Genomic DNA, 144,179 nt, shown 5'->3' on the forward strand with positions numbered 1-144,179 from the left:
GTTAAATGTAGACAATACAGTCATACTTCCACAGTCTGAAGTTATCTCAGATCATTATCTCATTCAAATTATGTCTGAGTAATAATATATGCACCTCACCACGCTACTGTATTAAACGTACATTCACGTCAACTACTGCACAGAGCTTTATAAATGATCTCCCAGAGTTATCAACTTTGATTGGGTCTCTGTCAGCCCCTGCAGAACTTGATCAGGCAACTGAATGCTTAGAGTCAACATTCCACCATACCTTAAATAATGTAGCTCCTCTAAAAAGGAAAATGGTCAGAGACCAAAAAAATTAGCACTCTGGTATAATGATGACACTCGCACATTAAAACAGACCACTCAAAAATTGGAATGTATGGCGTCAAACAAAATTGGTAGTGTTCAAATTAGCGTGGAAGGAGAGCTTCCTGAAGTATAGAAAAGCTCTTAGTGCTGCTAGATCAACATATCTCTCCTCCCCAATAGAAGATAAAAATAATCCTAGATTACTGTTTAATACTGTAGCAAAATTAACCAGGAATAAGTCCACTATAGACACATGCACACCTGCAGTATATAATAGTAACAATTTCATCAATTTTTTTAATGACAAAATTGAGAATATCCAACAAAAAATTAAAACTACTAATTTAAGGTCAGACAATGAAAGTGACCTTGTAGTTAACTATATAACTATCAGATCGTCAGTTAGAATGTTTTACTCCCCTTAAAAAAACTGAATTACTTTCATTAATCTCGGCATCAAAAGTCTCAACTTGTGTACTAGATCCCTTACCTACACGTTTATTCAAACAGATAATACCTGAAGTAATTGAACCACTTCTAAAAATAATAAATTCTTCTCTTACGATTGGCTATGTACCCAAATCCTTTAAACTAGCAGTTTTCAAACCCCTGATTAAGCCTAGGTCACAACCGGCCGTACGTGCTCCTACGGCCGGTCTATGTGCAAAAAATGCAAGAAACGCATGGAGGGTGCGCGTGTGACATGCTGATTTTCGAGCCGTAGACTGGCCACAGACCGGCCGCAGAGGTTCTTTGTCATGTCAAACAAACTCTATGGGCGCTTACATTTTTTTCAGGTTGCAAGACAAACTTACAGCCAATGTGCGTCTTTCTCCACGAACAAAAAAATAAAATGCAGCGATTTGGGAAACTCCAAAAATCGCATGGCCAAAAAAATTGTACGTCCGGTTGTGACCTAGGCTTTAAAAAACCTGACCTTGATCCCTGTCAGCTGTCTAATTATAGGCCAATATCAAACCTCCCCTATAAAGGTTGGAGATAACTCCAAGATATAACTTGGAGATAACTCCAAGATCCTTGAAAAAGCTGTGGCACAGCAGTTATGCTCATATTTACATAGGAATAACATACATGAAATGTATCAGTCAGGATTTAGACCTAATCACAGCACAGAAATAGCTTTGGTTAAAGTAGTAAACGACCTACTGTTGGTGTCTGATCAGGGCTGTGTCTCGCTACTTGTGTTGCTTGACCTTAGTGCAGCATTTGATACCATTGATCAGTCCCCCCAGGATTTCGCGGGTCTTTTTTGTAATTGTTGCAGGCTAAAATGTCTGATGTTGCGGGAGGTTTTCAAAAAAATTGCAATGAAAGTTGCGGTGTTTTTTAGGTTTTTGTTGCAATTACATTGTGGGAGGAAGTGAAAGTTGCAAGGAATTGTTGCGATTTTTCTCTTTTTGTGATTAAAATTGAGTGATATGTTAAATATTAAGTTATTACTGAAAAACTATTGATTAAAAAAACAAAGACACTGAGAAATGGTCCTATAAACAACTTTACCAATATAAAAGATTACCAGGACTACAAAAATGCAGAAAAATAGGCTTTACTTATCCAAATGCACCTGTTGGTTCAAAAGTTAAAGTGCACAGAACCTCACAGCACAACATGAAGTTACCTTAAAATATAATATAAAATAAATGCCTCAGCTTTCATGTAAGAAAAAAAAATATTAATACTAGTACTGTGTGCAGGCAGTCTCTCCTGAAGACTAAATTAAACAATAATTATAAACTAATAAAATAAATGGCTCAGGCTTCAGAGAAGAAAAAAACAATTTGAACAGAATCTCACAGTATGATGCTGAAGCTGCCTAAACAATGGAAAATAAAATACCATTTTGGCAAAAATGTTGGCATCCATTAATTTCTTGTATTAAGTAAAAAAATAAAGTGCACACAGTCCTTCACTGTAAACATAACACACTTTCAGTAACAGAATTTAAGCCTACCATATATAAACACTGCCTCGGACATGCTGCTTCTCTTGAACATATACACGGAAGTAAGCAGTGTTGCCAGATACTGTTGACGTTTTCCAGCCCAAAATATGTTCAAAACCTGCCAAAATGCACTCGAAACCGCCCAACTGGATGGGAAACCGCCCAATCTGGCAACACTGGAAGTAAGGCAGAAGGTAGTTTGTCAACATCACCTCAAGACGACACCGACGATTGGTCAAATTTGCGGGAAAGTTGCAGTGATTGGATATAATTGCAACACCGCCCTGAATTCGCAGGGATTGGTTGAATTTGCATTGAAGTTGCAAATCGCAACATCGCGAAATCCTGGAGGGTCTGATTGATCATTCCATTCTTCTGGATAGACTAGGAAATGTTGTGGGAATTAAGGGAACGGCCCTATCCTGGCTCAGCTCTTATTTAACTGATCGTTATCAGTATGTTGATATAAATGGTGATATTTCTAGACGTACTGAGGTAAAGTTTGGTATTCCACAAGGTTCTGTCGTGGGTCCACTGCTTTTTTCTCTATATATGTGTAGCGCGAATAATGTGTGGGGAGAGCACAGAGGACGGCAGGACAACGTTTGGAGGTAGAGAAGGCTTATTTATTTTCCCCAACTTTTCAGTCTAGGCAATGTAAGCACACGCACTCTCAGACACACACACTCTTCCTCCAATCCCGGGTCGTGCTCCCTCTGCTCTCTCTCAGCCTCCTTAAATAGGGAGCGGTTTACTGGGGAAAACACACACAAAACACAGGTTAATTACCATCAGGTGTAGCGATTCTGCCACTCACCTTCCCTGGCGCCACCCTCCTGTCACAGACCGGCGCTTGACCACGCCCCCGCTGCCACATACCCCCACCGCCCGACTCAGGCCGGGCGCCTGTCCAGCCCGCAGCTGACTCCCCCCCTCTTGAAGAGGGGAAGAAAGGAAGTCTGCCACGACCATCTGCGCCCCCGACCTGTGGACCACCTTGAAGTTGAAGGGTTGGAGTGCCAGATACCAACGGGTGATCCGCACGTTGGCATCCTTCATGCGGTGGAGCCACTGGAGGGGTGCGTGGTCCGAACAGAGGGTGAAAGAGCGCCCCAGCAGGTAGCAACGGAGGGCGAGGACTGCCCACTTGATCGCCAGGCACTCTTTCTCAATTGTGCTGTAGCGCCCCTCACGCACTGACAGCTTCCGGCTGATGTATAGGACTGGGCGATCCTCCCCCTCCACCTGCTGGGACAAAACGACCCCCAGCCCTCTGTCCGATGCATCTGTCTGCAACAAAAAAGGGAGAGAGAAGTCAGGGGAGTGTAAAAGTGGCCCCCCACACAGTGCAGCCTTTACCTCAGAGAAAGCCCGCTGGCACTGCTCCGTCCACTGGACCGGATCTGGCACCCCCTTTTTAGTGAGGTCAGTCAGCGGGCTGGTGACGTCCGAATAATTAGGTATAAACCTACGATAGGAGCCAGCCAGCCCCAGGAACTGTCTCACCCCCTTTTTGGTCTTGGGCCTCGCGCAGGTCGCAATCGCTGCTGTCTTATTAATTTGGGGACGCACCTGCCCGTTACCCAAGTGGAAGCCCAGATACCATACTTCCACCTGCCCAATCGCACACTTCTTCGGGTTGGCAGTGAGCCCCGCCCGCCTCAGCGACCTAAGGACGGCCCTCAGGTGTTGCAGGTGCCGCTGCCAGTCATTACTATAAATGATGATGTCGTCTAGGTAAGCGGCGGCATAGGTGGTGTGGGGCCGGAGGACCCGGTCCATCAGCCGCTGAAACGTAGCGGGCGCCCCAAACAGCCCAAACGGAAGTGTGACGAACTGGTGTAAGCCGAACGGTGTGGAAAAGGCTGTTTTTTCCCGGGATAATGGAGTCAAGGGGATCTGCCAATATCCCGTCGTCAAATCCAGTGTCGAGTAAAAGCGAGCCGTGCCTAGTCGATCGAGCAGCTCATCAATACGAGGCATTGGGTACGCGTCGAATTTAGACACCGCGTTGACTTTTCTATAGTCCACACAGAACCGGACCGAGCCGTCGGCCTTGGGAACCAAGACCACCGGGCTGCTCCAGTCACTGTGGGACTCCTCGATGATGCCCATTTCGAGCATGGCCTGAAGTTCTTCCCGAACCACCTTTTTTTTGTGTTCAGGTAATCTATAAGGACGGCTATGCACTACCACCCCCGGGGGCGTCTCTATGTGGTGTTCTATGAGGTTAGTGCAACTGGGCAGGGGCGAGAACACATCCGAAAACTCGGCCTGCAACTGGGCGACCTCCGTGAGTTGGGTCGGGGAGAGGTGGTCTCCACAGGGGACCGGAGAGGTACGTGATGCCAATGTCCCTTTTTGGACCTCAGGCCCCAGCTCCGCCTTCTCCGGAACTACCGACACCAACGCCACGGGGACCTCCTCGTTCCAGAGTTTCAGCAGATTGAGGTGGTAGATCTGTAGTGCCCCCTCCCTGTCCATTCGCCTAACCTCATAGTCAACGTCCCCGACTCGCTGTGTGACCTCAAAGGGTCCTTGCCACTTGGCGATTAATTTGGAGCTCGACGTGGGCAACAGGACGAGTACGTTATCTCCCGGAGTGAATTCTCTAAGGCGCATGCCCTTGTTGTACAGGCGGGTTTGCCGTTCCTGGGCCTGCCGCAAATTCTCCTGAGTTAGGTGGGTGAGCATGTGGAGTTTTGCGCGGAGATCCATAATGTACTGAATTTCGTTTTTGCTCTGTGAAGGTCCCTCCTCCCAATTTTCCCACAGTACATCTAAAATGCCACGCGGCTTATGCCCATATAATAATTCAAACGGGAAGAACCCCGTGGAGGCTTGGGGGACCTCTCGCACTGCAAACAGCAAGGATTCGAGCCACTTATCCCAGTTACGTGCGTCCTCACTTACGAATTTTTTGATAATATTCTTGAGGGTGCGATTGAACCGTTCAACTAAACCGTCTGTCTGTGGGTGATAAACGCTGGTGCGGATCGGCTTAATACCCAGTAGCCCATACAGTTCGCTCAGTGTTCATGACATAAACGAGGTGCCTTGGTCAGTCAGAATCTCTTTCGGGATTCCAACCCGGGAGACGACGTGGAAGAGGGCCTCTGCAATACTGCGTGCTGAGATATTGCGAAGAGGCACCGCTTCCGGGTATCGCATTGCATAGTCCACCAGAACTAATATAAAGCGGTACCCTCGTGTTGACCGATCTAATGGCCCGACGAGATCCATCCCAATTCTTTTGAACGGGGTCTCGATTAATGGTAAGGGGCGCAAGGGCGCTTTTGGAATGGCCGCTGGATTTACTAACTGGCATTCGCGGCACGCCGTACACCACTTCCGGACGTCGCCGCGAATCCCCGGCCAATAGAATCGGGCCATTATCCGGGCGAGTGTCTTATCCTGCCCGAGGTGTCCAGCCATGGGATTAAAGTGAGCCGCCTGGAATACCAATTCCTGGCGGCTCTTTGGAATTAACAACTGGGTGACTCGCTCTTTTGTCTGAGTGTCCTGCGTCACTCGGTATAACCTATCCTTCAAAATTGAAAAATAGGGGAAGGACGGGGTGGCGTTCGGCTGGAGCATTTGACCATCGATTACTCTCACTTGGTCAAACGCGTGTCGCAGAGTCTCATCTCGCGATTGTTCCAGTGGGAAATCCGCGAGGGATTCCCCAATAGAAAGAGGAGGGGCCGGCGGCTCCTCGCTCTGTCACGGAGATGACGTAGACGGCTCTGCGACCGCAGCTCCAGCCAAAGCGACACCGGGACCTTCCCCTGTCAACCGGCAGGACCCACTCTTTACTAGGCATGCCATTAAACCCCGAAATCCAGGCCAATCAGTCCCCAAGATCAAAGAGTGGGTAAGGCGAGGATTAACCACCGCCTTCACTATCGATTTTTCCCCTCTGAAATGTATGTGGACCGACACCAACGGGTAGCTGTGAATATCCCCGTGCACACACAACACCTTCACCCCTTGTGCTCCCCCCAATGCCTCGTCTTGCACCAGGCTTTGGCGGATCGAGGTCTGATTGCAACCTGAATCCACCAACGCCTGATATGTAGCCCCTTGTACATTTACCGGTATGCAATACACTCCGGCCCAATCGAGGGCAGCTTCTGGCGCGTCGGGGATCCGCACCACCGCCCCCACCTCCATCGCTGCACACTGTTGCTGCAGGTGGCCCGGTTCTCCACAGCGCCAGCAAACCGGCCCGGGCCTTCCCTCTGCAGCTGTGTTCGGGGGCTCACTCACCTGAGGGGGGGGAGAGACAGACACAGAAGGGAGAAATGGGAGGGCACCACGGGTGCGGCGGGCCGGCTGGGGTGGAGCTGGCCCCCGCCTCCGTGGTGGGGGAATGGGGCGAGGACGGGACACGGGAGGAGGGGGGGAGAAAGAGCGAGAGAAGAGGAGAGAGAAGACAATGTCATCTGTTGTCCTGCCGCCGGAACAGCCGCCAGATGATCCTCCGCCAGTCCTACGGCCTGATCCAGCGACGCCGGGTGGTGGCACTGGACCCACTCCGCGGTTCCGGCTGGTAAGCAGGCGATGAACTGTTCCAGCACCACCTGGTCGATGATTCCCTCGGCGTCGCGATCTTCAGCCCTCAGCCACCGCCAGCAGGCGTCCCGGAGCTGCTGGCCAAACGCGAATGGGCTGCCGACTTCCTCCATCCGCAGCGCGCGGAAGCGCTGATGCTGCTGCTCCGGTGTGCACCCCACGCGCTGGAGGACGGCCCGGCGAAGGTCGGCGTAGGCCAGCCGGCGGTCGGCGGGGAGCTGTAGTGTGGCCAGCTGCGCCTCTCCTGTCAGGAGGGGGAAGAGGCGCGCCACGCGCTGCTCCATTGGCCACCCCGAGGCTTCGGCGACCTGCTCGAACAAGGTGATGAAAGCCTCAGGGTCGTCCTGTGGGCCCATCTTGGTCAAGGTGAGGGGAGACGGGCCAATGGCCGGGGCGCTGGTGGACCCCACCGATGCGAGGAGAAGACGGAACGCCTCTCGATCTTCCTGCTGGGCCAGCACCAGGGCTTCGAAGCGGCGCTCCTGCTCCTTTCGGAGCGTGACGAGTGCCTGGTGCTGGCTCTGCTGAGCCGTGGCGAGGGTGTGGACCAAGTCCGCGAACGGGGAGGATTCCATGGAGCTTCAGGACTGGTGCTCTACCTTTCCTGGGTTTTGGCACCACTGTAGCGCGAATAATGTGTGGGTGGAGCACAGAGGATGGCAGGACAACGTTTGGAGGTAGAGAAGGCTTATTTATTTTCCCCAACTTTTCAGTCTAGGCAACGTAAGCATACACACTCTCAGACACACACACTCTTCCTCCAATCCTGGGTCGTGCTCCCTCTGCTCTCTCTCAGCCTCCTTAAATAGGGAGCGGTTTACTGGGGAAAACACACACAAAACACAGGTTAATTACCGTCAGGTGTAGCGATTCTGCCACTCAACTTCCCTGGCTCCACCCTCCTGTCACAGACCGGCGCTTGACCACGCCCCCGCTGCCACAATATGTTACCTCTGGGTGATATTATTCGTAAACATTGTATTAGTTTCCACTGTTATGCTGATGACACACAGTTGTATGTTTCTGCAAAACCTGATGAGAGACACCAGCTTAATAGAACTGAGGAATGTGTTAAGGACATTAGACACTGGATGCTTATTAACTTCCTTCTGCTTAACTCAGACAATACTGAAGTACTTGTACTCGGACCACATACAGCTAGAAGTAAGTTTTCTGATTACACAGTAACTCTGGATGACCTTTCTGTTTCTTCACGTGCAGCAGTAAAAGACCTCGGAGTGATTATTGACCCCAGTCTTTCTTTCAAAACTCACATTAATAACATCACCCAGATAGCTTTCTTTCATCTCAGAAATATTGCTAAGAGAAGAAATTTAATGTCATTACATGACACGGAAAAACTAGTTCATGCTTTCGTTGCCTCCAGGTTGGATTTTTGTAATGACTTACTGTCTGGATGTTCCAATAAGTGCATAAACAAGCTCCAGTTACTTCAAAATGCAGCAGGAAGAGTCCTTACTAGAACTAGAAAATATGACCACATCACGACTGTCTTATCCACACTGCATTGGCTCCCAATCAAATTTCGTATTGATTATTAAATACTACTATTGACCTTTAAAGCATGGAATGGTCTCGCACCACAGTACCTGAGTGAACTTCTGCTCCTCTATGACCCGCCACACCTACTTAGATCAAAAGGTGCAGGCTATCTGCTGGTACCTCGTATAGTGAAGGCTACATCAGGGGGCATAGCCTTTTCTTACAAAGCTCCACAGTTATGGAACAGCCTTCCAAGTAAATGTTCAGGAATCAGACACAGTCTCAGTGTTTAAGTCTCGGTTGAAAACATCTGTTTAGTCAAGCCTTTTGTTAATGGTGTTTATGAGGTAAAGGTGTAGATCTGGAGGGTCCTCAGACAGAGTGTTTTGGTAAACTGGGATGTATGGATGCTGTCAGTCCCCACTCGCTTGCTCACTCGAGTTTGTTGATGGTGTAGTGGCTGGCTGCTTTATGTCCCGGGGCTCCCTCATGCCTGTGTTACCTTCTGACTCTCCCCTTTTAGTTATGCTGTCATAGTTAGTTGCCGGAGTCCCTGCTTGTACTCAGTGCAATATGTATACTGTTCCTACTTATTCAGGTGATGTTGGGCATACCTAACAACCCGTGTTTTCTTTCCCTCTCCCTCCCCCCAAAATCTGTTCCTCTGAGTTACATGGAGTCAACAGGAAATCTTTTGGTGGAGACCTCAACTGGCTATCGTAGCCTGCAGGGAATCGGCCGTCAGACATTCTGTCGCATGTCCCAGACCCGGTGAAATGTAACTGAATTGTCTTGGCCAGCCCTAAGGGTCCCATCTGCATCCCACCACTGCTGAGGAGTGTGCTCCCATCACCCAATCAAGCATCCAGCCAGAGCAGGTCATGATATTTTTTAACCATATTAACATGCCATTGTTGTGTATTATGCCTGATGTCAAGACTCTCGTCTCTGCGAGCCTACCACACAGACTTAATACTTGTGTCATTTTTAGGGCATACCTAACAACCTGTGTTTTCTCCCCCCCCCCCATCTGTCCCTCTGAGTTACATGTTGGTCCTGAGATTGAGATGCTGACCTCTTCTGCCCCCCGGACCTGCTTGATCCATCCTGGTGCCCTGTGTCTGGTTGAAGTTTTATCACATCGCTCCTGTGGAGGATGGCTGTCAGGGTTTTGGTTGAGATGGGGATGGAACATCTTAAACCTCAAGGCCACCCTCAGAATGAGACAGAGATTCAGGACAGAGATGCAGAGAATTAGCGTTTTCAAAAAGGAAGTCTTTACTGAGAGCACCAGATCAAAAATCAAAATAAAACTTGAGCATGTATACTCCAGATCCAAAAGGTCAGTCATAAAAATGCACAAAAAAAGAGAAAACCCAAAAATGGCAAAACAGTACTAGGCACAAAAGTTCAAGGTTCAAAAATCACTTATAATCAGCAGTTCAAGGAAACTAAAGATCAAGTCCCAGGTTACAAAATCCAACGGAAAAATCACAGGCTCCTAAGTGTCCAAAAAATAAGTCAGAGTTCAAAGTAAATATCCACTCGAGAAAGTCAAAAGCAAAACATCCTCTTCTTAGAAAACAGAGGCAGTGGTCAAAAGGCAGTTCAGAACAGTGGAGCAAAACAGCTTTAGTGAAAAACCCAGGACAAGTACTCACATGGAGAACTCAGCAAAGTGGAAAGAAAACAAACTCATATATACTAAGTAACTTTAAAAACGCACAATGGAATTCAACATGATATCACTTTAGATCCATGCATATATTTGAAATTTATGATATTGTATGTAATGCACACACATCTTGAAACATCGATAAAGGACATTTATTGTCAAACTCAAGAATTAATTCACAATAAAAAAAATTCAAAGTGACAGTTGGTCCATGTTCGGACCGTCATGCTGGAGATTCTGGGTCTGTGTCATTCAGGGGTCTCAGCAGCAGTGACTGAGGGTGTCAGGAATCTGTCACGGAGGTGAGCTAGCCTGATGTGCTGATCCTGAACTGGCGTCGTGACTCGAGGCTGACCAGGGCATGGATGATCCCTGGTGCTCCCTGTCTGTCTGTAATGCTGACTCAAATGGGAAATGGTCGAATGATGAACACCGAAGTGCTGGGCGACCTCTGTCTGTGTACTTCCGGCACGCAACATCCCGATGGCCTGTTCATGTTGATTTTGGCTTAGGCGTGGCATCTTCAATAATGACAATTTTCCCATCATTTCCCCTGGGTATTTATAGGCAAGATTGTGTGTGTACAGTGTATGCAAAATTTGTTTGAAAATTAAAGCCTGTCCATGTCATTGACTACCCGAGTCATATTGTACGTTATTGAGTACAACTCCCTTAAATTCTGATTTGAGCACAGATTTGGAACTTATTCGGGCGGAACTAAGTTATTTTTCCATTGTGATATATTTCTTTTCTTCTTGAGATAAACTCAGCACGAATTCAGCAAGTTTTATCAATGTGCGTTTTTAAAGTTACTTAGTGTATATAGGCCAACCAATCAACTACTTGCCATCAATGATTCGCTTAGCCAATAGCATGAAGACAAGTGTAACCCAAGAAAAACAAAAGAAAATATAATGCTGAATAGTGGCATCTAGTGGCCAAGTAGATGAACAGCAGGCTGAAAAGTCCACAGAACCTGACAATGGCCCCATGAGGACAGTTGAAAATTCCACCTGGAGGGCGCTCTGGACTCTTACAGTAATGCTTTTATGGCTGAGGACTACAGTTGACTTGCTAACTTTAGGACTGCAGTTGTCATGAACAGTTTTGCACTCAAGGTTCCATCAATGAAGAGTTACATCAACGAAACTGTCATCATGTTAAAACTGTTAATGTTATAGTCATGCTGTCTGTTGTTGCCCAAATGAGGATGGGTTCCTTTTTGAGTCTGGTTCCTCTCGAGGTTTCATGTCGCTTGAGGGAGTTTTTCCTTGCCACAGGCTTCATCATTGGGGATAGATTAGGGACAAAATTAGCTCATGTTTTAAGTCGTTCAAATTCTGTAAAGCTGCTTTGTGACAATGCTTATTGTTAAAAGCGCTATACAAATAAACTTGACTTGACTTGAAATGCCCTCACTGGTGCAGTTTCAAAAGCTGAACTCAGGGTGGATTTCTTGAGGGTCTGTACCAGCTGAGGAACTGCAGACAGGGTCACATATTGTTCCCCACTCAGGAACACTGTAGCCCCCTCGAAAGGTTCAAGAATCTGAGTCAGTTCTTCAGTCAAGATCCACTGCTCTGGCTTCAGATCCAAATAGTGATGCTTTCCCCATGGGTTGACTGCAGGATCGGAAAGAGCTGCAGCCACTGGCCATCTCTGTTCAAGGAGCCTGGATAGCATATGAAGTGTACTGTTCCACCGAGTACTGACATCCTGTACCAACATGTGCTGTTGCACTCCCATTTGCTGCTGCTTTTCTTTAAGTTTTGTGCAGGCCAGTTCACTCTTTTTAAAGTGCTCCACCAGGCATCTTGCAGAGGCCACACAACTTGAGATGGTTTTGTTATTTTTCAATGTATTCTGCACAACCAAATTCAGTGTGTGCCCTGCACATCTAACAGAGGCCCATCCGTGTCTCTCTTTCAGAATTCTAGCAGCTGCCACTACATTGTCCCCATTGTTATGGACAACTGCCTTCATCTTTTCAAAAGGAATGTGAAATTTGGTAGCAGCCTCCTCCAGCCAATCTGCAATGTTTGTGGCTGTATGCCTCTCCTCTGGAGGCATTGTAGTAAGGGAGAGGGACTTCATTTCCCAATCATCTCCCAAAAAATGACATGTGACCCCCAGATAAGCCTCTGTGGCCACACTCGTCCAAATGTCTGTTGTCAGTGCAACACAATCTGTCTCCTGAAGAACACACTTTAATGTATGTTATTTCTGAGTACTTTTGCTCCATCATATTTGTGAAATATGTTCTTGAGGGAATGATGTATTTGGGATTGAAAGCTTTGATCATATTCTTAAATCCTGTGTCCTCCACCATGGACAGTGGGCGCATGTCTGTGATGAGCATATTTAAAATGCTGTTGGTAAAAACTGCATCTTCTTCCACAGTGCATGAGGGGCCTGAACGAACGAAGCTGTCCATGCACTGTTGTGATGTACTGTGGGGAAAAAAAAACATTGATTTGTACAACAAATGCTATAAACTCGCCCAAAAGTAAATCTATATGCTAATGAATGTAGATTTGTCCATCTGTAGCATTTATTATTACTACTTTATGTATGGGGAAGGCATGTTTTGAGATGTAACCTCTGTGCGTGTGTACACGCGCGGGAGGGAGAGATGAAGAGGGATGAATTACGAGTGAGATTTTGGGGCATTTGCTCTCTTGTTACTTATCATGCCTCATCACTATCGACTCATAACACAGGCTACAAATAATTACAAATATTGTACTAATGTTCTAACAAGCGAGTGTTCATATCAGTTAGCAATTGTAAAAATACATTACCTTGTAGAGGCTCCCAGTCCGCTTGGAGAAGTGCAGTTCATGTGAGGATGCTTTCGGTTCAGGTGCTGCAGCAGTGGTGAAGTACTATTATGGTAGGCCAGGTCCGTTTTACAGTGTATACACTGCACTACATTGTGCGCCTTACGAAGCGTAAAATGGTCCCACAGTTTAGAAATTTTCTGCCTTTTATGCACACCGGTATCTTCGTTTTCTGCCACTGCCAGAGAGCAAATTAAATCGTGCAGCCTTAAATCTTTGAAATGCACGTCAATTATTACAGTCTGTGTGAAACAATGATACCGGAGCTGCACAGTCGTCTACAAAGCGGGAGTAATACGATAGCAGAGACATTTAAAATAGACGGACTTTGGTGACATGAATTAAACGAAGCCTCGAGGCAAAGAATTTGCCTCGAACATTTTTTGTAATCGAATTATTTGAGTTACTCAAATAATCGTTTCAGCCCTAGTGTCAATTCTATCTTTTTTAACTAGGTGGCACTATGGAGTTAATGAAACCCACCTACACGAATTTTCAATATCACCTCAAATTGTATCACAGGACAAATGTGCAAAATTCCATGAGTTTTTGGCCATTGTAAGCCCCTCAACAGTGCCAGAACATTTCAAAATCCCTCATTCCATCCAGCATGGCTGACTTCCTGTTGGGTGGAGTCATATACAACCAAGTGAAATTTGTCCTTTACCACAAGAGTATCGATTACACCAAATCTTCTGCCGATCTGAGCAACTTCATCTCAACCATAGCTTGTTCTTGGGGGCACTATAGAGCTTTGGGACCACGCCCAGTCCCTTGCTCAGTGTAACTTTGTGATCTCATGCACATTTGATCAGTGTGCCAAAATTCATAAGTTTAAGCATCACAAGTGCCTCAAAAACAAGTTTTCCTGCAGAGAAAAAAATAATTAGAAGAAAAAACAACATGCCGAAAACAATAGGGCTTTGCACCTACAGTGCACCTCAATGCTCAGGCCCTAAAAACAGCACAAAAATTAATCATTTTGAAGACAGGTTAAGCCTTACTTACACAAAAGATGGTGCCTGGCTGACCCCCAGGTGAAATTATCATGGGATGCGTGACGTCATGCGCAAGAGGTCTATTTGTCCATCTCTTAATTGACCTGAACTGTCTGCACAAGGGCATCAGTTCAAAGAGAGAATATCTGGGGTGGGATGGATCTTTTAATATACCCTGGGTTCTTTTGAGGCAGCAGGAACTGTAAAGCTCTTCCAGACAGGGGACAGGGCATCCGATGATTATCTGGGTGGTGGTGACGACCTTCTGGAGCACTTTCCTCTCTGCTGCTATGCAGCTAGCAAACCACACACTGATGCAGTATGCAAGTATGCTCTCTGTGGAGCAATGGTAGAAGGACACAAGCAGTTTTTGAGTGAGGTGGTTCTTTCTGAGGATCCTCAGGAAGTCTCTGCTGTGCCTTATTTATCACTTGTGTGGTGTTGGTGCTCCACGTCAGGTCCTCCTCCATGTGCACCCCCAGGAACCGGAAGTCCAAGATCCTCTCTACACATTCCCCACTGATGAGAATAGGCCGAATGTCCGTTTTCTTTTTCCTGAAGTCTATGAGCAGCTCCTTGGCTTTGGTAGTGTTGAGGACCAGGTTGTTGTCTCTGCACCATCCAGACAGCTGGTCCACCTCATCCTGATAAGCAGACTCCTTCCCCCCAGAGATGAGCTCCACTATGATAGTATCATCCGCAAATTTGACAATGTCATTAATGGAGTGAGCGGGATGCAGTCGTAAGTGAAGAGGGTGAAAAATAGGGGGCTCAACACACAGTCCTGTGGGAAGCCAGTGCGAAGGCTGAGATGTGGGGGGGGGGCTACTCTGACCCTTTGGGAGCAATCAGACAGGAAGTCCTTTATCCAAAGGCAGAAGGATTGAGACAGTCCCAGGTCTGTCAGCTTGGACACCAGTCTGTGAGGGAGAATGGTGTTGAATGCTGAGGTAAAGTTCACAAAGAGCAGCCCAACATAGCTCTTCTGTTGCTCAAGGTGAGTAAGGGCAGTGTGGAAAGCTGTGGGACCTGTTAGCTCTGCAAGCATACCGGTGTCTGTCTAACGTGGGTGGGAAGCTTGCGATGATGAGTCCGGACCAGTTTCTCAAAGCACTTCATGATGACAGCAGTAAGTGCCACTGGACAGTGGTCATTCAGGCTGCTGCTGATGGTCTGCTTTTGGCAGTGGAACTATTGAGAGGACTTCAGGCAGGGAGGGACGGTGGACTGGGATAGGGACTGGTTGACTTCTCGTGATATCCTGTGGTCTGTACATAACGTGGTTCAAGGAGATGTTTTATTTTAATCCAAGATGCATGTCCATCAGAAATACTGGCCAGAGGTGATCAATTACTGCAGGAGTCTTGGTCAAGGTGGCCCATTGCTATTTAGACCCTAATACTCTCTAAGCTTAAATATTAACAGTCCCATGAGCCTTTGCACTCTGGCAAGGCTCAGTGGAACTGGCAACATCTAGGGTGACTGCCTTTTCTGGTCACGACAACAATAATCCTCCTCCCTGGACCTAAAATTATTTTCAAAATCAAACTGAGAATGGGATTAAAGGCCATTTAGTTTTAAAAAATGTAAAATTTCTAAATAAGTGATTACAATGGGTGGTGTAGTGGTTAGCGCTGTTGCCTCACAGCAAGAAGGTTTGGGTTCAAGCCCCGTGGCCGGCGAGGGCCTTTCTGTGTGGAGTTTGCATGTTCTCCACGTGTCCGTGTGGGTTTCCTCCGGTTTCCCCCACAGTCCAAAGACATGCAGGTTAGGTTAACTGGTGACTCTAAATTGACCGTAGGTGTGAGTGTGAATGGTTGTCTGTGTCTATGTGTCAGCCCTGTGATGACCTGGCGATTTGTCTAGGGTGTACCCTGCCTTTCGCCTGTAGTCAGCTGGGATAGGCTCCAGCTTGCCTGCGACCCTGTAGAACAGGATAAAGCAGCTAGAGATAATGAGATGAGATGAAGTGATTACAACCCTTTTTAATTAAAAAGCAGAGTCATTGTTGTATTTAAAAATATATATTATTTCATGAGCCTGTCTAAAAATGCATGGGGTTGCTCAAAATTCACAGCACACTTTGTCTCATAGCACACCAGGTATATACCGTACAGTGGTGCTTGAATGTTTGTGAACCCTTTAGAATTTTCTATATTTCTGCATAAATATGACCTAAAACATCATCAGATTTTCACAGAAGTCCTAAAAGTGGATAAAGAAAACCCAGTTAAACAAATGAGAGAAAAATATTATACTTGGTCATTTATTTATTGAGGAAAATGATCCAATATTACAAATCTGTGAGTGGCAAGAGTATGTGAACCTTTGCTTTCAGTATCTGGTGTGACCCCCCGTGCAGCAATAACTGCAACTAAATGTTTCCGGTAACTGCTGATCAGTCCTGCACAATGGCTGGGAGGAATTTTAGCCCATTCCTCCAAACAGAACAGCTTCAACTCTGGGATGTTGGTAGGTTTCCCCACATGAACTGCTCACTTCAGGTTCTTCCCACAACATTTCGATTGGATTAAAGTCAGGACATTGACTTGGCCATTCCAAAACATGAACTTTATTCTTCTTTAACCATTCTTTGGTAGAACGACTTATGTGCTTAGGGTCATTGTCTTGCTGCATGACCCACCTTCTCTTGAGATTCAGTTCATGGACAGATGTCCTGACATTTTCCTTTAGAATTCGCAGGTATAATTCAGAATTCATTGTTCCATTAATGATGGCAAGCCGTCCTGGCCCAGATGCAGCAAAACAGGCCCAAACCATGATACTACCACCACCATGTTTCACAGATGGGATAAGGTTCTTATGCTGGAATGCAGTGTTTTCCTTTCTCCAAACATAACACTTCTCATTTAAACCAAAAAGTTCTATTTTGGTTTCATCCATCCACAAAACATTTTTCCAATAGCTTTCTGGCTTGTCCTAGCTTTCTGGCTTGATCTTTAGCAAACTGCAGATGAGCAGCAATGTTCTTTTTGGAGAGCAGTGGCTTTCTCCTTGCAGCCCTACCATGCACACCATTGTTGTTCAAGTGTTCTCCTGATGGTGGACTCATGAACAGTAACATTAGCCGATGTGAGAGAGGCCTTCAGTTGCTTAGAAGTTACTCTGGGGTCCTTTGTGACTTCGCCGACTATTATACGCCTTGCTCTTGGAGTGATCTCTGTTGGTTGACCACTCCTGGGGAGGGTAACAATGGTCTTGAATTTCCTCTACTTATACACAGTCTGTCTGACTGTGGATTGGTGGAGTCCAAACTCTTTAGAGACGGTTTTGTAACCTTTTCCAGCCTGATGAGCATCAACAACGCTTTTTCTGAGGTCCTCAGAAATCTCCTTTGTTTGTGCCATGATACACTTCCACAAACATGTGTTGTGAAGATCAGACTTTGATAGATCCCTGTTCTTTAAATAAAACAGGGTGCCCACTCACACCTGATTGTCATCCCACTGATTGTAAACACCTGACTCTAATTTCACCTTCAAATTAACTGCTAATCCTAGAGGTTCACACACTTCTCCTACTCACAGATATGTCTCATCTCATTATCTCTAGCTGCTTTATCCTGTTCTACAGGGTCGCAGGCAAGCTGGAGCCTATCCCAGCTGACTATGGGTGAAAGGCAGGGTACACCCTGGACAAGTCGCCAGATCATCACAGGGCTGACACATAGACACAGACAACCATTCACACACTCATTCACACCTACGGATAATTTAGAGTCACCAGTTAACCTAACCTGCATGTCTTTGGACTGTGGGGGAAACCAGCGCACCCGGAGGAAACCCACGCTCACAGATATGTAATATTGGATCATTTTCCTCAATAAATAAATGACCAAGTATAATATTTTTGTCTCATTTGTTTAACTGGGTTCTCTTTATCTACTTTTAGGATTAGTGTGAAAATCTGATGTTTTAGGTCATAATTATGCAGAAATATAGAAAATTCTAAAGGGTTCACAAACTTTCAAGTACCACTGTACATATCCAAATCAACCCTCACCAAACCGATGTTGAAATTAAACAAGGGCAAGTCAAGAATTCTAAGACAAATGAAAAAAATCTTTATTTATGAAAATAACAACGCTATTTCTCTACATATCCTCCATTTAAGTCTAAACACTTCTGCAAGCGATGTTTTCATCGGAGAATTCCTTCTTTGTAGTCCTTTTTTGAATTCCTTTTGAAATTATAACATCTGTCTTAGAACTTTTTGACTTTTGTTTGCACTTGTGAATTCATGGAAATGAAACTGATTGCGTAAAAAGTCATACCAATTGCATACCCCAGCATCAAACCAACTCTCATAGTGGCAAATTGTGTGGCATCGAAAATCATCAGATCATTGGTGTGGTAAGAAGTTTTATATTAACTTTAGCATTAATTATAGCTAACAATATATGTTCAAATCCTGTAGTGTCATGCTTCTCTGTTTAGCCTTGACATTTAGAAAAGAAACAAGCTGCAAATGTGAATGAATAAGTTCTTTGTTTTTGCGCGCGTATGAGAAGCTGCTACCGGGTTGTCGTGGATGCGGCAGAGTCAAGGAAAACTTGGAACAGTTTTTCTCAGCTGCAGTTGGGAAAACAGACTATTACAAAATGTTGATGGAAGCTATGATTATGACTAATATCTTGTGTAAGATAGGAAGCTGAACATGCCTAGAAGTAAATATGGGAGGACCTATGTTAGTGACTACCTGGGCTTGTGATTTTATGGGACTTTCATTAAATTATACAATAAATAAATACATTTGCTTGAGCATTATTCAGGTGTTACTTGTATTTCTATTATTAACAGGTGAATTTCCACCACACTGGCTAAAAGAATCGATGTAGGATCGCATTGTGATCAAACTTGTGATTTACACCACTTGTCCACATATCAGTGACAAGAAGAAATTGATGTTAATTGGAGCTACTTTCATCTAGTCATCATATTTTGTTTCTTAAAAATATACAATCTTCATAATAAATTTATGACAAACTCACAACCGAGGAGTCTCCACTGTTCCTGGCTTCCTCTCTGTTTACCAGCTCTACCTGGCAGGGTCCGAAGTGTGCACCTACTGGAACAGTCTCCCCCTTATTAAACACTCCCAGGCCTGCATCAGGAATACTGGACTTCTGGATTTCTAGCCCAGGAGGAAGAGTTTGTCTGGCTCGGTCAGGGACTCCCATGGGAACAGAAGTATCTGGGATGAAGAGGGGCGGTCCATGAACCTCACATTTGTTGAGGAAGAAGGATTTGCAAAATTCGCAGTCTGGGAGTAGAGAAAACACAACAGGAAGAAATGAGGCCCAAATGTGTGTATGTATCTAAGACCACACACACAGTACATTAGTCCTGTATAAAAATTATCCTAAGAAAGCTTGCCAGTAAGGTTCACTGAGCATCTGGTTGAGACTAGAGATGTCCGTCAGGACTGAGATCTCACAGGAGTGTACACAAGTACGCATTGTTTTTACTTCCTTGTGGGCATAAACAAGTGGTCAGAAGCTTGCAGGGCAAAATAAAACAATGTTCATTAGCATGACTGTGGCACTATGTGATGTGACTAAATCAAGTTAGTTTCACTTTAAATTTGAGGTGAAACATCAAGATGCAGTCAATGACACCATTAACTTCATATAATCCCAATTCCATAAAAGTTGGGATGCTGTGTAAAATGTAAATAAAAACAGAATGCAATGATTTACAAATTCTTTTCAACCTATATTCAATTGAAAGACCTTTATTATTCGTCACATGCACACTTCAAGTACAGTGAAATTCATCCTCTGCATTTAACCCATCTGAAGCAGTGAACACGCATGCACACACTCAGAGCAGTGGGCAGCCACACTACAGCGCCCGGGAGCAGTCAGGGGTTCGGTACCTCGCTCAAGGGCACCTCAGCCCAAGGCCGCCCCACATTAACCTAATGACCACACAATAATAATCTCATCTCATTCTCATTATCTCTAGCCACTTTATCCTGTTCGACAGGGTCGCAGGCAAGCTAAAGCCTATCCCAGCTGACTATGGGCAAAACAGAATCTCCATGATTCTGACACATGTAGGAACAGTATACATATTGCACTGAGTACAAGCAGGAACTCTGGCAACTAACTATGACAGCATAACTAAAAGGGGAGAGCCAGAAGGTAACACAGGCATGAAGGAGCCCCAAGGCATAAAGCAGCCAGCCACTACACCGTCAACAAACTCGAGTGACCAAGCGAGTGGGGACTGACAGTATCCATACATCCCAGTTTACCAAAACACTCTATGTCTGAGGACCCTCTAGATCTACTCCTTTACCTCATAAACACCATTAACAAAAGGCTTGACTAAACAGATATGTTTTCAGCCTAGACTTAAATGCTGGGACTGTGTCTGATTCCTGAACATTACTTGGAAGGCTGTTCCATAACTGTGAGGCTTTGTAAGAAAAGGCTCTGCTCCCTGATGTAGCCTTCACTATACGAGGTACCAGCAGATAGCCTGCACCTTTTGATCTAAGTAGGCATGGCGGGTAATAAAGGAGCAGAAGTTCACTTAGATACTGTGGTGTGAGACCATTTAGTGCTATAAAGCTCAATAGTAGTATTTTATAATCAATATGAAATTTGATTGGGAGCCAATGCAGTGTGGATAAGACAGGCGTGATGGGGTCATTTTCTAGTTCTAGTAAGGACTCTTGCAGCTGCATTTTGAACTAACTGGAGCTTGATTATGCACTTATTGGAACATCCAGACAGTTAGGCATTACAATAATCCAACCTGGAGGTAACGAAAGCATGAACTAGTTTTTCCGCATCATGTAGTGACATTACATTTCTTATCTCAGCAATATTTCTGAGATGAAAGAAAGCTATCCGGGTAATGTTATCAATGTGAGTATTGAATGAAAGACTGGGGTCAATAATCACTCCGAGGTCTTTTACTGCTGCATGTGAAGAAACAGAAAGGCCATCCAGAGTCACTGTGTAATCAGAAGACTTACTTCTAGCTGTATGTGGTCCGAGTACAAGTACTTCAGTCTTGTCAGAGTTAAGCAGAAGGAAATTAATAAGCATCCAGTGTCTAATGTCCTTTACACATTCCTCAATTCTATTAAGTCTCTCATCAGGTTTTGCAGAAACATACAACTGTGTGTCATCAGCATAACAGTGGAAACTAATACAACACTGTAAACCCAAACAGTTCTTGCAACTTATTAACATTATCTATTCAGTACTTAAAACCTGGTATTTAGTTGAGCTAACAATAAATTTAATAGTTTTCTGAGCAAGTTAACACATTTTGATTGTATTGGAATTTATTTTTTTGAGTACACATACTAATATATTTTCATTATCAGTCAAACGTGACGTCTGACGTCACCAATGTCGTTGCAGTTCACAATCTGAACAGAATCAAGGAAATGGCGGAGAATTTTGGTGGATGAGACGGACAGGGCTGATTTTTACATTCACGTTGCCTCCGTGGGAAGGGTGTTCACCAGGGGAAATACTTTTATAGTATTCTCATTGCTTTTCATATTAACTGGCCTTATCTGGTAAGTAAACGTTTTTGTCGTTGTTTGCGCGCACGCGCAAACCATTGTTAGCGCGCGCGCAAACCATTGTTAGCTGATGCTGCTGTCTTCTGCCACGAGCAAGCTATAGTGTTGGTTAGTGTAAAGTTAATAACTTGCAGCTAGAAAGCACATTTGAGCATGCAAATAAAGTATGTTTATTTGTACAAAACTTAAAGCAAAAAAGAATGTAGACATGGCCGGATTCTCATGGGTAACCTATTTTTTTGCTCGCGATGCAATGAGTTGCCTGCACTTGCAGCTTGAGACGGAGTGAGGAAGATCTGTGTGACCAAAAGACCACATTGAGTTTTGACTAAATTAAGTTTACCATTGTACATCTTATTGATGCATGTTAATAATGCATTTTGTTTAAATGAGTTGAAGGAAATATTATATATGCAAAATGTGATACTTTTATTATATTTCACAGTAATGTGGTATTATGTGAAGTTAATATTTGTATTGTTGCTCTCTCTTGTAGGCTCAAGTGGAAGGTGAGAAGTGCACAAGCAATTCCTCCTCAATCCTGGTACTGTATCAGGTCTAACTTTAAGGCTAGTTACGGTTAGGATGGCAATGGCGTGGAAATGCAAGTTGCGCACTGCATCATTTCAGTCCCGAGTAAAATTATTCAGACATTGTCGCCTACAACACAGTAATTTTTCTAGAGTTAGCCCTCTGCCATGTCTCTATGACGATTGTATTTGTAGTTTTCAGTCTTTTGATTCACTTAAAGCACATCTATCACGATGTCACAGCAATACAGAAAGATTGGATAGAGAAAAGAGTGCTCATATATATTATTCATGCCGCATGTGTAACTTCAAGCATCCCTTTTCTGAGGCAGTACTGTTTGGACATTTGAGAAGTCATTTGAGAAAGCATGAGATAGTCGCTTGCCCATTCAAGAACTGTAACTACCGCACAAATGTTTATTCTTCCTTTAATGCACACAAAAGCAGAGCCCATGGTGGTAGTTCAGATTTTGAAGATGGTGTGGTGTCTGTAGAGAATGATGGCACTCCAGCAGCATCTTCTGCTGATGGTGTTGATGAAGGGCCTGCTCAGTTTGAGGCTACAGATGACTTTAATCAGACTGAGGATGAGAGTGACAGTGACACAGATGAATTGAGGGCCCAGTTGCTCCACAACTTGGCATCATTATTTTTAAAGATGCAAACTATTCTCCATGTCTCTGACTTGGCAACTCAGGAAATTGTAGAACATTTGTCTCAAATGTTTTCCTTGTGCCAACCCGTCATCAAGAAGACCATACAAGAGGTATTATTGAGACATGACACTGTTGTTAGTGAAACATGTTTAGATGAGCTTGTCAGTGCTGTTATGGGCTGTAACATTTTTACTAGCGCAACTGGTAAAGGTGAGTTATTATCCACAACTAAGAGACGGAAAACTTATGTTGAAAGACATTACCCTGTGGTAAGGCCTGTACAGTATGAACTAGAGCCAGGACACACTACTGTGCACATTTCCATTCTTGAGATGATTCAGGAAATGTTTAGACATACTGACATTCTTGATAAAATTAAAGAAACAAAACCAGCACAACAAGGTCAGTACATGAGCCACCAAGATGGGTCTTATTTCAAAGATAATGAGCTACTGTCCTCAGAAGAGCTAACATTACCCCTACTTTTGTACACTGATGATCTTGAAATTGGTAATCAGCTTGGCACGTCAAGAAAAATTCATAAAATCACTGCCATTTACTGGGCCTTTGCAGATCTTCCTAGTAAATACAGGTCAAACTTGCATGTAATTCAGCTTGCAGCATTATGTAAAGTCCCTGATGTTGAGAGATTTGGTTATGAAAAAACACTTGGCCCTCTCTTGGGAGAACTTCGTACTCTTGAAAGAGATGGTGTGTTCATTGAATCCATTGGTCAGGTAGTTAAGGGCACTGTCATGTGTGTGGTGTCTGACAATCTTGCAGCCCATTCTTTTGCAGGTTTTATGAAGTCTTTTAGGGCCAAATATTTTTGCAGATTCTGCACTGCTACAATAGACCAAATTCAGTCTCACGAGGTTTCAGATGGGGAGTTTAGTGTGAGGACAAAAGCCAGCCATGATCATGACTTGAATGTTGTGAAGCAGGGGGAGAAAGTGAGTCAGCGTGGTGTGCAAGGGGACTGTGTTCTCAACCAGAGGTTGGAGTATTTTCATACTGTCACTGGTTTCCCACCTGATGTCCTACATGATCTGTCGGAGGGCATTGTGCCCGTAGAACTGGCCTTGTGTATTAGAAAGATGATCCGTTCCAAATACTTCACTCTTCAGTATTTGAACAAAAGAATAGCATCATTTCCATACCAGCACACGGACAATGTTGACAGACCCCAGCGTATCCCAAAGACATATGCTAAAAAGAAAACCATTGGAGGCAATGGTCATGAGAACATGACATTGCTCAGGTTACTCCCTTTGATTATTGGTGATAGAATTCCTGAGGATGATGAAGCTTGGCTTGTGCTTATGGATTTGAAGGAAATAGTTGAGTTGGTCCTGTCCCCAAAATTTACAGAGGAAGCTATCCAATATTTAGAGACAAAGATAAAAGACCACCGGCAAATGTTGAAGGAAGTCTTTCCTAATGTCACACTCCGCCCAAAACACCACTATGTTGAGCATTATCCCAACCTCATTCGTTGTTTTGGCCCCGTTGTTCACCTGTGGACGATTAGGTTTGAGGGTAAACATCGCTTTTTCAACCGTACTGTTCATGACACACAAAACTTTAAGAATGTGCTAAAAACATTAGCATGGAGGCATCAATACATGATGGCATACTATCTGAGTGCCCCATCTTTCTTTAAACCTCACCAGCAGACATCGAGTGTTTCTTCTGTGATGGTTTCCACACTCCCTGATATTGCCATGGCATACATTGCCCAAAACACTGACAGCAATATGATTTACAGCACATCAAGGGTAACCATAGATGGAACTGATTATGCTGCAGGAATGTTTGTGTCAGTTGGACAAGAGGGTGCACTGCCGCAGTTTTGTAGAATTGAACAGATTTTCCTGGTGAACAGTCACATCGTTTTCCTTTGCCGAGAACATGAATCACGATACATTGAACACCTGTGCTCCTATGAACTTGTATCAGGAAATTTAGCAGTTCACATCACATCAGAGCTCAATGACACATTGCCTCTGTCTGCATATTTCAGACAAGGAAAACTTATAACACCAAGGCGATATATATACATTAATTGAGAAGTAGATTGATTCTTACCATATGGGCTTTAGTCCTATTGGTAGCTTATTGTTAAAATTGGACAATACCTCTGAAAAGGGACAGCTGTTTAATGCTCGATCTGTGTACTCAAACATTTAATTTACTTTTCAGTGTGTTAAAAACAGAAAAAAGAGATGGCTGCCCCCCAGAAATTCCTGCTATGTGTTTATGTGGACATGGATGTTGCCATGAAGCTCACTCTAAATGGCCGACAAAACTCTGTAGAAGAGCTGAAGATGATAATGCAAGAGAAGTTCAAGCCAAGACTGGATAGTGACTTCAGCCTTCAATATGAAGACCCAGACTTTAATGGGCAGCTAAGTGTACTTGTGGATATAGAGGAACTTCCAGAAAAGGCTACCTTGAAAGTTATGAGATCAGAAAGTGATGAGTCTTCTACTGCAAGTTCTGATACAGACATACTCCCACATGTACCCTTAACTCGGCGCCAGAAGAAATGGCCTGATGCTTTCACTGTGCCAACTTTCTCTTATGAAGTGGAGCATGTACTTGAAGAAGGAAATCGTGTCTTTGAGACATCTGGAAAGACTGTGAAATTGACAAGATCCCAGAAGCACAATGTGCTGGAAAGTATGGCTGAAACTATTCACAGCTTCAAGCCATACCCTAGTGACAGGGAAATTGGTAAGGCTGCTGAAGCCCTCATTACAGCCCACCCTTGCCTGAAAGAGCTTGGAAGCAAGACTGGATGGTATGGATGGAAGGTCAGTTTAGGCTTTAAGATGGGTAATTATCGCCAAAAACTGGCCAGATCAGGGTGTGCAGAGGTGTCTGTCAATGCAGGAAAAAGAAGCAAAAATAACCCAGACAATGAGCACCCTCATTCCAACATTAAACGAGCTCGTCATGCTGAAGTAAACTTCCTTCCCAACTTTCCCAGAGGAGAGAACCAGGCAACACTTGAAAACATGAGACTGGAGATCATTAAAGAAGTTGAAAAGACAGAGAAAAATCTGGTGTGGATAGATAAACTTATGCAGACAACCTTTGCTTTACGCCGCCAAGACATTGTTAAGAGTGAATTGCCAGTTAGAGACTTGCTGAATAGCTGGCCAGCCTTGCGGATGGAATCACAGGTAACAGCTGCTTGCGTCTGTCCACATTCAAATCAGTTGTGATGGTGTTAATTTTATGACACTGCAAGATGCTAGAAATAAGCTTTTATTGATTCTGTCAATATGTCTGTGTTTGTGTGTCTGCAGGTTTGTTCAGAGTTCCATCGCATTACAAATGTGAACCTGCGCAACACATTCTACTCTGAGCTTGACCGACACACACCACGACTGATCACCTTGTACAAGCAGAAGGCATCACGGACTGGGAAGACTGCAGAGGCACTACGAGCAGTCTTCGAGGCTTATGATCTTCAGGTATGTCTAGGATGAACTCAGCACATAAGTGGTCATATTGTATACCAATTACAGTATATCCAAGTATTATTGCCGAAAACTAAATCAGGAACCTCTGGAATCAGGCTTTGTTCACACTGCAGGCCAAATCTATTTTTAGAATATATCTGATTGGAATCTTATTAGATTGAATCTGATTATAACTGTCTGTCCACTTACACCTTGTAAGTGATCCATTCTGATCTGTGCATCGGCATTGGCACCCTCCAATCCACATTGGTTGCTATAGGAGCCTAATACAGTGTATCACAAAAGTGAGTACATCCCTCACATTCTTGCAAATATTCTCTCATATCTTTTCATGGGACAACACTATAGAAACAAAACTTTGATATTTAAATTAGTCATTGTACAGCTTAGCAGTATAGATTTATTGTCCTCTGAAAATGAAATGGATTAGCCTAAACCGATTGGAATCAGATTTGAAACCATCTCTGTATGTGGTTTTAATCAGATTTGGAAAAATTATACCTCAAATATTTGGCAACTCACACTATCAAAAAACTAAGATGGATACGATCTGGATATGCAAAAAATCTGATTTGGAGTGTCAGTATGAACAAGGCCTCAAGGTAAACAGAAATAGTTGAGTTAAATTGAATTTGCTTGAGTTAAAATAAGTTGATACTACAGTACCGGTATGTGCGGTCAAAGTAAAAAACAGCATTGGCTGAAAAACCAGAATTATCTGGTTTTCTGCATTAATTGGTCACTAAATGTGATATGATCCTCATGTAACTCTCCAGTATGACTAAACACAATGTACTGAAGCTAAAAAAGTAAGAGAACCCTTCAAGTCAATCACATACTGACTCTCCTTTTGCAGGGATAAACACAAGCCAGGGTTCCTGATACCTGTGAATCAGACCTGCACAACCCGGGAGGATTTTTAGGAGGTATTTTAGTCCGTTCTTCTTTCAGTTCAGTCATATTTTTAGGATATCTCGGGTGAATGGTTTTGTGTGCATCTCTATCGATGATTGTCATCACCCTGTTGAAAGGTTGACAAACTTGGGGCCTGTTGTCGTTTGCAGTAATAACAAGTTGTCCAGTACCTGAGACATCAGAACAACCACAAATCATGATGCTCCTTGAGCTGCAGTTCAGAATAGAGAGGGTGCATAAATGGTGCCCTGAGTGTGCTCATGGCAGGACACAATGGAGACTTTGCGCTCCAAAAATACATGTTGAGTACCTAGGTACTCCACAATGCTACTTTGAGTGGTTTGTGGATTCATGAAACATATAATGAATCGTGGGGCGGCACGGTGGTGTAGTGGTTAGCGCTGTCGCCTCACAGCAAGAAGGTCCGGGTTCGAGCCCCGTGGCCGGCGAGGGCCTTTCTATGTGGAGTTTGCATGTTCTCCCCGTGTCCGCGTGGGTTTCCTCCAGGTGCTCCGGTTTCCCCCACAGTCCAAAGACATGCAGGTTAGGTTAACTGGTGACTCTAAATTGACCGTAGGTGTGAATGTGAGTGTGAATGGTTGTCTGTGTCTATGTGTCAGCCCTGTGATGACCTGGCGACTTGTCCAGGGTGTACCCCGCCTTTCGCCTGTAGTCAGCTGGGATAGGCTCCAGCTTGCCTGCGACCCTGTAGAACAGGATAAAGCGGCTAGAGATAATGAGATGAGATATAATGAATCGTGCGGAAACAACGCACAGCACTATGTGGCTTTAAAATGACACCATTAATGAAGTGAAGTGAACTATTCTGAAGTGAAGCTGCCATCATGATTTGTGGCTGTTTTGATGTCTCAGGTACTAGACAACTTGTCATTGCTGCAAGAAAAATATAAGTCCTAGGTTTATTATCCTTTCAACAGGGTAATGACCATTACCCATCGAGATGCATAGAAAACCATTCACACTAGACCTCCTAAGAATATGGCTGAACTGAAAGAACAGACTAAAATGCCTCCTACAGTAAACATCCTCCCAGGGTTGTGCAGATTCACAGTTATCAGGAGCTCTGGCTTGAGTTTACTCCTGCAAAAGTGTGATTGATCTGAGGGGTTCTACTTTTCCCCCACAGACCTTTTGCCATTTCATGGATGTTTTCAATGACTACATGAAATACAATGACTTCTTCTGTGGTATTAGCTTCAGCACATGTTTAGTCATACTGAGGAGTTACATGAAGATCAGATCACATTTAGTGATCAATTCATGCAGAAAACCAGATTATTCTAAGGGGTTCACATACTTCTTACTTTGACTGTGTTACTATTAGAATTGCAAAGGAATCTGTTTGCCGATGGTGATCATACATCAGAACATTGACACATTTAGGAGTCATTGTTGAGAGGGCCTACATGGCAGTGAACAAGTTCAAATATGTTTTTGCAATAATTATCATTTTAATTTGTCAATCAAGGAAGAACATAATGTCAGCTTAAGATGCACCTTGGCCCTCTGTGCACTTCCTGTCTATCTACGTGAGGATGTTTCAGCGTTCTTTCAGACATGCAATGTAAGCATTGTTAATGTTGTTAACTGTTAACCATTCATAGATGCATATAACAAAATCTTCAGGTATCTTGCATAATAAAATGAACTGCTGTACTGTATATTTTTGCCATTTTTCCTCTAGTCTGTATATTTTTGCAGATCTGTCAGGTTTTTTTTCTTTTTTGTAAAACATGTTGCCATTGACAGTCTCCTTTGGGGTATAGTAATTAACCTAGAAGCCCTCATAAATCTGATATTACATTAACCCATTGACATTTTTAGTTACGAAATTAAAGCCCTGGATGCTTTTTAGGTCATTTTTAGGACTATCTCTCGATAAACTTATCCAGATTGTTCTCCCCTGATAATTACATTCATTGTGTTTTGCAGGAGGAAGAAGAGCTTGATTTCAATGATGTTCCTGTTGCTCTTCTCTCATCTGGTCCCAACCCCTTCAGCTGTGAGAAGTTCTTTGTCATTGTGGAAGGCAATATTGTTTTCAGTGATATCCCCAGCATTTCTGAGGCATTTATGTTGTTGTTTGGCCTGACCTATGCTTTCAATTTGGAATATCCCAAGAACCTCACACACACATTCACATGCATTCAGAAAATCTTTGTGTGTCTGGATGACGATAAACCTCTGAAACCATGCTTACTTACTTTGAAGCATGATTTGTTGTTGATCTAAACAACTTGCGCTTGCAACGAAGCCTGTGTATGCTTGTTCTAATCAGCTCACATCAGGCAACTTACAGTTGTGCCCTTAGTTACAGAAAAGTCTACAAATTAGTAACAGCAGTGTTTACAAATAAGTTACATAAATGTTTACAAATGCCTGAAGATTTTTTTTCTACTCCTTATTGAATTTAAATTGTTATTCTGATCAACTTTCACTTGATGTGTAAAACTGCAAGAATTGAAAGTTACTCAGCTGAATTTTCAGGTCCATTTTCTGCCAACTAATATGTTCATGCTCTGATAATAACTGAGAACCGATTGAAAATGCTACACCAGAATGCTATAATTATGTACGCGTTTTGATTTTCAGGTTCATTTCTGACAACCAAAATGTTCAAGTTTGTAGACTGTTTATATTGCAAACGTAAAAAGTAAATGGTGTCATACATCTTAAAATTTTCTTGTCTCATTCTTTTCAGTGGAAATGTTACATACATTTTAAATATTTATTGTACAGTATATTTTAGTGTAAAGTCAGTTTGTAAAAGAAACCTAGAATATCAGTACTGGACATAAGATGTGTTCCCTTGAAAAAAAGATTGCTACTTTTATAAGTAGCAACCTTTTTAGAGTGCACTTTAAAAGTAAGCTTGTAGGTTATTGATAACTTGAGAAAATCAAGCTGAGTTGGCTTTAAAAATTAAACTTGCTTAGACTGAAAGTAATTGAGTTTATTGAGGTTAAAAGATACAAGTATCTGAATAAGTTATGAGTTCAGAGAGCTTGAAAATGATAATGTAAATGAGTGCAGCCAAAATATAGTTTTTAAGTTAAGTTTAATTAAAAAAAATATTATATGTACTTAAATTTTATGTAATCGGTTACATCAAAATTTTTGAGTACTATTAACTTATTCGGGTTTACAGTGAATGTTTACAAATAATATCACCCAGAGGTAACATATATAAAGAAAAAAAAGCAGTGGACCCAAGACAGAACCTTGTGGAACACCGAACTTTACCTCAGTACGTCTAGAAATATCACCATTTATATCAACATACTGATAACGATCAGTTAAATAAGAGCTGAGCCAGGAGAGGGCCGTTCCCTTAACTCCCACAACATTTTCTAGTCTATCCAGGAGAATGGAACGATCAATGGTATCAAATGCTGCATTAAGGTCAAGCAACACAAGTAGCGAGACACAACCCTGATCAAACGCCAAGAGTAGGTCATTGTGGCAGCAGGGGCGTGGTCAAGCATCAGTCTGTGACCGGAGGGGAGAGTCAGGGAAGGTAAGTGGCAGAATCACTACACCTGATGTCAATTAACCTGTGTTTGTGTGTCTTCCCAGTGACCGCGCCCTATATAAGGAGAGAGAGAGCAGAGGAAGAGAGCTCTCTTCCCAACCAGATGGCTGATGTGTGTGTGGGTGTGTCTGAGTGTCTGGGAGAGTGAAAATGCTGAAAAGTGTGACAAAGTGTTTTTGGAAACAGTTCTGGCCTGCCATACGTCTGTGCTCCACCCACCCGCTCAAAGTTCTACAGTGGTGCCGAAACCCGGGAGGACCACAGAGGAGAACAGCCCCATGGAGTCCTCCCCCTTCGCAGACCTGATCCATGCCTTCGCCACGGCCCAACAGAGCCAGCACCAGGTGCTGGTCGCCCTCCGAAAGTAGCAAGAGCAACGGTTCGAGGCCCTGGTGCTGGTGCAACAGGAAGATCATCAGGCATTCCGGCACCTCCTCGCGTCGGTGGGGTCCACCGCCTCACCCTAACGAAGATGGGCCCGCACGACGACCCCGAGGCCTTCCTTGCGCTATTCGAACAAGCAGCAGAGGCCTGGGGCTGGCCGGTGGAACAATGCGTGGTATGCCTCCTCCCCCTGCTAATGGGTGAGGCGCAGCTGGCCGCACTACAGATCCCCGCCGACAGCCGGCTGGCCTACGCAGACCTGCGCCAGGCCGTCCTCCAGTGTGTGGGGTGCACCCCTGAACAACAACGCCAGTGCTTCTGCACTCTACGCCTAGAGGAGGTCGGTCGGCCGTTCGCATTTGGCCAGCAACTCCGGGACGCCTGCCGGCGGTGGCTGAGGGCTGACTACCGCGACGCCGAGGGAATCGTCGATCTGGTGGCACTGGAGCAATTCATTGTCCGGCTTCCCGAAGGAACAACAGAGTGGGTCCAGTGCCATCACCCGGCGTTGCTGGATCAGGCCATTGAGTTGGTGGAGGATCATTTGGTGGCTGTTCCCATGGCAGGATCACAGATCTCTGCTTCTCCTCTCTCTCCCCCCCTTCTGTGTCTCATCCTTGCCCCGTTCCCCCACCATGGAGGCGGGGGCCAGCTCCACCCCAGCCGGCCCGCCACACCCGCGGTGCCCTCCCGTTTCCCGCTTCTGTGTCTGTCTCTCTCCCCCCCTCAGGTGAGTGAGCCCCAGAGCGCCGGTGCAGAGAGAAAGCCTGGGCAGGTTTGCTGGTGCTGCGGGGAGCCGGGGCACCTTCAGCATGAGTGCTCAGTAATGGAGGTGGGTGCGGTGGTCCAGATCCCTGATGCACCAGGAACTGCCCTCAATCAGGCTGGAGTACATCGCATACCGGTGAGTGTCCAAGGGGATATGTATCAGGCTTTGGTGGACTCTGGCTGTAATCAGACCTCAATCCACCAAAGCCTGATGCAAGATGAGGCATTGGGGGGAGCACAATTGGTGAAGGTGTTGTATGTGCATGGGGATGTTCACAACTACCCTTTAGTGTCGGTCCACATTCTATTTTTCAGGGGAGAAATTTAGTGTAAAGGCGGCAGTTAAACCTCGCCTTACCCACTCGATAATTTTGGGGACTGATTGGCCGGGATTTCGGGAATTAATGACTCATTTAGTGAAGAGTGGGTCCTGCCGTAGTACAGCAGGGGGAGGTCCTGGAGTGGCATTGGCGGGAGCAACTGTCACAGAGCCGTCTACGTCATCACATCAGAGTGAGGAACAGCAGGCTCCTCCTCTCTCTCTCTCTCTCGGGGAATCCCTTGCGGATTTCCTGTTACAGCAGTCGCGAGACGAGACTCTGCAGCATGTGTTTGACCAAGTGAGAGTAATCGATGGTCAAATGCTCCAGCCAAACACCACCCTGTCGTTCCCCTATTTCTCCATTATGATTATACCGAGTGATGCAGGACACTCAGACTAAGGAGATGGTATCACAACTTTTGATTCCAAAGAGCCACCGGGAATTGGTATTCCAGGTGGCTCACTTTAATCTCATGGCTGGACACTTGGGGCAGGATAAGACCCTAGCCCAAATAATGGCCCGGTTCTATTAGCCAGGGATTCGCAGTGATGTCCATAGGTGGTGTACGGCATGCCGCGAATGCCAGTTAGTAAATCCAGCGGCCATTCCAAAAGCGCCTTTGCGCCCTCTACCATTAATCGAGACCCTGTTTGAAAGAATTGGGATGGATCTCGTCGGGCCATTAGCTCGGTCAGCACGAGGGTATCGCTTTATTTTAGTCCTGGTGGACTATGCAACGTGATACCTGGAAGCAGTGCCTCTTCGCAATATCTCAACATCTAGTATTGCGGAAGCACTCTTCCACATCATCTCCCAAGTCGGAATCCCCAAAGAGATTCTGACTGATCAAGGCACTTCGTTTATGTCACACACACTGCATGAACTGTATGAGTTATTGAATAGAATAGAATAGAATAGAATAGAATACCTTTATTGTCACTTTACACATGTACAATGAGATTAAAACATCTCCAAAAACAGTGCAAACAGCATGTAGAGAGAGAGAGAGGGAGGAAGGGGGGAAAAAAGGGAGGGGGGAGTATGTAAGGGGGTAAGGTGCAGAGTCCTGAGGTGTATGTGTTGTGTTACACATTATGGAGTGAGGTATTGCTCATTGCACAGAGAGAGTCACATTATAAATTATTGCACGAGAGAGTCACATTATAAAATTGGGAATTAAGCCGATCTGCACCAGCGTTTATCACCCACAAACGGACGGTTTAGTCGAACGGTTCAATCGCACCCTCAAGAACATAATTAAAAAAGTTTGTATGCGAGGATGCATGCAATTGGGATAAGTGGCTCGAACCCCTGTTATTTGCAGTGCGAGAGGTCCCCCAAGCCTCCACGGGGTTCTCCCCATTCGAATTATTATATGGGCATAAGCCACACAGCATCCAAGATGTACTGCGGGAAAATTGGGAGGAGGGACCTTCACCGAGCAAAAATGAAATCCAATACATTATTGGCCTGTGTGCAAAACACACACTCACCCAGGAGAATTTGCGGCAGGCCCAAGAACGGCAAATCCGCCTGTACGACAGGTACACGCCTTAGGGAGTTCGCACCGGGAAATAAAGTACTTGTACTGTTGCCTACGTCAAGCTCCAAATTGATCGCCAAGTGGCAAGGACCCTTTGAGGTCACACGGCGAGTCGGGGACGTTGACTATGAGGTGAGGCGAACAGACAGGGGTGGGCCACTACAGATTTACCACCTCAATCTGCTTAAACTCTGGAATGAGGAGGTCCCTGTGGCGTTGGTGTCGATGGTTCCAGAGAAGGCGGAGCTGGGGCCGGAGGTTCAAAAAGGAACATTGACATCACTTACCTCTCAGATCCCCTGTGGAGACCACCTCTCCCCGACCCAACTCACGGAGCTTGCCCAGTTGCAGACCGAATTTTCGGATGTGTTCTCGCCCCTGCCCGGCCACACCTGCCTCATAGAACATCACATTGAGACGCCCCAGGGGGTTGTAGTGCGCAGCCGCCCTTACAGGCTACCCAGACACAAGAAAAAGGTGTCTCGGGAAGAACTCGAGGCCATGCTTGAAATGGGCATCATCGAGGAGAGCCACAGTGACTGGAGCAGCCCGGTGGTCTTGGTTCCCAAGGCCGACGGGTCAGTCCGGTTCTGTGTGGACTATAGAAAAGTCAATGCGGTGTCTAAATTTGATGCATACCCAATGCCTTGCATTGACGAGTTGCTGGATCGACTAGGCACGGCTCGCTTTTATTCAACACTGGATTTGACAAAGGGTTATTGGCAGATCCCCTTGACTCCATTATCCCGAGAAAAAATGGCCTTTTCCACATCGTTTGGCTTACACCAATTTGTCACACTTCCTTTTGGGCTGTTTGGGGTGCCCGCTACGTTCCAGCGGCTGATGGACAGGGTCCTCCGCCCCCACGCCACCTACACGGCCGCATACTTAGACGACATAATAATCTATAGTAATGACTGGCCACGGCATCTGCAACACCTGAGGGCCATCCTTGGGTCGCTGAGGCAAGCGGGTCTCATGGCCAACCCGAAGAAGTTCGTGATTGGGTGGGTGGAAGTATGGTATCTGGGCTTCCACTTGGGCAATGGGCAGGTGCATCCCCAAATTAATAAGACAGCAGCGATTGCTGCTTGCCCGAGGCCCAAGACCAAAAAGGAGGTGAGACAGTTCCTGGGGCTGGCTGGCTACTATCGTAGGTTTATACCTAATTATTCGGACGTCACCAGCCCATTGACTGATCTCACTAAAAAGGGGGCACCAGATCTGGTCCAGTGGACAGATCAATGCCAGTGGGCTTTCTCTGAGGTGAAGGCTGCACTGTGTGGGGGGCCACTGTTATGCTCCCCTGACTTTTCTCTCCCCTTTATGTTGCAAATGGACACGATGGACAGAGGGCTGGGGGCTGTTTTTTCCCAGGAGGTGGAGGGGGAGGATCGCCCCGTGCTGTACATAAGCAGGAAGCTGTCGGTGTGTGAGGGGCGCTACAGCACAATAGAGAAGGAGTGCCTAGCCATCTAGTGGGCGGTCTTCGCCCTCCGCTACTGCCTGCTGGGACGCCCTTTCACCCTCTGTTCAGACCACACGCCCCTCCAGTGGCTCCACCGCATGAAGGATGCCAATGTATGGATCACCCGTTGGTATCTGGCACTCCAGCCCTTTAACTTCAAGGTGATCCACAGGCCGGGGGCACAGATGGTTGTGGCGGACTTCCTATCCCGTCGGGGGGGGGGAGTCAGCTGCAGGCTGGATGGCTGCCCGGCCTGAGTCAGGCGGTGGGGGTATGTGGCAGTGGGGGCATGGTCAAGCACTGGTCTGTAACTGGAGGGCGGAGTCAGGGAAGGTATGGTAGGTAAGGGGTGAAAATAATCCCCCCCAAGTACACAAGTTGAAGATTTTGATTGAATAAGTGAAATTAGTTTGGTCTCTTTAAGGAGTGTAAAACACAAATCATTGCTCATAGTCATAGTGTTGGATACTTATCAAATTGTCTAGTTTCAAATTAATAGTTTGATATTTTTGCCTGATATTTCAATTTTGCCATTGAAAAAATTTCATTTAGCCATCGCTACTACATATTGAAGGTTTGCATGTTTCTGTGGTGGTCTTATTCCTAGTTAATTTTGCAAAAGTATTCCATAAAAATTTTAGATTATTTTTGTTATCTTCTATTATGGTGGAGAGAAACATTGAACAAGCAGCATTAGAAGCTTGTCTCTGGAGTTCCAGTTTCTCTCATTCCATGCTAATTGGAATACTATCAATTTTGTTTGACACAATTTTCTAATTTTTACGTGTTTTTGTATGTTTTAAGGTGCATGTGTGATTGTTATACCAAGGTGCTAGGTTTTTTTTCTCCTGAATTATTTTTCTTTTAAGTGGAGCTACATTATCTAAAGTAAAGCAGAATGTTGACTCAAAGCATTCAGTTGTCTGATCAAGTTCTGTGAGGTCTAATGGGGATCCAATCATAGTTGATAACTCTGGGAAACTACTGATAAAACTTTATGCAGTAGTTGCTGTGAATGTACTTTTGATGTGATGGTGTGCAAGGTGCATATTATTGTTCAGACATTTCAAAAAAGATGAGGTAATGGTCTGAGGGACAGAGATGCCTACCCCAAATTTTGAATTTCAGTATTCTTGAAAACATTTTTCAGTATTTTGGAATGACTTTCAGTAACATTAATTTATGCGCATTTCCATTATAAAGAGGTGTATATACCAATATGTTTAACATTTAAATCATTAAAAAGTACCGTTTTGTGTGAATTGAATAAACAAAACACTAGCAGCCATCTCAATTGAATTTTCACTCAACAAATTTCTAGAGCATACAATTTATCACATTTTTCTAAATACAATAGTGTTCCCTGTTTGCAGACATTACGGTTGACTACCAATCATTGGTATTGAATGTAACTCCTCAAAAGTATTATATTATATTGCCTGGCAAAATGTTCTACCTGTTAACAGATTCTAATAATTTTTTTTAAATTTCTTATTTCATGCCAAAGAGAGTCCGACATTGTTATCTTAATGTCCCAATATATAAATACTTCAGCATAATGCTTCAGAAGAGACATTGAATAAAATGACATTTATAATTGTATTTAAAACAGTGGAATGATCAATTTTTTGCCACAATCCCAACAACACTAATCATAAAATTCTGTTTTTGATCATACTATATGTACATTTGTACTTGCAACACTGAAAAGTCTTTGAATTAAAGAAGTACAGCCAGTGTTTGATATTTCAGTGAATAAAAATCATACATGTAAAAAGAAACTGAATAAGTTTAACTCACATTTCGACAAACTTCTTTATTTTCATTTGATCACTGATTCTGCACCAAAAACTCTTTTACACATTCAAAACAATGTCTGAACATTTCTGACAAAGCAGTACACGTATATATCGAACAAATTCTATAAAACTCAAAAATATGAACCATGCACTGTAAATATTGTTGTGCATACCAGATACTGAAGACACTTATCTGCATTTATGTTCTGTTTAAATAAGCAACTTGTATATCATCAAGTCAATCATAGCAAGTCCAGATAGTCTCAGCTTTCTCTAAGACAGTCTTCAAAATGAATGTTTACTTTGTACTTAATGACTCCATATAGCAACATTTTAGTCTATCCAATTGCTGATCAGAATAATCCCTACATTCAGCAAACCCTGGTCTTGATTTGGAGAGGATAATAGCTTTTAGTGTTTTGTGTCCCAGGTTTGGTCTGAAGTCAGTGTGTTTTTTGTGAACCAGCGAAAAAATTCGCTCGCAATGTGCACTTGAGTGGGGTATTGTCATAATACTATGCATCAGTGCTGGAAGACTGAACATTTGAGACCCACTTTCGTCCGTAATCTTGGAAATTTCATCCCAAGTTTCATCAATACGATCTCTGATGCATGATCTGACATCTGTGCTCTGATACTGTGCAAACTCCTTCAGGATTGTATCTCTAGAGTCATGAGATAAAAGACAAGGGAATCTTTTCAGAAAGTATTCCACAGATGACTGTTTAATTTCTGTTTGCTTTGATACATCTATTATCTCAGCATGCTGCAGCAGTTCACAGGACAGGGGTAGTTTGTCTAAAATGTACCTACAGCTGGTTCTGTAAAACACCTTCACAGCACTGTAGAATTCCTCCACTCGTGTGTCCCGAAGATTATTTGCTGCTTTGTCTGATATGAAGGACTTGACTTCTTCACCTAGTAACAAATCAGCGTTCTGCATAATATTGTGCCCCACTTCAAACTGGACATCTAGCATGGACTTGTAGATAATGGCAGAGGGTTTAACAAACATAACCATTAATTCACGCAGCAGAGAATGCAGTCGTCGCCTCAGAACATGGATCTTGGGTTCTGCACACTGAAGCTCTGTGTTTGCCTTATCAAATGGCACAATGGCATATTTGAGGAACAGACAATATAACCTGTTGGTTGGTGACTGAAAGAAAACCTTCAACCTGTCAAGTCGCTCTGTCTGACAAGAGCTTTCCTTAACTGCCTTCTTCTCCTCTCTGAAAAATTCTAGTAATGGAAGCCAGTTTTCAAGGATGCGTGCAAGACATCTGCCGATACTCAACCACCTAGTGCAAACATGCTTCAGCATCTTCGATTCTTTGACTTCATGTAGCACCTGCATGGTTTTAAGGCTTGATTTGCGTTTACTGCTTTTGTTGAGATAGTAATACACATCAACCAGTATGCCATCTATGTTGACTGGGAGGCAGTGTGCAGCTAACAATGGAGAAAGAAAAATAAAATATCTTCAGCTATGTTCACTGACTGGAAATGTATACAACTAATAATTATCTGGGATATAATATCAAACAGCATTATTTCATAATAAAGAATGAATATTCATATGAAATGAATAAAAGATATATTGATAATTGATTTGCATTTCTTTACCAGAAACCAGAATTTGAAAAGCTACCATATATATCCACTTTTTATAAATTATATCTATTATCCAAGCTCTAAGTGTATCAATATTAGAATTAAGGAACAATTAATAAAGATAATTTACTATAAGTATATACACCTTTCTCTGCAGCAAGATGGATTAAATGGCATACACAACCAGAGAGATAGATGGATGGGTTCTCCTTTTTCATCAGCCCATAAACTCCATTCTTCTTTCCAATCATGACATTTGCGTTATCACAGCCAAGGGCAATGCAATTTTCCCAAGGAATACTCGATTCCTTGAAGAATTCATTGATCAGGTTGAAAATATTCTGACCTGTAACCATATGTAAATCATTTACTGCCCTATGTACATCATACAGGAATATTTCAACAATGACCTTGTGTTTTGAAAACTAATCGAAAGTTTTCAAATCATTTAAACTGCACAATCTGAATATTACATACAATAAAAAAATTAAATATCTACACAACTACTGACTAGTACAGAGTTGTATCTATGCTATTTTATACAGAAATATTTTATAAAGCTATTTTATAAAGAAAATCAAAACACAACTTTATCAGTTGTTAATAACGTAAAAGTTAACACAGAAGTCTTAACAAAAACCATTAATAGATCTAAAGTACCAATTTAAAATACCTGTTGCTGAACCTTCACATATGGGCACTGCACTGGATCTGATCGAACAGTACGTGTTACAGGATCCACAGTCTGCACAACGAGGGGAAACAGCTTTTCTGTATCATTGCTGCCATCAGTGGATATAGTAAATGGTGAACTTCTCATTAATTTGATCAATCCACCCCTCGTGTCTGCCGCCATCTCCACAATCATGGCTGTCGCCTTTGAACGCGAGCACCGAAATGCTTTCACTGTGTCAGAGTCCTTGAAAGCGGTTTTCACTGCAGACGTTATCCTGTCCATGGCACTAATCGGCAAGTTCAACTCCAAGCACAGGTCAACCATCACCGCTTCGGCACGTGTCACGTTCCGTGTCTTTTCATCCACAGATTTAAAAAACTGCTGGATACCCCCAGATTTACTTTCTGCCTGACTCGCCATTTCCTCATACTCCATATGTCTTTTGGAGTTGACATGCCGCCTGCAGTCATCGCGACCACCATGAGTGATATTAATGTCAGTTCGACACAGTTTGCAGTGCGCGTATCCATTGCCCTTTTGACTGGGTGTAATGCACGGCCATTCTACCGTGTATCGTGGGAGGAACACCTGAGACCTGTGTTTCACTTGTCCCGATACTGAGCGTTTCATTTCACCGATTGAGAAGCAGCACCATGCGTGTGTGATGCCGAGCAAAAATAGCGCGAACAAACGTGTGGTATCTGTGCATGTCACAAACACAGCATGTGTGGTTGTCGTAAAAATAAATAGCCGTGAATCGCGCATGGATTGAAAAAGTCGCTTGGACATTTAAAAACAACTCACTGGAATTTTTTTAAGACTTTATAATAATTAAAAAAATTCCAGTGAGTTGTTTTTAAATGTCCAAGCGACTTTTTCAATCCATTTTTTTAAGACTTTATAATAATTGGAAGTCACGTGACGTTCGCTGGGGAATGGCTGCTTAGACGAGAGCTCCAGATACCATCTTAACATTTCTTATTTTAATTTATATTACCGCTACTAACCTGCAACTTTTACAATGTGGGTAACCCTCGCCTACTATTATGTCATCCCAATCGACAATAGACACTCGAAGCAAGACCAGTAAACCCAAAGGTGTCGACGGCGAAAAACTTCATGCTAGCACTGACAAAGATGGCGTTCCTAGAACCACTGATCCACTGGCAGCGGAGGTAGCCAACATGCATCAACTTTTGAAGCAGATGGACGCTACCCAGAAGAAGACGCTTGCAGAGATTAAACAGACAACTGCAGCCATAAACGAGAAACTGGAAGTGTATTCCGAACGTCTAGACAACGTACAGGCTAGGCTTTCCTCTCTTGAGGATGCCACTGAAAATGTCATAGCTAATCCTCCTGCCCTTGTGTCGGAGCTAGTGGCGCTGCAGAAACTGGTGGATGATTTGGAGGCGAGGAGCAGGCGCAACAATCTGAGAATTCGTGGATTTCCAGAAGGATGTGAAGGGGGTAGTGCTGCCAGATTTTTGGAACGGGTGCTACCGGAGATTCTGGGTACAGACTTTCCGAAGGGGCTCATCATTGAACGCGCACATCGTACATTGGCGGCGCATATTGAGGGCCGTCCACCGAGGGCTATCATAGCCAGGTTTTTGAACTTTCAAGACGTGTCTCATATTCAAACGGTGGCGAGAGAGAAGGGGCAACTAACCTGGGATGACAACAACATCAACATCTTTCCGGACTACACTAAAACGGTGGAGAAGAAACGTCAGAAGTTTAGAGACTGTAAGCAGAAGCTGAAGGAGTGCAACATAAGGTTCGTGCTTGCCTATCCAGCGATGCTGAAAATCTTCCCTGAGGGTGACGAGGAAGATCGGTACTTCGATGACGCGGGCAAAGCCATGGAATTCATCAATCGGATGCAAGTCTGATGCCTTGACAAAGCTTGGATAACAAATAACTGGTTAGCAGTTGCAGGACGTTTATGTTTACATTTGGAAAACTTTTTGAGTGGACTGTTATAACATACTGCTAATCTTTTCTTTGAAGTGGATTTTGATCATAAAGTATAAGGGCTCAATGACTCAATTATTCTTTGAGTTAGTCACTGGGAGTGGGAGTTATAAATATTTTTGTAACATTCATGTTTTTATGCACCTTAATTAGCCTACTAAATGGAAAAAGAAATGTTACTGTTGCCCCCTTTTTTATTTGAAGGAGATTTTGATAATGCTTACTGGGGTCTTAAACAGTTAGGCTATTTTTTGAGTCAGTCATTGATGGATGGGAGCCATAAACCGTATTCCATTTATGTTTTGTGCTTCTGATTACTTTATTGATGGGAAAGGAAACTTTATGCGAGGGGATGTTTATGTTTGTAGTGGGGCTTTTCTGTTTTTTTGATGGTATGGAAGTTTGAGCAGCCTTGAAAGTGAGTGTTCACGGACATTTAGTTGGGTGTTTAGTGGAGTAGTTCTGCACTCTAGTTAGAGTGTATTTGTATTTTTACCTGTGTTTTTATGTTTTGTTTTGAGGCCGCACTAAGTCACTGCTTATCTATAAGTGTAATGCATGAGCAACTGTGATGATCATAAACAGGGGTGGAGGTTCTGTAGTTGGAATGTGAAGGGCTTGGGTCAGCTGGTGAAGAGAAAAAAATACTTAATGCATTGAAAACTAAAAAATGTGATATCGCTTTCCTCCAAGAGACTCACCTCTCTGAAGTAGACAACAAAAAATTACAGAGGGATTGGGTTGGGCATACCTGGCGACTTGTCCAGGGTGTACCCCGCCTTTCGCCCGTAGTCAGCTGGGATAGGCTCCAGCTTGCCTGCGACCCTGTAGAAGGATAAAGCGGCTAGAGATGATGAGATGAGATTGGGTTGGGCATGTATATTACTCAATGGGCTCTAGTGCAAGCAAAGGGGTAACAATACTAGTTCATAAACATTTACAATTTCGAAATAACAAGCTGTACATGGATGACCAGGGGAGAATGATCATTATGCTGGCTGAAATTAGTGGACAACCATATATTCTTGTAAATATATATGCCCCAAATTTGGATGATCCGTCTTTCTTTGGTAATCTAGAATGTAAAATAGCAGAGACTCGGAATGGACAGGACTACCCAGTCATTATTGGAGGAGACTTCAATCAGGTTTTTGACATGGTCTTGGATCGTAGTCGCCCATCAAACTTGAAACAGCGTAAATCTTTGGATATTTTGGTTAATATTTGTAAAGACATGGGCTTAGTGGACATATGGAGACTACTAAATCCGAATGGAAGAGACTATACTTTCTATTCTGCCCATCATCAAGTATGGTATGTACCAGGATTGACTACTTTCTAATTTCTCACTCTCTTATCCCGTATACAGGGGCATGCGCCATAGACTCCATTTTAATATCGGATCACGCAGACATCTCCCTTACCATACAACAACCAAATAAAATATACAGATCCAAGAGATGGCGATTCAATTCTTCTCTACTTAAAGATGCGTCTTTCAAGTTACAGTTGCAGGAGCAGATTAGCCTATTTAAAGAAACAAATATTCCAACATCTCCTTCCCCAGGCACCACCTGGGAAGCATTAAAGGCTGTCCTTAGGGGGTTAATCATTCAATACGCTTCTCATAAAAAGAAGGAAAAAGCAGCAGAACTTGTTAATTTGGAGACAGAGGTGAAAAAAGCAGAAACAATTTTTAAAGCCAATATGTCAGACAGTAACCTACGTGTACTCACCCAGCTTAAATATAAGTACAACTCTTTATTATCTCAGAAACTGGAATTTTCACTATTTAGAGCCAGGCAAAGATTCTTTGAAGGTGGTGATAAGGCCGGACGTATGTTAGCCAACTACATAAAACAACAAGAAGCATATAGTACTATACCTGCCATATGTGACCAGCAGGGGGTGCTATGTACAAACCCTACTGACATTAATAACACTTTTAAAGTGTTTTATGAACATCTATATAACTCTGAATCAAATGTAGGCAGGGCGGAAATTGAATCCTTTTTAAATGGTTTGGATCTTCCATCTTTAACACTTGATCAGAAACAACTTTTAGACATGCCAATAACAGCTACTGAAATTCAGGAAGTAATTAAACCCCTGCCTATTGGTAAAGCACCTGGCCCTGACGGCTTTACAGCAGACTTCTATAAGAGCTATGCTAACGAACTGGTTCCGCTTATGTTAGATATGTACATGGACTCTCTTGATAAAGGTAAATTTCCACCCACATTATCACAAGCTGTTATTACACTAATTTTGAAGAAGGAAAAGGAATCCACTGATTGTCGCAGTTATAGGCCTATATCTTTGACTAACTATGATAGCCATATTTTTTCTAAAATTATTGCTAACAGACTCAACAAGGTTGTTCCTTCTCTGGTCCATCCTGATCAAGTTGGTTTCATATGCAATCGCCACTCTGCTGATAACTTGAGACGTCTGATAGACATAATGTGGGCGGTTAGGGATGACGGGGCCCCCACTGCGGCCCTGTCTCCGGACGCTGAGAAGGCGTTTGACAGGGTCGAGTGGGGGTACCTCTTTCTGGTTTTTGAGCACATGGGCTTTGGAGAAAAGTTTCTTGATCTTCTGCGTCTAGTCTATAAAACAACGGCCTCATCGCCCCCTATTTCAGGCTACACAGGGGCACTCGGCAGGGTGATCCTGCCTCGCCAGCCATCTTTGCTCTGGCCTTAGAACCCCTGGCAGCTGCCATTTGTGCAGAGCCTGAATTTATGGGTATATCTTTAGGCCTTGCGACTCATAAGATCATGCTGTATGCCGACGATATTTTGACCTTTGTCAGACAACCTGAAATCTCCATCCCTACTTTACTTTCCCTGATTGATTCATTCTCCAGACTCTCTGGTTATAAAGTTAATTGGTCAAAGTGTGAAGCTCTTGCTTTGACATCATACTGTCCAAAAACATTGTTTCATCCAGCTGACTTTAGGTGGCCCAGTCAAGGCGTCAAATACCTTGGAATACTGTTTCCACCTGAAATATCAGACATTATGAAAGTGAATATGGAACCCCTACTAGAGAAATTTAAATTAGACATTGAAAGGTGGTCTCCCCTGCATCTGTCCCTGTGGGCCAAAGCTAATGTTTTGAAGATGACAGTAGCTCCTAAATTCAACTATATTATACAGTCTCTGCCAGTAACTCTTCCAATTACCTTGTTTCATAGGTTTGAACAGTTGTGTAATGCTTTCTTGTGGAATGGAAAGCGAGCACGAATCCGACTTAAAAAACTTCAACTCAGAGTTGGCCAGGGGGGTCTTGGAATTCCCAACCTTTTGCTTTATCATTATGCTTTCTGTTTGTGTCATTTGGCACAATGGTCTCTCCCACCAGAAAGAGCTCCACCGTGGTTTTCGGCTCACTATTGCTCTGATCTTAATCTGAACTTGTATTTATCAGCCTCACTTCCCCCAACTGCTCAGAATCATCCTGTCATCTCATGTCTTAAAGAAGTCTGGAGGAAAGTTGCAAAAATTCTTGATTTTAATCCTTTTTTAAACAGTTCATCTAGTGTGTGGTACAATCCATGTTTGCGGATCGGGAAATCCTCACTCTATTGGAAAGAATGGGTACAGAATGGTATTCTAACAATAGGCCATCTTTATGAGGGGCAAGTTCTCAAATCTTTTGCTGACCTACAGACTGAATTTCATTTACAGAAACGTAACCACTGGAGATGCATGCAAATACACAGTCTCTTAAAGAACACATTTAAGACCTCAGCTCCTTTTAGTGCAGACACCCCCTCTCAGATTATGAAACGATATGGAATGGGGCATGAAGCATCTGTATACTACTCAATGCTGTTAGAAAAACAGCACTCTATGCTTGCATTGAAGGCAGTATGAGTATGGGAAAGGGATCTAGATGTAACTTTTTCAGATGACGAGTGGAAAGATGTAATACACAATTTAAAGAATTTGGCACGTGACCTACGCACAAGACTTGTTCAGTTTAAAATAATCAATCGGATGTACTGGACTCCCACTAAACTTTTCAAAGCTAAGCTGACAGCCGACCCAACGTGTTGGAAATGTACAGAGGATGGGACATTAATTCACATGTTATGGGGTTGCCCCAAAATCCAGCAGTTCTGGACAGCTATTCATGAATGTATAGAGAAAATTATTGGTGAAGAAGTGCCGTTTTGTATGCGTTTATTTGTACTAGGCGACCCATCCGTTGTAGAGGATTGTCTTCCCGCTGTCTATGCAGAGTGGGTCCAGACAGCCATTATGCTTGGTAAAAAACTCATAATGCAACAGTGGAAATCTGTACATGCACCTTCAATCATAGACTGGCACACTGCCCTTGTCACGGTGGCGGCATATGAAAAAGTGTCTTTTGACTAATTGAACAGACCAGACTGGTATTACTACAAATGGCATGGATTCTTACAATATATAAATAACACTGATGGTTGAGAATGCTACAGACCCTACTGCCACCCCCCCCCCTTTGCTGTGGCAAACATATGACACTCATGTAACTCTCTAGTGCGGCCTCCTTCCTTTTTTTTAGGTTATCAATGTGTTATTTTATTTATTTTATTTTTTATGTCATTGTTTTCTTTTTTCTGTTAGAGTGAGTGTTGTTTTGTGTAATTGGGTACTTTATATGTTTTGAATTTTTGAAATCAATAAAAATGTTAATCATAAAAAAAGACTTTATAATAATTCCATACAGAATAACACTGTTTGCCGTAACATCGTATTTACATAACTTTTCCGTACAAAATACAGCCAATCCGTACTAGTAGGCATCTCTGGAGGGAGCATCAGACTGTGGAAGTATAACTATATTTTCTATATTTAATACAAGTGCTTCTATATTTAAGCAAGTGCTAGATCGAGTGTGTGACCACTAGGAATCATACAAAAACCTGAACAAAAATAGGGTTAGGTCCTATGACATTCTGATTCACCTCTACTGAATCTAGAATGGACACGGATGCTGTTCTCAGAGTCTTCCAGGTGATCAAAACAATGTCTCTAACAATTAATTTGTTGTCTAAAGATACAACCAGGTTTGAGAAATTCCGCAAATTCAGAAACAACTTCAGAATTTAAACCACAGGTCTGTAAATAATTAGTTGAATCAACTGTGTAGATTTTTTTTTTAGCTACATACATTAGGATAAATAACTTCAAGCATACTGAATTTTTGTTCAGGTTTTTGTACAATTCCTAGATTATTATAAACAACTTTGATGCCTTCTCCTCAACCAGTGAGACGAGGTGGATGCATATAGTTGGACGAGCTTCATTTAAGTGCTCCGTACTCATTTGGTTTGATCGACATTTCCATTAAACATTAAAATCCTAATCAGTAATAATTCCATGAACAATTAGTCTCATGCTGCAGTACTACACTGATAAGTGTTACAGTTAATTCATTATTTGTATGGTGGTAATGACTACTTAAGAGCAAAAGAAAACATTAACAGTCTCATTTTAAACATCACTATAAGGTTACATATTTTAAAACAGTCATAGAACACTGGTCTACAGCCAAAATGCTTCCGAAATAAATATAGTCAAACTTTACTAATTCTGGATCGCTGAGAACAAAAATGAAACTTAAAATTGTTCATTGGCTCGTTTTCAAGATTGGCTCTATGAATAAATCTATGAGTGGGTTTGGATAGTACTTACTTTTTTGGCAAAACAATGAATGATGCAATCTGAAGCCGGTATTGCATCATACATGACATTAGGTTATTCCTGGAAGTCACTGATGATGCATTCATAAGTCAACTGACATCACTCTGCTGAACAAACTGGTCTTATATCAGCTCAAAAAAAAAAAAATTCATACAGTGCTATGCACTCGAGATCAAGTCTTTGCTTGACAAGAGACAAGCTGCCAATAAATAAATAAATAGAAACCCACTGCATACACACAGAATAATGAAGAATCCTATTCAGTACTTATACATAATTGTTTTTTGCAATTTGGTTCATAATACATTTTATTTATAGAAACTTTTTGCTGATTTTCTAGTGTTACATAAAGAGAACAGGTGAAATATCATGTAAACTGACCATAAACACAAGAGACCTAGTTTTACAATTTATATTTAAAACATTACGATCTATACAATGTACATAAGTACAAAATTTAAAATCTTAAATATCTTGGAAGCCATAGCCAATCAGCTGATTAACTGTCACTTCTAATTCAACAAACCAAATTTCATAATAGCCAATTTCATCTCTGAAGCAGACAACTTCTGAAAAATTGTTGACTAGTGTAACATGAACAATAAAGTTCAAAGTACAGGTCATTTTCAGTCAAAACTGTAACAACCATATTTAATTTGACAACTTTAAATCATGCAATGTCTCTGAGTTAGTGCACTTGAAGGTCTTAAATGTAACTAAACAAGCAAACATCTTCCCACACTGTGAGCAGTGAAACGGCTTCTCTCCTGTGTGAATGCGCTGGTGTGTTTGGAAGTGACTCTGCGGAGTCAAACTCTTCCCACACTGTGAGCAGTGATGCGGCTTCTCTCCTGTGTGAATGCGCTGGTGTATTTGGAGATTACTCTGACGAGTAAAACTCTTCCCACACTGTGAGCAGTGATACGGCTTCTCTCCTGCGTGAATGCGCTGGTGTAGTTGGAGAGTACTCTGCTGATTAAAACTCTTTCCACACTGTGACCAGTGTAGGTGCAATTGGTTTTAAGTGATCAATCTCATTAAATCAGTCTCATTGAATCGTTCCATTAATTTTGGTGCTTAATAATAAATTACCAAACAGCTAAATTATGGTATATTCCAACTTATGATCACTTACCGTATTACATAACTCATATGCACCTTTAGAATTCTTTTGAGATTAGGCGACTTCAAGTATATTATTAGGCACAACAAATAGAGTTTCAATAATAATGGAATTTATTATAACAGATAAAAATGAATAATAGCAGTTGGAATCATTATATACAAATGTGATATGGTGTGTGGGTGTGTGTGTGTGTTATCTGAGGCGTGGGGGGGGTCACCACATGGGGGTGACCACGTGTTTCTAAGTAGAACAAAAGAGTTAGCTTTGGTAGATAACTAAGATGTGTTTGTGAGGCCTGTGTGTGTTGAACAAAAGTGTTAGCATGGATTGCTAGCTAAGGTGTGTTTGTGTGTGTGGCCACGTGGCCTGACAAAGAGGTTAGCCTAGCTTGCTAACGAGACAAAAGAATTAGCTGTGTGTTTAGCTAAGGTGTGCTTGTGTGTGGCCTGTGGCCACGTGTGGAGACAAAGATTAGCCTTGTGTGGCTAAGCTAAGACAAAGGAAAGCTAGCTAGGTGTGAGGGTCACCACGTGGGATTTGAGAACAAAGGATTAGCTCAGCTTTGCTAATTCACGAGCTTAACATTCCTAAATCCGCTGAAACCTTGATGAGGTCAGAATATGTGTAATAAGGAAATCAAAATGTTAGTAAGGGATAGAGAAGCATGCACAGCCTATCTATTAAACAATTGAGAGATTACAACAAAACAGAACAATCATCAATTCAACACGCTGCGTGTCTACAGTGTAAACAATTAAACCGTTCCTGAGTTTAAATTCACACTACTTCAATAAAGCTAATTCCTAAGACTAGTTTTATGCCCAAAATGCCAAGTCTTAGTGCAGTATCTTGCCCTTCTGTAGAAAGCAGAGAATTCTTGGAGAGGCTGAGTTTCACAGGAGCTCGTGGAGACGCCCGTAGAAAACAGAGAATTCTTGGTCCAACGCTTCATAGCTCGTGGGAAGAAAAAAAACTGGTCAAACAAGGTGCACAGTGCTTTGGTTAAAAAGGATCCAGTAGCTTCTTAACTTTACATTAAACTGCTTGGGCTGCAGTTTTGCATGTACTCATAAGGAACAGATGAAACTGGTTATAGTCAATTCTGAGTCAAAATCACGCGATTCTAGAGTCTACCGTGGCCAAAGGTAAGTGAAAGAAAAGCGCGAAACTCCAATTCTTGGAAGAAGACATCTATATCTGGTGTGCTCAGCAGAGCAAATCTTTTTGTGTCCAGACAGCTTGAAGTCCAAGACGGAAAGAGCGGAAATGTTGTTCAGTTACTTATGCATTCATGGAGGATGTGACGTTGGTGATCCCGCCCAGTGTGACGTAGGTCAACGCGGAAGTTGGCTGATGGGAAATGTAGTTTCTTAAAGGGACTGTGTATTGTACCTACAGCAGTGATACGGCTTCTCTCCTGTGTGAATGCGCTGGTGTAGTTGGAGAGCACTCTGATGAGTAAAACTCTTCCCACACTGAGCAGTGATATGGCTTCTCTCCTGTGTGAATGTGCTGGTGTCGTTGGAGAGCACTCTGCTGAGGAAAACTCTTCCCACACTGTGAGCAGTGAAACGGCTTCTCTCCTGTGTGAATGTGCTGGTGTCGTTGGAGAGCACTCTGCTGAGTAAAACTTCCCACACTGTGAGCAGCGATACGGCTTCTCTCCTGTGTGAATGCGCTGTTGTAGTTGGAGATGACTCTGCTGAGTAAAACTCTTCCCACACTGTGAGCAGTGATACGTCTTCTCTCCTGTGTGAATGCGCTGGTGTTGTTGGAGATGACTCTGCTGAGTAAAACTCTTTCCACACTGTGAGCAGTGATACGGCTTCTATACTGTGTGAATGCACTGGTGTAGTTGGAGATGACTCTGCTGAGTAAAACTCTTTCCACACTGTGAGCAGTGATACGGCTTCTCTCCTGTGTGAATGCGCTGGTGGGTTTGGAGATGACTCTGCTGAGTAAAACTCTTCCCACACTGTGAGCAGTGAAACGGCTTCTCTCCTGTGTGAATGCGCTGGTGTTGTTGGAGAGGACTCCGTTCAGTAAAACTCTTCCCACACTGTGAGCAGTGATACGGCTTCTCTCCTGTGTGAATGCGCTGGTGTGTTTGGAGAGCACTCTGACGAGTAAAACTCTTCCCACACTGTGAGCAGTGAAACGGCTTCTCTCCTGTGTGAATGCGCTGGTGTGTTTGGAGAGCACTCTGACGAGTAAAACTCTTCCCACACTGTGAGCAGTGATACGGCTTCTCTCCTGTGTGAATGCGCTGGTGTGTTTGGAGAGCACTCTGACAAGTAAAACTCTTTCCACACTGTGAGCAGTGATACGGCTTCTCTCCTGTGTGAATGCGCTGGTGTGTTTGGAGAGCACTCTGCTGAGTAAAACTCTTCCCACACTGTGAGCAGTGATATGGCTTCTCTCCTGTGTGAATGCGCTGGTGTGTTTGGAGAGCACTCTGCTGAGTAAAACTCTTCCCACACTGTGAGCAGTGATACGGCTTCTCTCCTGTGTGAACACGCTGGTGTGTTTGGAGAGCACTCTGACAAGTAAAACTCTTCCCACACTCTGAGCAGTGATACGGCTTCTCTCCTGTGTGAATGCGCTGGTGTGTTTGGAGAGCACTCTGACAAGTAAAACTCTTCCCACACTGTGAGCAGTGATACGGCTTCTCTCCTGTGTGAATGCGCTGGTGTGTTTGGAGAGCACTCTGCTGAGTAAAACTCTTCCCACACTCTGAGCAGTGATGCGGCTTCTCTCCTGTGTGAATGCGCTGGTGTGTTTGGAGAGCACTCTGCTGAGTAAAACTCTTCCCACACTGTGAGCAGTGATACGGCTTTTCTCCTGTGTGTACACGCTGGTGTGTTTGGAGAGCACTCTGACAAGTAAAACTCTTCCCACACTGTGAGCAGTGATACGGCTTCTCTCCTGTGTGAATGCGCTGGTGTTTTTGGAGAGCACTCTGCTGAGTAAAACTCTTCCCACACTGTGAGCAGTGATGCGGCTTCTCTCCTGTGTGAATGCGCTGGTGTAGTCGGAGAGCACTCTGATGAGTAAAACTCTTCCCACACTGTGAGCAGTGATACGGCTTCTCTCCTGTGTGAATGCGCTGGTGTTTTTGGAGAGCACTCTGCTGAGTAAAACTCTTCCCACACTGTGAGCAGTGATGCGGCTTCTCTCCTGTGTGAATGCGCTGGTGTTGTTGGAGATGACTCTGACGAATAAAACTTTTCCCACACTGTGAGCAGTGATACAGCTTCTCTCCTGTGTGAATGCGCTGGTGTATTTGGAGAGCACTCTGACGAGTAAAACTCTTCCCACACTGTGGGCAGTGAAACAGCTTCTCTCCTGTACGAATCCGCTGGTGTCGTTGGAGAGCACTCTGCTGAGTAAAACACTTTCCACACTGTGAGCAGTGATATGGCTTCTCTCTTGTGTGAAGGCGCTGGTGTAGTTGGAGATAATTCTGCTGAGTAAAACTCTTTCCACACTGTGAGCAGTGATACGGCTTCTCTCTTGTCTGAATGCGCTGGTGTATTTGGAGAGCACTCTGACGAGTAAAACTCTTCCCACACTGTGAGCAGTGAAACGGCTTCTCTCCTGTGTGAATCCGCTGGTGTCGTTGGAGATCACTCTGCTGAGTAAAACTCTTTCCGCACTGTGAGCAGTGAAACGGCTTCTCTCCTGTGTGAATCCGCTGGTGTCGTTGGAGATCACTCTGCTCAGTAAAACTCTTCCCACACTGTGAGCAGTGATACAGGTTCTCTCCTGTGTGAATGCGCTGGTGTTGTTGGAGAGCACTCTGCTGAGTAAAACTCTTCCCACACTTTGAGCAGTGATGCAGCTTCTCTCCTGTGTGAATGCGCTGGTGTTTTCGGAGATGACTCTGATGAGTAAAACTCTTCCCAGACTGTGAGCAGTGATACGGCTTCTCTCCTGTGTGAATCCGCTGGTGTTGTCGGAGAGCACTCTGACGAGTAAAACTTTTCCCACGCTGTGAGCAGTGATACGGCTTTTCCCCTGTGTGAATGCGCTGGTGTGTCTTGAGTGCATTCTGATAACTAAAACGCTTTCCACAATCTGAGCAGTGGTGAATTTCCTTCTGTATATCATTACGGGAAGTATCAGAATGGATAATATCAGTTGATGTTGGTTGATGACTGGAGCATTTGGAGGGGATCTGAAGCTTGTATTTAATCTCTCCTGATTCTCGCAGTCTCACGTACTCTTCATAGTGGCATCTCTGGATATGCTTGTCGAGGTAAATTGGAGATGCATCGGAACGAGGGCATGTGGAGCATGAAAAGACTTGCAGCAGAGCGTTCTTTACTTCTGGAGAAATTAAAGGACAAAAATAAATTGAACATGAAATGCAACAAGATTATAAAATATAACACTAACCCAATGTAAGGAGTGCTTTTACTGAAACTTAATCAAGATTCTACATGAATTAAGACTGAGACAAAAACAAAAGGTTGCAGACTAAGACATAGCAGCCTCTAGTTTGGAATACTGGGAGATTCAATAAGGTCCTGGAACAGCAGCCATGTGCAGCACTGCCCATAGCCCCGTGGGTCTGAGCGACCAAAAGGGAGTTGTTGGTTCCTGTTGGACATCATGTCAAGTCTAGGTAATGGCAAGCCTAGCCTTATTTACATCTCATCCAGGATTGAGAAGGAAACTCAGCCCTCACATTCAAGGTTCTAAAAGATCCAAAAATGGGCCTTATTTATCAAACTGGATATGGATAGATTTATTTGCAAATAGTTTCTAGTAGCATTTACACAAGCAAATATGTATTTTCTATCTGGATTTTTTATATGGATTAGGTTGTCAAGTTTAAAACACTTATTAATTTCAATTACACACTAATTTCATGAAATTAAGTTTTGTGGGATTTTGTGAAGCCCCATGATTCATATGAATGTAATTGATGAAAGCAAGCCAACATCCATAAATTAAGACATATAACAATAGTCATTTCATTTAAATGTAGGCATATAAAAAACAAAAAAAAAAAAAACACTGCATCGTTTCAGATGGCATTCAAGTAGGTCTGCAGCAGTAGGAATTTCCTTACTGCAGTATTTGAAGAATGCCATGGTGTGATTTGTAGGAATAAAGCAACCAAACCTCCATGTGTTTAATTGTTCGTGAATTCATCAGACACTATTTGTTCCTTAACATGTTGAAGTTCTTCAGCTGCAAGAGTTTAAAGTGCATATCCTGGACCAATTTATTTCTTTATATATGAAAAGTATGTCCCTTTACACACTCATCCAGAAGGGTAATTTTGCACAAGACCATCTGTCGACAGCAGAAAAAAATAAAATAAAATAAAACGCGTCTGGAAAAATCCCAAGGGAGTCTGGAGCCAGATTTGTGACGTCACCTGCGGAAGCGCCAGCAGGCTGCGAGAGCTTGCACAGTTTCAGTGCACAGCCTGTGTAGACCAAGCGCTCCCATTTCTCTCATTGTCCAGTCTTTTGGGAAACGATGAGTACTAATCCCATCATGACTGGTGTTGCTACACCCTCCTCCGATACATCTGTTAACCATTTTAATAATTATGTAATAACGAAGAAATTTGCAGAAAACCACCAGGTCATTTTCTCATAAACAAACCAGCGCTGACGTAGGATTCAGAGGGAGGCGTTCCGCACGCGACATCATGAAAATCAGTGTTTGCCGGGAAATTCAAATGCCAAGTTTTTCCAGAGGTGGACCGATTCGCCTCAAATGGCTTGATTTCAACTGAATTTTTCTGGTATTGCGCAAGGTAAAAAAATTTCAGAGAATGCAGAATGTTATAGAGATTTGACCAAAGTTTAATATAAAATAGGAGAATTACATTGATCTTGCTCCTGAATTTACCCGTGATATGCACTTTAAGGAGCTAAAATTTAACATAAATAAAAAGATAAGTTCTCCATGGTATGACTCTTGTGGAATTATTGAATTCCATAAAAATACTAAAACTGCTATTGCTTGTTAAATTGCTTGATAATATAACCAATCGCATATGCTCCTGAAATAAAGCAAATGTGTTGCAATTGATTTTTATAATGGTTGATGGGTTTGACTGACATCTGCATTATCCAATTAACAACTTCGCTTGGTTCAGACACACTGCATGTGTGTGTGTTCAACTAACTTCTTTCCAGCCAGCTGGTTATATTGCACTGAAGGTATTATAATGACGCCCCCCCCCAGTGTTTCTGTAATATGGGGAGGTCTGACATTATCCTATGTGTTTGCTGTGACAACGCATTCCCCCCCCCCCGATTTCTCCCCAATTTAGCCATGGCCAATTCCCACCCATCAGACTCCTCTCCAGTATCACATAACAGCTACCAACCAGGGAGGGCTATCATGTGCTTCCTCCAAGAGAAGAAACACCAGTTGACCACGTTTTACTCATACAATGTCAGGGGGCTGCAAAGCACACTCAGACGAAAGCCCAATCCACTTACTTCCCATTAAATGTGCTCTCACACACCCATGACTGACCAGTGTAACTGACAGGGCAGAGAAGAGACAGCATGCCATCTCTCCCTCCCAGAGAGCCCAGACAATTTTGCTCTCTTGAGCTCCCAACCACAGATGATTGTGGCGTCATCAGGATTTGAAAGTGGGAATATCTGGATGATGGCGAGGATGACGGGGACAACACTTTTCTGCTGTGCCACTCAGGATCCACAGGGCATGCATTTTACGCTACTTCTGGTTAAACTGGGCATGATGAATAAAACTACAATAATATCTTGTGGTTTACTACAACCCCGATTCCAATAAAGTTGGGACAAAGTACAAATTGTAAATAAAAACAGAATGCAATGATGTGGAAGTTTCAAAATTCAATATTTTATTCAGAACAGAACATAGATGACATACCAAATGTTTAAACTGAGAAAACGTGTCATTTAAAGAGAAAAATTAGGTGATTTTAAATTTCATGACAACAACACATCTCAAAAAAGTTGGGACAAGGCCATGTTTACCACTGTGAGACATCCCCTTTTCTCTTTACAACAGTCTGTAAATGTCTGGGGACTGAGGAGACAAGTTGCTCAAGTTTAGGGATAGGAATGTTAACCCATTCTTGTCTAATGTAGGATTCTAGTTGCTCAACTGTCTTAGGTCTTTTTTGTCGTATCTTCCGTTTTATGATGCGCCAAATGTTTCCTATGGGTGAAAGATCTGGACTGCAGGCTGGCCAGTTCAGTACCCGGACCCTTCTTCTACGCAGCCATGATGCTGTAATTGATGCAGTATGTAGTTTGGCATTGTCATGTTGGAAAACGCAAGGTCTTCCCTGAAAGAGACGTCGTCTGGATGGGAGCATATGTTGCTCTCGAACCCGGATATACCTTTCAGCATTGGTGTCTTTCCAGATGTGTAAGCTGCCCATGCCACACGCACTAATGCAACCCCGTACCATCAGAGATGCAGGCTTCTGAACTGAGCGCTGATAACTTGGGTCGTCCTTCTCCTCTTTAGTCCGAATGACACGGTGTCCCTGATTTCCATAAAGAGCTTCAAATTTTGATTCGTCTGACCACAGACCAGTTTTCCACTTTGCCACAGTCCATTTTAAATGAAGCCTTGGCCCAGAGAAGACGTCTGCGCTTCTGGATCATGTTTAGATACGGCTTCTTCTTTGAACTACAGAGTTTTAGCTGGCAACGGCGGATGGCACGGTGAATTGTGTTCACAGATAATGTTCTCTGGAAATATTCCTGAGCCCATTTTGTGATTTCCAATAAAGAAGCATGCCTGTATGTGATGCAGTGCCGTCTAAGGGCCCGAAGATCATGGGGCCAGAAAAACCGGTTCCAGGCTAGCACCAACTCTCTGCTGGGCCAGAGGAAAGAACCGCTTACGTCGGGGGGGGGGGGGGGGAGGAGTTGTTAATACCAACAACAATAACAAGACCGCGAAAGATCGCCATTTTTAAGTGACGAGAAGCAGCAGCTGTACAAACGCGAAGTCATCCATTATTATTATTGCTGCTGCTTCTTCCATGTTGTTTTTGCTTCGATATTCGCGCCAAGGTTTATGCAAACGTAGCGACATAACTGACGTATACAGCAACGTAACGACGTATACAGCGACGTAACTGACGTGGCTCTGCTTAGCACCGCAAGCTATGGAAAAGCAAACTGGTTCTCAGCTGGCTCGCAAGTTGAACGAGTTGTGAACCAGCACTGGCCCCGAACCAGCCCTGGAACTGATTTGGTGGAAAAGAGGCAACAGAGATTCTTCCAGATTCTCTGAATCTTTTGATGATATTATGCACTGTAGATGATGATATGTTCAAACTCTTTGCAATTTTACACTGTCGAACTCCTTTCTGATATTGCTCCACTATTTGTGGGCACAGAATTAGGGGGATAGGTGATCCTCTTCCCATCTTTACTTCTGAGAGCCGCTGCCACTCCAAGATACTCTTTTTATACCCAGTCATGTTAATGACCTATTGCCAATTGACCTAATGAGTTGCAATTTTGTCCTCCAGCTGTTCCTTTTTTGTACCTTTAACTTTTCCAGCCTCTTATTGCCCCTGTCCCAACTTTTTTGAGATGTGTTGCTGTCATGAAATTTCAAATGAGCCAATATTTGGCATGAAATTTCAAAATGTCTCACTTTTGACATTTGATATGTTTTCTATGTTCTATTGTGAATACAATATCAGTTTTTGAGATTTGTAAATTATTGCATTCCATTTTTATTTACAATTTGTACTCTGTCCCAACTTCTTTGGAATCGGGGTTGTATATACAGTGGTGCTTGAAAGTTTGTGAACCTTTTAGAATTTTCTATATTTCTGCATAAATATGACCTAAAACATCATCAGATTTTCACCCAAGTCCTAAAAGTAGATAAAGAGAACCCAGTTAAACAAATGAGACAAGAATATTATACTTGGTCATTTATTTATTGAGGAAAGTGATCCAATATTACATATCTGTGAGTGGCAAAAGTATGTGAACCTCTAGGATTAGCAGTTAATTTGAAGGTGAAATTAGAGTCAGGTATTTTCAATCAATGGGATGACAATCAGGTGTGAGTGGGCACCCTGTTTTATTTAAAAAACAGATATATTAAAGTCTGACCTTCACAACACATGTTTGTGGTAGTGCATCATGGCATGAACAAAGGAGATTTCTGGGGACCTCAGAAAAAGCGTTGTTGATGCTCATCAGGCTGGAAAAGGTTATAAAACCATCTCTAAAGAGTTTGGACTCCACCAATCCACAGTCAGACAGTGTGTGTACAAGTAGAGGAAATTCAAGACCATTGTTACCCTCCCCAGGAGTGGTCAACCAACAGAGATCACTCCAAGAGCAAGGTGTGTAATAGTCGGCGAAGTCACAAAGGACCCCAGAGTAACTTCTAAGCAACTGAAGGCCTCTCTCACATCGGCTAAAGTTACTGTTCATGAGTCCACCATCAGGAGAACACTAAACAACAATGGTGTGCATGGTAAGGCTGCAAGGAGAAAGCCACTGCTCTCCAAAAAGAACATTGCTGCTTGTCTGCAGTTTGCTAAAGATCATGTGGACAAGCCAGAAAGCTATTGGAAAAATGTTTTGTGGATGGATGAGACCAAAATAGAACTTTTTGGTTTAAATGAGAAGCATTATGTTTGGAGAAAGGAAAACACTGCAATCCAGCATAAGAACTTTATCCCATCTGTGAAACATGGTGGTGGTACTATCATGGTTTGGGCCTGTTTTGATGCATCTGGGCCAGGACAGCTTGCCATCATTGGTGGAACAATGAATTCTGAATTATACCAGTGAATTCTAAAGGAAAATGTCAGGACATCTGTCCATGAACTGAATCTCAAGAGAAGGTGGGTCATGCAGCAAGACAACGACCCTAAGCACACAAGTCGTTCTACCAAAGAATGGTTAAAGAAGAATAAAGTTAATGTTTTGGAATGGCCAAGTCAAAGTCCTGACCTTAATCCAATGGAAATGTTGTGGAAGGACCTGAAGTGAGCAGTTCATGTGAGGAAACCCACCAACATCCCAGAGTTGAAGCTGTTCTGTATGGACGAATGGGCTAAAATTCCTCCAAGCCAATGTGCAGGACTGATCAACAGTTACCGGAAATGTTTAGTTGCAGTTATTGCTGCACAAGGGGGTCACACCAGATACTGAAAGCAAAGGTTCACATATTTTTGCCACTCACAGATATGTAATATTGGATCATTTTCCTCAATAAATAAATGACCAAGTATAATATTTTTGTCTCATTTGTTTAACTGGGTTCTCTTTATCTACTTTTAGGACTTGGGTGAAAATCTGATGATGTTTTAGGTCATATTTATGCAGAAATATAGAAAATTCTAAAGGGTTCACAAACTTTCAAGCACCACTGTAGTCAGTTTTGCAATAGCAAGATATGCAGTGTGCAGACTTCACGTGTCTCAAAGGAAGCTGATAGACTTCACCTTCTCTGGTTGGTCACGGTCATATGATCGAGAAGACCTACCTGGTTGGTGGAACAGGCCAAAATGAGTTCTCTGGGGAATGCTCTAGTTATTGCAGACTGCATTGTACAACAGCTTTCATCCCAGAAACACTGGTAGGCTCAGAAACATCACGAAATGATGCAGAAAATAACCTCTATAACCTCTTAGACAAAAGTAACACCTTGCTGTCTGGTTGTTCCTGTAGGTGCAGGACTGAGTTCTTTGGTGTACTCCTCTTCATACCACACCAAGAGCTCCTGTCCTGGGTTAATGGGTCGACAGCAACGATACAGAATTCCCCCTTGATACTCAAATGCCACAAGATTCTGTTGTTCTTCATTACAGGCACAATTCACATACCTAAAAGAGTGAGGCAACGTTTCAGAAAAAGGTAAAAAATCAGATCAGAGTTACAGACTTGGAGAAAGCATGGTGGAGATATCAATGACATGAAGATAAAGTTCTTCCAACAAATGAGGAGCTGTAAAATCAAATCACTAAAATGACCCAACAGCTAGTGTACTGCTCACCTCATCCAATTCACATGCGTCTCTCTTTTGGCATCGATGTATTCTTCACACTGCATGCTCCTGTATACCTGAAGAAAAATACCACATTTACTTTTTTTTTTTACACAAAATCAATACAGTGGGGTAAAAAAAGTATTTAGTCAGCCACCAATTGTGCAAGTTCTCCCACTTAAAAAGATGAGAGGCGCCTGTAATTTTCATCATAGGTACACTTCAACTATGAGAGACAGAATGGGGGGAAAGAATCCAGGAAATCACATTGTAGGATTTTTAATGAATTAATTGGTAAATTCCTCGGTAAAATAAGAATTTGGTCACCTACAAACAAGATTTCTGGCTCTCACAGACCTGTAACTTCTTTAAGAGGCTCCTCTGTCCTTCACTCGTTACCTGTATTAATGGCACCTGTTTGAACTCATCAGTATAAAAGACACCTGTCCACAACCTCAAACAGTCACACTCCAAACTCCACTATGGCCAAGACCAAAGAGCTGTCAAAGGACACCAGAAACAAAATTGTAGACCTGCACCAGGCTGGGAAGACTGAATCTGCAATAGGTAAGCAGCTTGGTGTGAAGAAATCAACTGTGGGAGCAATTATTAGAAAATGGAAGACATACAAGACCACTGATAATCTCCCTCGATCTGGGGCTCCACGCAAGATCTCACCCCGTGGGGTAAAAATGATCACAAAAACGGTGAGCAAAAATCCCAGAACCACACGGGGGGACCTAGTGAATGACCTGCAGAGAGCTGGGACCAAAGTAACAAAGGCTACCATCAGTAACACACTACGCCGCCAGGGACTCAAATCCTGCAGTGCCAGACGTGTCCCCCTGCTTAAGCCAGTACATGTCCAGGCCCGTCTGAAGTTTGCTAGAGAGCATTTGGATGATCCAGAAGAGGATTGGGAGAATGTCATATGGTCAGATGAAACCAAAATAGAACTTTTTGGTAAAAACTCAACTTGTCGTGTTTGGAGGAGAAAGAATGCTGAGTTGCATCCAAAGAACACCGTACCTACTGTGAAACATGAGGGTGGAAACATCATGCTTTGGGGCTGTTTTTTTGCAAAGGGACCAGAACGACTGATCCGTGTACAACCCCGATTCCAAAAAAGTTGGGACAAAGTACAAATTGTAAATAAAAACGGAATGCAATAATTTACAAATCTCAAAAACTGATATTGTATTCACAATAGAACATAGACAACATATCAAATGTCAAAAGTGAGACATTTTGAAATTTCATGCCAAATATTGGCTCATTTGAAATTTCATGACAGCAACACATCTCAAAAAAGTTGGGACAGGGGCAATAAGAGGCTGGAAAAGTTAAAGGTACAAAAAAGGAACAGCTGGAGGACCAAATTGCAACTCATTAGGTCAATTGGCAATAAGTCATTAACATGACTGGGTATAAAAAGAGCATCTTGGAGTGGCAGCGGCTCTCAGAACTAAAGATGGGAAGAGGATCACCAATCCCCCTAATTCTGCGCCGACAAATAGTGGAGCAATATCAGAAAGGAGTTCGACAGTGTAAAATTGCAAAGAGTTTGAACATATCATCTACAGTGCATAATAATCATCAAAAGATTCAGAGAATCTGGAAGAATCTCTGTGCGTAAGGGTCAAGGCCGGAAAACCATACTGGGTGCCCGTGATCTTCGGGCCCTTAGACGGCACTGCATCACATACAGGCATGCTTCTTTATTGGAAATCACAAAATGAGCTCAGGAATATTTCCAGAGAACATTATCTGTGAACACAATTCACCGTGCCATCCGCCGTTGAACTACAGAGTTTTAGCTGGCAAAGAAGAAGCTGTATCTAAACATGACCCAGAAGCGCAGACGTCTTCTCTGGGCCAAGGCTCATTTAAAATGGACTGTGGCAAAGTGGAAAACTGTTCTGTGGTCAGACGAATCAAAATGTGAAGTTCTTTATGGAAATCAGGGACGCCGTGTCATTCGGACTAAAGAGGAGAAGGACGACCCAAGTTGTTATCAGCGCTCAGTTCAGAAGCCTGCATCTCTGATGGTATGGGGTTGCATTAGTGTGTGTGGCATGGGCAGCTTACACATCTGGAAAGACGCCATCAATGCTGAAAAGTATATCCAGGTTCTAGAGCAACATATGCTCCCATCCAGATGATGTCTCTTTCAGGGAAGACCTTGCATTTTCCAACATGACAATGCCAAACCACATACTGCATCAATTACAGCATCATGGCTGCGTAGAAGAAGGGTCCGGGTACTGAACTGGCCAGCCTGCAGTCCAGATCTTTCACCCATAGAAAACATTTGGGGCATCACAAAACAGAAGATACAACAAAAAAGACCTAAGACAGTTGAGCAACTAGAATCCTACATTAGACAAGAGTGGGTTAACATTCCTATCCCTAAACTTGAGCAACTTGTCTCCTCAGTCCCCAGACGTTTACAGACTGTTGTAAAGAGAAAAGGGGATGTCTCACAGTGGTAAACATGGCCTTGTCCCAACTTTTTTGAGATGTGGTGTTGTCATGAAATTTAAAATCACCTAATTTTTCTCTTTAAATGATACATTTTCTCAGTTTAAATATTTGATATGTCATCTATGTTCTATTCTGAATAAAATATGGAATTTTGAAACTTCCACATCATTGCATTCTGTTTTTATTTACAATTTGTACTTTGTCCCAACTTTTTTGGAATCAGGGTTGTAAAGGAAAGAATGAATGGGGCCATGTATCGTGAGATTTTGAGTGAAAACCTCCTTCCATCAGCAAGGGCACTGAAGATGAAACGTGGCTGGGTCTTTCAGCATGACAATGATCCCAAGCACACCGCCCGGGCAACGAATGAGTGGCTTCGTAAGAAGCATTTCAAGGTCCTGGAGTGGTCTAGCCAGTCTCCAAATCTCAACCCCATAGAAAATCTTTGGAGGGAGCTGAAAGTCCGTGTTGCCCAGCGACAGCCCCAAAACATCACTGCTCTACAGGAGATCTGCATGGAGGAATGGGCCAAAATACCAGCAACAGTGTGTGAAAACCTTGTGAAGACTTACAGAAAACGTTTGACCTCTGTCATTGCCAACAAAGGGTATATAACAAAGTATTGAGATGACCTTTTGTTATTGACCAAATACTTATTTTCCACCATAATTTGCAAATAAATTCTTAAAACATCAGACAATGTGATTTTCTGGATTTTTTTTTCTCATTTTGTCTCTCATAGTTGCGGTATACCTATGATGAAAATTACAGGCCTCTCTCATCTTTTTAAGTGGGAGAACTTGCACAGTTGGTGACTGACTAAATACTTTTTTTTGCCCCACTGTATGTGGCTTTAAATGAGGTTTACAGAAACAAGAACAATGGCTCATGCCAATATTATTAAGCCTCATGAAGGCTGAATTAAAGGCTTTTGACTGTATCTTAAGATTCACAAAACAGCTGGCAAGCTCCAAGATGAATTTAGTAACTATAGGAAAATGCAGGTGTAGGTTGAATTGGGATTAATTAAATTATAAATTATGTGATAATTGATAATTAAATTAATCAATTTATAAATAAAGATCAGTCTCATAAAATCTTAAATTATTAATCTTAATACTCACCGTGAATGGTTACACTCAAGATTAATGGTAGCTCTGTATTAGATGGGAAACCCAGTTGTATACAAAAGCTAAATTCTGAAGGAAAAAGGAGTTCTAAATAGTTGACCTTGTGAATAAACAACAGGAACAAGTAAAATGCAATTCAATTTTATTAGCTTTTATTTGTCTACTACTCACTAATAATAATAAACTCAAAATACATTCAATGTCAGCAAAGGTAATAACAAGACAAAACAATGGAACAATTACACCTGGACTATAAATTTGAGGGAAAGAGAGAGAGAAAGAGATAGAAGGAAAAAGAAAAGAATCCCTTGTGTGTGCGTGTGTGAGGCTAGGGCAAGCCGATGCGTGTGTGTGTGTGTGTGACCTAGCTTGTCGTTAGCTAAAACAAAGGAATGTTAGCTAAAACAAAGGAATGTTAGCTAAATAGAACAAAGGATTAGCTCTGTGGCTAATGTGTGCTTTGTGTAGGTATCTGTGGGCAGATGCTAATGCTAGCCACTCTGGCAATGCTTAAACAAAATGGCGGTCAGTGCCTAGGTGTCGTATCACAGGTAACTCAATGAGGAAGGTATCAAAATGGCGTCGGAAAAATGGCGCCTGCAGGCCTAGTCGAGAACACAAGCCTACCAGCTAGCGTATCACCCTGAGGTAGCTAGCAATAAGTTGCTAAGGAGAATCTGACCACGCTACAGCTGGATCCAAACACTGCACTTAACAACAATTTCCAACAGACTATCTAGGCAAAGAACTCAACGCGAGAGAGAGAGAGAGAGAGAGAAAGAGTGTGAGAGAGTGTGTATATGTGTTGGATGGAGAGAACTAGGCCTTGTAGCGGTCTAGCCTCGGAGCTTAAAATAACAAACTTGTCGCTGCGCTGCTAATCAGATAGGGAAGCTAGCAATGGAGTTAAGGAAAGATATCATGCAAGATACCCTGTCTAACAAGTTCAAAGAAAAAAAACAGAACCAAAACAAACAATAAAAACAAACAAACAAACAATAAAAACAAACAAACACCTTCCGTGTCTGAGCGGGTATGCTAAATAGCTCAAAGCTTAAACATGACCCTAACAACCATCTGAATAAGCTACAAATTAAAAATTTGCCCAAGTGCCTACTCAATGCGATGGAAGTTCTTTCTCCGATGTCCGCGCTGAGGGTCGCAGTCCGAGGAGAGGAGGTTAGCGGCGCGTTGCGTCCAACCGCGGCTAACGAAGCAGGGAGATGAAGGCCTAGCTGGCCCACGGTGCTTCAGGAGAAACCTCCGGTGATGCGTCGACGAGAAAAAGGCTGAGAGGAGCGAAGCTGTCCGCAAATGCCTCTTAGCGTGGAAAACTACTTAACTGTAGTTAAACTTTGCAAAGGTTTAGAATCGAAACCACTATATCGCTGAAACTTAGCGGGTCGTTCAAAAGTTCGGCCGAAACTAATTTGAACAGGCTGTTCTCAGACAATAGCGGTTAGTCTCAACACTGTAGCTTGCGTGCCTACAGTCCGTCCGACCACTCCAGTAGTCAGAACATGAGAGAGCGAATCGAGGCGCTCTCGATACAGTTAAAGCAGTTCCACTTCACGTCACATCCGGGTGGAGCGCGCAAGGAAATTGTGGGATCGTTATAGGGGGCGCTGGCGAGTTACCAACATTCCCCCCTTGGCCATAGGCGCTGAAAGGAGTGATACCCTATGGGCACATGGTGTTTAGTCTGCGACCCACGGTCCCTAGTAATCCACAATGAGGTAGTTCCACAATGAGGTAGTTCCACAATGAGGTAGTTCCAAGGGTCCTTTCTGTGAAAAGTCTTTCAGACACAGTTCAACAGTTCAATTCATTTCATACAGTCCATAAGATGCATAGGCACTTGGGCATGAAAGCATAGGCACTTGGACATGAAAACAATTACACTATGGCTACTTAACTACCTTCTACATACAATATTTCACACAGCAAACAAAAATAATCAAAACTCCATAAAGGAAAATGGAAAAGAGGGGTTAGTTAGCGTGTTAGCAAGCCTACTCTTCAAGAAAGTTAGTGGAGGCCTTAGGCCTGATGGAGAATCGGACAATGCCACGATCTAATTTCTCAGGTGCGTAGATCATTTTGTCCAGTTTGCGGTGTAGTGTCAGTATGTACCTATGTAGAGTGATGGCTATGAAGACTGTGATAACCCAACCGCTAGCTAGAAATCCCAGCGCAATTCAGCTTATTAAAGATCCTTGATCGGAAGAAGGGTTTGCGCGGTTATTCAAGAAAGTGGTAGCGATGCCAGTGGGCTTAAGATCGAATTGCACGGTTTTGGTCCCTTCCAGCAGTAGTTGTGCTTGGAGGGTGGAGTTTATCTCAAGTTCGTGACCTGGGAAGGCATCGGGCATTTCTATCTCGGTCTCATACTGGTCAGCGCTAAGGTGATGGAGGGTGATGTCACCCACGTGAACAGTGGCTCCAAGTGGGACACTTAGGAGAGAGGTTTCGTTAGGTATCTTCATTCTAGTGGCAGTGTTATGTTGATCATATGATACCAGAATCTCAGTTTGGGGAGTGTTGATTAGCCACCGATTACCAGCTCTTTCTACTCTAGTTCCTATTCCTTCATCTTTAATAGACAATTTGCCTGCACACTTCTGCTCGGGGACTTTTGTCAATCCACAGAGACGGTCTGTGGTGTCTCGGATAAAGGGATTGCTGGGGCAGACCCAGTGGATATCTTTGGTAGAGGTGCACATGTCTAAATTAGGGACGAGGTAGATAGAGGGGTTGTCATCGTGATAGGCTATGGTGGAAGGTGTCTGCAAACGTACGTGTACGTCGTTGTTCCAGAAACCTACATTAAGGACAGATTTGATTCTGTATATGTTTTGCCGTTCAATAACAGGGAGATTGAGGATGAAGCCTATTTCTAGGTTTTGAGGGTTCACAAAAATGGGGATAGCACTGCCAAGACTATAAGCCAGATGAATCTGTGATGAGTAAACGTTAGTCGTGGTAGTAGATCGGAGTATGCTGTCAACCATGCTGAGGGGTATCAAATATGGTGGGATTTTACCTCCACTCAGGGTGCTGAGAGAGCTACTTACTTCTCTCATCAGGTCCTGCATTAGGTCTCGGATTACTCGGACGTACTTGACCTCGCTTCTCATGATTGTCGCTAGCCTGTCTACGGCATGTACGGTGTTCTTGATTAATGTAGAATGCATGTTAACGGTTAGTATGGTTCCCTGCAGGGTTTTGCCTAGGCCCTGCAGCTCCTCCTGTTGAGTTAGTAGTCTACCCTGGATTTCTGGCATTTCTTCCTTAAGAATGTTCATTTCTCGTTTGACCGCGGTTAGGCTAACGGTGTTAACGGCAGAGAGGCCCATTGAGAACAGAGAGCCAATGGCGGATGCAGCAGTAAGTAGTCCTCCGAGGAACCGTTTAGGGCGTGTTTTGCCGCTGAGTTCCTCCTCAGTGACTATGAACTTCTGTAACTGTTCGAGCATGTGAACTGTGGTACGCTTGGCGTGTTCGATGTTGGACCCAATCTCGGAGTCAGGCCCGGTTTCGAGGTTTGTTTGTGTGGGCGATCTAAAATGCTTACAGTACACGTCCCAAGGATCGAGGCGGGTGTACACGCGCTGGGTATGGACGCGGCAATTGGTGAGGAGCAGTCCTGGGGCATCTTGGAGAACAATGCCACTCGGCGGACCTGGTTCCACTATGTTACCGGCCAATGTGGTCTGCAGGACTAGGAAGATGCCGAGGATCCAGAGAGGGGCCATTCTGCAACATACAGGAGTTTGTTATTCCGATTTGAGTGGTAACGAGGGTGGTTACTTATAGATGCACGCTTATGGATTGAGAGGCATGCAACTAAGTTGGGCAGGCTATAACTTATTGTTTGTCCACCCCCCTATGGAGTGTGGACTGCTCAAAAAGCTTTATTTGGTTGCTATGGACCCATCTATACGAAGGCGCCTGGCTGGGCTTCGAAGTTTTGATGCGGTAGGCGACGGGGGACAGTTTACCGACGATTTCGAAAGGGCCGGACCAACGGGGTAAGAATTTTCTGGCTACTCCTACCGGTTTGGTGAAATTGAAGTATAGGACTCTGTCGCCTACTTCGTACTCACGGTGTGTCGCCTTTCTGTCGTAGTAAGCTTTCTGTCCTTTCGCACTCTTTTCGAGGTGTTCCTGGGCCCACGCAAATGTGGCCTGCAAGTGGCGTTGCAAGTCGGTGACGTACTGGTGTGCGGTGTACGCAGTGGCGACGCTTAGGTCCTCTGGTCGGTAGAGGAGGTGTAAGGGAAGAACCATTTCACGGCCAGTCATCATTTCGAACGGGGTGACTCCGGTGGTGCGGTGAGGAGTGGACCGAATGGCCATCAGCACCAGAGGGAGTTTGATGTCCCAATCTTTGCCATGGTGGCTAACATACTTGCGAAGCATGCTCACGATGGTTTGGTTGGCGCGTTCGACCTGACCAGAAGACTGAGGATGATACGCGATGTGGAATTTTGCCTCGACTCCGAGCATCTCCCACAACACTCTCATGACCTCTGCGGTGAAATGAGTACCTCGGTCGGAATCAATGGATAGGGGCAAGCCCCAACGGCTGAACACATGGTTCATAAGAAGGAGAGCGGTGGTCTCTGCGGTTTCGTTTGGGGCGGGCAAGCATTCCACCCACTTCGTGAACGCGCAAGTGACGGTCAGGAGGTACTTATTACCTCGAGCTGATTTCGGCACCGGTCCGACCCAGTCTATCTGGAGATTAGACCAGGGGAATGAGATGCCTTTGCTTTGCAGTGGGGCGCGGTTCAACGGTTGGGCTGGTCGGAATTGGCAGCAAATCAAGCACCCTTTAACATACTCGGTAACGTCCTGAATCATGAAGGGCCAATAGACAATCTGTTGGAGTGTCTGGTAGGTCGCCTGAGCGTTCCTATGGCCCCCGCACGGGCTGTCGTGAGCGTACTGCAACATGACCCCCCTATGATCTGTGGGCACGACCCACCGGGGAGGTCCCTGGTTGCGTGGTGTGTACACCAGGAGTCCTTTCTCGAGTTTTAAGCCGTTTTTGAGATTGTGAAGGTGGTTTAAGTCTCGGGACTGTTGCAACTCTTGTGGGGAAATTGGGGACGCCACGGGGTCCGCAAGGAACTTACGGATTTGGTGGATCACGGGATCCCTTTCCTGCATAGACACCAGGTCGGCGTCCTGGGGCAGTCGGCCGAGTTGCACGGTTCCTGCTTGGGGTACTGCGTCAGTTTGACCTGCTCTAGCCTGTCGGCGAGTAATCGCGGTTACGTTATGGCGTGGCGTCTCGGGAAGCCATGACGGCTGGAATTCCCAAAGGGGGCCGTCCACGGCTCCCGCTTTGGCGAGGCCATCTGCCTCATCGTTACCGACTGTCAGGTCCTGGGACTTGAGAATGTCCCTTCACCTTCTTCCAATAGACGCACATTCCCTGTTCGGTTACGAGTCGATCGCATGCTAGGAAGAGTTCGGAGTGTTTCACTTCCTTGCCCCTTGCGTTTTTCATGTCCCGCACCTTCCACGAGGGAAAGTGTGAGACGAAGCTATGCCTGGCATAATTTGAATCAGAGCAGAGGACTAACCGCTTGATGTTCTCACGGGCAGCTTGTTGCAGGACGATGAGCACGGCTGCTACCTCCGCATATTGGCTAGTCTTAGCCCCGAGTCGATGTTGGTATTTCCCTTGTATAGGGCCGTTCGCCCATACGATACCGACACCGGCTTGGACTTTGCGTTCATGATGGAATGAGCATCCATCTATGTAAGCGGTGGGGAGGTCTTTGCAGACGTTCTCGTCATAGTAGTGGTGGTCGGAGGGGAGAGCAGGTACGGTTGTTAGTTCGGTTTGATCCGGACTATTCTCGCAGTCGCAATGCTGGCATTCCGCCAGGCCTCGGCCAAGCGCCATCTTGTGGTTCTGGGCGTACTTCACCTCGACGTCGTAGCCCTGTAGTGCCATCATCCAAGCTGCGATGCGACTGTTCGAAACTCTTCCCTCTCTCAGCCTCTGGCTGTTCAAGAACGAGACCGGTTGATGATTGGTCTCTATCACCGCCTTCTGGCCACCAATGTAACTGCGAAAGTGTTCAACGGCCCAGACCGTGGCCAGCAGGGCTTTTTCGCAGTCTGAAAATTTAAACTCCACAGCACTGAGGGGCCGACTGGCGTATGCTACGACACGGCGATCTTTGTCATGCTGCTGTGACAGTGCAGCGCTCAGGCAGTGGGTGGAGAAACTAGCCTCCAAGAAGAACGGTTTGTCTTTGTCGGGATACGCGAGGCAGGGAGCGGAGCAGAGCTTCTGCTTCATGCTCTTGAACGCGAGTTCTTGAGGGTCACTCCACTGGAAGGGTTTATCCTTCCGGAGGAGCTCGGTGAGCGGTCGTGCTATGTCCGCGTAGTCCTCAATGAACTGTCGGGAGTAGTTGCAGACCCCTAAGAAGCTCCTGAGTTCGGGTACGTTGGATGGGGCTTTGATGTCTTGGATAGCCCGCACCCTCCCTGACTGGGGTTCAATGCCATCTGGCCCGACGCACAGTCCAACGTATTCAACTTTGGTGCGACACCACTGCCCTTTGGTGACAGAGAGCTTCGCTCCTGCTCTGGACAGCTGAGACAGAACATGGCGTATCTCTTCGAGGTGTGCATCAAAAGTCTGTGACCTAATGAGGATGTCATCGACATAGATCAAGTTGCCACGAGCTGCGGCATCGCTCATTGCCTTATGCAAGAAGATGTTGAATTCAGCGGGGGAGTTCGCGTAGCCGAACGGACATCGGTTGAAAGTTAGCTGGCGGTTCCCAAAGGAAAAGGCCAGCTTGTGCTGGTCAGCTGGATCCACGCGCATGGTCCAGAATCCACTCGCCACGTCGGCGGTGGAGAAGAACTTTGCACCCTTCACCTTGGCAAGTTCTTGATCCAGATGGATCATGGGCCATCTTGACAAGGGCACTTGCTTGTTCAGCTGCCTATAGTCAATGGTGAGACGCCACTTGCCGTTCGGTTTCAGCACCGGCCACAAGGGGGAGTTGTAAGTCGAGTTACACTCACGAATGATCTGCTTTTCCAGCAGAGTGTCCAGTGTTTCTTGTATTGAGTCGTATGCGGCTAACGGGATTTTGTATTGCCGCACGAACGTCGGTGGAGCGTTCGGATCTGTTGGGATTCGGACGGTGTGGATGTCCGTGACTCCGCAGTCATTGGAATCTCGCGCCCAGATCGCCTTGAAGTCGTAGAACAGTTCACGGAGCTGTCGTCTCTGGGCGTCCGTGGTCAGGCTGTCAGCTTTCACCAGCTGTTGTTGAACTTCTCGTTCAAAGCCTGGGTACGGTTCACCTAGAGCTGAATCAACGACCTCAGTTGCAGGGGTGTCGTTGCTCGATTGCGTGGCAAGAGCATACACCAGCATGTGTTTCGGGGTGTCAGTTCTGGTCATGACTATGCGCTCGTCGCGAAGCATGTCGTGAGGTTCGACGTGGATCATGTGGAAAGGAAGAGTGATCCAGGGAGGTTCCACTGGATCGGAATGAGTGTCCGGCGTTGGCAGCTCACCGATGACTGGAATGGTGAGTTCAAAGTCATGGAATGCCTGGTCTATCAGAAGGCCTAAAGGCCGACGGGCGGGGATCGTGATGGCGTCCCGCGTGGAGTTTTGAACCAGGAGGTAAGCGGAACGATGACTCACTTCAAGCAGCGGAGTCCCACACACGGCTAAATCGAGCTCCATGAAGAATCTGAGAGGCTGGAAGAACGCCTGGGAGCTACGAAACTGTTGGTCTTTCATGATGACCAGCTTAAGAGGGGAACCAGCAGTCCTAGCGGGAATGACAATGTCAAATTCGCTAGCGACATGGCAGGCTTGGGGAATCGTTTGTCCTGACCGCATTTGTTCCAGGTCAGCTTGGAACGGGTGCTTAGCAGCGTCGGCTTGGGTCCAGATGACCCGGTTGACTAGGTCCAGTTGGGCTCCCAGTCTGACCAAGATGTCTGCCCCAATGACCAGTGGGTCAGGAAGTCCGGGGACGACACTCAAGAAATGAAGGAATTCTCTCTGACCGATGGCGAGCGACACGGCGCAGACGCCTGTGGCTTTGATGGGGCTCTGGGGTTGTTCGGCTGACAGTAGCCGGTGGCTCTTCTGCACAAAGACAGGGGAAGGAGTGCTCTGACGCACTATGTCGAACCACGTTTGGCTGATGGCTGACTTCTCTGACCAAAGCGCTAACCTGACGCCAGGTGCCGTGACGCCGTTGACAATAATGTTGCCAGATATCCAGGGGTAGTACCTGGTTGGGGCAGATTCGCCAAGAAAGCAAAGGAAAGACGGGTGGCCATCAAGCGCGTTGCGGTTGAGAGGAGTGTCGGTTGAGTTTGGTGCGTCTTGACTCGGCTCAGGGTGGAGCGGAGTGGTCTCGAGGTTCTCGGGGACCTGCCCTGACTCAGCTATCGGTGGAGTAGCCTCCACCCTAACTTCATCGCAACAGGCTCGATCGTGACGACGAGGATCTGGGGTCTGTGGGGACGCGACCTGGGCCCACAGTTGCCCACGACGACAGTCAATGAGGGGCGCTAGCCTATCTAGTAGGTCTTGGCCAATGAGGAACGGTTCTACACCAACAGAGCAGATGTAAGTGGGGTGAGTGATGGACATGCCCTGGAAGGTGAGTTCTAACCATGCAATGGTTGTTACTGGGGCTTGATTCTGGGTGAAGCTAACCAAGTTGACGTCACAACGTTCGGTTCTGATGGGTCTACCTTGCGCGCGCCGCGCATCAGAAACCTCTGCGAAGACTTTGGAACACATCAGGGTGATTTCTGACCCGGTATCCAAGAGAGCTTGGAGGGAAACGTTGCCTTCTACCACCACTGGGGTATAGATACGCTTGGCGTTGCCTTTCCTAACCAAATCTCCAAGAAACTGCGTCAGGGGTGCATCCTGCGGGTCAGGCTTCACTAACGGAGGGGGTGGTTTCAACTCATCGCTGCCTATTGGGCAGGGGTCCTTTCCCCACCCCACGAGGTAGACACGCGGTGGTGGTGGGGATGGGTCCCGGCCTAGTCATGCTGACGGTTCGTCCCTGTCCTTGCTCGGCTTACCCTTCCTGTTCTTATTGCTCAGCAGTTGTTTAACCCGTGCTAATTCGGTCCTCAATTCTGCCATCCCAAGCGGCTCTTGGTTGGCTTGTTTAATCCGTGCTAATTCAGCCCTCAGTTCTGCCATCCCAAGTGGCTCTTGGTTGGCTTGTTTAGCGGTAGCTAGCTTAGGGCTCCGCTCCCTTCGAGAGGAGTTGCGATGGGGCCTTGACTGTCCGCTATTCTGAGATTTAGGGCCGTGACTGCCAGGTTTGCGGTTACCTTGCCCTTTGGCGTTGGGGCCCTGTTCCCCCTTGGCTCCAGCTTGTCGAACTTTCCAGTTACCTTTGGGTTGACTCGACGTCTGGTGGCCGGGGTTTGGGTTCGCCCAAGGGGGCCCGCGGTTTGGGGCTTCACCCCCTTCTAGGCCTAAGGACTGATCTTCCTGCTCATATAGGCTGAGGACTCTGGGATCGTCCTCGTGGCGGTCTGTGGGTCGGACGAACGTCTCCCACGTTAGTTGTGCGGTGCGACGCATTTCTCTCATAGTATGGGGGCGCTGGCGACACGCGAGTGTTACTTGGTTACGAATGCACGGGTGAAGGTTATGGAGGAAGAGGGACTTGAAGTTGCGATCTTCCTCTAGCCCGGGCTCGCTTCTGCCCTGAAAGTACGCTGCACGGAGCCGACGGTAGTACTCGCGAGGGTGTTCGCTTCGTTTCTGTCTGATCAGAATGGCACCCATCGTCGCAGCAGTCTCGTCCTCGTACAACGAGTATTCCTCTTTCAAGTACTTGCGTATCTTCTTGTAGTTGTCGAGGACTGACTGCGGTAAGGTCTCAACGAATGCTCGTACGCCACTACCTAAAGTTTTCCAGACTAGTCTGGCCTTTTCATGCGACGTAGCCTCTGGCAGGTCCAGGAGGCTACGCTCGATTTCCCGGAAATAATCATTAACGCTTCGGTGTCTATGATTTTCCGGCTCAAAACGCTCTATGTCTTTCGCAAGGACGTCGATTTGGCGGATCCTAGTTTTGCGTTCTGCGACGAGGCGTTTTGATTTTGACCCGTAGGGGTCCTCGCTGTCTTCGCTATTTGAGCTGCTCTCATATCGCCTATGTCTGCGTTTCGGCTTGTAGGCGGCCTCTCCGTCAGAGGAGTCCGAGGGTACGTAGCGCGGCGTTTTCTGCGGGCTAGAGGCTGCAGCGATATTGAAGCGCGAGGGGGTGTAGTGGGGAGTAAAGTAAAAACTCCCAGCGCCACGAGGTGGCGATCGCGCGACTTTCACGCGAGTTGAGCTTGAGTGCGGTGTCTGATCTACCGTTCTAAGCTCAGGTTCTTCCTCCTCCAGAGCGGAACTCTGTTCTTGGGAGGGTTTGGCCGATCCCTCATCTGAGCGACGTGCTTGCGTCACTTCTTCTCTGAGGTATTCTATTTCGCGCTTTAGTTCATCTTGTGTGGCTCTCAGGCCCACGAGGCTACTCTCCGCGCTTTCTGCTCTCCTTTGAGCTTCGGCCAGTTGTCGTTTTAGTGTTCTTTTCTCTTGTTCGAGGGTCATACACACATGTTCCATTTCCTTATAGTAGATCATGAACAATTTGGGTAGCCCTTCTGGGAGAGTCATAGTACGCTCCTTAAGTTCCCTAACGGCTATGTGTATTTCATCAAAGCGAGCCTTTTGGTCCAGATCACAGAAGTAATTTCTCCTATCCTCCAGGACTTGGCCTAAATCGCCTACAACGTCGAAGAGAGAGAGGAGGGGCCCTTCTGACTCCCTTGATGGGGAACGCGACATTTTGTTCGAAATGTATTAATTAACTTAAAGGAAATTAATACTAGGTGTTGATTAGGTTAGAATTTAATTCAATCCAAGTTGCTAAATAATTGATGTGGTTTCTTAGCTACTTTGTTTTCACTAATGTTTCACTTGTATTAATTAGCTTAATTAATAATTAGTTAATAATAATGATTATTAATAATATTACTTAAGTACTTGGATTAGATATTACTCTAAGGTACTAATCAATTAAACCAGTTTATCAGCTAACTGTGGTTGGCAGCTGAATTTCAGTTCTGTGATTAACACACTGTTAATGATTCACCATTAAAGTCATCTGTGTTATACCTTGGCAGTTGATTTTGGGTATACAGCAGTTTACAAGTTATTGTTGAGAAATTCACAAGGTCATTAAACTATGCCTCACACGGGGCACCACTTTAATGTAGGTTGAATTGGGATTAATTAAATTATAAATTATGTGATAATTGATAATTAAATTAATCAATTTATAAATAAAGATCAGTCTCATAAAATCTTAAATTATTAATCTTAATACTCACCGTGAATGGTTACACTCAAGATTAATGGTAGCTCTGTATTAGATGGGAAACCCAGTTGTATACAAAAGCTAAATTCTGAAGGAAAAAGGAGTTCTAAATAGTTGACCTTGTGAATAAACAACAGGAACAAGTAAAATGCAATTCAATTTTATTAGCTTTTATTTGTCTACTACTCACTAATAATAATAAACTCAAAATACATTCAATGTCAGCAAAGGTAATAACAAGACAAAACAATGGAACAATTACACCTGGACTATAAATTTGAGGGAAAGAGAGAGAGAAAGAGATAGAAGGAAAAAGAAAAGAATCCCTTGTGTGTGCGTGTGTGAGGCTAGGGCAAGCCGATGCGTGTGTGTGTGTGTGTGACCTAGCTTGTCGTTAGCTAAAACAAAGGAATGTTAGCTAAAACAAAGGAATGTTAGCTAAATAGAACAAAGGATTAGCTCTGTGGCTAATGTGTGCTTTGTGTAGGTATCTGTGGGCAGATGCTAATGCTAGCCACTCTGGCAATGCTTAAACAAAATGGCGGTCAGTGCCTAGGTGTCGTATCACAGGTAACTCAATGAGGAAGGTATCAAAATGGCGTCGGAAAAATGGCGCCTGCAGGCCTAGTCGAGAACACAAGCCTACCAGCTAGCGTATCACCCTGAGGTAGCTAGCAATAAGTTGCTAAGGAGAATCTGACCACGCTACAGCTGGATCCAAACACTGCACTTAACAACAATTTCCAACAGACTATCTAGGCAAAGAACTCAACGCGAGAGAGAGAGAGAGAGAGAAAGAGTGTGAGAGAGTGTGTATATGTGTTGGATGGAGAGAACTAGGCCTTGTAGCGGTCTAGCCTCGGAGCTTAAAATAACAAACTTGTCGCTGCGCTGCTAATCAGATAGGGAAGCTAGCAATGGAGTTAAGGAAAGATATCATGCAAGATACCCTGTCTAACAAGTTCAAAGAAAAAAAACAGAACCAAAACAAACAATAAAAACAAACAAACACCTTCCGTGTCTGAGCGGGTATGCTAAATAGCTCAAAGCTTAAACATGACCCTAACAACCATCTGAATAAGCTACAAATTAAAAATTTGCCCAAGTGCCTACTCAATGCGATGGAAGTTCTTTCTCCGATGTCCGCGCTGAGGGTCGCAGTCCGAGGAGAGGAGGTTAGCGGCGCGTTGCGTCCAACCGCGGCTAACGAAGCAGGGAGATGAAGGCCTAGCTGGCCCACGGTGCTTCAGGAGAAACCTCCGGTGATGCGTCGACGAGAAAAAGGCTGAGAGGAGCGAAGCTGTCCGCAAATGCCTCTTAGCGTGGAAAACTACTTAACTGTAGTTAAACTTTGCAAAGGTTTAGAATCGAAACCACTATATCGCTGAAACTTAGCGGGTCGTTCAAAAGTTCGGCCGAAACTAATTTGAACAGGCTGTTCTCAGACAATAGCGGTTAGTCTCAACACTGTAGCTTGCGTGCCTACAGTCCGTCCGACCACTCCAGTAGTCAGAACATGAGAGAGCGAATCGAGGCGCTCTCGATACAGTTAAAGCAGTTCCACTTCACGTCACATCCGGGTGGAGCGCGCAAGGAAATTGTGGGATCGTTATAGGGGGCGCTGGCGAGTTACCAACACAGGCAAGGCTTTATCAGAATTTAGGCAAAGGAAAGGTTTCTCATAAAAGGCTTTACTTCTGACATGGCAAAGCTGTGCTGTGAATCAGACCTCTCTGATAATATCTGTCCCTTGTGTTTTGGTCTCTAAACAGACAGCTACAAAAATACACAACTTTAAAAGTCAGTTCTGTCTCTAAATGGGTTTTACATAAAATATTTTTGATCTGTACAAGTAATATTTATTTGGGCGCCAATGTTGTTTTAGTTCAGTGTAGCAGTGTTCATCTTTAATTTAAATGATTTCAAATTTACTTTTAGTCTTGTGTCCTGAAAATAGTAGTTACATTTTAGTCTTTTTTTTTTGGTCAAGATTTCATCAATGGAACTCAATTTTAATTTTAGTCTATCAATGTTTTAATCATAATTTCCTCAGACAGTTGCATGGTACTTGTAAAATATGCCCTGCAGTTTTAAGAGGGCCTGTTGCAGCAGGGGTTTAGCTGGAATCCCCCCCCCCCCCCAGCATATTGCTGGTTTTGTCACTATGCAGAAGTTACAGTACTCAGCGTAAATGAGTACACCCCCTTTGAAAAGAAACATTGTTTAAAATCTCAATGAACACAAAATTTCCAAAATGTTGACAAAAGTTTAATATAACATCTGTTTAACTTATAACGTGAAAGTAAGGTTAATAACATAACTTAGATTACACTTTTTTTTTTTTTTTTTCCAGTTTTACTCAAATTAGGGTGGTGCAAAAATGAGTACACCCCACAACAAAAACTACTACATCTAGTACTTTGTATGGCCTCCATGATTTTTAATGACATCAAGTCTTCTAGGTATGGAATGAACAAGTTGGTGATATTTTGCAACATCAATCTTTTTCCATTCTTCAACAATGACCTCTTTTAGTGACTGGATGCTGGATGGAGAGTGATGCTCAACTTGTCTCTTCAGAATTCCCCAAAGAAAATAATTTCTTTACACCACAAAGGTGAAGGCTATAAGATGATCAGCAAAGCTTTGCTTATCAGTCAGAATACTGTAGCAAAAGTGGTACAAAAATTTAAGAAAGATGGAACTGCAACCATCTCACAGAGACGTCCAGGTCGTCCACGGAAGTTAACACCTCGACAGGAGCGTCTTCTGATGAGAAGGGTTGAAGAAAATTGGCATGCAAGTTCACTGCAGTTACTTAAAGAAGTAGAAAGCCAAACTGGGGTGACTATTTCCGGTGACACAATATGGCGTACACTGCAGAGGAATGGCATGCATGGATGCCGTCCACGAAAGAAGCCTCTCCTAAAGCCCAGGCACAAAAAAGCCCGCCTCGAGTTTGCCAGGGCCCATGCTGACAAAGACGAAGACTACTGGGACTCTGTACTCTGGAGTGATGAGACCAAGATAAATGTTTTTGGAACTGATGGCTTCAAAACTGTATGGCGTCGCAAAGGTGAGGAATACAAAGAAAAATGCATGGTGACTACAGTGAAACATGGTGGTGGCAGTGTCCTTATGTGGGGCTGCATGAGAGCTGCTGGTGTCGGGGAGCTGCATTTCATTGATGGCATCATGAATTCACAGATGTATTGCTCTATACTGAAAGAGAAGATGCTACCATCACTACGTGCCCTTGGTCGTCGTGCACTTTTCCAACATGACAATGATCCTAAACACACATCTAAGGCCACTGTTGGATTTCTGAAGAAAAACAGGGTGAAAGTGATTCAGTGGCCAAGTATGTCTCCTGATCTGAACCCAATCGAACACCTATGGGGAATTCTGAAGAGACAAGTTGAGCATCACTCTCCATCCAGCATGCAGTCACTAAAAGAGGTCATTGTTGAAGAATGGAAAAAGATTGATGTTGCAAAATGTCGCCAACTTGTTCACTCCATGCCTAGAAGACTTGGTGCTGTCATTAAAAATCATGGAGGCCATACAAAGTACTAGATGTAGTAGTTTTTGTTGTGGGGTGTACTCATTTTTGCACCACCCTAATTTGAGTAAAACTGAAAAATGTGTAATCTAAGTTATATTATTAACCTTACTTTCACGTTATAAGTTACAGATGTTATTTTAAACTTTGTCTTGTCAACATTTTGGAAATTGTGTTCATTGAGATATTGTTTAAAATGTTACTTTTCAAAGGGGGTGTACTCATTTACGCTGAGCACTGTATGTGGAGTTAGCCACGACTGTAATGGTGATGAGCGCCATTTTCACATGAAGACGTTACTTTGTTCAGACCAGTGCCGTGTGTGTGTCCTGACTCATATACCCGTTAGAATCCAGGAGCATTATGAAAGCCATGCGAGCAGGGAAGTGAGCGAGTCTAGCAAACCGGATTCACTCCCGCTTCCCAACTACGGTCAGGAACGTGAAAAAGAGGGAATGCAACATACTGGAATGGATTTTGCTCAGGATATTTCCCCTAGCTGTAAAAATTCCCTTGAGAAGTAAGCTAGGATGACTGTCTGAACAGAACCAGCTATCTTGGGTCATGTTTATTTGTCAGGGCATAATGAACAGAGATTTTGTTTTGCCGTGCTTTTACCGGCCCTCTCTGTGGGCCTGTCATTTCGGGTTCACATGACAGCATACGTGTTCTCACCGGTCAATCACAACCAAGGCTACATCCACACGACAACGGCAACGAGATTTTTTAATTTTTTTTAAATATTGCGTCCACATGCGCAACGGATCAGTAAAATATCAGGTTCATATGGCAACACAACACTTGCTGAAAACGATGCAATACACATGCCACACCTCTACGTGCGCTGTAAGACGGTCCCATCGGAGACACCAGAACAATAGAAGTAGACACATGCGCATAACTGCGCATGCGCACAGTGACTATCTCTGTCACTGTCACACGCACACACTTTCTCACTCCCTATCCTATGGATATAGTCCCTTTAAATCATGTGCTCGTTTTTTGAATGGAGACGCGGAAAGAGGAATGAATGGGGGTAGATGGAAGCCGGTACGCCAACATTCTGATATCCTCCAGAATTCTTTAATGGTCCGGAATAAATTGAATGCTACACGTTGATGGATTGCTTTGTTCTTCTACGCCCTTTTTGAGGAATGTATTGTCGGACTTAAACCAACATCTGAAGAGGTGAGATCGCTCCTTTTTTTCCCCTATTTTTGCTGGCGGGATTGACTCTGCCCCAAGGGCCATTCTCTCTCTCTCTCTCTCTCTCTCACTTTGCACCATTACACAAATATTTACAGTGAAAATATTTTGTAAGCGCGTTTCATGAACCAAGTTATAGGATTTGTTGACAACTCGCATAGAGTTCGTTACACTTCTACCCGGCGTGAAGCACATGTGGTTGTGACGTCATCGTAAACAAATCCGTTCTACTCATCCAGACGACTTCGCAACCGCACTGTTGCCAGATTTTTCCACTCTGGAACCTGTTCTCAAAAGATTTCGTTTTGGGGCACCCAAAACGCCGGTGCCGTGTGGACGCCAGGCCGAAACGATAAACAATTTTATCAGATTCACCTGAATCCGTTGCCGTGTGGACAGGGCCCAAGTTAGCTAATGCACATTAACATTCTACACTAATGCAAAAGCAGTGTGCAGCAGTGAAACAAAAGCCATGGAAAGGTCAAAAATTAAAGGAGGGGCCAAAAAGCAAGCAAACAAACAAACCAGGCATTAAAGGCATAGGCTTCCAAATGTTTAAAAAAATAAATAAATCTACATACTGTTTGGGCATCAGCACCCTGAATTGGCCTGCAATGCCATTTTCAAGGACCAGAATGAAGAGCGCCCTGTGATAACCTGGCGACTTGTCCAGGGTGTACCCCGCCTTTTGCCCGTAGTCAGCTGGGATAGGCTCCAGCTTGCCTGCGACCCTGTAGAAGGATAAAACGGCTAGAGATGATGAGATGAGATGAGAATGAAGAGCTTAAAATGGACATTAAAACATAGCTATAGACTAGGCTGTTGCCTCTCACGGTTACCAGAGGGCTAGTCCCCCTGTAACCCTAGCTGTATAGGTGAGAGGCCAAGGGCTATGGAAATGAAGGTCAGCGCTGCCCATTGTGCCTGACTGCATGGAGCGGGAAGGACTTTAGAGATGGGCTAGGCTGCATGTTCATTTAAAACTGCTGTAACTTGCCCAACCATAACTGACTATCGAGATTTCCAAGCTTGTTGGGGCTGAAGCACATCAAAAGGTCAAATCAGAATGTCAAGGCACACCAAATTAAAAGTTGGCTATCAATTATGAAGAATGTCTCACACATTATGATGGGCTAGAATGTCATTTGCAAAATTTGACCCAGATTGCACTACAGCAGATTGTCAAATAATTATTAAAACAGATAGGTAAATCAGACAGGCAATTGTATAATTTATTAAAAATGTGAGGCAACGCTCATTACAGTGTTTTCCATGAGTTACCTAGACTGTAGTGAGTGAAGGAAGCATTTTCAGAACACAAACACCATTTGATTTGAGACTGATAACACCAAGTGTCCACTCCAGTCATCCACTAGTCCAAACACAATACTATGGTTATCAATTTAAAACAGCAAACAGATAACATCAATGGAGAAGTCATCAAACTTGAGCTTAGAGAACGTTAACATCAGCATGTCCGAATCTCATATCCTCGCTTTAAAACAGTGCACGGTTAAATTTGTAGAGTTTTAGCCTATTTGAGTCAGAAAAGCTGCTAACACATCTGGTAGCATGTATTCGTTGTTCAAAACACAAGTGCATGCTCTAACCAGAGTTCAAAATAGGTTTATTTTTGGCTAAAATGAAATTATTCTGAATGTTCTCTATTCAATATTTTACATTTTCTAAAAAAATAAATAAACCAGTTGAACACAGGTAACCACTTCTGCTTCATTTCTTTGAGGGCTGAAGTGTATGCTCTAGTCATTTTTTTTAACTGTTTATGAACTGTTAAACTCCTTAACCATGCTTTGCGGGTGTGGCCTTTTTGCTGTGGCATCACCATTCATATCGATACAACCAGTGTGTTTATGCTTAAATTACTAAAGCACAAAATTGTTTTGTGCAAGTTCTTCATAGATCTAAAACTCTTAATTTTGCTCGCAAAGTGCTCTAGTTTGATACATTTAACTTTAAAATAAACAAAATTATCTCACAGGGGAGCATGCCCCCAGAGCGAGGGCCACTGACCCTAGTTTCACAAAATCCTGAGGGAAACACTATTATTCTGTCTTTTTTTTTAATAACTACTGTCAGAGGAAAAGCTACCTGTTCTTTTGCAAGTTAGGGTAGCTGTGAAAGAAATCTCTCTCAACTCAAACGTAGAAGTAGGTGACCGCGATTATGCAACATATCCTAGAAGCATGTTGATGTTCAAAAATAAACTTGACGGGTAGTGAACTAATGTGGCAAGTGTGTGTGGAAGGAGAAATCATGAGACAGAGAGCTCCGCTTTTGAATATAAAAGTGTCATTGCATATCGTATAACGAAATTGGACGCCATCCTGCCAGTGCAACATCTGCTTATTTTAGATTTAATTATTTATTTCAGTCATTTCAACTTTCAGTAACACACACACTGGTTACATACATATCAGCAAGAAAGACCGAAAAGGATTAGACTGAAGCAAAAGCTTATTGCGTCTACCCTCATCACATTTCATAAATTAATAAATATTTTTTTTATGCCAAAGGAATTAAGGAAAGAAACAAAAAGGAATAATAAAAAAAATAATAATAGTAACAATAGTATCTGTTACATTTTGTTCAATACAATTTTACAGCTTTCAATTTCAAATGAACACCAAAACATACATATTGGATTTTGGCATTACGTATTCTAGGGGTGTTCACACGGCAACTTTTACTCCGGTGTAGTACCGGGGCTGCCCCGGTAGAGCGTTCACACGGTACAAAGTTATACCGGTGTCGCCCCTGAAAGCTGCTTAAACCGGTGCAAATCTAACCCTGCTCGGGAGGTGGTTTAAGAAATTTACTCTGGAGTAAATGCTAGTTTGCGGGGCAGCACCGATATAAAATGGGACGTCTGAACGCTACAGGGGTAGACTCGCTACGCGTGAGGAGAGTTGATTACATACGGGCATCGCATAATTTGCATCCTGGTATTTTGCGCTTCCAAAATGGCGAATAACAACAACAGAACTGCGTGTCTTCCAGTGTTGCCAGATTGGCAGTTTTAAGTGCATTTTGGCGGATTTGAACATATTTTGGGATGGAAAAAGTCAGCAATATCTGGCAACACTTAGGGTGTTCACACGGCACATATTTGCATCGATGCTGCACCGATGTATTTTGTTGCGATATATCTTACACCGGTGTAAATTTTGCACAGCGTTCACACGTCACAACCCTGCTTACTAGAGAGAAGCGTGTTAGCACCGGTGCAGCCCCACTTGCGGTCACACGGCAGTTTCTGCGACCGTGTTATAGTAGCAAAAACTTTATTACTATCATTTCCTTTGATAGTAATAAAGTTTTGATATTTCCTTTTATTACTATCATTTCCTATCATTATTACTATCATTTCCTATCATTATTACTATCATTTCCGATAGTAATAATGCGGAAATGAAATATGCGCATGCGTGAAAATGTACTTCTTTTTCCCGGTTGTCATGGCATCACCAAGCGCCGGGAAAACAACGTGGATGAAGACACCAGTGTTGCCAGATATTGCTGACGTTTTCCATCCCAAAATATGTTCAAATCCGTCAAAATGCACTTAAAACTGCCAAATCTGGCAACACTGGAAGACACGCAGTTCTGTTGTTGTTGATATTCGCCATTTTGGAAGCGCAAAATACCAGGATGCAAGTTATGCAATGCCCGTATGTAATCAACTCTCCTCACGCGTAGCGAGTCTACCCCGGTAGCGTTCAGACGTCCCATTTTATATCGGTGCTGCCCCGCAAACTAGCATTTACTCCGGAGTAAATTTCTTAAACCACCTCCCGAGCAGGGTTAGATTTGCACCGGTTTAAGCAGCTTTCAGGGGCTACACCGGGATAACTTTGTACCGTGTGAACGCTCTACCGGGGCAGCCCCGGTGCTACACCGGAGTAAAAGTTGCCGTGTGAACACCCCTATTGGTGTCTTCATCCACGTTGTTTTCCCGGCGCTTGGTGATGCCATGACAACCGCGAAAAGGAAGTACATTTTCACGCATGCGCATATTTCATTTCCGCATTATTACTATTGGAAATGATAGTAATAATGATAGGAAATGATAATAATAAAAGGAAATATCAAAACTTTATTACTATCAAAGGAAATGATAGTAATAAAGTTTTTGCTACTATTGCACGGTCGCAGAAACTGCCGTGTGACCGCAAGTGGGGCTGCACCGGTGCTAACACGCTTCTCTCTAGTAAGCAGGGTTGTGACGTGTGAACGCTGCACAAAATTTACACCGGTGTAAGATATATCGCAACAAAACACATCGGTGCAGCATCGATGCAAATATGTGCCGTGTGAACAGGGCTTCTGTAGCGTTACATATCAAGTAGCTGGATCAAATTTAAATCAAACCATTTTTTTTCCAAACATATTTCATATCTCAGTTTTGTATTTACTGATAATCTTATAATGTTTGTATGCTTTTTTAAGGCCTTTAAGCATGTTACACAGTTTAATTTCATTTTCAAGACCATTCCATAAATTAACTCCTGTTATAGATATACACCTCTGTTTCACATTTGTTCTGAACTTTGTTTTAACAAACATACAAGTTCCTCTTAATTCATAATGACTCTCTCTGACTTGGAAAAAAAAAAAAAACTCTGAATACAGTCAGGGATAGTTTTGTTTTTGATTTTAAACATAAATTGAGCAATTTTGTAATCCACAAAATCACGAAATTTAAGGCCATTCAAGTTTATAAACAACTGATTGGTTGGTTCACTATAACATGCGTTGTGTATGATCCTAATAGCTCTTTTCTGCAATATGAAGATCGGGTTTGTGATTGTTTTACATGCATTTCCCCAGACCTCCACACAATAAGTTATGTATGGAACAAGCAGAGAATTTAAAGTGCGTGCAATGATTTTTGGCTTAGAATGTGTTTAGTTTTATGAAGTATTGCAATAGATTTGGACATTTTTGTTTTTACATGCTTAACTTGACAGGTAGTGAACTAATGTGGCAAGTGTGTGTGGAAGGAGAAATCATGAGACGGAGAGCTCCACTTTTGAATATAAAAACGTGTCATTGCATATCGTACAACGAAATTGGATACCATCCTACCAGTGCAACATCTGCTTATTAAAAATAAAGAAATAAAATGTCCATAAAATATAAACAACTCAAAAACTCTAAAAAGACATACACGCACAAAACATTCACACACTGCTGTTTGTTCGTTTGTTTTTTAATTGCACGGTCCCTTTAAAACAAGCACTGTTTAGTGCAGTTATGGCTCTTGGGTAGAAGCTCTTTTTCGGTCTATAGACCCCTTACACTGACATCACATTTACGTTAGCAACGGTCACTACCCTACCCTATACCTGGGGGACAAGCAAACTTTGTTTACATACTGTTCACATACTGAAGCCAAGCAAAGATGTCAGACAACTGTTGCTGTTGTCTGAAGAAAACTACAGCTAAAAAAGCTCTACTAATGGATTACTTGGATAATCTTAGTTATAAAGAAATGAAGGATACATGGAAATTAGAGTTTATTAGTGGCCATGATCTGTACGAAATTCCTCAAAACCAATGGAGTGGCGGTGCAGATTTGTGGCCTAGTGTTAGCTACATGTTGGAATGTACTTTCCTTTTCCGGAAGAATCCGGACATGGAAGAACAGTTCAAAAAAAAAAAAAAACTGCACACCCCACTACAAAAACAAGAAAACCTTTGTGTAAAGAATTTTTACCAACATCAGCTTTAGGGAACAGAATGCTGCAAAAGCCTGAGCACTTACTCTCAAAGGACTACTACTTGAACTGTGGGCTAGATGGTATTCCCGGCCCACCATGTCTCAACAACCTCAAGGACATCAAGTTACAGAGCTATTTGCACTCATTTATACATTGATATTTATGATTTGTTAAAAAAGAAACAAATCTCTGAAGTATTATTATTTGTAAAATAATGTTATCTTGCTCTAGACTTTCAAACAAATGTTGTAAGATTTTATTTTAATTTTATCTAATAGTGGATGGTACAATAATTACAAATGCAAACAGAATCGGCACATTCCAGTTGTAGCTGTAGTCATATAGCTAACTATAATCATATAGTTAACCATAATCACCCTTGTAATAATAATTTCAATAAACTGTTCATGTTCAGTTCCCTCTTCATTTATTCTCTATTCAAAAGGCACAAGTGAGTCACACAGGTTGATAAGTGTGCAACAGACAGTAACAATTTTATCCAAAATAGTTTTTCCTGCCTTAGTCAATTTATTTCCATTTCACATGCCTGCAGCTGTTGTAAAGTTCAGTGCGTTTGTGTAGAACTCTCTCAAACTGTAGGTTCATTGCTACACTCTGGCTCCAGGTTGACATTTTGCACAGGACTGAGTTCCTCTGATAACAGAAGCAAAGCTTCAGCGCTTTTTGCTCCTAATCTTTTCTGTTTTTTCAGGATGCATCAGGAGCATGTCGCTCCTTGTTGGGTTTTTTAACAAATTATGTCAGCGTTGTTTGTTTGGTGCCCAATCTGGGTTTTCCATGTCGAATGAGGAAGTTGGTTCATCTGGAAGAAAATCATTTGATTTTGTCTGAACACCTTCATGAAGAAGCTAATTCAAATGTGAGCAGAAATAAAAGGAGATTCTTAAACTCTTCCATACTCTGTTGCACCCGTCTATTTTTTTAAAAATACATTTTAAATAGTTGCAAATTTCTCTGCAATTTTCAGGGTTAGCTCCTCTCGCTGTATTCTCCTTAACCACTCATTTCTTCATTGTTCTTGAAGCATTTGCTTCTCTTTGTTAACATTTTTCTTCATAGCAGGGAAATGGTAAGATCTTTTATCCATTTCTCAATTTAAATGATTGGAACAACCAAAAACAGCGCAAAAATGAACCATATTTAAGACTGGTTAAGCCTTGCTTACACGAAAACTGGTGTCTTTTCACCTGGGGGTCAATTATCACGTGATGCGTAATGTCATGTGCAAGGGGTCTATTTGTCCATTTCTTAATTGACCTGAACTGCATGCCCAAGGGCAGCAGTTCAAACAGAGAATTTCTGGGGTGGGACAGATCTTTTAATATACTGAGGGTTCTTTTGAGGCAGCAGGAACTGTAAAGCTCTTCCAGGCAGGGAAGAGGGCATCCGATGATCATCTGGGTGGTGGTGACAACGCTCTGGAGCACTTTTCTCTCTGCTCCTGTGCAGCTGACAAACCACACACTGATGCAGTATGTATGTAAGTATGTTCTCTATGGAGCAACAATAGAAGGGCACAAGCAGTTTTTGAGGGAGGTCGTTCATCCTGAGGATCATCAGGAAGTAAAGTCTCTGCTGTGCGTTCTTTATCACTTGTGTGGCATTAGAGCTCCAGGTCAGCTCCTCCTCTATGTGCACCCCAAGGAACCAGAAGTCCAGGATCCTCTCCACATATTGCGCACTGATGAGAATAGGCTGAAAGTCTGTTTTTTTTTTCCTGAAGTCTATGATCAGCTCCTTGGTTTTGGTGGTTGAGGACCAGGTTTGTTGTCTCAGCACCACCCAGACAGCTGCTCAATTGTGCTGATAAGCAGACTCCTTCCCACCAGAGATGAGCCCCACTATGGTAGTATCATCCGCAAATATGATGCCATTACGGGAGTGAGCAGGGTGCAGTTGTAAGTGTAGAAGAACAACTTGTTTAATCCTAGATAAAGCCATGGCACAGCAGTTATGCTCATATTTACATAGGAATAACATCCATGAAATGTATCAGTCAGGATTTAGACCTCATCGTCGCAAAGAGACAGCTCTGGTTAAAGTAGTAAACGACCTACTGTTGGTGTCTGATCAGGGCTGTGTCTTGCTGCTTGTGTTGCTTGACCTTAGTTCAGCATTTGATACCATTGATCATTCCATTCTTCTGGATAGACTAGAAAATGTGGGAGTTAAGGGAACGGCCCTCTCCTGGCTCAGCTCTTATTTAACTGATCGCTATCAGTATGCTGATGTAAATGGTGATTTTTCTAGACATACTGCATTTTTATATCTCAGGGCTTTAAATTAGCACCCGCCAAATGCGGGTAAAATTCGGCTTTGGCGGGTAATAACTTTAGTCTCACTAGCCACTTTGGCGGGTGGTTTATTCGGTGGCATGACAATATATTTTAATTGTAGTTTTCTCTGAAGGCATCTGATATAATAAACACATTGCAATGTAATATTACACACCTACAACTCCCATGAGCACCTGCGTCAACATTCTGACGTTAGAATTGTTTAGAACGTTCGTTAACGTCTCAGATAAAATCAAATGATACAGTAACCTGCGGTTAATGAACAAAGCAACAAAGTTGCTGACGACTGACAAGCGCACTGTGTGGCAGCATATAGCTGGAGTTTCAAACCCTGCTGCTCAGGAAAAAAGGGGCAGAAATGAGCAGGGCCGGAGCAGCATTTTAAAATCACCGAGGTCTGTGATGCGCAAAGCGCGCGCCGAAAAATGTTCGCCATATTTAAATGAGAGGGGTGAATTACACACCACACAAGAGATCTCATCTCATTATCTCTAGCCGCTTTATCCTGTTCTACAGGGTCGCAGGCAAGCTGGAGCCTATCCCAGCTGACTACGGGCGAAAGGCGGGGTACACCCTGGACAAGTCGCCAGGTCATCACAGGGCTGACACATAGACACAGACAACCATTCACACCTACGGTCAATTTAGAGTCACCAGTTAACCTAACTTGCATGTCTTTGGACTGTGGGGGAAACCGGAGCACCCGGAGGAAACCCACGCAGACATGGGGAGAACATGCAAACTCCGCACAGAAAGGCCCTCGCCGGCCACAGGGCTCGAACCCGGACCTTCTTGCCGTGAGGCGACAGCGCTAACCACTACACCACCGTGCCGCCCAAATGAATAAGATTTCCCTGTAAATAAAACTTGGAGTGTAAGAATGAGGTTAGTGTTGGTGAAAATGCAGCTAATTTAGAACTTTATAGATTCTGTATTAAATTTTGCATTTGATAGAGCTGATAAAGTAAGGTCTGATATTTGTTATTGCATTCCTTTGAGGCGACAGCGCTAACCACTACACCACTGTGCCACCCAGATTGGCTCGTTCATAGCAAAACCGAAAATACCATGTACTGCGAAGACTGTAGAAAGTCTGGCAAAAACAGGCACCAGTAATTTTAAACTCGAAACTATAAAGGACCACGAAAAGTCAAATGCACACATCGGTACTATAACATCAAAACCGGCGAAGACGGCTGGTTCACTACAGGACAGCATTGCTTTCAGTCCCTGGCTGTCATGAAGTCGGCTGAGCTGGAGAGGATGGAGCTGCCGTTTAGAAACGTTCACGTGATTGTAAAGAAGTTGATCCCGCCCCAACTATCAACTTATGACCTGCTGGAAGCCTCAGGTCACGAAGACCATTTTTTTCATGGACCATTCAGACTCATCTGATGATGAATGTAATGAGGACATTTAATGTCTCTCTCTACACATGTTCTCACACACACACACACACACACAATTAATAGATAATACATAATATACATAATAATACAATGCTTGCATATCAAAACATCAAATGTTTTTCAATGATAAATGTTTCGAATTGGACTTTTAATATTAGAATCAGTTCAATTGTACTGAATGTTATTTTTCATATACGATATTTCATATTGTAAGGGGCTTGAATTTGAGTTCAATAAACAGAATACTCTGCTTATATTTTTGTCTGAATTGGTTGCATGTTTTCATATAGGGAGCGACCTTAACAGCACTGAATACTTGAGTGCTACTGTAGAGATACATTATACACTGCCATTCATAATTAAATCTAGATCTTCCGAACTTTAACGTATCATGGTGAAGAAAAAACTGCGATTTCCTGGCAACAAAATTGTGGCTAGTGAAAAGGCTGAATGGTTAGTGACTCAGGAAAACCACTAGCCACAGTGGCCGGTGAGCAAAAAAGTTAATGTAAAGCCCTGATTTTATATATATTTTACCTCTGGGTGATATTATTCATACACATGATATTAGTTTCCACTGTTATGCTGATGACACAGTTGTATGTTTCTGCAAAACCAGATGAGAGACACCAGCTTAATAGAACTGAGGAATGTGTGAAGGACATTAGACACTGGATGCTTCTTAACTTCCTTCTGCTTAACTCTGACAAGACTGAAGCACTTGTACTTGGACCACATGCAGCTAGAAGTAAGTTTTCTTTTCTGATTCCACAGTAACTCTGGATGGCCTTTCTGTTTCTTCACGTGCAACAGTAAAAGACCTCAGAGTGATTATTGACCCTGGACTTTCATTCGAAACTCACATCAATAACATTGCCCGGTTAGCTTTCTTTCATCTCAGAAATATTTCTAAGAGAAGAAATTCAGTGTGACTACATGACGCAGAAAAATTAGTTCATGCTTTTGTTACCTCCAGGTTGGATTATTGTAATGCCTTACTGTCTGGATGTTCCAATAAGTGCATAAACAAGCTCCAGTTAGTTCAAAATGCAGCAGCAAGAGTCCTTACTAGAGCTAGAAAATATGACCCCATCACCCCCATCTTATCCACACTGCATTGGCTCCCAATCAAATTTCACATTGATTGTAAAATACTATTCTTGACCTTGAAAGCACTGAATGGTCTCGCGCCACAGTACCTGTAGAGTTTACTTCTGCTCCTCTATGACCCACCACGCCTACTTAGATCAAAAGGTGCAGGCTATCTGCTGGTACCTTGTATAGTGACGGCTACATCAGGGGGCAGAGCCTTTTCTTACAAAGCTCCCCAGTTATGGAACAGCCTTCCAAGTAGTGTTCAGGAATCAGAAACAGTCCATGTTGAAGTCAAGGCTGAACGCATATCTGTTTAGCCAAGCCTTTTGTTAAGAGTGCTTATGAGGGAAAGGAGTAGATCTGGAGGGTCCTCAGACAGAGTGTTTTGGTAAACTGGGATGTATGGATGCTGTCAGTTCCCCACTCACTTGCTCGCTCGAGTTCGTTGATCCTGTAGTGGCTGCTGCTTTATGTCCCGGGGCTCCCTCATGCCTGTGCTACCTTCTGGCTCTCCCCTTTTAGTTATGCTGTCATAGTTAGTTGCCGGAGTCCCTGCTTGTACTCAGTGCAAAATGTATACTGTTCCTACTCATCAGGTGACATTGGGCATACACAACAACCTGTGTTTTCTCGCTTTCTCTCCCCCCATCTGTCCCTCTGAATTACATGGCAATCCTGACCTCTTCTGCTCCTCAGACCTGCCTGATCCATTCTGATGCCCTACATCTGGTTGGAGTCTCATCACATCGCTCCTGTGGAGGATGGCCCCATATGGACAGTTGAAAGTCACACTTGGAAGATGCTCTGGACTCTTACAGTAATGCTTTTATGGCTGAGGACTACAGCTGACTTGCTAACTTTAGGACTGCAGTTGTCATGAACAGTTTTGCACTCAAGTTTCCATCAATGAAGAGTTAGAACATCAACAAAACTGACTTCATGTTAAAAATGTTAGAATCACATTGTCTCTTATCACCCAAATGAGGATGGATTCCCTTTTGAGTCTGGTTCCTCTCGAGGTTTCTCTCTCATGTCGTCTGAGGGAGTTTTTCCTTGCCACCATTGCCACAGGTTTGCTCATTGGGGATAAAATTAGCTCATGTTTTAAGTCATTCAAATTCTGTAAAGCTGCTTTGCGACAATGTCTATTGTTAAAAGCGCGATACAAATAAACTTGACTTGACTAGAGGGTGAAGAGTGGGGAGCCATTGCTGAGGCAATCAGACAGGAAGTCCTTTATCCAGAGGCAGATGGATTAAGACAGTCTCAGGTCTGTCAGGTTGGACACCAGTCTGTGAGGGAGAATGGTGTTGAATGCTGAGCTAAAGTCCACAAAGAACAGCCTAGCAGAGCTCTCCTGCTGCTCAAGGTGAGTGAAGGCAGTGTGGAGAGTTGTTGCTATGGCATCCTCTGTAGACCCATTAGCTCTACAAGTATACTGGTGTCTAACATGGGTGGGGGACTTGAGATGATGCAAGTCTGAACCAGTTGCTTCATGATGACGGGAATAAGTGCCACTGGTCAGTGGTCATTCAGGCTGCTAATGGTCTTTTTTTGGCAATGGAAGATGGTAGAGGACTTCAGGCAGGGTGGGATGGTGGACTGGGATAGGGACTGATTGACTTATGTGACATCCTATGCTCTGTACATAACATGGTTCTAGATGTTTTATTTTACTACAAGACACATGCCTATCAGAAATACTGGACAGAGGTGGTCAATTACTGCAGGAGTCTTGGTCAAGGTGGCTCATTGCTATTTAGCCCCTAATGTTCTCCAAGCTTTAACATTAACAGCCCCGTGAGCCTTTGCACTCTGGCAAGGCTCCGTAGAACTGGCAACGACTAAAGCGACTGCCTTTTCTGGTCGCTACAATAATAATCCTCCTCCCTGGAGCCAAATTTATTTTCAAAATGGAATTAAAGGCCATTTAGATAAAAAAAAAAAGACTACCTACAAACATTTTTAATGAAAAAGTACAATCATTGTTGTATTTTAAAAAAATATTATTTCATGAGCCTGCATGAAAATGCATGGGGTTGCTCAAAATTCCACAGCACACTTCACGTTGTCTCACAGCACACTGGGTATATACTGTCTCATCTCATCTCATCATCTCTAGCCGCTTTATCCTGTTCTACAGGGTCGCAGGCAAGCTGGAGCCTATCCCAGCTGACTATGGGCGAAAGGCGGGGTACACCCTGGACAAGTCGCCAGGTCATCACAGGGCTGACGCATAGACACTTACAACTTGAGCACTGAAGTGTTACTAGTATTTTTATTAACAGGCAAGTTCCACCACACTGGCTAAAAGAACCGATGTCGGACTGCATTGTGCTCAAACTTGCGATTTACACCACTACTCCACATATCATCTGCAAGAAGAAATTGATATTAATTGGAGCTACCTTCATCTAGTCATCATATTTTGTTACATAAAAATATACAATCTTTATAATAAAATTTATGACAAACTCACAACCGAGGAGCCTCCACTGTTCTTGGCTTCCTCTCGGTTCATCAGCTCTCCCTGGCAGGGGCCGAAGTGTGCACCTACTGGAACAGTCTCCCCCTTATTAAACACTCCCAGGCCTGCATCAGGAATACTGGACTTCTGGATTTCTAGCCCAGGAGGAAGTGTTTGTCTGGCTCGGTCAGGGACTCCCATGGGAACAGGAGTATCGGGGATGAAGAGGGGTGGTCCATGAACCTCGCATTTGTTGAGGAAGAAGGATTTGCAAACTTCACAGTCTAGGAGTAGAGAAAACACAACAGGAAGAAATGAAGCCCAAATGTGTGTGCGTCTATCTAAGACCATATACGGTACATTAGTACTGTATAAAGATTATCCTAAGAAAGCTTGCCAGTAAGGTTCACTGAGCATCTGGTTGAGACTAGAGGTGTCCATCAGGACTGGGATCAAACAGGACACAACAAAGTACCAGTATTGGCAAAAAATATGGAAACACCTACCAAAATGACAAAACACCACAATTTGACCTTTTGTTCTCAAGTTCTCTTAATAAACTAAACATTTTCATCATAAACAAATGTTACAAGTAACCAGAGTAAATCATTCTAAAATATTATCAATATTTGGTATGGAACCCCTTGACACTTTAGTGCACTGACACGATCAGGCATGCCATCATAAAAGTTTATGAATAAAATCAAGTGGAATTGATCTCCATATGTCTTGCAACACTTCCCAGAGCTGTGGCAGGTTTGAAGGAGCCCTTTTCACCTTCTCTCGCTCCATGTAGTTCCAGACTTGCTCAATTATATTCATGTCAGGACTTTGGGCTGGCCATTCAAGAATTGCCAAGCCGCTATCTTGTTCTTTGTTTTGTAAATACTGTTTAACCATCCCAGCTGTGCGTTTTGGGTCATTATCTTGCTGGATGATAAAGTTGTTGCCAATGAGAGCTCTTCCAGAAGGCACAGCATGATGGATAAAGATTTGTCTGTACTTGTCAGCAGTGAGGGTCCCATCTATTTTGTAGAGATGACCAACTCCATTGTAGGTGATGGCTCCCCATACTTGCAGGACCCCTCCGCCATGTTTTACTGTGGGAGAAATAGAGTTTGCCTTGTATCTTTCTCCCTTTCTGCACCTGACTTACTGTTGCATAGCGTTGCCAAATAATTCAAAATTTCTTCTCATCTGAGAACATGACCCTTTTCCACTGCTCAGAAGTCCAACTCCTGTGAATTTTTGCCCAGTTAAGTCTCTTCTGCTTATTTCCACCTCTCAACAAAAAGGTTTTGCGCACTGACACATGACCTTTGAGGCCTTCTGCTGAGAGCGTCTTCCTAACCAGGTGTGGGGAGACATCCTTGCCTGTAGCATCTTGGAGGTCCTGTGCCAGTTCCTTGCTGGATTTCTTCCTCTCTCGTAGGGATGTAGTTTTGAGGTACTGGACATCAGCTTTAGTCAACTTTTTCTTCCTTCCTCTGCCTGAAATGTTCTTGAAGTTCCCAGTCTTTTGGTGATGCTTGAGGCATTTCCAGACAGCACTGTGGGTCACATGCAGTTTCTTTGCTATGGCTCATTATGAATGGCCCTCCTCCCGCAAAACTTTCATCCTAATATGCTGCTCTTCTGTAGTTTCTCTCTCTGATGCCATTTCTGCTTGCTGCCTGGCTGCAGTCAGAGGATAAATACTTTTTCTAATGAATTATTTTTAGAGACCACGTGATTTAGTTAATGGTTTTCACCTGTGGAATAATTAGCATATCATGGTAGGATTGCCCAACAAGGAGTGATTAAGGTGTTTTTTGGGGCTAAACTAAACAAAAAGAGATACTATTTCCAATATTTTTATGATGTTTATCACACAACAATATCCAAAACTGCTAGCATTTTCATGGGTAAAGTATAAAATTGCGGTTAAAAGGTGTCTCTGTATCTTCATAATGTATTTCAGTTGCCTTCAGTGCAGATTCTGATGTCATTTGCACGGATTAAGTATGCAAAATTGATCTTTTCCTAGGCATTTCCATATTTTGTGCCAGCACTGGATAGGAGTATGAGGTTTTTTTTACTTCCTTGTGGGAGTAAACAAATGGTCAGATACGAAGCTTGCAGGGCAAAATAAAACGAATGTTCATTAACATGACTGTGGCACTGCATGACATATTTACAGTATTCTCTTTGGACTTGCCTGGTCAGGGTTGTTTTAAATTCAGCTACTTGTTTGCTTATCTTCTGGGGAACAGAATTTCCCAAATTTGTTATGAAAATCACATGCAGGTACAAGCAAAATTAACTGTGGTGTAGTGGTTAGCACGGTTGCCTCACAGCAAGAAGGTTCTGGGTTCGAACCCAGCGGCCAGCGAGGGCCTTTCTGTGTGGAGTTTGCATGTTCTCCCCGTGTCTGCATGGGTTTCCCCCACAATCCAAAGACATGCAGTTAGGTTAACATGGGGCGGCCTTGGGCTGAGGTGCCCTTGAGCATGGTACCTGACCCCTGACTGCTCCCCAGGCGCTCTGGTGTGGCTGCCCACTGCTCTGGGTGCGCGCGTGTGTGTTCACTGCTTCAGATGGGTTAAATGCAGAGGATGAATTTCACTGTGCTTGAAGTGTGCATGTGACAAATAAAAAGTTTCTTCTTCTTCTGTCCACACAGTAAGTAAGTAAATAAATAGTCCAACGCAGTCCAACAGGGAGGAGAACTTGCAAAACTTCACACAGACAGCAACCCGAGCTTAAAATCGAATCCAGGACCCCGGAGCTGCGCCACTGTGATGCCCTGAAATCCGTATATTTGGACTCCTGTCTCTCACACCCACTGTCTCTTATTGAACATTCTATTCCAGAGGCATAATGAGGGGCATACTCTCTGTCCCCTATTAAATCACAGCTGGTTGGGATCTTCTGCAAGCTTATGCATGTGGGGAACAGAGCACATAGCACTGTCCTCCAGGTGTGTTTTGCTATCATGTGACACAGCATGAGCTGCAATTGAAAAAGAGGAGTTTGATGGCTTTACATGTCTTGGAGGAAGTACGTGTTAGCCTTCACTCACATGGTTAGAGAGACCTGGCTAGTGGGTGGATACTAGCAGGTGACCACACTGGACAACAAATGGGTGGAAGGGGGGGGGGGGAAGAAACCTATAATCTTCTAATGTGGTGAAGACATCACAACACATTTATTTAACATTTATGGAAGGAGGCCCAGGTATCAGTCAGTAAGTTTCCCAAGATGGAAGAGTTTTCAGGACAGAGGACTTTGTGCTTTCTGGTTTCTCAGTCACATCCCACTTTTTTTTTGTCTCAGAATAAAAAACAGGAGTGGCTGGAGAGAATGACAGACATTCTGCAACATTAAATGTAAACAGAAACAAATTAAACATTGAATGTGTCATTCATTAATAAATTCAAAATTGCAATAACAAGCAAATCACTATGGTTTGAGGGGAATCATACATTTTGGGCCATACTGTAATATGAAAATAAAACCATGCAGCATAGATTTTTTTTAATACACACCCATCGTGTGATATTCCATGCTTTTTTTGTTCAGGTTAACATCCTCGGTTTATAATGACTAAAGTATTTTAAATAAATAAATAAACAAACAAATAAAGTTTCTCTCACTCCTCGCTACCATGTTACACGCTCTATAAACAAAGTTCATACTTTAATCAATAAAAAAAATCTAAATTTCAATGTCAAATTGTTGATTAAAATTATAAGAGAGACTGAGGCTACATGCCAAATGTACTGTAGTGCACTTTTAGTGCACCAGATAGTGTGCAGGGTAGAATAAACAGTGAGTGTTACTGAGCACCAGAGTGGCCTAATGTCTTACAGAGATAGTCTTTATCGTCAGGATCTTCCACTTTAACGGAGAGACCTTCAGGTGGGTTGTCGAGATCATCTCCAAAGCTGTAGATATTCAGCTCCAGCGTCTCTTCTTTCTTCACACAGGCTTCTGAGGTCTCTCCATCCATGGATGTCTCCGTTTTCATGTCCTCACACAGCTAAAGATCAAACAAATCTGTTAGGGCGGGACGGTATCCATCCCACTCGGGAAGATGCTGCTCTCATTTCTCGCAGCATAGCTCAGTCTCAGAACAGGCCTAGTTAATCCACGACAATCCAGAGCCAAGGCCAGGGAGCAGACGGACAGGCTAAACTGTCTGTCTGCTACCTGCACAGAGTCATCACACAGGTTTCATTACATTGAGACTGTGCCTGTTCCCCGAGCTATACAAAAAAGTAGAAATACTCAGAGTTTGTTCTAATAATCTAAGATAAAATTAGATCATACTGACTCTGTACAGCCGCTGCCAGCACCTTTGACCTACTGTAAAAGGTAAGACTTTTAAATATTTTCTCTCTTATGTCTGAAGCACAAACTGTTAATGAACTTCTTACTGATCAGCAGTTTAATGTACTGTGTTTAAACAGAAACATGGATTAAACCAAAGGAGTCTGTAGCACTGAATGAAACTAGTCCTCCTGGTTGTAGTTATATACACCAGCCTCGTCTAACTGGCAGAGAAGGCATCACGATTCTTTATAATGATTATCTCAGCATGACACAAAAACCTGGACAGTTAGTATGAAGAACTTCAAACGCATTTGTGAAAGTGGGGGCGTGGCTTAGTGTCAGTTTGTGAATGTAGGGCAGGGCCAGGGAAGGTGAGTGGCAAAGTTAATGCACCTGTTGTCAATTAAGTGTGTGTGTGTGTGTGTGTTGTAGTGACTGTGGAGAACAGAAAAAGAGGGAGAGAGCAGAGAGAAGAAATTTCCCCAGACCAAAACACAACTGTGTGTACGCACACATCTGTGTACCTAAACGGACGTTAAAGCTGAAAAACAACATGAAAAAAAGGTGTGTGAGAACGTCATCTCTCGCCTGCCATGCTTCTGTACTCCACCCACAAGGGACGTATTAGAGTGGTGCCGAAACCCGGGAGTACAGAAGGGAACCACCACATGAAGTCTTCCCCATTGAAGGATCTCATCCATGCCCTCGCTACTGCCCAGCAGAACCAGAATCAAGCGCTGACTGCCCTCCAGAAGGAACAAGAGCAATGCTTTGAAGCCTTGATACTGGCCCAGCAGGAAGATCGCCAAGCGTTCCGGCATCTGCTTGTGTTGTCGAGGACCTCGACCGCAGCGGACCCTCCCCACAGCACCCTCGCAAAGATGGACCCGTACAACGATCTGGAAGGCTTTAATTGCTCACTTCAAGCCAGCAGCCAAAGTGTGGGGGTGGCCAGTCGAGCAGCACGCAGCATGCCTACTTCCACTCCTGACTGGCGAGGCACAGCCCGCCACACAGCAGCTCGCTGCCGGCAGCCAGCTCATATACACCGACCTGAAGAGAGCCATCCTGCAGTGTGTCGGCCACTCTCCGGAACAACATCGCCAGTGCTTCTGGACACGGACATTGGAGGAGGTCAGCCAGCCGTTTGCATTCGACCAATAGCGGCTGAGGGTGGAAGACCATGACACTAACAGGATCATCGATCTGGTGACACTGGAACAGTTTATCGCTCAACTTCCGGAAGGAACGGCAGACTGGGTCCAGCATCATCACTCAGCATCCCTGGAGCAAGCCATCAAGTTGGTGGAGGGCCATCTGATGCCGGTTCCGACAGCAGGCAGATGGGTCGCCTCTTCTCCCTTCTCTTCCCGTCCCCACCCCATTCCCCCACCACAGAGACGGGGGCTGGCTCCCCACAACTGGCCCACCGCACCAGTGGTGTCCTCCCGTATTCTCCTTCCGTGTCTGTGATTGAGGAATCACACAGTGACTGGAGCAGCCCGGCAGTCCTAGTACCCAAGACTGATGGATCGGTCCGGTTCTTTGTAAACTATAGAAAAAAAAGTCAATGTGGTGTCTAAATTCGACACATACCCAATGCCTCGCATTGATGAGTTGCTTGATCAGTTAGATGCTGCTCACTTTTATTCGACACTGGATTTAACAAAGGGATATTGGCAGATCCCCTTGACTCCTCTATCCTGAGAGAAAATGGCCTTTTCCACACCGTTTGGATTACACCAGTTTGTCATGCTTCTTTCTGGGTTATGTGAGGCTCCCGCCACATTCCAGCAGCTCATGGAGAATATCCTAAATCCCCACACTGCCTATGTGGCAATGTAACTTGACGACATTATCGCATACAGCAATGATTGGCCTCGGCACCTTGAACACCTTAGGGCTGTCCTAGAGTCACTGAGGCATGTGGGTCTCAGAGCTAACCCAAAAAAAATGTGCAATTGGGTGGGTGGAAGTACAGTATCTGGGTCATGGGCAGGTGTATCCCCAAATTGACAAGACTGCTGCGATTGCGGCTTGCCCGAGGCCCAAGACCAAAAAAGGGGGGTGAGGCAGTTCCTGGGGCTGGCTGGCTACTATCTTAGGTTCATACCTAATTATTCAGATGTCACCAGCCCACTGACTGATCTCACTAAAAAGGGAGTACCAGATCCGGTCCAGTGGTCGGAGCAGTGCTGTAAGGCTCAATACATGTGGATGGAGCACAGAGGACAGCAGGACAGAGATCAAGTGTAAACAGAGGCTTTATTGCCACACTTTTCAGTCTAACAATATATATTACAAACACTCCAAGACACACACACACACCAGCGTCTCGTCCAGGGATGAGCTCCTCTGCTCTCGCTCTCCCTCCTTAAATAGGGTGCGGTCACTGGGAAGACACACAAACACAGGTTAATTGCCGTCAGGTGTAGTGATTCTGCCACTTACCTTCCCTGACTCTGCCCTCCTGTCACAGACCGGTGCTTGACCACGCCCCCGCTGCCACATACCCCCACCGCCCGACTCAGGCCGGGCGGCCGTCCGGCCTGCAGCCGACTCCCCCCCCTTGATGGGAGAGGAAGTCCGCCACAACCATCTGCACCCCCGGCCTGTGGACCACCTTGAAATTGAAGGGTTGGAGTGCCAGGTAACAACGGGTGATCCGCGCGTTGGCATCTTTCATGCAGTGGAGCCACTGGAGGGGCGCGTGGTCTGAACAGAGGGTGAAAGGGCGCCCCAGCAGGTAGTAACGGAGGGCGAGGACCGCCCACTTGATCGCCACACACTCCTTCTCGATCGTGCTGTAGCGCCCCCACGCACTGACAGCTTCCTGCTAATGTACAGGACGGGGCAGTCCTCCCCCTCCACCTCCTGGGACAAAACCGCCACCAGCCCTCTGTCCGATGCATCGGTCTGCAACACAAAGGAGAGAGAAAAGTCAAGGGAGTGTAAAAGTGGCCCCCCATACAGTGCAGCCCTCACTTCAGAAAAAGCCCGCTGGCGCTGATCCGTCCACTGGACCGGATCTGGTGCCCCCTTTTTAGTAAGATCAGTCAGCGGGCTGGTGATGTCCGAATAATTAGGTATAAACCTACGGTAATAGCCAGCCAGCCCTAGGAACTGTGTCACCCCCTTTTTGGTCTTGGGACTCGGGCAGGCCGCAATCGCTGCTGTCTTATTAATTTGGGGACGCACCTGCCCGTTGCCCAAGTGGAAGCCCAGATACCGTACTTCCACCCACCCAATCGCACACTTCTTCGGGTTGGCAGTGAGACCCGCTCGCCTCAGCGACCTAAGGACGGCCCTCAGATGTTCGAGGTGCCTCTGCCAGTCATTACTATCGATGATAATATCATCCAGATATGCAGCCGCATAAGTGGCGTGAGGGCGGAGGACTCTGTCCATCAGCCGCTGAAACATAGCGGGCGCCCCAAACAGCCCAAACGGAAGGGTGACGAATTGGTGTAAACCAAACGGTGTGGAAAAGGCCGTTTTCTCTCGGGATAGTGGAGTCAAGGGGATCTGCCAATATCCCTTCGTCAAATCCAGCGTCGAATAAAAGCGAGCAGTGCCGAGTCAATCGAGCAACTCATCAATACGAGGCATCGGATACGCATCGAATTTAGACACCGCGTTGACTTTTCTGTAGTCCACACAGAACCAGACCGACCCGTCGGCCTTGGGTACCAAGACCACCGGGCTGCTCCAGTCACTGTGGACGATGCCCATTTCGATGCCCATTTCAAGCATGGGCTCAAGTTCTTCCCAAACCACCTTTTGTTTGTGTTTGGGTAACCTGTAAGGGCGGCTACGCACTACTACCCCTGGGGGTGTCTCTATGTGGTGCTCTATGAGGTTGGTGCGACCGGGCAGGGGCGAGAACACATCCGAAAACTCGGTCTGCAACTGGGCGACCTCCGTGAGTTGGGTCGGAGAGAGGTGGTCTCCACAGGGGACCGGAGAGGTATGTGATGCCAATGCCCTTTTTTGAACCTCTGGTCCCAGCTCCGCCTTCTCCGGAACCACCGACACCAACGCCACAGGGACCTACTCATTCCAGAGTTTGAGCAGGTTGAGGTGGTAAATTTGTAGTGCCCCACCCCTGTCTGTTCGCCTCACCTCATAGTCGACATCCCCAACTCGCCGTGTGACCTCAAAGGGCCCTTGCCACTTGACGATCAATTTGGAGCTCGAAGTGGGCAACAGTACAAGTACTTTATCTCCCTGGGTGAACTCCCTAAGGCGCGTACCCTTGTTGTACAGGCGGACTTGCCGTTCCTGGGCCTGCCGCAAATTCTCCTGAGTTAGGTGGGTGAGCGTGTGGAGTTTTGCGCGCAGGTCCATAACGTATTGAATTTCATTCTTGCTTTGTGAAGGTCCCTCCTCCCAATTTTCCCGCAGCACGTCTAGGATGCCGCGCAGCTTACGTCCATATAATAATTCTAATGGGGAGAACCCCGTGGAGGCTTGGGGAACCTCTCGCACTGCGAACAACAAGGGCTCAAGCCACTTATCCCAATCACGTGCGTCCTCACTTACAAATTTTTTAATGATATTTTTGAGGGTGTGATTGAACCATTCCACTAAACAGTCTGTCTGTGGGTGATACACACTGGTGCAGATCGGCTTAAGGCCTCTGCATGCTCTTGCAACAAGGCTTTCGCAGATAGCTTTTCGCAGACAGTTGTAATTTATCGTCGAGCGGGGAGTATTGGCGTGCGCGATGTTATTCACCGGCACAACGCAAGGGGGCACGAAGTCGCTAGGAGTAGTTGGTGGGTGTGGTTAGTGGAGTGTTTATCCTCCGGTTACTTAATGACTAGAACTTTTTTTTTTTTATAATGACTAGAACTGGAGTTGTATAGATGTCCGTACTTCCTCAATCAACCGCTCTTCATGCTGCTCCATCTTCGCTCGTGTTTTTAAAAATGCCGGTCGTGAAAACAAACCAAACCGGGAAAGTAGGGAAGCGGAAGTGCGTGTACAGCGGATGTAGAGTGGACCAATCAGAGCCCTCTTGTCTGCGGCGCTGTCTGTGAGGCTTCTGCGGTGGTCACAATTTTTGGGAGGTGCACGCAGAGCGTCTGCGAAGGTGGGGGGGCTACGCAGACACTGTCTGCGACGCTATCTGCGAGGACTGGGTTGTCAGCATAAATTGGCCTTTAATCCCCAATAACCCATACAGTTCGCGCAGTGTCTGTGACATGAATGTAGTGCCTTGATCAGTCAGAATCTCTTTCGGGATTCCGACTCGGGAGATAACGCGGAAGAGTACCTCTGCAATACTGCGTGCTGAGATATTGTGCAGAGGCACTGCTTCCGGGTATCGCGTTGCATAGTCCACCAGAACTAATATAAAGCGGTACCCTCGTGCTGACCGATCTAATGGCCCGACGAGATCCATCCCAATTCTCTCAAACGGGGTCTCGATCAATGGAAGAGGGCGCAAAGGCGCTTTTGGAATGGCCGCTGGATTCACTAACTGGCATTCATGGCATGCCGTACACCACCTACGAACATCGCCGCGAATCCCCGGCCAATAGAATCAGGCCATTATTCGGGCTAGTGTCTTATACTGCCCTAAGTGTCCAGCCATGGGATTAAAGTGAGCCGCCTGGAATAACAATTCCCGGCGGCTCTTCGGAATCAAAAGCTGCGTGACTCACTCTTTAGTTTGAGTGTCCTGCGTCACTCGGTATAACCTATCCTTCATAATTGCGAAGTAGGGGAAGGACGGGGTGGCGTTCGGCGGGAGCGTTTGACCATCGATTACTCTCACTTGGTCAAACACATGTCGCAGAGTCTCGTCTTGCGATTGTTCTAATGGGAAATCCGCGAGGGATTCCCCAATAGAGAGAGGAGGAGCCGGCGGCTCCTCACTCTGACGCGGAGATGACGTAGACGGCTCTGTGACAGCTGCTTCCGCCAAAGCGACACCGGGACCTCCCCCTGTCAAATGGCAGGACCCACTCTTTACTAAGCGTGTCATTAACCCCCGAAATCCTGGCCAATCAGTCCCCAAAATCAAAGAGTGGGTAAGGCGAGGATTAACCGCCGCCTTCACTATAAATTTTTCCCTTCTGAAAAAAACTGTGGACCGACACCAAAGGGTAGCTGTGAACATCCCCGTGCACACACAACACCTTCACCCCCTGTGCTCCCCCCAATGCCTCGTTTTGCACCAGGCTTTGGCAAATTGAGGTCTGATTACAACCGGAATCCACCAACGTCTGATATGCAGCCCCTTGGATACTCACCGGTATGCGATACGCTCCGGCCCGATCGAGGGCAGCCTCTGGCGCATCGGGGATCCGAACCAACGCACCCACTTCCATTGCCGTGCACTGTTGAAGGTGGCCCGGCTCCCTGCAGTGCCAGCAAACCGGCCCGGGCTTTCCCTCTGCACCGGTGTTCTGGGGCTCACTCACCTGGGGGGGGGGGGGGGGGGGGGGGGGAAGAGACAGACAGACACAGAAGCGAGAAACAGGAGGGCACCGTGGGTGCAGCGGGCCGGCTGGGGTGGTGCCGGCCCCCGTCTCCGCGGTGGGGGAATGGGGCGAGGACGGGACACAGAAGGAGGGGGGGAGAGAGAGAGAGAGAGAGAGAGAGAGAGAGAGAGAGTGTAGACGCCGTCTGCTGTCCTGCCGCCAAATGTTCCTCCGCCAGCTCGACTGCCTGATCCAGCGACGCCGGGCGGTGGCACTGGACCCACTCTGTGGTTCCTGCGGGCAAGCAAGCGATGAACTGTTCCAGCACCACCTGGTCAATGATCCCCTCGGTGTCGTGGTCGTCGGCCCTCAGCCACCGCAAGCAGGCATCCCGGAGCTGCTGGCCGAACGCGAACGGCCGGCTGACTTCCTCCAAGTGCAGAGCGCGGAACCGCTGTTGCTCTGGAGTGCGCCCCACGTGCTGGAGGACGGCCCAGCAGAGGTCCGCGTAGGCCAGCCGGCGGTCAGCGGGGAGCTGTAGCGCGGCCAGCTGTGCCTCTCCCGTTCGGAGGGGGAGGCGGCGCGCCACGCGCTGCTCCATCGGCCACCCCGAGGCTTCGGCGACCTGTTCGAATAGTGTGATGAATGCCTCGGGGTCGTCCTGCGGGCCCATCTTGGTGACGGTGAGGGGAGACGGGCCAGCGGCCGGAGTGCTGGTGGACCCCGCCGATGCGAGGAGGTGCCGGAACGCCTCGCGGTCTTCCTGCTGGGCCAGCACCAGGGCTTCGAAGTGCCACTCTTGTTCCTTCCGGAGGGTGACGAGCGCCTGGTGCTGGCTTTGCTGGGCCGTGGCGAGGGCGTGGACCAGGTCAGCGAACGGGGAGGACTCCATGGGGCTGATCGGTTGATGCTCCACTCTGGATCCCGGGTTTCAGCACCACTGCAAGGCTCAATACGTGTGGGTGGAGCACAGAGGACGGCAGGACAGAGATCAAGTGTAAACAGAGGCTTTATTGCCACACTTTTCAGTCTAACAATATATATTACAAACACTCAGACACACACACCAGCGTCTCATCCAGGGATGAGCTCCTCTGCTCTCGCTCTCCCTCCTTAAATAGGGCGCGGTCACTGGGAAGACACACAAACGCAGGTTAATTGCCGTCAGGTGTAGTGATTCTGCCACTTACCTTCCCTGACTCCACCCTCCCGTCACAGACCGGCGCTTGACCACGCCCCCGCTGCCACAAGTGCCAACAGGGTTTCACCAAGGTAAAAGCTGCAGTGTGTGTGTGTGTGTGTGTGGGGACTTTTACACTCCCCTGACTTCTCTCTCCCCTTCATTTTACAGACAGACGCATCGGACAGAAGGCCGTTTTGTACAAGAAGGTGGAGAGCAAGGAACTGTAGATCAGCTGCAAGCTCTCGATGCACGAAAGTATGTACAGCGCCATTAAAAAGGAGTGCCTGGCCATCAAGTGGGCGGTCCTCACCTTCCAATACTACCTGCTGGGGTGCCCTTTCACTCTCTGTTCGGACCATGTGCCCCCTCCAGTGACTCCACCGCATGACGGATGCCAACGTGCGGATCACCCATTGGTATCTCACCCTCCAGGAGGTTACATGGTTACATTCGAGGTGGTCCACAGGCCGGGGCACAGATGGTGGTGGCAGACTTCCTGTTCCATTGAAGGGGGAGTCCACTGCAGGATGGATGGCTCCCTAGCCCGAGTCAACCGGTGGGGGTATGTGGCAGTGGGGACATGGCCTAGCAGCAGTTTGAGAATGGAGGGCGGGTCCCAAGGTTTCTTTATTTGTACCATACCATAGTACTGGTAAATTCGTTGTGCAGGCAGGAATTCAGCGATCCCAATACAAAATAACAGCTACGTAAAATACATTGTAACAGACAAGACAACACACACATCCTAACATATACAATCCTTAAAAGTGTGATCTTTAAAAAGTGCTTCATCATCAATTGTTCAGTATGAACAAAATTATTCACCTCTGGGCCTTACTGTTCAGCAATACAATTGCTGTTGGTACAAAGCTCTTTCTGTACCGTTTTGTCCTTCCCTTAGGGACCCCAAAACGACGACCAGAGCGAAGGAGTTGGAACTCACCATGCAAAGGGTGTAAGCCATCTTTAAGAATACAGGTAGCTTTACATTGTAACTATGTCATAAAGAGAAGACATAGTGGGTTGAGGCTTCCCAATTAGCCACCCAGCCCATTTATTTGGTTCAGGGAGTTTTTGTCCTGTAGTGACAGATTACCAAACCAAGACACGAAGGCAAAAGATAACAATGACTCAGTAAAAGCACGATAAAAAAGGGTCAGCATAGTTCTATCAATGTTAAAACGGAACAATTTCCGAAGATAAAACAACCGCTGATGTCCTCTCTTGCATACTGCTTCGCAGTTCTTGTTAAAAGTCAATTTATCATCAACGACAATCCCAAGATACTTGTAACTATCCACGTGTTCAACAGATTGGCCCTTGATGACTGGGATCATGGTTTGGAGCCTGATTTCTAAAATCAATAATCATGTCCTTTGTTTTGGATGTATTAAGCACCAAGAAAGAAAGATCACACCACCTAATAAAATCTTCCAAGACTGGACCATGGCTGTATTCATTATTGTGTAACAAACTTACAATGATGGTATCGTCTGCAAATTTTAAAATGTGCCCGTTTTCATAGACACTCTTACACATATCTGTATAAAGGATAAAAAGTAAGGGAGAGAGAACACATCCCTGAATGAATAAGTTTAACTAGACAATTCCCCTGTGGGAAATCGTGAGTGATGCAGTGGGTGTAGCAGTCGCTATTGCAGGAGTTGTACTGTACTGTGTGAATATGTGACTTGCTATGATGCTACGATGCTATGATCATGTGTGTGTTTGAGAGAGAGAGCAGCCCCTCCCCCATCTGCTACCTAACTGGAGCTCATTGCCTTGGTGACGGTGCTCAGGTGCAGAGCAGAGACATAAGATTACAGGCAAAGAGAGCTTTTTCTCAGATTTCCTTCTCCTCGAACAATGGCGATTTACACGAAAATGAAAGGAGGTATTCACAAAATTCTTTCACATTGAACGCTACAAGGCTCTCATGAACACATTGATGTAATTTTTTTGTCCCTAGTGTAAAAAACGTGGACAACAGAGCGAGTTGAAAACAACTGACATTTCTGATTTTGTAGTAAAAGCGCTGTTGGGATTATAATGGGAGTCAATGGAGCAGTTGGGCTGTGAACCTGTCACTTTGAGGCTTCTTGTGCGAAAACTGTAAATCCTATCGTTTAGGTAGGCACATCGTGTGAATCAACACAAGTGTGACTCCAACTTTTGAGAAAATTATATGTGTAGAGTGCAGAGCATTTTTTAAGGATTTTCCACTAGGAGACCAACCGGTTTGGGCAATACAATCACAGGCCCCAGAGTCCATGTGGCTGCACTGCTGCGGCATATTCTGTGATGCAAAATGATTCACCAATCACCATACAGACAAACACACTACAGTGACTACACAGCTATCAAGAGCAATTACCAAGCACAAATGTTACAGGGGCAAAGGCAGGTTTTTAATTTGGGCACCATGGCGAGCCTAAAAATGTTTTTTTTTTTACTATTTTCGCGTGTAGCATGCCGGAAATTTTTGACGCATCATTTTTAGTAATTTTTTTAACCAATTATAAATATATCGAGCAATAAAAATAATATAAATTACATAATCATGTGCAAGTATAAAGTAGTGCTGTATCTAAAAAGTCAAAAGTTTTCTCCAACAATCTGAATAAATAAAAAAAAGAGAAAAATATTTTGTAAGCCTAATTATGATCACAGCATCTATTTGGGCGCACATCTATTTCAATTCAACTTCCAATATAATTTGGTATAAATTAATTTGGGCATAAATGGGATAAAAATAATTTTCACTTAAGTTTAAAAATAAGCTGGTACAAAGCAGATTACATAAAAGTCTCACATAAAATATGTAATAAAAATCCATAGCGTACCTGGCAACTGTAAGGCAGCTGTTGCAGACGACAAGTCAATGACCTCGACCTTGTCAACAATACCGTCTGATGTCTTCTGACTGTTCTGTCGTGTAATAAACCTCCCCATTCCCCCGCCTGTAGACTTGTTTGTTTGTTTGTTTACATTTATTGCCATTTAAGCATCTATGGCTATTTCATGGCCAATACAGGTAATAAATATCACATAAAATTAAAACCAATAATGAAATAAATAAATAAATAAATACATCAAATACATTTGTACACATCAATGCACTTCAAAAAGTTTAAAACCTTTAAAGGTGAAACCTTATTAAAAATATCTAGCATTGTGCTTTCTTTAAAAAACTTCTGCCTTTGTATTCTAAGAGCAGGGCAAGACAAAATGTGCTTAATTGATAAGAGATCACCACAAAGATCGCAAAGTGGAGGTTCACCTCCAGTTAACAGAAAGCCATGTGTTAGTCTAGAGTGTCCAATTCTACCCCTTGTGTAGACAACTTGGTCATGTCTACATGAAAAAGATTGAATAGTCACTTGTTTCACATTAGTGCATATTTCTTTCAGCTTGTTGCCAACACAGTTAGTCCAATCAGCTTGCCATTTGTCACTTATGTAGGAAGAAAGAACAGGTCTGATATCAGAGACAGGGATTTGGCATTCAGAAATCTCTTCATTCAGGGCTCCTTTAGCAGCATTATCTGCTTTTTCATTACCAGTCAAACCCACATGGCCAGGGACCCAACAAAAAATAATGTCCATATTGATTTTAGTTAGGTATTCCACTTTTTCAAGTATGTTGACAATAAGAGGGTGGTCAGTCTTTAAGAACTCCAATGCCTGTAGGCATGATCTAGAATCTGTGCAAATCAAGGCTTTTTGCAGTTTGGACTCTTCAATGTATTCAAGACTTAAGAGCAAGGCTTGGGCTTCGGCTGTAAAAATTGAGCACAGATTTGGGATGCGTATTCCACACTGATTAGAGGCGACTACCATTGCTGAGGACACACAGGTATCAGTTTTTGAGCCATCAGTATAGATCAGAGTGTGCAAGGGGAAGCACTGTCTTACATCAAGGAAGCAACTCTGGTACTCGTTTGGGTGTGTGTTAGATTTCTTTCTGTGGCTCAGGTCCTGCACAATTATAGGTTTTCTCAAGGTCCAAGGGGGAATGGAACAAAGGGAAGAGGATGTTAGTCCATCCAAATCAACATTCAGATCCTGAAGGAAAGGTTTAATTCTTAATCCGAAAGGTCTGATAGACCGCGGTCTGGCTTCATAAAAGTCCAAATACTGTGGCTGAAAGACAGTGGGGTATGCCGGGTTATCTCTGTTCCCTTTGATTTTGACTGCATATTGAAGTGCAAGTTTCAAGCGTCGCAATTTAAGGGATGGTTCTCTTGCTTCTACATAAAGACTCTGCACTGGAGAGGTTCTAAAGGCCCCTAGGACCAGTCTTAAACCTTGGTGGTGAACAGTATCCAGCATCATAATGTAAGATTGTCTTGCTGATCCATAGACAATACTGCCATAATCCAAACGGGATCTCACAAGTGCTCTATACAGGCGTAGCAGTATAGTCCACTCTGCCCCCCACTTTGTCTTTGCCAGTACCTTTAAAATGTCCAAAGATTTAAAACATCTCTTTTTAAGAGTCTTTATATGTGGAATAAAGGATAGTTTATTGTCAAGTATCAGACCAAGGAATTTAACCTCTTTCACAACTTGGATTGTGGCACCTTCCATATACAGCAATGGGTCATGATGTAAAGCTCGAAGTTGGCAAAAATGAGTGCAAACAGTCTTGGACTTAGAGAATTTGAAGCCATTTTCAATGGACCAATTGCTGATTTTATTTATGCACAGCTGGAGTTGCCTTTCGATTATACTCATGTATTTTCCTCTATAGCAAATACAGAGGTCATCAACATACAGGCTGCAAAAAAGATTTGGGTTGATTTCCTTCACAATACTATTGATTTTAATACTGAATAGAGTGACTGAAAGGATGCTTCCCTGGGGAACTCCTTGTTCTTGCAAGTGTGGTGCTGAGAAAGTTGTACCCAATTGAACTTGAAAAAATCTATTAGACAAAAAATTTGAGATAAAAATGGGCAGACGACCTCTGAACCCCATGTAATACAAGTCCCTTAAAATGCCATATTTCCAAGTAGTATCGTATGCCTTTTCAAGGTCAAAAAACACTGCTATAACATGTTCCTTTTTGACAAATCCATCCCGTATATAGGCCTCCAATCTAATAAGATGGTCCATGGTGCTCTTTCCTTGCCTGAAGCCACATTGAAATGCACTCAAATGTCGTTCTGACTCGATCATCCACACAAGTCTTTTATTCACCATTCTTTCCATAGTTTTGCATAGGCAGCTGGTTAATGCAATAGGACGGTAATTGGTGGGATCAGTATGATCTTTGCCGGGTTTTGGAATGGGAATCACGCCTGTAGACTTAATAAAGCCATCGATTGTGCATTTTCCATGAATATATGAACTGCTGTTCTGTGATTTACCAGTTGTCTTAGGTCTACCACGACCCGGCATGACGAACACTTGTCAATCTATACTATCAACAGTATCACAAACCGACAGCCACATGTTATCATGAATCATTGAGAATTTCACAACATAAACAAAGGAAGTATATTTTATAACATTCAGACGTCAGAGACTCAGACACTGTTTACGGTAATCGCTAGACGCATTTCATGTTCACTTCATGTTATGAAGCGACTGAACAACAAATTGAAATATATATGCCAAAAAATGACATTTAACAATAATTTAAAAATATTTTGGGTTCTCCACCCTTATGAAACAGGATATTTTCTTCTAATTTGGGCCTTTTGACAAGCCCATAATTTGGGTGCCGTTATATGGTATGCAATTGGGGCTATATTTGCCCTTGTGTTATGTCAAAGACACTCAAAGTTACACAGTAATGACACTGGATTCTGACATCAGCCATCTCAGTAACCAAATTTTAGTTTTGTTTTTCTTAACCAACATGATCGTGTGTATAACATAGATCTTCGTTTTCCTTGTTAAATGTATACTTACATGGTACTTGGTTAATTAATTGCAACTGATTGAACCAAATGATAAGACATAACTTGGTTTAAAATTTGGTTTCCCAGTGAAGCTGGTCTGGCATTGACTAGGAGACCAAATCTGGCTATGTTAAAAAATGCTCTGGTAGAGTGAAATTTGTGGCTGAAAACAGTTTTAATGAGAAATGTAAAGCATTTTTTTAAAGCTGTGTACACTCTAGCTCACCTGCATAGACACTCATTATAAAGTTTGAATTTCTCCAGAATTGATCATGGTGATTGATCTGTGACTGATCAAAAAGTATAGAACCTAGCAAAAAAGTTGAATGCCAGATCCACATAGGAGAAGTTTGTCACACAATGGATTCCTAGCGCCACACAATCAGACTCGCGATTTTGAAAAAAAAAACAAATTCCCAATCGAAACATTAATGTCTGCCGAGCACATATGACGGAGTGCGCAAGAGAGCGCATATGACAGAGTGCGTGAGACAAAGAGCATCCTGATTGGGTTACTCAGCAAAATAAGCCAATCAGCTTTCAGTGTGGGCGGGCTTCTCTTTTCTCGAGGACCGGAGTTTTCAGTTAAGTCAGTGCAGCCTACAGGATCGGCATGGCAGAGAGAGCGCGCGCCCCAAAAAACGAAAATACAAAACCCACTTCACCTCAGATTACACAAAAGAATCTCCCTGTCTAATAATCTCCCTGTCTAATAATCTCCCTGTCTAATAAGGGTCAACAATAATGACACAGTTTCGCGCGATGTACTGTTTGCAGCAGTGATTTCAGCATTGCCCATGGTGGCTTAAATGATTGTAAAAGACATGTTGAGGTGAGGAGTGTCATTTCATGTGCATTATATTTAGGTCTACAACAGGCTGTCATGAAAAGACCAAACTTATTGAAGATTTCCGTAAAGTAACAATGTATGAATATACATCATATATATCACATATATATCAAATACAAGTCATATATAAGTGTATATCTTTTATAAATGGGGTTAGCTTATCTAATGTAGCATGTTGGGGAGAATCATAGTATCATATTTATATTTCTGATAAAATTTTAGGTATGATACCGTGTATAACTCTCCTACTTGTTGCTCATTTCATAAGGGGACGGAATTGCTGGCATGTGCCGTGCGGGAGCGTCTGCCCAAATTTTTTAGGCCGAGATGAACTTATAGTTTTTTATTTAAAAAAAAAAAATTCCAATATGTAATGCCCATTGTACATGCCTGTTCTTTAATTCAAAATCACCATCTTGATCTTCAGATTGACCATATGGTATCTGTATTACATTACACATCCTGTCCAGATAAAACCTAGTTAGTACACACAACAGTTGAAAGGGAAGTGATGAGTGATGTTGAATGTTGCCTGCTTAATATGCAAGGCCTCCTGCTACCATGATAACATCAGAAGAAAGCTTAAGAGAATTATATGATAGAACTTTTTTCTGGTTTGCACTTCATTTTAAGAGTGACTTTTTCTAAGAACAGCCCAAAAAGAGCATATTCAGGAAACTCACCATCTCAGAATTTAATCACAATTTGTTATTATAGAGTCTAGGGATAGGAATAGAAAATTTTACTAACCTTGACCAGATTAACCCCTTCCCGGCCGGATGGGCCACGCCCAAAATTTGGAGGTCCGACCACGGGTATGACATTCATGTTGGTTTAAATTGAATATTCTCAAAGATCCCATGATTCTGATTGCTTTTTCTGAGAGAGCATATGGGTGATCTATAAATTGCTTCCAAAAAAATTTGTGGGGGTGCGAAGCGTATCCACACTAGCGCCACCTAGGCAGGGGACGACTGACTCCTTTTTCAAGAAGACCCAAGTAAGTTGACTATATTACCCCTGCACCTACAGGCTTGCAAACGTGCCAATACTTTGAGTAGCCTACTGCTCAATCACTCAACCACTGCACTCATTTCAAGATCGAGGATCCATGGTGCACCAGTTTTATTTAAGGCAGTATTGATTGAAATGCTTAATGTTAGTAGCATACTAACAGGTGTTCTGATAAACTGTCCTACACGTCAATACGTCCTACAAAGCCCCACTGCGCATGTGCGCGCATGCGCAGAACACAAAACGTCATTTCTTGGCATTTGAACAGATTTTTGTCCTACATCAGCTGTGCTATAAACGGTGCAGATTAACGGCGTGCATTCAATCTTTACTACTTAATCTAACATAATGCTGATTTCTAACCATTGCGTGAGTCTTGCAATACATCTGAAATATCTCCCTGAAATATCCCTCTGTGTGTGTGTGTGTGTGTGTGTGTGTGTGTGTGTGTGCGCGCGCGCCATTTGAGACATCCAAAATGTAATCAGTTTTTGTAATCAGTTTTGTAAGATTTGGTGCAAATCCGTAAACCTGTTCAAAACAAATAGTTAGCCATCTTGAAGTGTTCCAATAAAATGAAATCATTCAAAATGAGTTGTGGAAGTTTGTTTTCTGTGTGCTGTTGCGTCGCCAAACAAGGAGAACGGCTGGATGAATAGGAGAAAGGTAAAACTCAGTTATTTAACTTGAGTGGAGGTGGAGAAAATGAGTTTAATTCCAGAAATGGTGGACTGACACTTTAAGTGGAATGTTATGCTTCTCTGGGTTGGATGTGTTAAATGAAAGTAAGCTTTAAAAAAAGTTATTGACTGAATTAAAACTGTATTGATGCTCCAATATGTTATGCCGTTTTATGTCTTGCAATAAAAATAACATAACATTTAATTATATTACATTGTGTAAGTGAGACATTAATTGTTCAAGTTGCTGATACTTACAAATTATAAGTAAGGTGTAGATTCTGCAAGTAAACCTTACAATCAGGAATTAGGTTCCATTACACAGCTGAAAGTAAGAGAAACCCATTTAACACCAGTAAACACAACTTTGCTCCAAGTAACCTTTACTAGCTGGTATGAAGTAAACATTACTAGTTGGTTTTAAGCAGGGCTTTGAACCGGTTCAAGGAACGAAAACCGGGAACTTTTTCTATTTCACATGGAACAGAACGAAACCAGAAACTTTATTATTTTTTATGTTCCGGAACAGAAACGCTTATTAAAAATAATGGTAACCGGTTAATACCGGTTTTTATTTCGTTCCTCAAAGTTTCCGGAGCCTACAAATAAAAAAGCCATTCTTCTCCTGCGCAAGTTTCTATGACCCGCTGGGGTTCACTTCCTGTGTGACGTTCGCTGACTGAATGGAGAGAGCGGGAAGGTGGACTACTATCATGTCTCCACGTGATAAGTGAGTAAGTGCATTACTGAGTGTCTGAGCAAAGAAGAGCCTGAACGTTGCAACCTCCCTATTGGCTGTTTGTAATAATGTATCAGTTGTTGCCCTTCCCACGGGAATCATCGCGGACTCGAGAGACGAGACCTGACGAGTTAGTTCGTTGGTAGCAGAACAAAATGTCTGGACACAAATCGGGTTTTCAGAAAAGGAAAGAAAATAAACGGAGGGTCGAAAATGCAAAAAAGGAGGCAGAAAATGCAAAACGAGTTTTAAGGTAGGACAAATGGTTACTTTTTAAGGCAGCCCACCGTGGCTGCAGGCTTTCAGTTGTGTCATTGAATGGTTACTTTTCTGAGGCAGCCCGCCGTGGCTGCCTGCAGGCTTATTTATTATAGCCCATTTAGTTAAAATAGTTGATATAAAATGTTTATAGTTATAGTTATGTGATGGTTGTCCTGATTTAGACTGGGTTTTTTTTCTGGGGGGGGGGTGGGGGGGGGGGGGGGTGTTTGCACGATGTTGCACCCGGGTCCAGATTAGGGCAGAACCGACCCTGGCTACATTTCAGGTGTAGTTTGTTTTATGTATGTATGTACTTGCATAGATGTGTACTTGGTCTTCCAATATGGCACCTAACAAAATCTCGCGGTGCGGTGACGTCATGCGGTAGCCCTCTGTAGGGCCTGACTAGCCTTTGGTAACACACTAAACGAATTATCTTTCATTTTTGGCACTTTTTCTGTTTGTGTAGATGGGAAGACATACTGAAAATCCAAATCGCCAACATTTGAAATAATAATTGTTTTGAATTATTTCTTGTTTTATTTAATGAAGGTTGTAATAGAATTAGCCTACATTTGGCTTAAGATGGATGAGACAGAGACAAAATTTTATAGCCATTTCTTAAACAGCTGACAGGGAACATAATTAACCGTTCCGGAAACGAAATTTTTTTTTGTTCTAACCGGTTCGGGAACGTCTATTTAATGGTGGAACCCAAAACCGGAAACGTTAAAATTCCGTTTCTGTTCGGAACGAACCAATAGGAAAAAAATTCTGGTTCAAAGCCCTGGTTTTAAGCAACCTCAACATTCAAGTTCCAAGTAAGGATAACACATATTTTCAGTGGAGATTACTTTTAAACGTAAAGTAAAGATAACTTGAAAGAGAACAAGTTATATTACTTCATTTATTTGAAGCAACGAGTTTCCACCTTTTTTTCAAGTAAGCTTAACTTATTCTTTTTTACAGTGAGTGTAGTATATTCTGGTGGGGTCATTTGAATTGTCAAAACTTCAGGCATATTCCGATGGTCACTGAGTTATCAGAAAGTCCTGCATTCATATATTAAAGTAAAAGAATATTCTGACGAAGTCGTTTGAACTGTCAGAACGCCCTACACTCCTATTTTAATGTAGAAGCATATGTCAGAACACCCTACATTCATATATTGTAAAAACATATTCTGATGGTCATTTGAATAGTCAGAACATCCTACTTACTGTAGAAGCATATTCTGACGTGGTCATACGAGTTGTCAGAACATCCTGCGGCATCATTTGAATTGTAAGAACGTCCTACACTCATTTTAATGTAGAAGCATATTCTGATGGGGATTTATAGGCTTTATAACTGGATTTATAGGCTTTCTGCTGTCCTCCCTTTCATTTGCATCCATGGACCATGGGTATGAAAAAGTTCCATATCGGTCATTGACAGTACATCACAGTGTACACACCGAACGTGTATTGAGGTATTTCACCTGACGTCACAGGGTCACGTGACGCCCCGGTGTCCGCCATTTTGAAGGTCAAGCTAGCTAATGTCAACAACATAGTAGCTGGTATGTTACTGTAGCAATGTTTACGTTCAGTCATTTGGATGACTGTTAAAACCTTTCAGTCTCAAGTTTTTCCTTTACTGTATTTACTAGTTTACTGTAATTATGATCCGGCAGCTATTTACACCAGATCCAGTGTAAATAGCTGCCGGAGCGCGCTCCGGCTTGCTCCCCCTCAAATTAAGCAGCGCGCTCCGGCTTGCTCCCGGAGTGCTCTGGCCGAGGTTCCGGAGCACGCTCCGGCAGCTATTTACACTGGATCCGGTGTAAATAGCTGCCGGATCATAATTACAGTAAACTAGTAAATCCAGTAAAGGAAAAACTTGAGACTGAAAGGTTTTAACAGTCATCCAAATGACTGAACGTAAACATTGCTACAGTAACATACTAGCTACTATGTTGTTGACGTTAGCTAGTGCTAACAGCTAGCTGCTAATACACTGCTACAACACAGACACCGACCCTAATAATACAGTTCTTGGTCTTTGCCTGGTAACAGCAAATTTATAACGGGCCATGTCTCAACAGACTAAGAAGTTATTTCAATGACATTTAATAACATTTTGTTTATCCTGAGGACCGAAAGTAAATGAAAATGTGAACAAACCTTAGCTGTAATAAGATGGCGACCACCGGCTCCAGGGACGACCCGCTGATGTAGGCATGTTACCCAGCCTGACACAAAATATTTGTAGGTATCCAAACTCTTATACGCTTTCAGATCAATACCTGTGTATGGCGATGGGTTTTTAACGACATAGGTATACAGATCATGTGGGCCGAAGTCAGGTAAAGACGAGGGCTTCGTGTACTTCCGTACGTCAGTGAACAATCCTGGTGGAAGCAGGTAAACATCGTTCTCTAAGCCTGCTAACCTCAATTTTTGCAAATACCTCTCCCTCTGCTTGCCCTGTAAATGCCCTACGTCACTGGATAGTGAAGGTGTTTTCTGCATCTCGCTCCTTTTTCTTTTATGTTTTTCGTTTGTCGCCTTCCTCGCGTTCAAAATGATTCGAGCCGTGACGTCCAAAATGGCAGCCTAACGATGCATCACATGACTTGGTCACGTGGGTGAAAAACCTCAATATAGCCATAAACCGATTTCTAATGATATGGCTTCCCCATTGCAGAACACCCCCACTTTTGGAAAGCTTGATACGCCCCTGCTAAAACAGTCCCCTATGATTTCATCCATTTTCATTTTCAGTGTGTAAAGCTTTCTGCTCAACACACTGCAGAGGGGGTGATTCTGCCTGATTAGCTTAATAATAATAATAATAATAATAATAATAATAATTTTAAAAAATAAACAAAAACCCCAAGAAAAAAAAAGTCTGTGAGAAATCAAGTTGAAATTTTGAGAAATAAAAAGTTGGAATGGCGAGGAAGTTGCAATTTAGAAGAAAAAAGAAAGCTATGGAAATGAACTTGAAGTGAAGATTTAAATACTTTAAACATACAACTAAACAGGTTAGCCAAAATACAGCTCTCTCCTGAGTGGATAAATAGTGCACTACCGAGAGTGCACACGGCATTATTTCATACTGAACGGAGTTCCTAAAACAGTAAAGTGGAGATATATTTGGGATTCGACCACACACCTTCAGTTTAACTTACCTCAGGGTTTTAAATCCTCAGAGCCAGACACAATAACGCGTTTTTATTCTTATAACGCGAAGGGCTAAAGCGGCTCAGACGAGCAGCATTTTTTCTTCTCCAGTGTTTTCTGGCGGTTGGAGAAGCAGCTACTGGACCCGTTACCGCCACCACCTGGACTGGAGTGGAGTTTCAGGGTGGAGGACGCCTATCCCAGCCCAACCCAAAAGCCAGTATCTCATTCGCTGGGCTTCTCAATTTCCTCGCATGGGTCGCAAAGTGTCGCTCCTTCATCGCTGATATTTTGAACATGTTCAAAAAATTAGTGCGACAAAATTTATCTCAAAATAGCCGCAAATGCATCGCTGGTGTCGCAAAGCTGTCACGAACCCTTCTCAAGTCAGTTTCCGTGAGACAGGAAGTGCGGGGGGATGCGTCAGTGAGAATCGGTTGGTCAAGGAGGAGTGTGGCTGGTGGAACGGAGCCTGATAGGCAATTTGCCATATTACTACGGAAAATCAAAGCAGCTGCTGGGCGGGTACGGGGGTTGAGGTGTGATCCGGGAGGAAGCAGGATGGCAGGCGAGGATGAGGGAGAAGAAATAGATGGTATGGAGCAAGGCATTGACCCGATACAGGCTAATGAAAGACGCACTGAAGCAGGTGAATTTCAGACGGTCAAACACAACAAGAGAAGGAAGGGACAATCATCTGAATCTGACGAGAGCGGTAGGGAGGCAGGTAAACCAACTGAATTAAAAGTAATACTTCGATTTCAATCCCCGTGTACTGTCAATCCCATAAAGGCCAGTGAAGAAGTTCACAAACTGGTCGGAAATGTTCTTGCAGTCTTGCCTTTGAGAGATGGTAATCTAATGATTGTTTGTCGAGATAGAAACCAGAAACAAGGTTTAATGAAGTGTAAGATGTTCTTGGGGAAAGCGATTAAACCACAGGTGTGGGAAGAGAGAGGAAAAGTTTTGGGGTGATTTCAGGAGTATCGACCGACATGTCTGAAGAAGAGATTAAAACTAGTGTGAGGGGTGCATGAGTTATTAAAGTGAAACGTCTACCTATCACAAGAAATGGAATTAAAAGTGCAAGTCTGTCTGTTATGCTGGTGATGGATGAGGATAAATTGCCAGACAGGATTAAAATTGGGTATGTCAGTTACAGCGTTAGACCATATATCCCCCCCCCATGAGGTGTTACAAATGCCAAAGATTCAGACACATTGCTGCGGTATGCAGGGCTAAACCCCGCTGTGCCAAATGTGGGGGCGAACATGATTATGGCAAATGCGCTGAAGGTACAAAAATAAAGTGCTGTAATTGTGGGGGTGAACATAGTGCGGCATATAAAGGGTGCGAGGAACACAAAAAAGCAGTGCAAATACAGAATGTGTGAGCGAAGGAGAAATTGTCTTACACTGAAGCTATTAAGAAAGTGAATAGCAAAGCAAAGCCCATCGCCCGAGTACTTTCTGCCTCCCAGCCTCTACCGCAAACATTTGTTCAAACTCCAAGACACAATGTCAACGACAACACCCTCATTGTAGACAAACGGAAATTTGTTGCATTTGTGGTGGAATGTATTAATTGTTCAGCAACAGTAGAAAGTAGGACACAAAAAACCTATATCATCATACGAGCAGCTAAGAAGTATCTTGGAATGGAAGATCTATCCTTTGAAGCAATTAATGAAATACTAACAGCAAAGGTAAATGAAAGTCAGCAGTCATGTGGTGGCGGATTGTGATGGTACTGTCCATACTGCAGTGGAACGCCAGAAGCTTAGTAGCAAATGACCAAGAATTTAAGTATTTTATTGAAAAGCAACATGATAAACCAAACATCATATGCATACAGGAAACCTGGTTGAAACCATCACTGGACTTCAGAATATTTGGATACACAGCTATACAGAAGGATAGAGGTATAGGACCAGGAGGAGGAGTAGCTATGTTCATCCAACAGGGTCTTAGTCAAAAGCCTTTAAAATTAAATATAGAAGCAGAAGTTATTGGGACTGAAGTGTGGGCTGGGGATACAAAGTTTGAAGTGGTTAATTTTTACAATCCATGTCTAAAGATTACAAGAGAGCTACTTGAGAGAATCTGCGGGCAAGTAAGTAGCAAATTAATTTTTTGTGGGGATTTTAATGCTCACAACACACTATGGGGAAGTAATAGAACAGATGACAATGGGCGGGTAGTCGAAGAGTTTATGGATGATTGTAAGTTAGTGTGCATGAATGACGGAAGGGGGACAAGATATGATGTATTGCGTGGGGTGAACTCAGCCATAGATCTCACTATAGTATCAGAACAGGTAGTAGGAACCACTCAGTGGGAAGTGCTTAAAAACTCCTTAGGAAGTGATCACTTCCCTATTGTTAGGTTTATATAAGTATTATTTTTGACCAAGAAGGCAGTAATTTATTAAAATGGTGACAAAATTAAGGATTAATTTCTGTTCAGTTAAAATGACCTTCTGTCTCGGCTGGACATTGTTTGGGAACATTTTGTTTATTTTGATATGAGATGTTTTGCTTATGACTGTCTTTGTTTAGGTTTGTTCTTATTTTTTGTTTACTTTCTTATAACGTATCTTTGTTGAAAAATTCCGTATGTGTGTAGGCAATGACCTTTAAAATCTGTTTGTACCTTGCTATCATGTCATATGATCAGAAATATATTATGTAGAAAATTGTCACTAATTCATATATTTTATCACAATTGTTGTGTCTCCAACTAGTCGCAGGCTGTCGCAGCCCAGTGAGATACTGGCTTAACCCTCACACACTTCTACTAATAACAATTATAATGTAATTTTAAAAAGTGTAATGTTGCATGCCTGGACCCATTTGGTTGTTCTGAACATGTCCGAATTGGTTTTTTTGTTTGTTTTTTGTTTGTTTGTTTTCTGCCAGAAGTTAAAATTCTCTGGGGCTTGAATAATAAAGACTCCTCTGAGGCACATAAAGCCAGCATCTATTTGAACTGCTGCTCATACAGCATCACACACCTGCTGTCTACCCATTTCTATATGTAGGAACTCATAGACATTTGGCTAGTGTTACTTGCAGTTGACACCTCTCCCTTCCTGACTTTTGACATCATCAGGATTTGGAATCACAACCTCTAGATGATAGGGTGAATGCTTCTCTGTTGCACCAATGCCCAAGAAGCTCCATCCATCCATCCATCCATCCATTATCTGTTGCTGCTTATCCTGTCCTACAGGGTCGCAGGCAAGCTGGAGCCTATCCCAGCTGACTATGGGCGAGAGGCAGGGTACACCCTGGACAAGTTGCCAGGTCATTGCAGGGCCGACACATAGACACAAACAACCATTCACACTCACATTTAGAGCCACCAATTAGCCTAAGCTGCATGCCTTTGGGGGAAACTGGAGCACCCAGAGGAAACCCATGCAGACACAGGGAGAACATGCAAACTTCACACAGAAAGGCCACCATCAGCTGCTGGGCTTGAACCCAGGACCTTCTTGCTGTGAGGAGACAGTGCTAACCACTACACCACCGTGCCGCCCCCTGCCCAAGAAGCTTTCTGTCAAAATCTTGTTGATGTCTACAAAAAGTGTCCATCCAAAGGGATATTCAGTGTTGGGCAGTAGCATCACTACAAGTAGCATCATTAGTAACTTAACTAAATTTCTCAGTAACATCACTATTTACTGAATCAAATAGCTTTTCAGTAGCTTAACTCTTTTATTGGTCAAGTAGCATGGCAATGGCCAAACAAGCTACTTTTTTATTGGGTATTTCTGTGAGAAACACAGTGGAGCAGCTGCCTGCAGTCTAAAATTATCCCTGCAACACAAGCACTCTCTCTTTTTTTAATCTTTATTGAAAATAACAGCAGGAACTTATGTATAACAAATACTTATTTCCCAAACAAGGAAAAGCACAAAGTCTCCTGGATGCAACCCAGAGCACATCGATGGCACCAGCTTGACCTCGTCATTACCAGAAGGAAAACCCTCCAAACGGTGCACAGCACACAGAGCTATCACAGCGCTGACTGTGACTCCGATCATTCCCTTGTTATCAGCAAAATAGCACTACAAGGAAGAAAACTGCTGCACCATGTGAGGTCTAGGAGTCTCCCAAGGATAAACACTGCCTGTACTAAAGACATTGACAGCAAAAACAAATTCCATTCCCTTATTAATGGCGTGAGACTGGCCAGGGATGTTGTGTCAGCAGAAACACGATGGCAGCACCTCAGCGCTGCTATATATAAGTCTGCTATTGCCGCATTTGGGAGGAAGAAAAAGAGAAATGTTGACTGGTACGAAGCCAACCTTATGGTTATGGAGCCAGCAACCCGGGCCAAAAAAGAAGCATTAGTTCAATGGAAGAGGGACCCCACTTTGCAGAACTTACTCTTGCGAAAGAACGCTAAGGCTAGTAGTCAAAAACTAGCAAGGAAATGCACAAATGACTATTGGCTACAGCTTTGCTCCTCCATAGAGCATGCATCCTTGACTGGCAATGTTAGGGCCATGTACGAAGGCATTAAGCAGGCCACTGGTCCGACCATAAAGAAAACAGGCCCCTTAAAAGCAAAAACTGGCGACACCATCACTGACCGACAGGGACAGATGGATCGGTGGGTTGAACATTACTCGGAGCTGTACTCCACGGAGAACACAGTATCTGAGGAGGCCATAAACAGCATTCCATCAATGACAGTCCTCGAAGAACTAGATACAGAGCCTACTATGGCAGAGTTAGAGAAGGCAATTGATGCCCTCTCTAGTGGAAAAGCACCAGGGAATGATGCAATCCCACCAGAGGTAGTTAAGGAAGGAAAACCAGCGCTTCTCCCACACCTTTATGAACTTCTTTGCTTATGCTGGAATGAAGGTGAGGTGCCACAGAGCATGCGGGATGCCAATATTGTGACTTTGTATAAAAACAAAGGGGATAGAACCGATTGCAACAACTATTGTGGGATTTCGCTTCTCAACATAGTTGGGAAGGTCTTCGCTCGTGTGGTTCTTGTCAGACTACAGGTACTAGCCGACCGTGTATACCCAGAGGCGCACAGTGTGGGTTCAGAGCGGGGCGCTCCACTATCGACATGGTATTCTCAGTAAGACAGTTACAGGAAAAGTGTCGGGAGCAGTGGAAACCTCTCTACCTTGCTTTTGTCGACCTCACAAAGGCTTTCAATCTCATAAGCCGTAGCGGACGGTTCAGGCTACTTGAGAAGATAGGTTGCCCACCAAAGCTGCTCAGCATAATCAAGTCCTTCCACAGCAACATGAAAAGCACTGCCAGCTTTGAGGGTAGTACCTCCAAGACTTTCCCGATTCTCAGTGGAGTTAAACAGGGCTGTGTACTTGCCCCAACGCTGTTCGGGATCTTTTTCTCACTGCTCTTGATGTATGCCTTCCAGTCCTCCGACAATGGGGTCAACATCCACACCCGCCATGATGGAAAACTTTACAACCTGGCCCACTTACATGCCAAAACAAAGGTAACACGCGTGCTCCTTAGGGAGCTACTATTTGCCGATGACGCAGCCCTTGTATGGAATCAATTTTGTGCCAAAATGTTCATACAATACTTTGAAATATCAAACAAAAATGACAAATCAAAATAAAAAAATAAAAAAGTCAATTTTTTTAGACTGGCAAACAAATTATTTGTGTAATCATGCAAAATATCAGTCTATTACTCTTCAGAAACCTTTTATTTTTGTTCCGCATCTTTCTCAGTTTTGTTTGACGTAATTTATTTTGGTTGCGATTCCAGCTTTCTCGTTTGCGCTCCCTGACTTTTTGCTTGCAGTTTTGGCACAAACTTCACGTGTGGGTGGGCTGTCCAGGAATGCATTCCTATTGGGTAACTTGTGTTTGACTGACAGCTATGCTCAGCCATTCCCCGGAGGCTGTTGCGGCCATTCCCTACTTGGATTTTGGCGGACTGTTTGACGAGTGACTGATCCATTGACAGTAAACAAGGATCGAGTGGACTTCAGTGGCAACTATGATATTGAATTTACACTTTGTTGAATTAATTCAATATCATAGTTGCCACTGAAGTCCACTCAATCCTTGTTTACCATCAATGGATCGGTCAGTCGTCAAACAGTCCACCAGAATCCGAGTAGGGAGTGGCCGCAACAGCCTCCGGGGAATGGCTGAGCATTAGTCTGGCTAACGCGACTTCAAAGCTCTGTGAGCATTTGGTCTGGCAAAGATATTAAGCCCAACCATTTCCCAAAGTGCGTGGTTGACCTGCCTCCCTGAAATGCCTCAGTTTGCTACTGGTCGAAGCCAGAAAAGGCTGTGACGAAGCTTAAACCAATCACATCACTCTTTCCTCTGACGTATGTGATGCGACAGGGCTAACTGGTAGATTAAACTCTTACCGAAGCCGGTCGGAAGCAAGGCGAAAACGTCCTTCCTTTCAATAAATACCTCCAGGGCTGCTCTTTGCTCCGTTTTCAATGAGAACTTCCCGTTGAATGCTTTCAATACAGCATTCGTGAATGAAGCGCTTCCGGCATAGATTCTGTAAACAATCTATGGCTTCCGGTCGCAGTTCTACTACGTCAGTGCCTTGAACATGCCTCTGCCCAGGGCCATTGGAGATGCTCAAAGTTGATTGGCTCCTGATTTTTCGGGAGCTTGGAAGAGCTGTAGATAGCTTGCCTTGCCAGACTAAGCTCGCAACAGGCCCTCGTGTTGTGTCACACTTAGGATGGGCGGGCCCAGGCTAGCTGAGCATAGCTGTCAGTCAAACACAAGTTACCCAATGGGAATGCATTCCAGGACACCCCACCCACACGTGAAGTTTGTGCCAAAACCGCAAGCAAAAAGTCAGGGAGCACAAACAAGAAAGCTGGAATCGCAAACAAAATAAATTACGTCAAACAAAACTGAGAAAGACATGGAACAAAAATAAAAGGTTTCTGAAGAGTAATAGACTGATATTTTGCATGATTACACAAATAATTTGTTTGCCAGTCTAAAAAATTGACTTTTTGGGGGGTTTTTTTGTATTTTGATTTGTCGTTTTTGTTTGATATTTCAAAAGTATTGTATGAACATTTTGGCACAAAATTGATTCCATACCCTTGCAAGTCATACACCTGATGGACTCCAACGCCTGATGGACAGGTTCTCAAATGCCTGTAAAGAGTTTGCCTTAACAATCAGCATAAAGAAGACTGAGGTGATGGCCCAAGATGCTCCAAGCCCTCTGGTAGTATCAATCAACAGCTCTTTGCTTGCTGTGACTGATCGATTCACATACCTGGGATCCACTGTCACAAACAACTTGTCTCTGGATGCTGAAATAAACACAAGAATTGGCAAAGCAGCCTCCGTTATGAGCAAACTCAACAAAAGAGTTTGGGGAAACAAAAAGCTGACAATAAACACCAAGCTAAAGGTGTACCAGGCCTGTGTGCTAAGAACTCTCCTCTATGGCAGTGAAACATGGATGACATATGCCAAACAAGAAGCAAAGCTCAATGCCTTTCACATGCGGTGTCTTCGCAGGATCCTAGGAATTAAATGGAAGGACAAGGTAACAAAAACTGATGTTCTTGAGAGGTCCAGTTCCAGGACCTTATTTGCAACGATCAGTGAGCGCCGCCTGAGATGGCTTGGACATGTTCGCCATATGGGGAAAGGACGTATTCCGAAAGATCTCCTATATGGCCAGCTTGAATGCAGTTCACGTCCAACTGGTCGCCCGCACCTGAGGTACAGAGATGTGTGCAAGAGAGATCTTAAGTCGGCTAACATCAACATAAACTCATGGGAGGAAGCAGCGATTGACCGGTCAGCATGGAGACAAATTATCAAAGCAGGGGTGAAGGAAGCTGAAGCTACCAGATCCCAACTCAGAGACCAGCGGTGACAGAAGGCACCTTCTGCCAACACCACCACATTCAGTTGTGCAGGATGTGGCAGAGACTGCCACTCTAGAATTGGTTTGTTCAGCCACCAAAGAAGATGCCGACCATGACCGAAACCCATCGTCTCTTTAAGACGGACGGAGGCCAATTGGCTAACCCAAGGCAGGACAGTCCTAATCATGAAGGACCCCCAGAAGGGACCCATCCCATCCAACTACCGGCCAATTACCTGTCTCTGCACAACATGGAAGGCCCGGTCAGGCATCATTGTGGCAAAAATGAGTAAGCATGTGGCTCAATACATGAGCAAGGCACAGAAAGGAATTGGCAGTAACACCAGAGGAGCCAAGCACCAGCTACTGGTCAATAGAACAGTCACCTGAGACTGTAAGAAGAGACAGACCAACCTGTGCACTGCCTGGATTGACTACAAGAAAGCCTACGACTCAATGCCACACACATGGATACTGGAATGTCTGGAACTGTATAAGATCAACAGGAACCTAAGGCCCTTCATCCAGAACTCAATGGAAATGTGGAAGACAACCCTAGAGGCCAACTCAAAACCCATTGCCCAAGTCAACATCAAGTGCGGCATATACCAAGGAGATGCGCTATCACCACTGCTGTTCTGCATAGGCCTGAACCCCCTCAGTCGGATCATCACGAAGAGTGGCTACGGGTACCGATTCCGTAGTGGGGCAACAATCAGCCACCTGCTCTACATGGATGACATCAAGCTGTATGCCAGGAACGAGCGAGAAATAGACTCACTGATCCACACCACCCGGATCTACAGTGATGACAAAGGGATGTCATTCGGATTGGACAAGTGTGGATGGATGGTCTCAAAGAGAGGCAAGATGATCCGGACTGAGGGGATTGACCTACCAGAGGGCAACATAGGTGATATCCAAGACAGCTACAAGTACCTTGGCATCCCACAGGCTAATGGAAACCATGAAGAGGCCACAAGGAAGTCAACCACAGCCAAATACCTCCAGAGAGTAAGGCAGGTCCTGAAAAGTCAGCTGAATGGTAAGAACAAGGTCCAAGCCATCAACATGTATGCACTACCAGTCATCAGATACCCCGCTGGTATCATAAACTGGCCAAAGGAGGAGATAGAAGCCACAGATATCAAGACTAGAAAGCTCCTCACCATGCATGGAGGGTTCCACCCCAAGTCCAGCACCCTGAGACTATACACTAAGCGGAAAGAGGGAGGCCGAGGGCTAGTGAGCATCAAGACCACGGTCCAGGATGAAACATCGAAAATCCGAGAATACATCAGAAAGATGGCCCCAAAGGATGAACTGCTAAGTGAATGTCTCAGGCAGCAGAACCCTGATGAGAGTGCAGAGGAGGAGGAGGAACAGATAACCTGGAGGGACAAACCCCTACATGGCATGTACCACCGTCAGATAGAGGAAGTGGCTGATATCAAGAAATCCTACCAGTGGCTGGATAATGCAGGACTGACAGACAGCACAGAGGCACTAATCATGGCAGCACAAGAACAGGCCATAAGCACAAGAGCCATAGAGGCCAGGATCTACCAGAGTAGATCAGACCCAAGATGCAGACTGTCCAAAGAAGCCCCTGAAACAGTCCAGCACATAGTAGCAGGGTGTAAGATGCTAGCTGGATCAGCGTACATGGAGAGGCACAACCAAGTGGCTGGGATAGTATACAGGAACATCTGCAACCAGTATGGAATAGAAGTACCCAAGTCCCAATGGGCCATACCACAGAAGGTGGCTGAGAACAACAGGGCCAAGGTTCTGTGGGACTTCAGCTTCCAGACTGACAAACAGATCCTGGCTAACCAACCGGACATAGTGGTGGTGGACAAAGAACAGAAGAGGGTGGTGGTGATAGATGTGGCGATCCCAGCTGACGCCAACATCAGGAAGAAGGAACATGAGAAACTTGAGAAGTATCAAGGGTTGAAAGAGCAGCTGGAACGGATGTGGAAGGTCAAGGGTTGCGTGGTCCCCGTGTTAGTGGGGGCACTTGGGGCAGTAACCCCCAAACTGGGAGAGTGGCTCCAGCAAATCCCAGGAACAACATCTGAAGCCTCAGTCCAGAAGAGCGCAGTACTAGGAACATCGAAGATACTGCGCAGAACCCTCAAACTCCCAGGCCTCTGGTAGAGGACCCGAGCTTGAGGATGACATGGATACCAATCCTGGCTAACCAACCGGACATAATGGTGGTGGACAAAGAGCAGAAGAGGGTGGTGGTGATAGATGTGGCGATCCCAGCTGACGCCAACATCAGGAAGAAGGAACATGAGAAACTTGAGAAGTATCAAGGGTTGAAAGAGCAGCTGGAACGGATGTGGAAGGTCAAGGGTTGCGTGGTCCCTGTGTTAGTGGGGGCACTTGGGGCAGTAACCCCCAAACTGGGAGAGTGGCTCCAGCAAATCCCAGGAACAACATCTGAAGCCTCAGTCCAGAAGAGCGCAGTACTAGGAACATCGAAGATACTGCGCAGAACCCTCAAACTCCCAGGCCTCTGGTAGAGGACCCGAGCTTGAGGATGACATGGATACCATATATATATATATATATATATATATATATATATATATATATATATATATATATATATCAAGCTATGTTAGTTCAGAGTGCCACAGGGTCATTTTCTCACACACCAATCTGCATATTCTTAAAGGAACTTACTGTCTTGTACAGTGCCTTGCAAAAGTATTCATACCCCTTGAACTTTTTCACATTTTTCCACCTTACAACCACGAACTTAAAAGTTTTTTATTGAGATTTTATGTGAGAGACCAACACAGAGTAGCACATAATTGTGAAGTGAAACAAAAATGATAAATGGTCTTCAAAATTTTAAACAAATAAAAATCTGAAAAATGTGATGTGCATTAGTATTCAGCCCCCCTGCGTCAATTTTTTGTAGAGCCACCTTTTGCTGCAATTACAGCTGCAAGTCTTTTGTGGTATGTCTCTACCAGCTTTGCACATCTAGACACTGAATTTTTTGCCCATTCTTCTTTGCAAAATAGCTCAAGCTCAGCCAGATTGGATGGAGAGCATCTGTGAACAGCAATTTTCAAGTCTTGCCACAGATGCTCAATGGGATTTAGGTCTGGACTTTGACTGGGCCATTCTAACACATGAAAATTCTTTGATCTAAACCATTCCATTGTAGCTCTGGCTGTATGTTTAGGGTTATTGTCTTGCTGGAAGGTGAATCTCCTTCCCAGTCTCAAGTCTTTTGCAGCCTCCAACAGGTTTTCTTCCAGGATTGCCCTGTATTTAGCTCCATCCATCTTCCCATCAACTCTGACCAGCTTCCCTGTCCCTGCTGAAGAAAAGCATCCCCATAGCACGATGCTGCCACCACCATGTTTCACAGTGGGGATGGTGGATGCAGGGTGATGAGCAGTGTTAGTTTTCCACCACACATAGCGCTTTGCATTTAGGCCAAAAAGTTCAACTTTGGTCTCATCTGACCAAAGCACCTTCTTCCACATGTTTGCTGTGTCCCCTACATGGCTTTTTATGCCTGTCTTTCAACAATGACTTTCTTCTTGCCACTCTTCCAAAAAGGCCAGATTTGTGGAGTGTATAACTTATAGTTGTCCCGTGCACAGATTCTCCCACCTGAGCTGTGGATTTCTGCAGCTCCTCCAGAGTGATCATGGGCCTCTTGGCTGCTTCTCTGACCCTTGCTCGCTCTGTCAGTTTAGGTGGATGGCCATGTCTTGGTAGGTTTGCAGTTGTGCCATACTTTTTCCATTTTTGAATGATGGATTGAACAGTGCGTCTTGAGATGTTCAGAGCTTGGGATATTTTTTAGAACCTAACCCTGCTTTAAACTTCTCCAGAACTTTATCCCTGACCTGTCTGGTGAGTTCTTGGGTCTTCATGATGCTGTTTGTTCTTCAGCATTCTCTAACAAACAACTGAGGCCTTCACAGAACAAGTGTATTTATGCTGAGAGTAAATTACACACAGTAGGACTCTATTAACTAATTAGATGACTTCTGAAGGCAATTGATTGCACTGGATTCTATATAGAGGTATCAGAATACAGGGTGCTGAATACTAATGCACATCACATTTTTCGGATTTTTATTTGTTTAAAATTTTGAAGACCATTTATCATTTTCGTTTCACTTCACAATTATGTGCTACTCTGTGTTGGTCTCTCACATAAAATCTCAATAAAAACTTTTAAGTTCATGGTTGTAAGGTGGAAAAATGTGAAAAAGTTCAAGGGGTATGAATACTTTTGCAAGGCACTGTAAATGCTCAAATGTCAAACAAATGCTCAAAATGAGCAAAATGTTCAGCAAATCACATCGCAAATGAAAGACAGGACACGTATGACCATTACCTTAACAGAATCTGAACGTGGTCATTGGTTGGACTCTTGAATTTTTGGTGTTGCATTTATGTCAATTCATCGCTCAAAGCACTATATCAATACAATTAAACAAAAGTGAATTTTTGAAAGAGTTGTTCACTTGTTGCCCAATCTGGGTTTTCCTTGTCGAATAAGGAAGCTGGTTCACCTTTAAGAAATTCGAACACTTTCATGAAGAAGCTAACCTGAATGGGAACAGAAATAAAATGAGATTCTTATGCAAACTCTTCCATACTGATTTACAACTTTCTTTTTTTTTTTAATCCAAGTTCTTACCTGAAATAAAATGCTCGCTGCAAACGTGGGTATTCACAAACTTTTCTGGAGTTTTCAGGCTTAGATCCTCTTGTCGCATTCTTTCTAACCACTCATTTCTTCATTGTTTTTGAAGCATTTGCTTCTCTTTCACATTTTTCTTGATAGCAGGCATATGATAAATCTTTTTATCTATTTCTCGATTTGAATGATTTGAACAACCAAAAAAATGCAAAAATGAACCATATTGAAGACAGATCAGGCCTTGCTTGCACAAAAGACTGTGTTTGTTTGTCTCCCAGGTGAAATTATCATGTGATGCATCAGGTTGTGCACAAAGGGTCGATAGGAAATCATAATAAGACATGCTTTGTTTGGATAATAATAAAGGAGAGGGAAAAACAATTCTGGTACAATGAAAGTAATGTCTTGCACAATTTGGTCAGATCATGAGAGTATTTGGCACAGGCCAGTATAGCTGTATATCCAATATAGCTGTAAACACTTACAGATTGAACACATTTAATTTAATAGTGACCAACGATAATTTATCATTAAAGATTAGCTATGATTAACAATGAATAAACAAGGGTTAGGCTAATGACTAATTAAGGACAACAAGGAGCCAATAAAAAAACAACAAGTCGTTGATTTGGTAAGTTTAACCCAGCATTGCACTCAATATAACCAAAATATTGAGTTGAAATAAGAATCCAACCATTACGTCAATTTAAATTAATGGCCTTGTTAAAGTAACCCAACCTGCCAGGTGAAATGCATAACACTTTTCACTGAGTTAAAATGACCCAGCGTTGTTAAAATGCCACTTACTTCTTTAAGTTACCAGCAGCAGCACAGAAAGGAATGCAATAACAAATATCAGACCTTACTTTATCAGCTCTCTCAAATGCAAAATTTAATACAGAATCTATAAAGTTCTAAATTAGCTGCATTTTCACCAACACTAACCTCATTCTTACACTCCAAGTTTCATTTACAGGGAAATCTTGTTCATTTCACCAGTCGGGCAAAATAAACCAACATACAGTACAAAACATCAAACCCATCTGTCAAAATAAAGCCAGCGCTCTAATGAACACACTCAGCACTGTCTACTCCCAGGCCTTTTCTCTTCTATAAACACAATGCTCACAATAAATGGTGTGTTAAAGCCTATCGTTTTTCAAATCTGTGTTACAGTAAATGTATACACATGTACACTCTGTTTTGACCAAAATACCATAGGTAAACCAAAACTGTACCTCTACAATTACAGCTGAGCATTGCAAAAGATGTTTAGCATTTGCTTTTCTCACCAAACCTAGGAGAAATTAAATAGTGCTGATGTTCAGAATTATTGAGGTAATATGTACAAATGAAGGAGTAAGATTATGTATATGATAAAGTGCATGAGTCTTGCACATAGAGGAATATTGTACTAGTATGTTATTGCACTAGTGTTGATATAATAATATACAGCACAGAACATACAGAACCGGTCAAATGCCATGGGCTGTATTGCACAGTAGTATAGCAGCAGTGAGTGAGTGGAGGTGTGCTGTTCAGACCTGTGGATTAGTTGGCAGAGGCAGTGAGTGCTGTGAGTTCAGTAGTGTGATAGCTATGGGGTAAAAACTATTCCTCAGCCAGGTTGTGAGGGCGTACAGAGTTCTGTAGCGCTTTCCAGGGGGTAAAGAGTCCGTGTCCAGGATGGGTTGGGTCCTTGATAATGTTTTTGGCTCTGCGAGTGCACCAGGAGTGATGGATTTCTTCCAGTGATGGAAGTGGAGTGCCTGTGATCCGCTGAGCTGTTTTTATGATGCGCTGCAGGGTCTTCTTATCTTCCAAGGTGCAGCCCGAGTGGTGCAGTGCATGATCAGTGACTCTATTGTGCACCTGTAGAAGTTCATCAGCAGCTGTTGAGGCAGTTTTGTTTTCCTCAGAGTCCTCAGGAAATGGAGCCTCTGAAGACCTTTTTTAGCCAGTGCTGAAGTGTTTGGGGTCCATGATGGGAGTCAAGAGCCACGCAGAACAACACGCTGCGCTGTCTAAAAGACCCATTATTATTTAATTTAGTAATCAATCTTCAGCATTTCTCTGAGCAGGGACAAACTGTCAATAAAGACACAATATAAAATCTCCTGCACCGAACATCAGTTGACAAAACCAGCTAACAACTTGAAGGCAGGGTTCAACTTGCACTGAAAAGAACCTCAGTGCATTTCAGGTCCAATGCATTAATCCCTGACTGATTGCCAAAATGGAGCAAAGTCAAGGCTGAAAGGGTCATTCCTTGTCTTGTTTTTTTTTATTTTTTAGTTTTTCGGAACTGTCCATCATCTATACAAGGTGGCGACCTTTGTCCTCATTAGTATTGTGGCCAGTATCTCTACTTGTCAGGCAGAAGACCAGGGTTTGATTCCCTGACGGGGAGGGTATATTAGCTGTGAATGTAAGAAGACAAAAGGGTTTTCTGCCTTCATGGATGGTTTCCAAGCAACTTGTGCTGCCCTCTATTATATTTTCTCTTCTCCCGACACACCTCATTCTATTCTTCTGCTAATTAACAGCAGTTCTGGGGGAAGTGCATGCGTTTGATGAGGAAACAATATCAAATCTACTGCACCGAACATATTCTGGGACCACATTTGTGAATCAGGGATTTCCACAAATCTGAGAGCATTCTCATTTTCAAAGTTCTGTAACGTAAATGAAATAGATGACACCCTTGGTGAAATTAATTGGCAAACACTATAAAAGAGTCAGTTGACACCACCAGCTTACACCATGAAGGCAGGCTTCAACTTGCACTGAAAAGAACCCCAGTGCATTTCAGGTCCAATGCATTAATCCCTGAGTGGTTGCCAAAATGGAGCAAAGTCAAGGCTGAAAGTGTCATTCCTTGTCTTGGGGCTTTTTTATTACTATTATTTTTATTCGTGGTGAATAAGAGAAGAGAAGATACAAAGAAGAAGACCATCTGTATTTGATTTTGTCACAAATGATACCCTAAAAATGTCTACGACTAGATGGGCTAGTGTGTCCTCCCTTGCTGTCTCCTGTAGTCCACTATCATCTCCTTAGTTTTACTGACGTTGAGAGAGAGGTTGTTGTCCTGGCACCAGCTGGCTAACGCCTTCACTTCCTCTCTGCATGCTGTCTCATCATTGTCCGGAAGGAGGCCCAAGATGGTTGTGCCATCAGCAAACTTTTTGATGATGTTGGTGCTGTATTTAGCAGTACAGTCATGGGCGAACAAGGAGTACATGAGGGGACTGAGCACACAGCCCAGTGGCGCACCTGTGTTCAGGATCAGTGAGGAGGAAGTGTGGCTACCGATTATCACCACCTGTCCGATTATCTGCCTGTCAGAAAGTCAAAGATTCATCTGCAAATGGTCATCTGCTGATGAAATCATGAAATATTTCGTCATGATTGCATTTTCTCTGCTCATACCAAGGCAGTTTGTACTTAGTAAGTGCAACTTTGCACCTGTTTGCATCCTTCTTCAAAGGTAAAATTGATAAAATATGGCAGAATATTGCTCATAATATATCTCAGTTGCAAATAACTGAAAAAACTGCAATCACCAGTGACACAGACAGATAATTTCAACACAATGTCAGAATTTTGTTTGATTGATTATGAGACTCTTGAAAAAACTGTACAAAATCTCAGTTCCTCAACATCTGAATTGGACATTCTGCCCACTAATTTTTTTAAGTCTGTTCTTCACCTTATAATTACAGATGTGCTTCAGATCATAAATACATCCCTAGAGACTGGCATTTTTCCTGCATCCCTGAAAAAAGCTGTTGTAAAGCCCCTACTTAAAAAGAATAATCTAGATGCTTCAGTATTGAACAACTACAGGCCAATATCAAATCTACCATTCATCGGGAAAATCCTTGAAAAAATTGTCTTCAATCAATTAACTGCCTTCTTGATATCAAACAGCTGTTTTGATAACTTTCAGTCAGGATTTCATGCCAATCATAGCACTGAAACAGTGCTGATTAAAGTTATAAATGACATACGTCTTAATACTGATGCAGGCAAAACATCGGTCCTGGTGTTACTGGACCTCAGTGCAGCTTTTGATACTGTTGATCACAACATACTGCTATATCGACTTAAACACTGGGTTGAGTTGACTGCTAAAGTTATCAATTGGTTAAAATCATACTTAAAAGATAGAAGCTTCTTTGTTACCACGGGAAATTGTACCTCAACATCAATGTCCTTGACCTGTGATGTCTCCCAGTGGTCGATCCTTGGACCATTACTATTCAACCTTTATATGCTCCCACTTGGACAAATTATCAAGAACAACTCAATTTTGTATCACTGCTATGCAGATGACACCCAAATTTATTTTGCTCTATCACCTAATGATTATGCCCCCCTTGAATGTCTCTACCAGTGTATCGACCAAATCAACAACTGGATGTCACAAAATTTTCTCCAGCTGAACACAGGTAAAACAGAAATAATTCTATTTGGGAAAAAAGATGAATGACTCAGGATTACCACTGTTCTTGACAGAAAGGGGATTAAAATAAAAGATATGGTTAAAAATCTTGGTGTTTTCATTGACAGCGAGCTAAACTTTGACAGTCACATGAAAGCAATCACTAAATCGTCATTTTATCACCTAAAAAACATTTCCAAACTAAGAGGACTTATGTCCTCTGCAACATCGCGTGGCGGTCAGGGACAGTGCCTCTGGAGTGGCAGACTGGGGTGGTGGTCCCTCTTTTTAAGAAAGGGGACCGGAGAGTGTGCCCCAATTATAGGGGAATCACACTTCTCAGCCTCCCAGGGAAGGTTTACTCCAGGGTACTGGAGAGGAGAATTCGACCAATAGTCGAACCTCGGATCCAGGAGGAACAATGCGGTTTTCGTCCTGGTCGCGGAACACTGGACCAGCTCTATACCCTTCATAGGGTGCTCGAGGGTTCATGGGAGTTTGCCCAACCAGTCCACATGTGCTTTGTGGATCTGGAGAAGGCATTCGACCATGTCCCCCGTAGTATTCTGTGGGGGGTGCTTCGGGAGTATGGGGTTCGGGGCTCTTTGCTAAGGGCTGTCCGGTCCCTGTACGAACGGAGCAGGAGTCTGGTTCGCATTGCCGGCAGTAAGTCAGACCTGTTCCCAGTGCATGTTGGACTCCGGCAGGGCTGCCCTTTGTCACCGGTTCTGTTCATAATTTTTATGGACAGAATTTCTAGGCGCAGCCAGGGGCCAGAAGGAATCCTGTTTGGGAACCACAGGATTTCATCTCTGCTTTTTGCGGATGATGTTGTCCTGTTGGCTTCTTCAAACCAGGACCTTCAGCATGCACTGGGGCGGTTTGCAGTCGAGTGTGAAGCGGCTGGGATGAGAATCAGCACCTCCAAGTCCGAGGCCATGGTTCTCGACCGGAAAAGGGTGGCTTGCCCTCTCCAGGTTGGTGGAGAAGTTCTGCCTCAAGTGGAGGAGTTTAAGTATCTCGGGATCTTGTTCACGAGTGAGGGAAGGATGGAGCGTGAGATCGACAGGCGGATCGGTGCAGCCTCCGCAGTGATGCGGTCGCTTTACCGGTCCGTTGTGGTGAAGAAGGAGCTGAGCCAAAAGGCGAAGCTCTCAATTTACCGGTCGATCTACGTTCCGACTCTCACCTATGGTCATGAGCTTTGGGTAATGACCGAAAGGACAAGATCGCGGATACAAGCGGCCGAAATGAGTTTCCTTCGCAGGGTGGCTGGGCGCTCCCTTAGAGATAGGGTGAGAAGCACAGTCACTCGGGAGGAGCTCGGAGTAGAGCCGCTGCTGCTCCACATCGAGAGGAATCAGCTGAGGTGGCTCGGGCATCTTTTTCGGATGCCTCCTGGACGCCTCCCTGGGGAGGTGTTCCAGGCATGTCCCCCCGGGAGGAGGCCCCGGGGAAGACCCAGGACACACTGGAGGGACTATGTCTCTCGGCTGGCCTGGGAACGCCTCGGTGTTCTTCCCGAGGAGCTGGCCGAGGTGTCTGGGGAAAGGGAAGTTTGGGCTTCCCTGCTTAGACTGCTGCCTCCGCGACCCGGTCCCGGATAAAGCGGAAGAAGACGAGACGAGACGAGACGAGGACTTATGTCAAAAAATGATCTGGAAAAACTTATACATGCCTTCATCTCTAGTAGGGTTGATTACTGTAATGGCCTTTTCACAGGCCTGCCAAAAAAGACCGTCAAACGACTTCAGCTGGTTCAAAATGCAGTGGCTAGGGTTCTCACATGAACAAAAAGAACAGAGCACATTACTCCAATTCTAAGGTCCCTTCACTGGCTTCCAGTAAGCTACAGAATTGACTTTAAAACATTGCTGCTGGTGTACAAATCTCTAAATGGTACAGGGCCCAATTCCCTCTCTGATATGTTGCAGCGGCTTAACACAATCAGATCTACCAGATCGCAGCAGCAAAATTTACTGGTAAAACCTGTTGTTAAAACAAAGTGTGGTGAAGCAGCTTTTAGCTACTATGCAGTACAGCTATGGAACCAACTCCCAGAGGACATTAAAAATGCTCCTGCTATTGGCAGCTTCAAATCTAGATTAAAGACCAAGCTGTTTTCAGATGCTTTCTGCTAATTGATAAATATCATCATCTTTACATGTTTTAAACTTTACTTAACTTTCACAGTCTTTGCATGTCTTAAACTTTACTTAACTTTTATTCCATTTTATTCTGCTGTTTTTACTGAACTTTCTCTCTTCTTCCCCCTTTATTTTATGTAATTTTATTTTCTATTGTTTACTGTTTTGCTTTTACCTCTGTGAAGCACATTGAACTGCCACTGTGTATGAAATGCGCTATACAAATAAACTTGCCTTGCCTTGCCTGAATCCTTTCAAGATCTTGCAACCTGACTTGATTTTGGTTGCTGGTCACAGCCCATGGTCAGACTGTGAGCAGAAGCTTTTTTTGAAGAAGCTCATTTGGGTGATAACAGATAGTGTGATTATAATTTTTTTTTACATCGAGTCTGTTTTGTTGATGTTATAAACTGTTCATTGATGGAAACTTGAGTGCAAAACTGTTCATGACAACTGCAGTCCAAAAATTAGCCAGTCAACTGTAGTCCTCAGCCATAAAGCATCCCTGTACCGGCCATTTCCATCCTTTATTGGATGTGTTGTTTTCAGGACAGGAAGAAGCCTTTCCCTCGGTGATCTTCAAGGCTCCAGTCTTTTAAAACTACCTAATTTCCTGACATGGGATCCTTGGCCTGCTTCTCCTTCTTTTGGCGCATGTTTCAGGAAGCAGATGTTGCTTTATTGTTCAGTGTGAGCAATTGGGTCGAGGTTGGCGAGAAGTGATTCTTCAGAGCACATGGTGGCTTTTGGACCACCATGTTGAAGAAGGGAAGTAGGTGTGCATCCTTCTTTCACTTTGTTAAAGCTATCCATGCTGACTTTGCTCAGTAGATAGAATACGTTTTTCAGACTGGATGTTGGGATTTTCATCCCCCTGTGTAAATATGTGAGTGGGTCGAACTGAGGGCTTCAAAACAATAATCAAGAGAAAAGACATCTGTTCAAGGGAAAGTCACTGCCTCGTTACTATTTAGTGAAGCACCTCAGCAGCCATGACATTTTTTTTCTTTGGCCAGCTAGCTCAGTTGGTTAGAGTGTGGTGCTAATAACACCAAGGTCACAGGTTCAATCCCTGTACTAGCCAGTTCTCTCCTTTACAGGTCCTGTTGTTTTCAGGACAGGGGAAGCCTTTTTATGTTGAGGGAAATGTTCTGCAAAACAAGAGCTTCTCTGGTTGTTTCGCAAAATGTCAATCGATTCCTTGTATCTGGATGTGCCATTGAAATACAGTAACTCAACTGATTGCAGGATGCAGGAAATTCAAATACACGCATGAGATTGCCTCAAAGAGAAGCACTAATGAATCTCGTAAAAATCAGTGCTCCTTTTTCAATTCATCTAATTGTGCTTCATTTTGAAAGTAACTTTAATTTCATAAACTCTAAAAGGTATCTTTAGTTGCTTGAATCACTCAAAACCACAGCAATTACCAAAGGATCCAGGAAGGTAGTAGCCATTGTTAGGGTATGATAGACAGATAGATGGTCTTTTTCTTTGTATTTTCTCTTCTCTTATTCACCACTAAATAATACAGTCATTAGCTGACTGCTTTTCCAGAAAGTCCATAGTGAGAATTCACCAGTTGACCACTATTTCATTCTGAGAGGACTGACTCAGGTGTTTTTCATTTAAAGTGCACAGGATCTGCTCAGAACTTGAGCTCGTTCACAGCCCAACCCACACAATCCAATGTGGCAACAGAGGGTACAATGGATGGTCCATCACGCCATGTGAGCAGACCAAGTGAGTTAAACATTGATGGGCAGTTATCACTCTGATCTGGTTCTAGGGGCACAGCCAATTATGCTTTCCATCCATCCATCCATTATCTGTAACCACTTTTCTTGTACAGGGTCGCAAGCAAGGTGGGGCCTATTCCAGCTGACTATGGGCGAGAGGCAGGGCACACCCTGGACAAGTCACCAGATCATCACAGGGCTAACACATAAAGACAAACAACCATTCACATCTACAGTCAATTTAGACCCACCAATTAACCTAACCTGCATGTCTTCAGGGGAAAACAGAGCATCCAGAGGAAACCCACACAGGCACAGGGAGAACATGCATACTCCACACAGAAAGGCACCCATCAGCCACTGGGCTCAAACCCATAACATGCTGGCTGTGAGGCGACAGCGTTAACCACTACACGACTGTGCCACCACCAACTGTTCTAATGCTCCCCGAGCCACCATGTTGCACCCAAATCCAGACCTATAGTGCCCAATATCATTGAAGCTGTGATGGTACTGGAATAATCCTCAGATCCAAAATTGCAGAAGTGGACCATACCTATCTTGAAGAGAACTTGTTCCATGTTGATGGAAACAAAGGGTTTGGGATATGCAAGCTTGCTCAAAAGCAGCCTTCAGGTGAAATATATTATTTAAAGAGGTGCAAAGAGCAGCTTCAGAGGCTCCACTGAGAGTTGAACTCAGACCACTAGCTTCAGAGTCTAGAGTGCTAACCATTACACCATGGAACCAAGACGCAGCTGCAAGATTGTTTTTACCATCAAATTACTGCCATATAACTGACCTCGCTCTGGCAAAAAATTTAGCACCCACTTGGTCAAAGGGGTACACAAACCACCAATCCTGATACCTGGGAATGAATCAGGGACCTTCAGTCTTACGCTCTCCCTACTGAGCTATTTCAGCATGCCCTACAGGGTTTAACTCATGGCTTCTTCCATGCAGTCAGATACAGCCTTTGGCCCTTGTGAAATGTATGCAGCAAGCAGAAATTTGTTTTTGAAATCACATTCCATTATATTACATTATAGGCATTAAGCAGATGCACAACATCAACTCATCAGACTTGGAGGTAGACCGCCGGATTCAAGCTGCCACCAAAGCCTTCGGTGCTTTACAAAAGCAACTATGGTCTCGCCATAACATCAAGAGAACCAGCAAGTTGAAAGTATACAATGCCGCAGTCTTATCACCTCTTCTTTACGCCAACGAATATATGAGGCTCTACAGTAAACACTTCAAGTATCTGACCAGGCTACAACTGCGACACCTGCATCAAATCCTCAAAATAAGATGGCAGGACAAGGTCCCCAATGTAGAAGTCCTCAGGCGAGCCAAAATAGTAAGCGTGGAAACCCTTATCACAGCCTCCCAACTTCGTTGGGCTGGACACGTCTGGCACACGCTTGACACGCGACTACCCGAAGCCATTTTCTACAGAGAACTGAGCCTAGGAAAGAGGCTGACAGAAACAAGGAGGACAGAAACTGAGGTACAAAGACGTTTGGAAGAGGAACATGAAGAATGCCGTCATTATCGATCAGATGTGAGAAAGGGATGCCTCGATTAGAGCAACATAGCGAAGCAAAGTTAAAAGCTCAGTGTTTGAAATTGAAGACAAGCATCAAAGGGAGTATAGGAGAGCTCACGAAACTAGACATTCCATAGCACCTCAACCGGGCCATTCATGCCACCGCTGCGGACGACTCTGTCGCTCTGGTGTGGGCCTCGCAGCCCATCTGCGTTTCTGTGCATCCTACTGAAGCAGGCATCATCGCTAGCAATGGACAGCCAACAAAGGGTTGCAGACAACTGGCACCATTGGTGGGGCCCCTTTGGCTATTCTGTTATAAGAGCAGGGCTGCCTGAGATTGATGACCCAGGACTAAGTGTGCAATGGTTGACAGAAATGATTTCGAGTAAGCCTGACAAGTCCATTGTGCACTTGTGCAATGAGCTAAGACTGTTGCATGATGCAAACACCGGTGAGGCATTCCCAAACCCAGTTGTACGGGTGAATGGTTTCAAACGGGACATGGATCGTCGCCGATGAGGCATTCATGAAACTTATGTTGAAAAGTCCAACATGAGAAGACTGATGGCAAACAACAGGGGGGGATGAAGTGCTAGGAACCTGTCTCTATCGCTGTAACGGTCCCTATATGTGGTGCAAATTGACATGGGACAGAAGAAGAAAAGAAACTGGAAACACCTGGATTTGTCTGGACTGAAATGGGTGACACATTTTTACTACTGATTTGCTTCCTCTTGTTTAGCAAGCCAGCCATGCTTCTGCTGCATCCTTGTGTGTACTCTCAATTAATGGGAACTTGGAAATTTTGGTGTTAGAAGAAATCTGCTTTCCCCTCTCTGCTAAACACATGCAATCGCGAATTTCAAAAGCCTCTGGACAAAGCCTTTCTCTCATCAAATTTGACACACAAACACTGGCTTAAGAGTCCAGTGCCTCATCGATGAGGCCAGTGCGACATAGGCCTTAACCTCAAATGACCAGCATCAATAGCACTAACACTCATGTGAAGGGGAAACAAAAGCCATCTTGGCCATCTTTCTATTTGGGGCATGAAGCCCCTATTAGCCCCCATTCTATTAGATATCTGCGTGAACGCAGGTTCATGTCACCTTTGCATTCTTCACAAAATCTGTATGGCTTTACTGATTTTACTGCTTTCAACAAGGGCTGTAACTTCATTGTCTTGTTATGTGATTCAAGTTAGGGAGAAGGACCTGTGATTCCCAGGAGAGACGCTACACTTTGTCCACTATCATAACTAGCAAGAAAATCTTGTGTTTATTTCTCCATGATTTATGACTATTACAATGATTCCATTCACTATATTCTACTGGAAAGAAGGCATCCAAAAAAAAAAAAAAACAGGTTCATGGTGACTTATTATTTACAGGCCACCGGGGCCATATTCTGAGTTTCTTTCTGAATTTGCAGATTTTATCTCAGATCTGGTTATTTACTTAGACAAAACTTTAGTTGTCGGAGATTTTAATATTCACTTCGATAACCCAGAAGACCCTTTGAAAACAGCATTTGTGTCCATTTTAGATTCAGTAGGGATTAATCAGAATGTCATAGGACCGATCCATAATGGTCGTCACACCCTCGAATTAATACTAACATTCGGGTTAAATGTAGAAAATATAGTCATACTTCCACAGTCTGAAGTTATCACAGATCATTATCTCATCTCATTCAAAATATGTCTGAGTAATAATAATGCACCTCACCACACTACTGTATTAAATGTACATTCACGTCAACTACTGCACAGAGCATTATAAATGATCTCCCAGAGTTATCAACTTTGATTGGGTCACTGTCGGCCCCTGCAGAACTTCATCAGGGAACTGAATGCTTAGATTCAACATTCTGCCATACTTGACCTCATTATCCGCCACAAGCTAATGTAGCTCCTCTTAAAAGGAAAATGTTCAGAGACAAAAAATTAGCACCCTGGTGTAATGAAGACACTCACAGTTTAAAACAGACCACTTGAAAATTGGAACGTAAATGGCGTCAAAGAAAATTGGTAGCTTTCAAATTAGCATGGAAGGAGAGCTTCCTGAAGTATAGAAAAGCTCTTAGTGCTGCGAGATCAACTTATCTCCCCTCCCTAATAGAAGATAACAAAAATAATCCTAGATTCCTGTTTAATACTGTAGCAAAATTAACCAGGAATAAGTCCACTATAGACACATGCATACCTGTAGTATGTAGTAGCAACGACTTCATGAATTTCTTAAATGACAAAATTGAGAATACCCAACAAAAGACTCAAACTACTAATTTAAGGTCAGACAATGTAAGTGACCCTGTAGTTCTCATCTCATTATCTCTAGCCGCTTTATCCTTCTACAGGGTCGCAGGCAAGCTGGAGCCTATCCCAGCTGACTATGGGCGAAAGGCAGGGTACACCTTGGACAAGTTGCCAGGTCATCACAGGGCTGACACATAGACAACCATTCACACTCACGGTCAATTTATAGTCACCAGTTAACCTAACCTGCATGTCTTTGGACTGTGGTGGAAACCGGAGCACCCGGAGGAAACCCATGCGGACACAAGGAGAATATGCAAACTCCACACAGAAAGGCCCTCGCCGGCCCTGGGGCTCGAACCCAGGACCTTCTTGCTGTGAGGCGACAGCACGAACCACTACACCACCGTGCCATCCCAACCCTGTAGTTAACTGATAGAACTGTATCAGATCAGCAATTAGAATGTTTTACTCCCCTTAGAGAAATTGAATTACTTTCATTAATCTCCGCATCAAAAGCCTCAACTTGTGCACTAGATCCCTTGCCTACACATCTATTCAAAAAAGATAATACCCGAAGTAATTGAACCACTTCTAAAAATAATAAATTCTTCTCTTAGGATTGGCTATGTACCCAAATCCTTTAAACTAGCAGTTATTGATTAAAAAACCTGACCTTGATCCCTGTCAGCTGTCCAATATCAAACCTCCCCTTTATCTCCAAGATCCTTGAAAAGGCTGTGGCACAGCAGTTATGCTCATATTTACATAGGAATAACATCCATGAAATGTATCAGTTAGGATTTAGACCTCATCATAGCACAGAGACAGCACTGGTTAAAGTAGTAAATAACCTACTGTTGGTGTCTGATCAGGGCTGTGTCTCGCTACTTGTGTTGCTTGACCTTCGTGCAGCATTTGATACCGCTGATCATTCCATTCTTCTGGATAGACTAGAAAATGTTGTGGGAGTTAAGGGAACAGCCCTCTAATGGCTCAGCTGTAATTTAACTGATTGCTATCAGTATGTTGATGTAAACTGTAAATAAACAGGCTTCAACTTGCACTGAAAAGAACCCCAGTGCATTTCAGGTCCAATGCATTAATCCCTGAGTGGTTGCCAAAATGGAGCAAAGTCAAGGCTGAAAGTGTCATTCCTTGTCTTGGGGCTTTTTTATTACTATTATTTTTATTCGTGGTGAATACGAGAAGAGAAGATACAAAGAAGAAGACCATCTGTCTGTGATTTTGTCACAAATGATACTCTAAAAATGTTTACGACTAGATGGGCGAGTGTGTCCTCCCTTGCTGTCTCCTGTAGTCCACTATCATCTCCTTAGTCTTCCTGACGTTGAGAGAGAGGTTGTTGTCCTGGCACCAGCTGGCTAACGCCTTCACTTCCTCTCTGCATGCCATCTCATCGTTGTCCGTAAGGAGGCCCAAGGTGGTTGTGCCATCAGCAAACTTGTTGATGATGTTGGTGCTGTATTTAGCAGTACAGTCATGGGCAAACAAGGAGTACATTAGGGAACTGAGCACACAGCCCAGTGGCACACCTGTGTTCAGTATCAGTGAGGAGGAAGTGTGGCTACCGATTATCACCACCTGCCCGTTTATCTGCCTGTCAGAAAGTCAAAGATCCATCTGCAAATGGTCATCTCCTGATGAAATCATGAAATATTTCGTCATGATTGCATTTTCTCTGCTCATACCAAGACAGTTTGTACTTATTAAGTGCAACTTTGCACCTGTTTGCATCCTTCTTCAAAGGTAAAATTGATAAAATACGGCAGAATATTGCTCATAATATATCAATTTCAACACAATGTCAGAATTTTGTTTGATTGATTATGAGACTCGAAAAAACTGTACAAAATCTCAGTTCCTCAACATCTGAATTGGACATTCTGCCCACCAACTTTTTTAAGTCTGTTCTTCACCTTATAATTACAGATGTGCTTCAGATCATAAATATATCCCTAGAGACTGGCATTTTTCCTGCGTCCCTGAAAAAAGCCATTGTAAAGCCCCTACTTAAAAAGAATAATCTAGATGCTTCAGTATTGAACAACTACAGGCCAATATCAAATCTACCATTCATCGGGAAAATCCTTGAAAAAATTGTCTTCAATCAATTAACTGCCTTCTTGATATCAAACAGCTGTTTTGATAACTTTCAGTCAGGATTTCATGCCAATCATAGCACTGAAACAGCGCTGATTAAAGTTATAAATGACATAAGTCTTAATACTGATGCAGGCAAAACACCAACCATTCTCTCTTTCTCTCTCTCTGTATATATAAAAAAATCTCCTTCTCACCCCCGGCAGGGGGGGTGGTATCCATGTCATCCTCAAGCTCGGGTCCTCTACCAGAGGCCTGGGAGTTTGAGGGTTCTGCGCAGTATCTTCGATGTTCCTAGGACTGCGCTCTTCTGGACTGAGGCTTCAGATGTTGTTCCTGGGATTTGCTGGAGCCACTCTCCCAGTTTGGGGGTTACTGCCCCAAGTGCCCCCACTACCACGGGGACCACGCAACCCTTGACCTTCCACATCCGTTCCAGCTGCTCTTTCAACCCTTGATACTTCTCAAGTTTCTCATGTTCCTTCTTCCTGATGTTGGCGTCAGCTGGGATCGCCACATCTATCACCACCATCCTCTTCTGCTCTTTGTCCACCACCACTATGTCCGGTTGGTTAGCCAGGATCTGTTTGTCAGTCTGGAAGCTGAAGTCCCACAGAACCTTGGCCCTGTTGTTCTCAGCCACCTTCTGTGGTATGGCCCATTGGGACTTGGGTACTTCTATTCCATACTGGTTGCAGATGTTCCTGTATACTATCCCAGCCACTTGGTTGTGCCTCTCCATGTACGCTGATCCAGCTAGCATCTTACACCCTGCTACTATGTGCTGGACTGTTTCAGGGGCTTCTTTGCACAGTCTGCATCTTGGTATATATATATATATATATATATATATATATATATATATATATATAGAGAGAGAGAGAGAGAGAGAGAGAGAGAGAGAGAGAGAGTTTATTCCAAAGATACCATTTATTGAAATAGCTGACATGAATTAGCGTACTAATACTGATCGTATATAGCAATGATAGCAGCCAAGGAATAGTTCAATATAACTGGTGATACAATATATA

General features: G+C 43.9%; 2 protein-coding genes, 2 non-coding genes and 1 pseudogene across 7 annotated transcripts; 1 reads left to right on the top strand and 4 right to left on the bottom strand.

Moving 5' to 3' along the window:
* Positions 1-47,188: 47,188 nt before the first annotated feature.
* Positions 47,189-48,161, bottom strand: LOC132868080 (zinc finger protein 120-like). Its single transcript, XM_060901043.1, has 2 exons — positions 48,157-48,161; positions 47,189-47,816 (listed from the first exon to the last, which is right to left on the bottom strand). Exons 1-2 carry the CDS (start codon positions 48,159-48,161, stop codon positions 47,465-47,467), a joined length of 357 nt encoding a protein of 118 aa, XP_060757026.1. The 3' UTR covers positions 47,189-47,464.
* LOC132868081 (zinc finger protein 850-like) lies at positions 48,032-58,421 on the bottom strand (annotated as a pseudogene).
* LOC132867719 (histone-lysine N-methyltransferase PRDM7-like) lies at positions 58,282-116,422 on the bottom strand. 4 transcript variants are annotated; one of them, XM_060900729.1, is made up of 6 exons: positions 116,319-116,422; positions 112,402-112,468; positions 95,613-95,784; positions 91,776-92,047; positions 58,950-59,017; positions 58,282-58,779 (listed from the first exon to the last, which is right to left on the bottom strand). In XM_060900729.1, exons 3-6 carry the CDS (start codon positions 95,770-95,772, stop codon positions 58,584-58,586), a joined length of 696 nt encoding a protein of 231 aa, XP_060756712.1. In that variant the 5' UTR covers positions 95,773-95,784; positions 112,402-112,468; positions 116,319-116,422; the 3' UTR covers positions 58,282-58,583. The 4 variants fall into 4 exon arrangements, with proteins under 4 accessions (XP_060756712.1, XP_060756711.1, XP_060756713.1 ...); XM_060900728.1 differs by lacking the exon at positions 112,402-112,468; XM_060900730.1 differs by lacking the exons at positions 112,402-112,468; positions 116,319-116,422 and adding an exon at positions 104,002-106,005.
* Positions 116,423-136,486: 20,064 nt separating this feature from the next.
* trnai-aau (transfer RNA isoleucine (anticodon AAU)) lies at positions 136,487-136,560 on the top strand. Its single transcript has one exon. It is a non-coding gene; the product is annotated as a tRNA-Ile (tRNA).
* A 1,332-nt stretch (positions 136,561-137,892) lies between these two features.
* On the bottom strand, positions 137,893-137,964 carry trnaq-cug (transfer RNA glutamine (anticodon CUG)). The gene has a single exon. It is a non-coding gene; the product is annotated as a tRNA-Gln (tRNA).
* Positions 137,965-144,179: the final 6,215 nt, after the last annotated feature.

The sequence above is a fragment of the Neoarius graeffei genome, chromosome 19 (assembly GCF_027579695.1).
Source record: "Neoarius graeffei isolate fNeoGra1 chromosome 19, fNeoGra1.pri, whole genome shotgun sequence".
Classification (NCBI taxonomy): Eukaryota; Metazoa; Chordata; class Actinopteri; order Siluriformes; family Ariidae; genus Neoarius; species Neoarius graeffei.

What these genes read in the sequence shown, in the direction of transcription:
- LOC132867719 (XM_060900727.1), bottom strand. Translation starts at nt 102,415, where the DNA reads ATGGAAGTGGGTGCGTTGGTTCGGATCCCCGATGCGCCAGAGGCTGCC. An exon ending in TGACGATAAAGACTATCTCT is followed by an intron (nt 92,048 to 95,612) that starts GTAAGACATTAG and finishes CTCTACTCCTAG; the next exon opens with ACTGTGAAGTTTGCAAATCC. An exon ending in ACGCATGTGAATTGGATGAG is followed by an intron (nt 58,780 to 58,949) that starts GTGAGCAGTACA and finishes TCACTCTTTTAG; the next exon opens with GTATGTGAATTGTGCCTGTA.